At 40.0% G+C, this 120,430-nt stretch overlaps 5 protein-coding genes and 1 non-coding gene across 10 annotated transcripts; 5 read left to right on the top strand and 1 right to left on the bottom strand.

Moving 5' to 3' along the window:
- The first annotated feature begins 29,621 nt into the window (after positions 1-29,621).
- LOC136763416 (protein eva-1 homolog B) lies at positions 29,622-57,479 on the top strand. Of its 4 annotated transcripts, none has more exons than XM_066717420.1 (4): positions 29,622-29,840; positions 52,166-52,289; positions 53,778-53,872; positions 54,148-57,479. In XM_066717420.1, exons 3-4 carry the CDS (start codon positions 53,806-53,808, stop codon positions 54,540-54,542), a joined length of 462 nt encoding a protein of 153 aa, XP_066573517.1. In that variant the 5' UTR covers positions 29,622-29,840; positions 52,166-52,289; positions 53,778-53,805; the 3' UTR covers positions 54,543-57,479. The 4 variants fall into 4 exon arrangements, with proteins under 4 accessions (XP_066573517.1, XP_066573518.1, XP_066573516.1 ...); XM_066717421.1 differs by lacking the exon at positions 29,622-29,840 and adding an exon at positions 39,072-39,203; XM_066717419.1 differs by lacking the exon at positions 29,622-29,840 and adding an exon at positions 41,986-42,336.
- A 3,250-nt stretch (positions 57,480-60,729) lies between these two features.
- On the top strand, positions 60,730-65,758 carry rpa2 (replication protein A2). Its single transcript, XM_066717417.1, has 9 exons — positions 60,730-60,896; positions 61,716-61,804; positions 62,311-62,412; positions 62,612-62,725; positions 62,918-62,992; positions 63,265-63,381; positions 64,153-64,278; positions 64,553-64,647; positions 65,241-65,758. The coding sequence occupies exons 1-9, from the start codon at positions 60,884-60,886 to the stop codon at positions 65,323-65,325; spliced, it is 816 nt and encodes a 271-aa protein (XP_066573514.1). The 5' UTR covers positions 60,730-60,883; the 3' UTR covers positions 65,326-65,758.
- A 130-nt stretch (positions 65,759-65,888) lies between these two features.
- Positions 65,889-82,087, bottom strand: themis2 (thymocyte selection associated family member 2). Its single transcript, XM_066717416.1, has 6 exons — positions 81,599-82,087; positions 74,214-74,354; positions 73,253-73,681; positions 68,181-69,355; positions 67,365-67,503; positions 65,889-67,001 (listed from the first exon to the last, which is right to left on the bottom strand). Exons 1-6 carry the CDS (start codon positions 81,705-81,707, stop codon positions 66,913-66,915), a joined length of 2,082 nt encoding a protein of 693 aa, XP_066573513.1. The 5' UTR covers positions 81,708-82,087; the 3' UTR covers positions 65,889-66,912.
- A 15,923-nt stretch (positions 82,088-98,010) lies between these two features.
- Positions 98,011-105,650, top strand: LOC136763413 (nuclear inhibitor of protein phosphatase 1). The gene is made up of 7 exons (XM_066717415.1): positions 98,011-98,148; positions 99,213-99,273; positions 100,173-100,326; positions 100,502-100,719; positions 101,073-101,217; positions 101,531-101,595; positions 101,897-105,650. The coding sequence occupies exons 1-7, from the start codon at positions 98,099-98,101 to the stop codon at positions 102,254-102,256; spliced, it is 1,053 nt and encodes a 350-aa protein (XP_066573512.1). The 5' UTR covers positions 98,011-98,098; the 3' UTR covers positions 102,257-105,650.
- On the top strand, positions 99,711-99,872 carry LOC136763802 (small Cajal body-specific RNA 1). The gene has a single exon (XR_010821112.1).
- A 3,388-nt stretch (positions 105,651-109,038) lies between the features above and the next one.
- LOC136762809 (carcinoembryonic antigen-related cell adhesion molecule 8) lies at positions 109,039-115,473 on the top strand. 2 transcript variants are annotated; one of them, XM_066716347.1, is made up of 8 exons: positions 109,039-109,330; positions 110,517-110,834; positions 110,959-111,288; positions 112,163-112,456; positions 112,791-113,078; positions 113,290-113,418; positions 113,791-113,843; positions 115,164-115,473. In XM_066716347.1, the coding sequence occupies exons 1-8, from the start codon at positions 109,243-109,245 to the stop codon at positions 115,338-115,340; spliced, it is 1,677 nt and encodes a 558-aa protein (XP_066572444.1). In that variant the 5' UTR covers positions 109,039-109,242; the 3' UTR covers positions 115,341-115,473. The 2 variants fall into 2 exon arrangements, with proteins under 2 accessions (XP_066572444.1, XP_066572443.1); XM_066716346.1 differs by having other exon boundaries at positions 113,776-113,843.
- The last annotated feature ends 4,957 nt before the right edge of the window (positions 115,474-120,430 follow it).

Below are 120,430 nucleotides of genomic sequence, written 5' to 3'. Positions count from 1 at the left end.
TGTGACATGGTGCATATCCTGCTGGAAGTAGCCATCAGAGGATGGGTACATGGTGGTCATAAAGGGATGGACATGGTCAGAAACAATGCTCAGGTAGGCCGTGGCATTTAAACGATGCCCAATTGGCAATAAGGGGCCTAAAGTGTGCCAAGAAAACATCCCCCACACCATTACACCACCACCACCAGCCTGCACAGTGGTAACAAGGCATGATGGATCCATGTTCTCATTCTGTTTACGCCAAATTCTGACTCTACCATCTGAATGTCTCAACAGAAATCGAGACTCATCAGACCAGGCAACATTTTTCCAGTCTTCAACTGTCCAATTTTGGTGAGCTTGTGCAAATTGTAGCCTCTTTTTCCTATTTGTAGTGGAGATGAGTGGTACCCGGTGGGGTCTTCTGCTGTTGTAGCCCATCCGCCTCAAGGTTGTACGTGTTGTGGCTTCACAAATGCTTTGCTGCATACCTCGGTTGTAACGAGTGGTTATTTCAGTCAAAGTTGCTCTTCTATCAGCTTGAATCAGTCGGCCCATTCTCCTCTGACCTCTAGCATCAACAAGGCATTTTCGCCCACAGGACTGCCACATACTGGATGTTTTTCCCTTTTCACACCATTCTTTGTAAACCCTAGAAATGGTTGTGCGTGAAAATCGCAGTAACTGAGCAGATTGTGAAATACTCAGACCGGCCCGTCTGGCACCAACAACCATGCCACGCTCAAAATTGCTTAAATCACCTTTCTTTCCCATTCAGACATTCAGTTTGGAGTTCAGGAGATTGTCTTGACCAGGACCACACCCCTAAATGCATTGAAGCAACTGCCATGTGATTGGTTGGTTAGATAATTGCATTAATGAGAAATTGAACAGGTGTTTCTAATAATCCTTTAGGTGAGTGTATATGTGTGTTAAATAGCAGGACTGTGGCTCCATTCTGGAAAAGTGTAGAATGCCGATGTTCCCAGCTGATGGTGATCGAGTTTCGCTGCCTCGCTGTGTACATAGTTCCTTGGTCAGCAGGTCTGTGGCCCTCTCTGGCTGTGTGCCATAGAGTAAGAGTCCGCTGCTGCTGTCCTCAGCGGTAAGCACGTGAGCAGGCTCTCATGTTTCGCTGTGTATATAGTTCATTTGTCAGCACAGTAGAGCTAATGTTGCCCTGCGTTAGCCGGTCTAACAAGCAAGCATCGACTGCTACTGTATTCCATGGGGACTGCAGTCCTCACTCCTGGGCAGCTCAGGTGCGTCCCTACAGGGCCGCTGAGATTACTGTCTTGAGTTCTGTTGCTGAGGCCCCCTAGCTGTACATCTCGGGGTAGGCTCCCTTATCAGCTCACTGCCTCCTCCCTTGCGACGGTTTTGTTATACAGTAACCCCTCCACCTTGGGCAGTGCTTCCAACTTGAATGATAATGATAGGTTACGAATGCAACCCCGGTTATGTGAGAAAGGAAGCACTGCCCAAGGGTTGCAAAGTCGTGCGGGAGTCCTAGCTCCCGCAAAAGAGGACGGACCTGCGCTGACGTCACGTTTTATACAACAGGAAGTGTACCTGTTGTGAGTGACGAACACAGGGGCCAATGGCAGCTTTGATACAGTGACCTTTCAATAGGGTTCCTATGGAAGTGCACAGAAACCCCTCCCCCTTGGGCAGTGCTTCCTTTTCAGATAACTGGGGTTGCATTCGCAACCTATCGTTCTACTCCTCAGAATCCAATCTGAAATCTGAAAATCCAATACAACTGAGATGCAGCACCATACCTCAGAAACACATTCATTTTGGCACACATCAATTACTTTTTTACAACACTGTGTTTAGTTATGTTTTAAGGTGGTGAAGTTGTTAAAAATCATGAATGTGTTTTGAGTGGGCGTTGACAGACCCTGTCACTTCCCATTCATATATACATTTTCCATGTCTTTCAGATGGGTGAAGTGTTTATTCTGTTCCTTCAGCATGATAAGAGATATATCAGCAATATAGGGAGTGGGGGAAATAATTATTATGATGTGTAGTGTTATTCAATAATTGCAGCTTGTTGTGAAATATTGACCTTAGAAAATAAATAAATAAGTTGCCACATGCAAAAAGCTAATAGCACAATTACAATGGTTTAAGACTCCATCGAAATAATAATTAGCAAAAGTACATACTAATTTAGACAGAATATCAATGGAAAAGTAAATAACAATGACAACTTTGTGGTACAACTGCTAGAAATGTTTCATTTATTTATTTTACTACAACACCATGATGGACAGGTGAGAATACTGATGAGAAACATGTTATACATCTTGAGTTCCATGGAATTCATTAAAATTCATCTAGATTGAAGTAATTAGTTGTGCAGATAGAATGTGCAGGTAAATAACAGAGAATGCAAAACAGAGGAGTGGTGTTTTATGATCTAAACCAGGAACCCAGCCTCCTCTCTTGCACTGCTGGGGGCTTGTGTGGAGGGTGGCAGGCTTGTTGATGGTCTGACACAATGTGAGCACCAGTGGGCTGCTGCTGGAGTAGCAATCATTATAGTGCTTTACATAATTAATCACACTAAAACCATCACTGACAAATATAATGAACAACCCTGAAAATGTTTTAGGAGTCCTCTGACGATCGGCCCATGCCTTATTAAAGCCAGTTTATTTGCATGAAGCATTCCAAATTAATTTTTCTGCTCTTCAAACTAGAAATGTGTTTGTTCCAATGTTGTACAAATACAGCACTAGAATGCTTGGCGAGAGGAAAGTTGTAGTTAACTCATTCTTGGGTTTCTTAGTCGACCCTGCAAAAGGAGGAAGTTTCATTCCTCGTAAGCTTAGCAGTGCTTGCTTAAGTGGTCTGGAAAAATCTATATTTTAATTGATGTATGGCTGCCTGTCCTAATAGCTGGCCTTGTTTATACAGTCTAAGAAATGTTTATAAATTTATAAGAAATGCTCTTATTTTCTCCAAATAAAGACCAGGTTAATTCAACCACCTGATTGCAAAACAAGCAAAACAAGATGACAAGGAGTGTATATGACTGCCCTGTTGTTTAGCTTCTTTCTTGGTTCATGCATTATTTCACCACACGATTTTGGATTTGGTAGATCTGTCTGCTGACACTGTCATGTGCCACGCTACTCAGACCATGAAAGTAAATACCCAGCTTTCGTGCCATGTCAGGAACCTTGTGCAGGCTTCTGGCTAAATGGGATGTTTTATGGGATGGAAACCAGTTAGGCCAGGTATAGACAGGCCAGAGAGACAATGGGGAAAATCAAAGAGGTGTCTCTTGTTTCATATGTTTCACAACAAGCTCATCTGAGGATTATGTCATAATTAAAAAAAAAAAACAACCTCTATTTATGTTTTTACATAACTGTACTCTTTTGTTTGCAGATTTGGAAACATCAGTTTTTAATTCAACCACCACTCCTTTCTTTTGTAGGGCAAGCAAAACCTGGCCACCCACACCTGTGCAGGCACTAGCTTTTGCACGTAAATTATTAAAAGCAATAATATGAAAACTGAGCTTTCACTTCAACTCTCATTACCATCATGGAAAGGTCACCTTGTGCCACACACCACTTAGGGGTCTCCCAACCACATACAGCAAGCATGTCATCTAAATTCTACAGTAACATGAGTTTAGTGCTTTTAGATGGTTGTTATTCATTGAAATTAGATTAAACATGGGTCTTTGGGGGACACATACAGTGAGGGAAAAAAGTATTTGATCCCCTGCTGATTTTGTACGTTTGCCCACTGACAAAGAAATGATCAGTCTATAATTTTAATGGTAGGTGTATTTATAACTTTTTTGAAATGCGTTTGTCTGGATTTTTTTGTTGTTATTCTGTCTCTCACTGTTAAAATACACCTACCATTACAATGATAGACTGATCATTTCTTTGTCAGTGGGCAAACATACAAAATCAGCAGGGGATCAAATACTTTTTTCCCTCACTGTATAAGTCTTGTGACATCTGTTCACCAATCCATGCTTACAATTTTCTTATTTTCACTATATGGGCTTCTCATTTCTACATCATTTCATAAGAGTTTTGTTATTTTGTCTATCTACGAAGAAGATTTCAAAACAGGGCTAAAGGTTACCACTTTACCAAAGCCATTTTTGGATAAAACTGCACCCAAATGTTTGCGGAGACTCACACCCATCAAAACTGCATTAGTTTGCTGTTAGGTGTGATAACAGAAATCAGTTTTAATGCATTGAAGGGGTGCCCCTATAAGTATGCCAGTTTCTTTGTTAAATGGGTGTAATGATATATGTATGCATCTATTAATGAAAAAAATATATATATTATTTTCTTTTGTCAGTTCATTCAATTTTCACCGACACTGTATTCAAGCTCTGGAATATACCCTGTATATGCCACCATGAATAGCTCAAGTGCCTCACGTAGTTCATTGGCAAGCGTGTTGGCAGTATGCAATGTATCTAAAGATTTCATCAACACGCTGTCTTGAAGGACCCTATAGATACACAAGATATAGTTTTCAGAAGTTAATTGGACCTCGAAGGCATATTTGCTACAGTGTGTGGCCCTAGCGATCACTTGCTGTCAAAAAGCTGCATTTTGCCTGTTGGTTCATATGTGGTTTTATTTGCAAAGTGCTTTGATTTTATGTTCTACTGAAAACTGTCACTGCACCTACAGCTTTAGTTTGTTACATTTCTTCCCCTTTTGAATTATTTTACAACAGACCACAGGAGCAGCAAACCTGTCAATCTACACACAAGGAAAAGCCTACAGCTATGCATGACATTTCGATTTGCAAAAAGTGAAGTTGGCACCAGGCTTAAAAAAAAAGGGGGGGTGGGGGTAGGACTTTGGATCACAACCTGACGAAAGGTAACATTCTCTTTATGGAGAGGAAGGAAAATAAGCCTCTTTAAATCACTGCTGTGAGCTTTTGGAGGCGATCATCTCTGATGTTTTTGCATTTTAAAGTGAGACCTGGACCACAGCATTGTGATTGACTATCCATTGCATGCAAAATTGGACTGCTACATTACAAACTGTGAACAGTGTGAGGGAGAAACGAGGCTGTGAGCAGTGAGAAAGAGGCGTAAGAGCGATTTCCCACCATTTCTCAAATCTTGCTTTTCACAGTTCTCGGTCTCTCAGGTAATCAATCAATGGTCATTTAGTATAGCACCCTTCCGAGGGTAGCCACAGAGTGCTGTACAGATTGAAAATAAAAACAAAATAAACAAACCATAAACAATTTAATTCAATCAAATAAAATAAAACAATAAGGCACAAAAGAGCCACACACCTATCATTATACCTAAGTATATATGACTCTAATTTCATGCAAATTTTCATGCAGAAATGATCAGCTTCACACCTACAGCACATGCCAAAAACAATATAAATAAACACATTGGGTGGATCTATCACATAAACAATAACATGCATGACATGTCACAGCAAATTACGCTAGATAATTAAAAAGTGCTTGTGCTTGTCAGTTTATTTTATATGCGGTGATACAGATATTCTGTAAAGACATTCCTACTTCATATGGAACATCCTGCTTCAGTGAAATAGATAATGGCAGTACAATTTAGACACCCACCATCCTCATACTGTAGAGCACCTAGGTGAATCCTTGGAAATTACTTTTCAATTTTGTTTTTATTTTTAATTTCAACTCTATGCAAAGAGGAAATGAACTGAAAGTAAAATCCCAGGGCCAACGCAAAAAGCCAGGCCTGTTTGTATTGTTGCGATAAAGTAAGTTTAACTTTCAAAATGCTAACAAATCTTTGATTGTTCAATGACATACTAAGAGGAAACAAAAAGAACTGAAAGTGAAATGAAGAAAAAACACAACAAAACAGACACACGCACATGTATACATGCTTCTTCAATCTAGTTCTGTGTGTTTTATCTATCTTGCTGGATGTTTTTGGTATTCAAAAATGTATAGAGCAGGGGTGTCAGGCTCCAGTCCTGGGGGGCAACAGTGTCTGCAGGTTTTTGTTCCAACGAGACTACTTAATGTCAGAATTTCACTATCATTTTATTTGTATAGCCGATATCTTACAATTTGTTGATTATTCAAAATACTGAACCCACAGAACATTTCAGAGTCTGGAGAGAAGGGTTACATTCATCCAGTTAATTGTTTAATTAGACCAATTAAAGGAGCCAAGAGCTGGGCTGGAACAAAACCCAGCAGACACTGCAGCCCTCCAGGATTGGAGTCTGACACCCATTTTATTTCTGTGCCTCGGCTGTAATTATAAACTTTCTTGGGAGCTTTCATGTTTTTATTTTTGAGTATGTGGATGATTAACAATCAATTCCTTTTTTCCATTTTATATATCCTTGTTTTATGGTCACAAACCTGATTCCCTTGACAATTTTTTAATAAAAAAAAAGGACATGACACTTAATTCCTGGAGGCACATCATGACTTTTGTTCTTCTCCAACATATAGTATTTGTTAATTGACCTTCAGTTGTTTCCATATTGCTGGAGTTTGAACCAAGATGAACCTGAACACCCACTCAAACACTCCCACAAATACAACAGATCTGGACAAAATGCTCTTTTCAGTGGAGTGAAAAATGTGTGTAGTTCAGAAAAAAGATATTGATGAAATGAACACCAGTTGGCACATTGACATTCCTGATTTTAAATGCCATAATTGCAGGGTTACAATTCTGATAGTTTTTATTTAGTTTCACATCTGAATATAACCAAGGCATATGACTCTTTCTGCATCTTTTCCAACAATGACAACATCTTTACAAATACTGTGTGGGTGTGATATCTTTACGATAAGTATGTTTGAAAATGCCATGTATTGGAAAAGGTCAATATTTCACAACAAGCTGCAATTATTGAATAACACTACACATCATAATAATTATTTCCCCCACTCCCTATATTGCTGATATATCTCTTATCATGCTGAAGGAACAGAATAAACACTTCACCCATCTGAAAGACATGGAAAATGTATATATGAATGGGAAGTGACAGGGTCTGTCAACGCCCACTCAAAACACATTCATGATTTTTAACAACTTCACCACCTTAAAACATAACTAAACACAGTGTTGTAAAAAAGTAATTGATGTGTGCCAAAATGAATGTGTTTCTGAGGTATGGTGCTGCATCTCAGTTGTATTGGATTTTCAGATTTCAGATTGGATTCTGAGGAGTAGAACGATAGGTTGCGAATGCAACCCCAGTTATCTGAAAAGGAAGCACAGCCCAAGGGGGAGGGGTTTCTGTGCACTTCCATAGGAACCCTATTGAAAGGTCACTGTATCAAAGCTGCCATTGGCCCCTGTGTTCGTCACTCACAACAGGTACACTTCCTGTTGTATAAAACGTGACGTCAGCGCAGGTCCGTCCTCTTTTGCGGGAGCTAGGACTCCCGCACGACTTTGCAACCCTTGGGCAGTGCTTCCTTTCTCACATAACCGGGGTTGCATTCGTAACCTATCATTATCATTCAAGTTGGAAGCACTGCCCAAGGTGGAGGGGTTACTGTATAACAAAACCGTCGCAAGGGAGGAGGCAGTGAGCTGATAAGGGAGCCTACCCCGAGGTGTACAGCTAGGGGGCCTCAGCAACAGAACTCAAGACAGTAATCTCAGCGGCCCCGTAGGGACGCACCTGAGCTGCCCAGGAGTGAGGACTGCAGTCCCCATGGAATACAGTAGCAGTCGATGCTTGCTTGTTAGACCGGCTAACGCAGGGCAACATTAGCTCTACTGTGCTGACAAATGAACTATATACACAGCGAAACATGAGAGCCTGCTCACGTGCTTACCGCTGAGGACAGCAGCAGCGGACTCTTACTCTATGGCACACAGCCAGAGAGGGCCACAGACCTGCTGACCAAGGAACTATGTACACAGCGAGGCAGCAAAATTCGATCACCATCAGCTGGGAACATCGGCATTCTACACTTTTCCAGAATGGAGCCACAGTCCTGCTATTTAACACACATATACACTCACCTAAAGGATTATTAGGAACACCTGTTCAATTTCTCATTAATGCAATTATCTAACCAACCAATCACATGGCAGTTGCTTCAATGCATTTAGGGGTGTGGTCCTGGTCAAGACAATCTCCTGAACTCCAAACTGAATGTCTGAATGGGAAAGAAAGGTGATTTAAGCAATTTTGAGCGTGGCATGGTTGTTGGTGCCAGACGGGCCGGTCTGAGTATTTCACAATCTGCTCAGTTACTGGGATTTTCACGCACAACCATTTCTAGGGTTTACAAAGAATGGTGTGAAAAGGGAAAAACATCCAGTATGCGGCAGTCCTGTGGGCAAAAATGCCTTGTTGATGCTAGAGGTCAGAGGAGAATGGGCCGACTGATTCAAGCTGATAGAAGAGCAACTTTGACTGAAATAACCACTCGTTACAACCAAGGTATGCAGCAAAGCATTTGTGAAGCCACAACACGTACAACCTTGAGGCGGATGGGCTACAACAGCAGAAGACCCCACCGGGTACCACTCATCTCCACTACAAATAGTAAAAAGAGGTTACAATTTGCACAACTCACCAAAATTGGACAGTTGAAGACTGGAAAAATGTTGCCTGGTCTGATGAGTCTCGATTTCTGTTGAGACATTCAGATGGTAGAGTCAGAATTTGGCGTAAACAGAATGAGAACATGGATCCATCATGCCTTGTTACCACTGTGCAGGCTGGTGGTGGTGGTGTAATGGTGTGGGGGATGTTTTCTTGGCACACTTTAGGCCCCTTAGTGCCAATTGGGCATCGTTGAAATGCCACGGCCTACCTGAGCATTGTTTCTGACCATGTCCATCCCTTTATGACCACCATGTACCCATCCTCTGATGGCTACTTCCAGCAGGATAATGCACCATGTCACAAAGGTCGAATCAATTCAAATTGGTTTCTTGAACATGACAATGAGTTCACTGTACTAAACTGGCCCCCACAGTCACCAGATCTCAACCCAATAGAGCATCTTTGGGATGTGGTGGAACGGGAGCTTCGTGCCCTGGATGTGCATCCCACAAATCTCCATCAACTGCAAGATGCTATCCTATCAATATGGGCCAACATTTCTAAAGAATGCTTTCAGCACCTTGTTGAATCAATGCCACGTAGAATTAAGGCAGTTCTGAAGGCGAAAGGGGGTCAAACACAGTATTAGTATGGTGTTCCTAATAATCCTTTAGATGAGTGTATATATATATATATATATATATATATATATATATATATATATATATAAAATTGTGTGTGTTTACACTGCAATTCCAGTGTTGTATAGAATTAAACCTATTGAAAATAAATCCCTACTATCCCTATAAATCGCCCAGTATGGGCTCCTCCTGACCTGATCTCAACAGAAAGCTGTCAGATGAAGTCAATTGCTTTTTTTGTTCTTTGAAAGATATTTTTGTTGTTGATAATTTATAACAATACATAGTGCAGCTGATTTCCTCACCTCTGCTGTGTGTGTTGAGAGAGAGAGAAGAGAAACAATTTGGAAGGAGTAGTGCAGCAGGTTTCTCTCTCTTTCTGGAGATGTTTGACTTCTGCCTTCAGGGGATTGGCAGTTTGGACTCACCGCCCTAAAGATCTTGCTACTACTTGTATGACTGCCTACCAACATACAATATACTATGTATACACAATAATCCAAGGGATTTGATTATAAAAATGCCATCCGCACATTACAGTAAATAACATTACATTAGAAAAGGTCAGAATGGTCCACAGGTTTAATAGTAACATGGACAGAATGAGAGAACTACAAGTCAGTGAAATCATAAAAAATAACAAGAGGGTAATTAATATAAAGTCAGAGCAGTGACCAGTTTTTTTTTTTTTCCTCGCAGTCAAGGCACATCTAAATACCCATAGCAAATTGCTATACTATACACTGCAGTTAATGCTCTGATTAAATGTGATCAACGATGCCTGTCGAAGGAAGGCATATCGATAGCGAATGGAGTAATCAGGAATAATGACAAATATACACAAATATACAAAGGTCAGAGCCATTTCTAGGCATAAGCGACATAAGTGACCGCTTAGGGCCCCCAGCCGCTAGGGGGCCCCCTAGCAAAAACTAATAACTAATAAATTGAATATATTTTAAATTATATATTTTGTATAATTGATCACAGTGATCAGTTTTCAGATTGGATTTTATGTTTGATCATGGAATCAAACATAAATTATGCTCTAGAAACCTGCCATCAATCTGGTTTTGGTATGCGTTACGTGTAGTAGAAAAAAAGAAGACATATAAATGATTGCAACGCAACCAAATTATAAGGGCGGAAAAATGCCAAGAACACACCAACCTGGTGCACAGAAGCATAGAAATAAACCGAAGGAAAAACAAGCACAAGAGAAAGGTATTATAATGTTATTTGATTATGCTTTGTTTTTATTGCTGTACAGTAGCTTGCTTGCATACTGTTTCAATAACGATGACATTTATGTGTAGATATACCTAGCTGTTTTTTCTCATTACTTTAACTGGACAGTCCAAGTTCACCTTACCTGCCACCAAATAGCGTTTTATTATAACATGGTGGCTGTGTATCTGTAGCGAGTTTGACCTTGAATAGGATCTGCAAGAGGTTTGTTCTTTTTTCTTTTTTTTCTGTCTCAGTGAAAATCTATAACACTGCAACCTAGTTGTGCAGCATCAATTATCAAGTTAGCTAATTAGCTAGTAAGTTAAAATCAGCAAATGGGATTTGGCAACTCATACTGTATTGATCAAATGTATTGATCTGGAAAAAAACATGAAGGGGCCCCCCCAAATCATATCCTGCTTAGGGCCCCCAAAGGGCTAGAAATGGCCCTGCACAAGGTAATTCAGCAGTCCTACACAATAGTTACAGGAGTATTGTTCTGTTTAGGCATCTTGAAAACACATTCTACTATCTTTGGGTAGGTGAATGTGCAACTAAACTATTGTTGAAGCAGCTCAGTGTGGAGCAGAAAAAGATGTATAATTTTCTGTCAGAAAAATAAATCTCTGGATATCTATCAAAGCCAGTGCACACCTCCTGCAGTATCTCGGCCTTTCCCCGTGTGCAGGTCCTGTTGGGGTTTGTTCTTATTTTTGGATTCTGTGTATTAATTGAGTATCCCAAAGATAAGACAATAGAGACATCTACTTTCTCCCATTGTCCAAATGGACATAGAGTACTCTCTAAAGAACGAATGTGCAATCTGAGACAGTGTGCCGAAACAGAGAGAGACAGAGAAATCCCATGTGTTGCCCAGGAATGATTCATTTTGTCAGCACCACAGTGTTTTTATCATCTAGATTTACAAACCTTGGAACCTAGAGTAGTTTATTTTTCTTTTGTCGTACATCAAAGCATGGTCTATTTTATTTTCTATGAGCATTATATTTGGTAAGTCATGGTTTATTTTATTTGTTTTTTCATTCAATCATGCAACACATTGTGACATCTATAATTGCATAAAAATCCCCACAACATTTTCATTCTGAAAAGGGAAGCAATCAATGTAACAACCCTGTTTTTTTCTTACCACACAGAGAAAACACAATGCAGGATTTCTTTTTTCATCACCTATTGAAATCATGTAGTGGTATGCAAATCTGTAATAACTGCTTCACTTCTGATTAATTGTGCATTCGCAGTCAAACCAGTAAAACCGATAATTCGTGAAAATGTTAAAAGTTGGCAAATTAATCCCTAGCCTCTGCTGACTTCCAAACAAGCAGTTCATTTACAATACTCAAATACAGCTCTGGAAAAAATTAAGAGACCACTTAACATTGATTTCTGAACTTGGAATGGTCTCTTAATATTTTCCAGAGCTGTAAGAGGCACAGAGCCACAGATGATAAAAGTCATGGGTCTTAATTTCAAGATGGTCATTTATACATCATAGATCATGGACTGTATTGTGGAATAGTGGTTAGGGCTCCGGACTCTGGAGCACAGGGTCGTGGGTTGTACTGCTGTTGTACCCTTGAGCAAGGACCTCTGTGAAGTTGATTCCTTATTCCTTATTCCTTATTTTTCAAAAATAAGTAATGCTTCCTTATTCCTTATTCCTTATTTTTCAAAAAATAAGTAATGGTTCCTTATTCCTTATTCCTTATTTTTCAAGAAATAAGTAATGGTTACTTATTACTTATTTCTGATTTCTCTAAATAAGTAATGATTACATATTTCATTTTTTTCACTGTTTCTCAATAAATTAAGAATGGATACTTATTTAGTGTTACTGTTTTCAGTTTTTCTGCAAAATAATTAATGTTTACTTATTTTTTATATCTGATTTGTGTTATTCAAAAAATAAGTAATGGGCTCATTCCTTATTTCAGACTTTTGTGAAAAATAAGTAATGGTTCCTTATTCCTTATTCCTTAAGTATGGTTACTTATTTTTACTTTTCCATGTTGGTTACTTTTTCAGTTTGCCTGTTTCTTTTATTTCTAGTTTCATCAAGAAATAAGTAATGGTTACTCATTTCTTATTTCCTTTTCCCTTTTTTTCATGGAATAAGTAATGGTTACTTATTTCTTATTTCCCTCCCTGCTAACACACAATGTTGCCACAACGTTGTAGCAATGTATTTTACATTTTTTTTTTTTCCGAATTTTAGTACATATAGGACAAAACCATTACAAACACATCGATACAATAACATATGACAATACTTCACGAGCTGACAGAGACACAATGTAATGCGGTTATCTTTCAAGATGGAAGCACTGCCCAAGGGGGAGAGGTTTCTGTGCACTGCCGTAGGAACCTGATCAAAATGTCACTATATCAAAGCTGCCATTGGCCCCTGCGCTCGTCACTCAGAACAGGTCCCTTCCCACATCCTGTTCCATAAAACGTGACGTCAGGGCAGGTTCGTCCTCTTTTGCCACTTCGCCTTGGCCCTGAGAACAAGAGCTCTCTGTTTCTTGTCTGTGCATTAGACCTTATTATTGTTTACAATAATAATTATTATTGTTCGGTTGGTTGGCTTCACAGCTGTGCTGTCACCACCGTTTAATTCTGTGTCTATTTGTATTGTTTAGTTTAGCTAATTCGACTCTGCTGCATCCGCACTCCGGGGCTCCGGTGTGCTTCGGTTTCAGTTTCGGCTACAAATAGTACACTTTAAAAATAATAGTCGTGTTTATATAGTGCCTTATATTTTGTGTCGTAAGAGATCTTGCACGTGTGAGGTGCTCCTGCACTGGCGCCCGCACTACAGCCCGCGCCTCTCCACCTCTCCCCGAGCCCCTCCGTCTCCTCCTCCAGGGTTGCAGTGATGGAGACAGCCGCGCCCCCGCGCTTGCGTCTCCTCCTGCTTCCGCTGCTGTACCGGCTGCCGTTACCCCCTCTTCGACGCCGTTCCTCGCCTCCTTCCTGCCGCGCCATCAGCTACTGAGGTCAGGCTCTGCGGACAGGGAGCATGATGAGGCCATCCTTGCTTTAAATAGCAGGATGGACCAGATCTGCGCTCTCCTGGCCATGCAGGCAGTGCAGGCAGCCCAGGCAGCGCAACAGGTGCCGCCCCCCCTACACCATGACACTCCACCGCTGGTTCACACCGTGCCAGTGGAGGCTGAGGGGAGTCTGTCTGCCCCATCCCAGGACGAGGGCAGTGGACGGGCCACCTGGGAGCAGGACCACCTGTCTCTAGGTCCTCACGAGGACTCAGAGCTTGAGGTGGAGCTCATGGAGAACGAGTTGGTCGCTCCCACCCCTCCTCCTCCATTGAGAGTGGACACCCCTCCTGCTCCCACAGGACAGGACAGGGAGTTCTGGGCAGTCATCCAGAGGGCTGTGGGGTCTCTCCCCGCCGCACTCCAGATTCGAAAGGGGTCAACGTGCACAGTGGCCCACACGGGCCCTCCTGCTGCTGCCTGACCTCCTTGAAGAACTGAGGGCTACCTGAGACCATCCGGCAACAGCCCCCGCCCTAACCAGGAGAGGGGAGGCTTATGCCAGGACCCAGGGCACTGCAGAAGCGGGCTTGGTGGAGTTCCCTCCCATAAATTCCACCATAGCCGCGCTGGTCTCCCTACCTCCACTGTCGGCGGAGCCACGTGACCTGACCTGCCCCAACAGGACTCGCTTCATGGACGCCCCTATTTCACTGGGCTTCACTTTTGGCCCCTCTGTGGAGGCAATGTTTACATGCACCCTCCAGGAGAGGGAGCAGTCCCTGCAGCTGGCCCAGGTGTACTCAGTTGCACCTCAGTCCCAGCAGCGCAGGCAGTCTGCGGCAGCTCGCTGCTGGGGAGGTTCCCCGAACGTGGCTCCCAGGCCACAGCCCAGGCCACGGGCCGGAGGGGACCCGGCCCGACCCCACCCCCTCCACCACCTGAGCCCCGTCCCTGAGGCGTTCCAGCAGCCTCTGGCCCACCCTTACACCCCCCCATCAACTCTTGAATTGGCAACACTGCACCCAAGACTCCTGGGTGCTCCAAATTATATCAGTTGGCTCCCTACAATTTCAGGCACGTCCACCTCCCTTCCAGGGCGTGGTGTGGATGCGAGTGAGGGACCCGTTGCAGTGTGCAGCGCTTCAAAGTGCCCCCGCCGGGGCAGCATGAGGGATTCTATTCCCCATACTTCATTGTGCCCAAGAAAGATGGCATCTTGGATCTGAGGTGCCTGAACCGCCACCTCAAGGTGTTGCACTTCAAGATGCTGAGGCCTGATGCCATCTCAGCAGGCAAAGTTCCTTGGACTGCGCCTCGATTTTCTTGCCATGCTCGCCACGCTGGCGCCAGATAGAGTTGCCTCCATACGCATGTGTCTCTACCTCTTTCGACTGAGAGCTCGTGTCAGGGTGTCCATTAGCCAGAGGCTGCTAGGCCTCCTAGCGGCTGCATCACAGACCTTCTGAGGATGTCGGATGAGGGAAAAGACAGGAAGATCTGGGCATCATCTGTGTTAAAATGGTAAGAGAAACCATGGGATGTGATGAGGGGGCCCAAAGAGCAAATGTAGAGAGATAACAGGAGGGGCCCCAGAATGGAGCCTTGGGGTATGCCTGTGAGGAGAGGTTGGGGGGTGGATGAGGAACCTTGCTATGTCACTTGGTAGGTCCAGTCGCTGAGGTAGGAGGAGAAACAGGTGAGAGCAGTCCCAGAGATTCCAAGGTCCAAGGAGGATGAAGTGATCGACAGTGTCAAATGCTGCAGAGATCAAGGAGGATGAGGACTGAGGAAAGGGAGGCTGCCCAAGTACAGCTGAGGGAGTCAGTGACTGCCAAGAGGGCAGTCTCAGTGGAGTGAGCTGTTCGGAAGCCGGATTGCAGAGGATCTAAGAGTGAGTGATGGCAAAGAAATGCAGAGAGCTGATGGTGGACAGCATGCTCAAGGGTCTTTGAGAGGAACAGGAGTAGGGAGATGGGGCAGTAGTTCTGAGCAGAGGTGGTGTCAAGGGTTGGTTTCTTGATGAGTGGGATGACAGCAGCTTGTTTAAATGCAGAGGGGAAACAGCCAGAGAGGAGTGAGGAGTTGAGGAGGGAGGATATGAAGCGGAGTAAATCATGAGCAGTCGCTTGGAGGAGGCTAGTGGGGAGAGGGTCCAGGGCACACATTGTAGGTTTGTGACCTAGGAGGAGAGAGGAAAGTTCAGAGTCTGAGAGACGTGAGAATGAAGAAAAGGAAGCTTGGTCGATGGGAGACTTGGGCAGCATGGGAGAGGAGGGGGGACTGTTGAAGAGCTTGCAGATGTCTGTGATCTTGGAGGAGAAGAAGGAGGCAAAATCATCTGCAGTGAGAGACGAGGGAGAAGGAGGGGTAGTAGAGTTTGCGGGGGTTGTTGACAGTGGATTCAAAGAATGATTAGAAGACTTCTTGGCTGAGGTGAGTGAGTAGGAGAATTATTATTATTATTATTATTATTATTATTATTATTATTATTATTATTATTATTATTATTATTATTATTATTATTATTATTTCTTGGCAGATGCCCTTATCCAGAGTGACTTACAACATAAGTGCAATACAAAGTGCAAGAATACAGTTAAGTACAAGGCATCAAACATTCAAATTTACATTATACAAAGCAATTCAAAGTATAATACATTTTACAACTTCCAATTTACACAGGTAAGTACAGTAAGTGAGGTCATACATCCTGGAAATTAAAAGCTAAGTGCTGTCAAAATGTTAGGTCACAGTCAAGGGCTACGGGAAAGGGAGCAAGGAGGAAAACAATCAAAAACGCAAGAAGCATAATAAAATTCCATGAAGTGCTATCTAACGGGGATTAAATGTACTGGACGAGCAGCTGAGTCGAGTAGTTGGTGAGGAAGGGTCAGATTTGGCGTATGTTGCTCAGGAAGAATCTGCAGGTGCGTGTCAGCGTGGTGATATGCTGGTTGTAGCAGAGCGCAGTTTCTAGGGTGACTCCTAGATTTTTAGCGGAAGAAGAAGGTGAGAGTGTGGTGGATTCTAAGGGGATCGAGATGGAGAGATCAGCAGAAGGCGAGAAGTAATGTAAGTATTTGTGACATTACCCAATATATATTTTCAGTCCATATATTTAAATATGTTGTAGAATGAGAGGATGTATCACTCAAAATAAAATACATATATACATAAATAACCCAAATGCAATATATATATATATATATATATATATATATATATATACAGTGCAAACGTTTTAGGCATGTGTGAAAAAATGCTGTAAAGTAAGAATGCTTTCAAAATTAGACATGTTAATAGATTATATTTATCAATTAACTAAATGCAAAGTGAGTGAACAGAAGAAAAATCTACATCAAATCCATATTTGGTGTGACCACCCTTTGCCTTCAAAACAGCATCAATTCTTCTAGGTACACTTGCACAAAGTCAGGGATTTTGTAGGCATATAGTCAGGTGTATGATTAAACAATTATACCAGACAGGTGCTAATGATCATCAATTCAATATGTAGGTTGAAACACAATTATGAACTGAAACAGAAACAGCTGTGTAGGAGGAATAAAACTGGGTGAGGAACAGCCAAACTAACAAGGTGAGGTTGCTGAAGACAGTTTACTGTCAAAAGTCATACACCATGGCAAGACTGAGCACAGCAACAAGACACAAGGGTAGTTCTACTGCATCAGCAAGGTCTCTCCCAGGCAGAAATTTCAAGGCAGACAGGGGTTTCCAGATGTCCAAGCTCTTTTGAAGAAGCACAAAGAAACTGGCTACATTGAGGACTGTAGATGCAGTGGTCGGCCAAGGAAACTTACTGCAGCAGATGAAAGACACATCATGCTTACTTCCCTTTGCAATCAGAAGATGTCCAGCATTGCCATCAGCCCAAACAGTGGTACTCTGGTACACCCACCTACTGTCCAGAGAAGTCTGGTCAGAAGTGTCCTTCATGGAAGACTTGTGGCCAAAAAGCCATACCTCCGACGTGGCAACAAGACCAAGCGACTCAACTATGCACGAAAACACAGGAACTGGGGTACAGAAAAATGGCAGCAGGTGCTCTGGACTGATGAGTCAAAATGTGAAATATTTGGCTGTAGCAGAAGGCAGTTTGTTCGCCGAAGGGCTGGAGAGCGGTACACAAATGAGTGTCTGCAGGCAACAGTGAAGCATGGTGGAGGTTCCTTGCAAGTTTGGAGCTGCATTTCTGCAAATGGAGTTGGGGATTTGTTGAGAATGAATGGTCTCCTCAATGCTGGGAAATACAGGCAGATACTTATCCATCATGCAATACCATCAGTGTAAAGGAGAACAAGGAGTCCTGGAAGTGATGGTATGGCCCCCACAGAGCCCTGATCTCAACATCATCGAGTCTGTCTGGGATTACATGAAGAGAGAGAAGCAACTGAGGCTGCCTAAATCCACAGAAGAACTGTGGTTAGTTCTCCAAGATGTTTGGGCCAACCTACCTGCCGAGTTCCTTCAAAAACTGTGTGCAAGTGTACCTAGAAAAACTGATTCAGTTTTGAAAGCAAAGGGTGGTCACACCAAATATGGATTTGATGTAGATTTTTCTTCTGTTCACTCACTTTGCATTTAGTTAATTGATAAATATAATCTATCAACATGTCTATTTTTGTTAGCATTCTTTCTTGACAGCATTTTTTCACACCTGCCTAAAACTTTTGCACAGTGCTGTGTGTGTATATATATATATATATATATATATATATATATATATATATATATATATATATATATATATAGGGTATTACAAAAGTAAAGGAAGTAAAGCAGTTCATTTCCAGCATGGGAAGTCTGATTTGACAATTCTGCATTTTTACAGTAGGTGGTGCTTTTTGTTAATAATGCAGTGAAGCTGAAATGTTTCATTCATAGTTGCAATTCTCAAACCAGATGTCTGTGATGTTCATTTGTTACCAATAGGGGGCTCTGGTTAATTGAATGTTTTACAAAACTAAAATCAAGAATAAGATCTTGACCTTGTGATTTTCATCCGCTTAAACATACTTTGTTCTGTATTATTTTCAGGTTTGTTTTGTTAATTAGACTAGATGCTTTGAGTATAATCTGTTTAAAGATCATAGTAATGCGACATGCAGATTGCTGCTAATAGTCTTTGATTACCATGTTTTTTAGTTTTGTAACCTAAAGAGCAACACACACACTGCTTTATTCACTTATAAACACTGATCTCCTGGGTGAATGTATTTAGTTTAATAGAACTCAAGCACTACCTATTGGAAATGCTAGTGATAAAGTTCATGTAAGAAAGAAAGGAAAAAAATTAATAAGACATTCTGCAAATTCTGAGGTTTGCAATTTGATCAGCAGGGGGGTGATTACTTAATGGGATTGATTGTGGACGTATGTAAATGCGAAATCTAAAGAGGTGATTACGCTCATCCTGGGAAAGCAGCACCCTCTATTTCAACAAAAGAAACTGTAAACCGACTGCCATGGTTACCCTCTCCATCCCACAGAAATCAAGAAAACAAAGCAGTTGATGCTGAAGGGAAGGAATTACACACACATATACAATGGAAATTTTGAAAACATAGCTTGTACCCCAGGTTATGGACATTTATTGTGTATTTTATTTTTGTCAAGAGCATGCACACCCTGCAGCTGACAAGACGACATCAGAGGTTGCTAAAGTGACTTCTATCCACAGGAAAGCCCTATAGTGACAGACAGCAATACCCTCAGCAAGCTTTCCTGCTGCATCCTGGTCTTTGAAGATAGACCACATCCCAGCATGTCTGTCATTTCATTCTTGTGTGTCAGTGCCAGGAACCAAATGTTGGAATGGGCTTGTGCATTATTGTAAATGTAATTGTTAGTTGGAAACACCCCTTTTTATTTATATGTATATATATATATATATATATATATATATATATATATATATATATATATATATATATATATATATATATGCCTGTATTTCTTAGCTCAGGCATTTACCATCATAGTTCTATATGTTTCTTGCCTGATTAGAGACCGCTACTGCAACACAGATGTGGTTGCTGCGATTCAAAGACACTGAGAATGCTTCAGTTGTAGTTTTATAATGGTTTTTGCTATTACAACTGAAAAAAAGTTTAATATGTCAGTGAATCATAAGGTAACTTTACTTTCTTTGGAAAAGTCCAGGTGTTTATAAAGGAGTACATAAAAAGGTAATGTCTGTCAGTATTGACTTATTTGTTTCAACTTGTCTGCGCTGCAAGCACATGGAATTAAAATGCACTCACACTCAAGATTAGAGCAATTTAGTTGGCTTTGAGCAGGATTTTATTGCAGCCTTTCTTTTCAGGTTCTTCTAAAGATTCATAAAGTTAGGAACTGCATTGTCGTGCAGATGCATGGAGAGAGCCAGGGTTTGTTCTATGTAATGGCCTTTGGGAAGGGCTGCAGAACAGATGTCGGGATAAATCGTACATTATATTTATCATTCAGGATCCAGGGTCTGAATCATTTAGCGTCACACCATTTTCTACTGCACGACTATGGGCCATGGACATGTTTGAACTTTTTCTCTTAATTTACATTTCTCTTCACTGCCTCTGTATTGTCCTGGGGTCAATGTGTTCCTGGTGTATTTTGGTTGCTATTCCAAGTTAAATTCTGTTCTTTTTCCCCAAATTTGAATTACATTGGATACATTTAGAAGTTGCATCGCCTACTGTTTTTTATTTTGATGCATTGTGGCTTTGGGGAATATTGAATAAGCTATCTTGTTAAGGAGGGAACTTTAGTGGCTTACATACCAGCTGTGTATACAACCAGCTCTGAACTTGCAAATGATAGATAGCAGTTCACATTATTACAAGAGAGTGTAGGTCTTCCCTGGCCCTGCTGGATAGATATAGGAATACTATGCCATCCCAGCCACAATGCCTTTTCTAGTTTAGCAACAAAACGTGGCTTCCATGTTTTCATCTTGATTGATCATTTCAGTTTATCTGTGGTGTGTTTTGTAAAGTAAACTTCTCTTATATCATGCAGGTAGATGTGTGGACACTCATTATATATGGCAGCTGTGTTGAATATCACACAATGTAATACTGGTGGTCACAGAGCCCATTGCTAAAAAATACAGCCCCAGTGTGCAGCGTGATGACACGTGGACTGTTAATGATGGGTACAATAGAGGGCTCTGTCAGTGCTGTTGGTATGGTGGTGTGGTTCGTTTAGGGTTAGAGATGTCAACTGGCATTCATTGAAGAAAGGATTTTTAATTTTCACAAGGCATCAGAATTCTTCTACATATTTTTGGGAAACTTCCACATAGACCCAGAAACGCCCTCCATCCCCCACCCATCCCAAATGGTAATTGAGTTGCTATGTGTCTTGTTTCTAAGCAGTTGTGTAAGTGTTTTGGTTACCACCTGAACATGAGTGTGCTACAAGACTTTGTCAACCCCACTGAGGTCTCCCAGTGCACTGTGTGTCATTGTTGGCAGTCGCTAGTGATCATTACTAGTATTGATCTCTCCATCACTTCAGACGCATGCTGCCAAACAGCTGGAGCTGCAGCTGCTCCACAGCACTTTCCTTAAAGTCACCTTACCCATTTTTTCAGCATTACTTGCAGTATGTTGCCTGCTCTCTGGAGAAAACATGTTTATTTGAGATTCTGCTGATTCTAGCTACCCACTAGTGATCACACCAGTTTGTCTTGTTTGATTTATTATGTTATTCTTAATTTTGTTGTCATTGAAGTATTCAACACAGTATGAAACTTTGCAGTCACCACAGGCTACAATTTATTTTAAACAACACTTGTTATTGCAAAAGACAAACAAAACAAACTACTTTGTGCAGACTGCACTGCGATAAAGTAAGTATTTATGTGGCGAACACACACTGTAACATACATTACTGCATTAGCCAGTTCATACAGACCAGTGGAGGTGAGTGGCAGGATCAAGTGATGCAAGTTCACTACACGAACATGACCACAAATCTGGTGAGTTTTCCTAACAGAAAAATAGGCTATATCATATGATTTGACAACCGCCATTATTTGGTCAATTTGAATGTAAACGTTTTAAAATGTGTTTATATAATGGACTCTGTAAGAGTGGTATGTATTTTAAATTATACACTATAACACATAAAACCGTGATTTTAGAAATAGCAGGACCTTCGCTTTAAACCTTTGTTTTATAGCTCATCGTTAAGATTCAGAAGCAATTTATTGAGTTTATTTAGTTGTAATCCGTTAGGAGTGCCTGTTTTTGGCAGAGCTGGTTGCATTTGTACTGCATCTGGGGGAGGGAAGCTTAAACTCTGCAGCAAGAGTGTTTTACATCATAGTACCAGATATGTGTGTGTGTGTGCTGAATGTCCAGCTGTGCATTTTATTACTTGGATTTTGAGTGCCAGCCTTCAACTTCACTCCCATTGTTTTCAAAGGCTAGTCATATAATACAACCATGATACAATAAATTTAAACAGTTTCAGATCCAACTTTATCAACAGCCCCTGATGCAGTGAATGTGGAGTTTGATTTCAGTGCAGGAAAGGTGTCTTTGCCCTTAATGGAATCACAAATATGAGCTATGAGGAAACAATAGCTGAATAATAGAGAGAGAATTCTGCTATTGACTCATATCATGGACAGGATGAGCCTTTTGGCTACGTGAATGTGGTTAGTTTCACTGTCTTCACTGTGACTTATTCAACACTTCATGGTGGAAAACCAATAATTTGAAGTGTCCTCATAAAACACTGGGACAAACAGTACTCTGCAGAGTCCACCGTAAGTAAACAGGGATTTTGAAATCAGCAGCCTCCCTTTGAATTCTTCAGTGCGAGGAGCAACAGAGTTAAAGCCAGAAGAGCTTTCTCTCAGCAGCTCTGGATTAACACCTGTTCACCCCCCTCCCTTCCTTAAAGAGCTGTGCTGCTGCAACACTCATTGCTTACATGTTGGCAAAGATTTAGGCCTTGTTGACATCGGTAGCTGTTCTAGCAAATGGAAATTGCTTCTTATTTTTTAAAACCCTTTTTAAGTGGGCATCCATTAAATGTAGGGCCCTTATTATATGTCTTTCAGAGCATATAAATAAGAAGATACAAGTAGTAGGCCTAAAAATTTGCTATCTAATCTAAGGGGTGGAAGTGGTCAGTCTTCATTGGGGTTGTAGGGCACTAATTCCAGTGACATGTATAAACATCCCGCGTTGGAAAACCAGTCTTACTTCTACTACATAGAAATGCAGGTTTTTGTACTAACTTTTACTCACAGAGCGCTCCACAGGTGAACTCATCTGATGTGAGCAGAAGGACAATAAACTGTGTATGTGTACTTGAACAGCAGGGTAAAACACAGTGGGCTGTATTCAGCAACTATCAGCCACCAGGTTAAGTGTACACATTTGTCTTTTGACTGGTAATAGTGAAGTTGTAAAATGTTACAAAAATCTTTCAGAAAGGCTCCCTGTAGGCACATTTAATTTAGCTTCTGTACCAGTTGGAATTTGTTTGGTCACACTCTAAAATAAGGTACTGTGATTCCTCATGAGTTAATATATTACTACCACAGGATTAACACATGAGTTTGTCATGGACTGCATCTCATTTCTGATATAAATCACATGTATAACAGGGATATGGTTAGGGTTCTTTAGAACTCAAATGATGTGCATGAGTTATTGATGTTTTAATCTTGTGGTATTTATATGTTAATTCATGCAGAATCACATCACCACCTTATTTTAAAGTGTTGCCGTTTGTTCTTCCTCATTCTAAATCACATGGCAGAATATAACTCATGAAAATGCCCCAATACACCTACACATAATCTTAAATCCTCTTAAAAAGTCAGAATCCATATTCTAGAAGTAGTGGCTGATTGCCCAAGTTCCCAGAAGGTAGAACAGAACACAAAGCATGAGGGTGAATTGGAAAAGGACTGATGAGAGAAGAAAAACTTTTCACTTCAGGTTGTCTAAGTGATTTGGCCCTGTGTGCTGCTGGCATGGAGAATGGAATGTGTTTCATCTATAATTTATTGCATTTTATTTATTTTTTTGACTAGTGGCCAATACCAAAGGGTTGTAGTAAGCCCAGGCTGGCGAGAGGAGCAGCAAGTTTCTGTCAGTTTGGCAGAGAAGTGCAAACTTTCAGAAGCGCTTTTGTGAACACTGTTAGGCTGCCGCAGAGCTAAATACGAAAGACTAAACACTGCACTTCTGGACATCAGAAATTATGGGCGGTAGGTTGGGCCCAGTACTTGTTCCAGAAATATTGTGCATTTGTCAGACGTTATTTGTTAAAGAATGCTGCGGTTATGTAACTTCCTGAAGTTTAATTATGTAGTACTACTCACCGTACTTCTACTTCTACTGAAGCAGAAACGGTGAACTCTAAAGTTCTCCTGAAAGCTATCAAATGAGGCCCTTAATCAGTTTATTCAAACCTCTTTTTCAGACGAGAGGCATTCAGTGTACTAATTACAGTTCTCCTCAGGATTTTATTCTCATCGAGTGATTATATATATATATATATATATATATATATATATATATATATTTTAATATGAGGTTCACTGTGTTCATTATAATATGTATTTATAAATTCTCACCTGCATAACTGGTTGAGTGAATGTTACAGTATTACTTTTTGCTGTGAGTTTTAGTTAATAAAGGTGTACTTTATGAATTACTAAAGGTATGCAGTCTTTGGGTTTTCTGCTGTTCAAACAGTTTCATTTTTATTGTTTCTTAGCTAGGAATAGCGATTTGTTTGAGAAAAAAAGAAAAGAAATGGCAAATGGTTATTACAATGGGAAAGGCCTTTTAAATGAAAAACCTTGGTTCCTATTTTAGGCCTTAAAGCCAAATGCAAAGGAAGGAGTTAAAGGAATTCACAAGAGATGAAAAAGCTTGTCCCCAATTTTGGCCTTTTTGGCCCAGGGTAAGACAAATGGAAAAGTCATGAATTACCTACTGTGGCCGTCCATCCTTTGCATATCTGAAAAAAACTATACGAATCTGGGATTTAATCTAGATTTTACAATAGCAAAGCTCAAGTTTCCTAATGTTTAAATTCTTGCAATGGAACTGGTGAATTTTGCTTATAAACCAGTGAGGTAAAGGGCCGGCCAAACAGTGAGAATCTCTGAGATCATGGGAAAGCATTTTGGAGTCTTGACTGTAATCGCAAGTCACTCAGCAAAGTACAGAGAGTACTGAAGCCTTCTGGGGCAAGTTGAAGACACCCCTTGGATATTGTTTGATAGGATGCCCCATAGCCTCTATCCGTTGTAACAGGAATATTCCTCTCACCCATATGTATTCCTCTGCACAGATGCTGCTGTATTATTTTATGGGGAGGAGTTATTTATATGATCATTTTCAATTATTCACCTTTTCATGCATTCCATTCATCCATTTAAAACAGGACTAAGAAGGGCATGTTGCCCCTCCCCAAGTGTAGGGTCAGTGCTGTAGAGTCCATCCTTCAGTCATCATTCTCGATATTCCTTGAAAAACTAAATCTGTAACTTGAGCTTGATAAGGAGTATGGAGTGGGGATGAGAGCTGGCCTAGATCTGGGTCTCGCTTTGAGCCATTTGAAAGCTGCTGTTTCTCATCTCTCAAAGGATTGGAATTTGTGTTACTTAATGTGATTTCCATTCTGTTCATTTAAACCATCTGTTTTTGGCAGTATTGTAAAGCAGCTATTCATTTGGCTCAGTATCTGGCAAAGAGAAACAGTGCCCCCTGTGAGACATTATAAAGTTGCTGCAATCGGCAAAAAGAATATACATTGTAACTCCTGTTCTGTGGTTACTATTATTTATTGATTTAGATTAACATATTTTTGACACTTAGCTCTCCAATGTTAATGTAAAATACCTGACACCTAGAATACCTGCACAAATAGCACTTCTTCTCAATGACCTCTGACCTTCTATTGTTTCCATTTTCCAAGAAATGGTTTAATAAGTTTTTGGATTTGAAACTGGTCTTTGATCTGAGTCCTGAAGAGAGAATTCAAGAAGAAAACAATATTATTGAATTTAATAGGGTTGGCAGGCATTGTCTCGGCTGAGCTGAAACTGTTATACACTGGCTTTCACTATTAGAAGGAAGGGGGGGGGGGTTATATAACGTGTGAATCATTTAAAATCAATTGCCATTCCAGTCTTTGTTGGCAACCAGTTTGGATGCTAAGATAATAGCCAGCTCCCTTTCATGTCTGTTGACTGGGGAAGAATGGTGTTTACTTGCCCATGTAGGAATGTGCGCTCTGTAATCACCGAGTGTTTGGGAGGACTCTGGATTAAACACTTTCTGAGATTCCTCAGCACCCACATAGCTGGCCTGGCTCTGTTTCACAAGTGTGATTGTGGCAGCCTCACCATTTCCTGAATCCAGCTGTTCTCCTCTCATAGGAGGAGGAATAAAAGAACAGCTTTTATAAACAGATCCACTAATCAAAGGCCAACAGTTTTATTATTTTAACTCTGGTTTGGATTTCATTGCAGTGATTAGCTTTTATTGACTTAGATGGTTAGATACAGTGTGATATGTAAGGCTTCCTGCTATATTTTGGTGTTTAAGTTTTCTTTATCTAATATATTACTAAAAGCAATGGAACAAACCTCCCTCCTCTGGTGATGGATTGTTCCAGATGTGTGCTATGCAGGGGTTATTTTCGGTTTCTCTCCAAAGATATCAGACCTATCTGTGATATTTGGTTAACAGTGTTGTGCCAGCACTGATGAAAAATTAGGCCCAGGGTGCTTAAACTTGTGTAGCACAGTGTTTCAAAGAGAATCCTTTTATTGCCTGTAATCCTATATACTGAATCCCAGAGAAGTGGGAATTGGGTGCATAGAGTTCCTCCAAATACCCCCCTGCACTTTTGAATATGTATCACTTTTCAACAATATCTATTTATACACATGCATGCTGTGTGGAGCTCAGTTGGTAAACATTATGACATTTCTGCAAATTCTTCACTCCCCTTGCTGTCTGACAAAAGACGGCAAACGAGCAGAGAGCATGCAAACTGGGTTGAGGTTGAGTCCAAAATACAAAAAGTAAGTCCGTAGGGCTGGGTTCTATTTTCACAATGAGCTGCTCAAAATTCCCCCACCGACAAGGAAAACATAAATATAATCATTTAGTTTGCAGAAAAAACAAATCATGACAGACCAACTACAGCTTGGCGGTGCGGCTCTGAAAATGGAGACAAACCATCCTCACCAACTGCTATTTCACAGGCCGCAAGGCAGCCACACTGGAACGATGTTGCCAAAGGACAGAGCCTCAATCCAAATCGGTCTGCTCTGTTTTTGGAGCAATGCATTCTGGGTGGGGACCTGCTCTGTATGCTCTTGTGCAGTGCCCTCTAAATAATGGGGTTTGGCACAGGTTGCAGTAAAGTTCTTTCTCTGCCAAAACCAGAATGAAAAAGAATGAATGTGGCTTTATTTACCCACCAAGAAAACAAGAGTCACCACCATACAGAGATGAAATATGTGATTTGCTCCAAGCTGTGCTTTTAAGTTCAGTCAGTACCTTGCCAAGGCATGGGAATGTATAACACCAAAAAAAAAATAATAATAATAAAGCCCCCAAACCTCAAGATGTTCTTTTTCATCAACAGCTTAGCATTCACTGTAAATCATTAATAACGCTGTCATGGTTTAGTTTTAAAAGTGTAAGAGCATCTATGAGTTTTTCACAAGACAGTTGGAGCACATTAACTGAGGAATACAGAGGAGTTGTGTTGTTGTTGTCATTGCTGTTGCTGTGGTTTTATTGTACGTCACAGTCCTAGGCCAAAATGTGCAAGCTACTAAAGTAATTACACAACTGTCAAAAGTATGCTCAACTTACAATACAATTTGTTTGCTTAGATAGAAACCAATGTTAACAGGCTGCAAATAACCACGTTAATGACAGTTATATATTAGAGCTACATTATTTATTAACAGCTCTTGCCTAAAAATGTCTGATGAATTATTATAAGAATATAAGAACTGTCAAGGCGCTCAGTACATTGGTCATTTTTTGTCTAAAGTGTTGCCAAGCTTTAAAAAATAGTGTTTTGATGCAAACTGAAGAGCTGTGTGTTTATTTATGGGAGGTCACTGACAGGATTTGATTTCGGTGGTGCAAAAACAAGCAGAAGTGAAAGTACAACCTTTCTAGCAGCTGCAACAAAATAGTAAAGCACATCTCTTTCAAACCCCTCGCCTCCTTTAGAGAGGTGTCCTGTCAACCAAGCAAAGGACTGAGGAATACACAGGTTTCCACTGCTTTGGATATCAACTGTCCCGATCAAAGCAATCTTTACTTATTTTTATTTTTTCAGGAGGAAGGGACATTCCTTGTTTATACAATGTGTGATATACTGGCCTGTCCCTGCCAGGACCGCCTGTGAGAATTTGCAGTCATTCCTCTGAGAGATCTGACGTGACAGTAGCCATGTCATGGTCAATGTCACGGCAAACAGGGTAACATTTCAGTACCACGAAGGACAACCCCTACAGTCAGGGCTGCTTGATAAGACCATTTGTTTGTCAATTTAAAAGTTGTAACACTGTCTCTGTAACACTCTCCCCATGGAACAGTTAGCATCAATGTTTACCAATCATCTTACACTCCTTTACTTGGGGAGGGAGGATGTGTGCTTTATTTTCTGATTTAACTTTAACTTTTCCCTAGGGCTTTATAGTATGAGTTTGGCCTGGAAGTAATTCAGATGTAATTCAGATATCACAGCATTGATACCTCTCTGTGCATGTGAGCCTGTTAATGTGCATTTTAGCCCAACGAGCTTCAGAGCAACACTAGTGTCATTACGTAACATCTGTTTCAGCTAATGTGAACTTTGTACGCCATTCTTCTGCTTCTAGACATTTGGTATGCAAGATTTAATTTGAGTAAAGCAGCCGTGAAACATTTTAGCCCTTTTTTTTCCATCTTGTAGGAATAAAATGTTTTGCTTAGCTAATGAAGCAATTTGCTTCAATGAGATAAATGTGATTTGCAATTATAGAGGGTCAGAGGATCACACTTTGGATCTGACTTTTAAGGTTGGCTACAAATTGTCAGTGAGCTTGCAGGAAGGGTCAGTGCACTGTCCGCTAAATTGTAGAAATTAAAATCTATATAAATGCAAGGGATAAATGTTCATGCAGTAGAGAGGAAGCTATCCTCAGGATTTTGCAGGAAATGATGCAGACTAAGGCCTCTGTTGTTCATGTGAGGACAGGCAATAAAGAGCCGTTTAGATTGTATCTTTTCCTGCGCTAATTAAAATCAAAGGAGCAGGAGCAGGGGAGTTCGGTCTCTAGATTGTTAAGGAATGGAACATTTTAGTTTCTGATTTCTTGCGTGTTCTAGACCCAGTTGTTTTCAAGAGTATTTCCTCAAAATAACATTTGTGTTTCAATTAAATACTCCCTCTTTTTTTGAAGTTATGACACAGGTTATACTTGAATAGTTCTTTGGGAGATATTCAAGTACCACAGGTCTTGTTCATCAGTTTACAAACAGTTAATAGTTATTCAATTTAAGCTAATCAATTGTTTGAGCATGTGCCGAGTCTGCAAAAGCCTTGTGTTGACTTAATGAATTGATCCCCAACATAAACAGTTATAAACCTTGAATTCTACACCACATCCAGTTAGCTTACTACTTTTGATTCAAGATTTTTTTTTCTTTTGAAATGTATATTAACCATATATGCTGAGTCAGTTGCCAAAAATGTAAGTATGTCTTTTCAGATTTCTAAGGAAACATTCCCTGGGAACCAATATCTTGAACAAAGGTGGAAAATTCTGCCGCCAGACTTAAAAACCCAACCGACATAAAGGCTGAAACTTATGTTTTATACATTTTATACCTTTCATACAAGACCATACATTTTATTCAATCTTCTGCAAACGCTATTGTGAACTGGCATTTTTATGGTAGTTTTACATTTTATAATGATGGTTTATTTTGCACTGTAAGGGTTAAGACCTGAATGTAATAAAAAAAAGAAAAAGTAACATTCCAGCTTAGCAAGTGTTACTTTTGTTATTTATTAACCAGCCTCCTGCTAGGCAGCAGTTCAGTCCTCTAGGTTGTCTAAGTTCTGGGAGTATCTTATTGCAACACCTGGTAATTTCTGAAACCCAGCTGATAGGAACCTATGAATAGAAGAAGAAGAAAAGAGAGAGATCACCTCAGATCAGCAGGGAGGGTGCCTGGGGGCTCCTGTCTCAATAATTAGCACTTACCTGGCTGCTGGCAGCGTAGTCTTGTAAGGGCAGGTCCTAGCAGACTGCAGCTGAGACAATGTTCACCGGTAGGTGTGGAAGTATGCCTTGAAATATTGCTTTTATCCTTAAACCACAAGGAAGTGTGGACTGCACGGTAAGCCTGCTTTTGTTTTGGGGTTTTAGGGGCAAGGGGTATATGGTACATTTTGTGTAGGACTCTGTGTATTTGTAACAGTGGGTGTGAACAAAGCCACATGAGCAGTGTCGACAGATTGACAAATCACTCCCATGGGGTTTTGGCGAAGGTGTCAGAGATTGAGTCGCCTGTACAGTCACTATTAAAATATTCCTATATTATACTGCAGTTAGGCACTGACATCCAGCTTTTCTATTCCCACACCCCCGGTTCGAGCCTTGTGAACCCTCTGTAGCACTTCATGAATTTCAAATTTGTTACACTGCCCTTCAGGGAACTTTCTGAAGCAGTTAACGCAACTCAGCCGGTCTAGATTGTTGGTTCTCTCTAATGTGTCTGATTTTTCTGAATTATTTTTTTCCTGCAATAACTAGAAATGGTTTCCCTGTGTCTTTGCTCGAAACTAACATTAACCAGGTTCCTTAAGTTAATTTGATGATTTGTTAAATAAAGAACCAGTCAATGTTTTAAGGCTCATTTTAGTCCGCACTCAAGCCATCTACATTTCTCACATACTACTTGCTGCACATGACTGCACTAGCAAAATATTTTTAAAACAAAATCGATCTTTTGCATATTTGTCTTAAATTTTCCAAGTCTGGTGTTCATTTTCAATGGAACAGCTGGCAGGTGGGAAACAGTAAGTCGACAGCTTAGCTGAGGTTTTTAACCTCTGTGTTGTAATGGATTTTCTGCAGTTACTGCAGTTTGCTAAGTTTGTATTTTGAAATTGCAGTGATACATCCCTGCAGTTCAAATGTTTGCTGAAACACGATAAAATATGACACAACCCAAATGTAATGCTAACAACAATCCCATGTTCTTGTCTTCTTGTCAGATTTACAATGTTTAACAGTCATTTTTATTGAAATGCTTTTAGGATTAAAGATTTTTGTTCTGATCAGGGTTTAATTTTTTGATCAGGGTTAGCTGCCCCAGTATATGTAGGTGTCTGTGTAGGTTAGGGCTGCATTTCTACTGAGTAAACGAAGATGCATAAGCTGGCAGATTTGGCATTTTTTCAAATGGTTGGTCTTGGCTAAGTTTTGATTTTAGTCTGTACAGTTTATAATGGAGTTTGTTTGTTTTTGAACCCTAAACTTAATTTTGAAGCCTTAATTATTATTATTATTATTATTATTATTATTATTATTATTATTATTATTATTATTATTATTATTTATTTCTAAGCAGATGCCCTTATCCAGGGTGACGTACAAAATATAAGCCCAATACAAAGTACAAAAAGTGCAAAAATACAGTGCAGTTCAACGCACAAAACATTACAAATTCCAATTTACATAACTGCAATTCAAAGCATAATACATTTTACAGATTCCAATTTACACAAGTGTATACAATATATGAGGTCTTACATCCTGGATTGTAAGAGCTGAGAGCAGATACTAACTATTAGCATAGTCCACATAAGGTAAAAACCTTCCCCCTGGCAAATCATGAGGCCCCACAGTGTGTTTTCCCAAGACTGCTCCTCACATTATTGGTTGAATATAAACCCATGCTGCCTTTTGGTCTAGGAGGACTGCAGTCCTGCAAGCCTTAATGATGTCTTTAAATCACAGCCTGTTTAATGTTGGAAACAATGCTTGGTTTGTTCACTTTAGCAAATAACTATATCAGTCAAGTAACTGAGAGCTCATGTGGAATGAAAAACAAGACCCTGAGGCCCAAAATTATTGGAGCCCTGTCCACTGCTGTACACTGTCTGACCCCTCAACATAATTGGACTTTTAAAGTTGCCTTAAGCTGGACAAATATGATCGTGCAACAGCCCACATTGCAATGTTATCCACAGCCCCTTCTTTATTTCATTTAATTACACCAATCCAGACATTCATTGTCACACCAACTCTTACAAAGTCCCTGATCAAAGACCCAGATATTACCCTGATATAGTAGTATTTATAACGGCCTGATGGAGGTTTGGAAAGCTGGCTTTGCACTTTTCTCAAGACGCAGTGAGAACCTATAGATTTGTGCAGTGATTTATCAGGGATTCTTTCAGATGGTCTGAATGCAGAGACTTTATTATAAACAGATTCCCCCCTAAAAAAAAACATGAATATGGATAGACAGATGGTTTTGCTTTAAAACACAACACATTTTCACAACAAACTAAACCCTAAATACAATAGGCTTCTGTGTATCACAAGAGTTGTGTATTGTGTCCAAGTAGAGATTTATTTTCCAAGATGGGAATCAAGTATCAACCCAGCTGCCTGAAAAACAGTGTGGTAGATCTGTCATTCAGTCCGCTATTCCTCACCATTCACAAGTTATTTTAAAGATGGTAAATTTTATTTGAATATAAATGCATAAATACACTTACAGCAATAGCCTGAATTTAGCATATATACCGTATGTTTGTTTTATAACATTGAAAATAATTCTCAAGGTTTTATCTGCGGCGTTTCTTATATATATGTGTGTGGAAGTGGATGCCAATATAATTGTTCAACGGGGAGGTGTTTAATCAAGTTACACCAGGAGCACTGTTGTGTCAGTGTATAGTGAGAGTATTACAATTAGCAATTAGGAGTGTGCCTGGAGGGAATAAAAACATTGGAAATAAGGAACCAACAAACAAAAAAACACCAAACTGTGTGAAATACACACACATCGTCATGAGAAGATTTGGGAGCCTAATTATTAGGTCCATTGCTTTCAAGACTGACGCCCAGAGGTGCGACAGGCTTGTGCTAATGTCTTTGTCTGCCTGGAGCCTTCAGGTCTGTTTGTTTTATTGACCTGTGTGTCAACAGTCAGGCTGTTCTGCAGTGTGGGAGAGGGGAGTCTGGGCACTCATAGGAATGTGTCCCAGGTGAGAAACTCAGGAAGCATGCAATTGGGTTCAACACTAGTGAGTGCTGATAGCAGAACAAAGCACTTCTCTGTCTCTGCAGGGCCGTGCATCCCTGCAGGCTAACGTTCGACTGTGGGCCTGATGTTATATTTTCCCTTTATTGTGTAATACTGCTGTTGCTTGGCTCCTTCCTCAATTAGCTGCTATTTTAATCACAGTTATTATCTGTCATTATATTAAAATGGCTTGCTCCTCCTGGCAGCATTCTAATAAGAGTGTAAATACAAACGTCAAGGGATGAAACTGAATATGTCTTGAAATCTGGCCTCTCTCACCCCAGCCCCCAGCACCCCACCCTTTTCTGCATAGCGGTGACAGACAGTCAGTCAAAGACAAGGCTAAGCTTTACATTTTTGTTGTTTTAAGTATCTTTTTTTGCAGTGGGTGGGAGGTGAAAGTTTGCTTTTAGACACTTACCACTCAAGAGACGATCAGCCCATAAAGAAAACCTATAGATAGATAGTATGTGTATGTATAGTATAGTGTGTGTGTGTGTGTATGTATGTCATGTTATCATAAAGGAAATAATAGATCTCCATCAGTCAAGGAGTAAAAGTTTCACTATTGAACCTCGCAGCGCCATCTTGTTTGCTTGGGCAGGCATGGTAAACTGAACTCCAGGCATGTAGGTGAACACCAAAGACTATAATTAAATGGACTAAAAGTCTGTGATTGTTCTCAAAATGTCAGACACGTCAACTCTTAAAATAATTGTGGGCATGAGAGCTGGCCCTGTAAGCCTAAACATAGATTTCTACTTCATTCTTTTGCTGAGGAAGTTATTAAAATTGGGGGAATAGGTCATCACCACAGGAATATTGAGGTCAATCTAGAGATTTCATCACAGCATTAAACTGCAGTTCAATCCCCTCAGGGAGTCTGATGAAAGGCTAACTCAAGATGAAGGATGCTTTCCACCCAATTGGTGGTCAATAGGCCAATAAAGGAAAACATGCTTCACCCTCTGAAAGAGTTGTCATGCTGTAGGTTATTAAGATACTCCCAAATCCCTACCTAGATATATGGTTTCCAAATAATCCAGTGGTCCCCAAATGCATAATTCAGATAAAGAATAATTTTAATTTAAAAAAATGTGACCCAAAAAAAGTTCCTTGAACCCAAGAACAAAACCAGTTTGGTTTTCCCAAGACCATGCTCTTTGCTCCAAAACTGAACAATCTCACTTGAGCCAAAGCCACAAACTCCCTCATTAGAGGCACGTGCTTGGCTGTAAATCATTAAAAAGACATCTTGAATGGTTAAGCAGGGTTTGCGTAATGCATTCTGTCAGGGTCTTGACTTTAGTGTTCGGGGAATCTCTGAGTAAACAAATGATAAAGATTCCTATCGGGCGAAAAAAGTGTCCTTTGGTAATCTTTCACCATATGAATCGTGTATTCATTATCATCTGTCCCACTCAAGAAAGTGATGACTGATAAACTGAGCCACTTGACTGAGAGGTTCAGCTGCTCAAGGGAAACCGTAACAAAAACACACAATTTTGCTTTCTACGACAACAAAATCATGAAGATGTAAGGGACTGATGAAGAATTTACAGTAGGGAATGAACAATGTCATCTTAACAGGCAAAGCTTAGCCGCATTATTTGTAAGCAGACGTATTTGAGGAGGACATGCATATTGGGGAGGAGAGTGAACTCCCAGCTGCTCAATCAAAACTGTCAGTCTCAGCCTTGTTGTGAAAACCAGCTGTTTTGGTGCTGACTAGGAATTCCTGTGTATCTGGACAACTGGTTTCCCATTGGCACCTTCAGATTGTTTACCAAGACGAAGTGTGATTGTAATCATACAATTTCAGGCAAGACTACCATTAGGCACTGAAAAACTCCTGAGCCAAAATCTAGAGAATCCCAGGTCAACTGGCTCTGGAAACCAGCTTTTACTCCCAGCTACCTCACAAAGTCCAGCAAAGGACAAGAGCAGGGAAGAGCAGCCCAGGAGATGAAAGCACAATTATTATCACTGCTTGTTTAAACACAACCTTCTAAAATGAGCATTTTGGTTGAACTGTGTTCCCCTTTGGCAGGAAACTTCAAGTCTGCATGAGAATCCCTTCCCTTCAGTCAGGAATGCATTTTTGAAGATGTCTGTGAGGAATTGGGCTAAAGTTGCCAAAAATTTTAAAAGCCCTTTGAACAAACAAGACTCGCTTCAATTGTTGGGGAAAGACAATTATTTGTAAGTGTTCAGCTTAGCATTTAAGGGTTTTGATTATAGTAATGTATCGTTGAATTTTTGCAGCTTCAGCATTACTCATGTTACCATTACAACATGTTCTCCTGTTATTAACCATTCTCTTCCAGGAATGTGGGGTTTGCATTACCATCATCACCAGTAATCTGACTTTGTTTTTGTTTTTGTATTTTGTCAATGCTCAATGACTATCTCAGGATTGACATTTCCAAAATATTGCGACTCATATTATCTTTTGGAACAAATATATTTTTGTCTAACTCTTCTTCCAGATGCTTCGTCAAGTTGTTTTTTTAGATTGTAATAAGCCACTGTCTTTAAATTGAAGCATACATAGCTAGTTTTGTCAGTGTAAGTGGGCAGCAGTGAAAGGCAATGTAAATCACCTAAATTGCATGCTTGTGCCCACATAATTGTATTCCAGTTTCTTTTTTTGGCCTTGCTAATTAAGTTTTTATACACATCTGGGTGTGCCTGGGCAATGCTAATTTAGTACACAAGTCTCTTCAGTTCATTGGAGAGGAAAGATACAGTCTGCAGCCACTGCGTGTCCTGCAATGAATCTTGAGTAATGAAACCTCACAGAAAGCGAAGGAATGAACCAGACGGTCAAGTAAAGCAAAGCAAATATGCCAGAATTTGTATTACTTACTTTACCCTCCATCTCACTCCATTAGCTATTGTCAGAGTGATCATCTTAGAGCTTTCTGTTAACTCTCCCTTTTTAGAAAAAATGTGCAGACTAGGCAAGACGATCAAGGAAATGAAAAGTCAGAGAGGGGGTGCTGGAGGTCATAAGATCAGAGTGTATGAATTTGATGTGTGCAGATGAGAGGGAGCAGAAAATCAGGAAAATTCCTGGGCTCTTTTGTTTGTTTGAGATTCGTTTTTATTTCAGGAACACAATAATTACCTATAACGAAATATATATTTCACACAAGCATCTATCTGAGTCTTCTCTTGAGTAATCAAGTCATATGTTAGTTTGGGAGAATAAAACCACTTCTGTTAAATTAATTGATCTTTGATATGAAAGCATTTTTCTTTGGATATATGAAATAAGTAATAGGCATTAATTTTCTTTTTTTAAATAGCTGAATTTTGAATTTCGCTGCACTAGATTAACGTGCTTTGATGGTGTTCCTGGTGGATTTATGTCTGCTGTTTCAGCTCTAATTGTAAACTTTAATTTCTGTTGTTTTATTCCTAAAAGTGCTTTTAATGTTGGAAAATGTAATTTGGAAGGCTATCATGCCTCTTGCAAAGATTTTACATCTTGTGGTACCATGTCAACTCTTACACAGTGCTGCTGTATTTTACTTACTAATAAAAGAAAGTACAGAATTACCGGTACTCTTGTTAGAATCAACAGAGACTACAGGGAGTGCCAGGTAAAAACCTCTTACTGTATCTACAGGAAGGAAAGGAGGACAGGAAAACATGTTGCTATTCACAGTTTGGAGACTGGATGACTCTGAATATGGATACATATGCCTCAATGAAGTCACACTGGCAGGAAACTCTGCAAAATGAAAACAGACTGGTGAAGCCAGTTGACTATGTGGTTTGCAACAAATCCTCTTTCAAGTAAAATTTAAATAAAGTTAATTGAAAGTAAAAAAACAAAGCTAATCATTAAACCACAATGTTTCTCGGTGGGAACCTTTGCTTAATGTCACTGGCTTATACAGAGATCATGTGCCTCTGAGGATGTTTTCTGACATAGCTGGAAATGGAAGCATAATTATTCCCTGCACCATTAAAATCACAGAACACTTATGATTGGCTCCAAGATAAATGTTTGTTGTCGACAATACTTGTCTACTGTTCAGATTTAATCAGACTATGATGTTTAGAGACCCTTAACATGTACATTTGTTGCAAGTACGTCTATACTTACTTCTGTACTTCTTGAACTACCCTGCTTCTTGGCATACACCAGAGACTGAATCCTATTATGTTCCACACTTGTAGTATGCCTATTGTGTTTTGCACAGACTGTATTTACCGTACTTTGTAGTGCTTTGAACATTTTTCTTGTGAAAACTGTCAGTCGCCCTGGGTAAAGACAGCTGTTAAGTAATAAATAATAATTTAAGCTCATGTTTTGTCTTGCTGTGCTGCTACACACTCGCATGTAAAAAGGCTCATGTCCCCCTTTCCTGCTTATTTCCTTTTTTTGATGAAAAATGACCAATTCCAGTTTTAACGAATGCCTTCCTGTTCGTTCCACAGGAAGCTTGATGCGCAGCACTGCTGTGAAGTTATTCAGAGTAACTCATGGCTGCTGTAAGTTGTGTGGAATTTCATTCTGAGTGCGGGAGGAAGTTTAGCTATCAGATAAAACTGGGGGAAAAAAGCAGTTTATATTTCAGAGATTACATTCTTGGTTCGCTAATTTGGAACACTTGAACGAATTTCCTCAGTCATTGATTTAACAGTCAGTAAGAGTGAGTTGTTTTTCTAGTTTGTTTTTTCAAATATAATGGATTCAGTTAGATTGTAAATGAATAATTTCCTTCATTATATTAGGCTATATATACTTTTTTTCAAAATACAATGGGAGTAAAAAAAATGTTTTCCCTGAGCTAACGATGACGAAGTAAACTTGATATATTTGTGTTGTTGTTTAGTACAGCTAGTGGCCTCTACTTTGTCTGTTTGCAGTCTGCTGTGACCACCGTTTGCCTTTTGTTGGTTTTTACTCTTCTCGCCCTGTGTCACCTCCGTGATGGGCATTTTCTGGAGAATGCGGATCTCCCCCCATCTTGCCTTGTAGAGACAGCTGCTGAAGTGACCCCCCTCCAGATCTCGACATAGATTTCAAATCAATAATTTCCGCTGAAACTGCCTCTAAGTTTAGCCGATGCGTGCTGGCTGCCAGTCCCAGCTGTCCCCCATGTTCCCCACAATAGTAGAGCGTGAGGTGGGAACAGCGTGAGGACACTGCATCTTTCCGCCGTTCTCAGGCTTTTGCAGCTGCTCAGAAGTAATGTGTGGGAGCCCAGGCCAGCGTGGGCTGGATCAAAGTCTCAAATCCTGCCTGCTGATGAAAGAGCCTCCCTTCTGGAATGAGATCCTTAACACTCAGCCATCGCTCCAGTGTGGTGCATCTCAATATGTTGTAAATGTTCCTCCATTATCTCGCTGAGTTTCTCATTGGCCTTTTAGGGCAATTGTGCAGGAATAGACAGAGAAGTCTATCAAAGTTCTGTTGCTGGGGGATTTGGGCACTGACGAAAAAGTGAAAGTTAATTATCCACTTTTAACTGCAATTTCCACTGTTCTTTCCCAGCTTTCCCTCCCTGACTCAATGTTTGATGCCAGGGTCCATATAGTGCAGTTTCCCTCTGTGGGTACTTCATCAGCGGGAGGAATGCTGCTGTTGTCCAGGTTTGCTGATAGCTGGTGGAAATGCTCTGTTCTGGCCACTGCTTTCCCTCTGCCCCAAATTACTGTTGAGGGATGCTGTTGGGAAATCAGGCAAAAAATGTAAATATGGAAAGTTGCACAATCTGGAGAACAAAGGATATTTACTTTACAGCCAGAGATCCCAACATCTATGAGGGGAACTGATTTTTTTTCTTCCACATATGATCTAAACCTGTATTTGGGGAGCTGAGCAGTAACAGTAGATTATTGGAGCATAATTTCACACTCTGGGAATGATAGCAATTTGACATCACTGAAGGCTGAACACCCGGCAACAAGCAGGGGACAAACAAAACAGCGCTTTTGTGATTGATAAGTGTAAGTGCCGGGCTCTGCGATAACGAACTCCTATAACTCCTGAGAAACTGGCTGTGCTGGGAGAGGCTTGGCTCTGCGAGTGTTGAACTGTTTATGTAATCCCTGTTGTTCCAGTCTGAACTCCATCGCCAAGCGTTTGGAGAAACACTGGGTCCTTTAACAGCCTAGCCGAGAGCACTGAGGGCTGTATTGACCACAAGGGGACTGCGTCAGTCTTCCAAAACTATTTCCTGTTGCAGCCTTCCCAGCTTAATACTAAACAGACCTTTTTTCAATTTTTCCAACTAACAGGAACAGCCAAAGCCCCCCACCCCCACACCACTCCTGACCCCCACCCACCTCCAACCCCTACCCACCAATCATCATCACATGCTCTGTGTTTCAAAGAGGTCCACCAGGAAGCCTTGAACAAGTTTTTCAGCTGAGAAGCATAAGAGAGGATACATTTCCCAAGGTTTCTGTGTAGGACGAGAGGTATGAAACAGTATTTGTGTGTTTCTTGCTCTGATTGAAGACTGAAGGGTGCTGTGGATAGAAAGCTGTTGTGGCCGCACAAATAATCCCTCTGCAATTGATGTGAGCGGGGGTGGGGCTGTTAATTTGTGGAGATTTCTCTTGATGGAATGGATAAGCCATTTCTTGCTGACTGCTCTCGGGACTTCAGAAGGCTGTGTCCCATCTGAAATAGTGGTGCTGCCAAATTATGACAGTGGGGCTAATTGCAAAGCATATGTATTCTGTTTAACTCTTGGCAAATTGTGCGGTGTGCTTTATGGGCTGCAGCACACTCTAAGATGCTGACGTGTTTTAATGTTTAAAGGTGTACTAACAATACCTTTGGGGAGCTGAAGTGGACTGTCATCAGGCTGAGTTTAAAGAAAACGTGCAGAGCACTCAAAATGACAGAGGAATGTACTGTGCAAGGCATAGTTTGGCTTTAAAGTGGTTATTTTCCAACAAGCCGGAAATTGTTAATTTTTCATTTTATCTTTCTTCTTTTTGTTTGTTTCTTTTTTTATATTCTGAAATACATTCAGCTGCCTGTATATGAAGCTGGTAAATCAAACAGACCAGGGAAATCTTCAGCCTGGAAACTTAAACCACCCTCTTTTACTTGGCGACTTTGGTTAGTTATGAAAGAACTGCTTGGATAAATAATTCTGAGGAGATTAGACAGATGTGGACAAATATTTAGTTTTAGTTTAGTTTTTTATTAATGATATGAACAGAAAACAAAGATTAAGTTGCTGTATTCATTTTTTATTTTATTTTAATAATGTATTTTTATTGAATACGTATTATTATTAATTTTGTAGTAGTAGTATTGTTATTATTGTAATTCATCACTGCTATGGACTAGGGAAGTAACCGTACAAAGTTCAACGAGCAAGGCAAGTCAACACTACTTCTAAAGAACTAAGAAGACCACCAGAGGGAATATATCAGTTTCATGGTTTTGATGTGATGTAAGTAATTATACCTGCATTGATTTTGATTACTTGCAAGTGAGTACCACATGGTGTGCTGCTGCTCAAAGCCCAGGGATTACTCTGTTTGAAATACATTAACGTGTCATTTTTCATTTGTTGTCTGTAATTAGTGTCATAGTTTTGCCTCACCTCTATTCAACTTGCCACAAAAGAAGGCAAGCTGGGTCTAGTTTGAAATCTACATTTTTCTGCTCTTGTTGTTATGTAGTCATAGCACTCCTCTTGTATTATTATCATGATTTTAATCAATTGCTTCCGTGCCCTTTTTATCTGGACTCCACTTCCCAATATACTCCTTAAGAATCTTCATGTGAAATTACTATCATACTATTACTATCTGCATATGTGCAGAGATGGCCAAAAACATTTTGTCCCCACAATATGTATTTTTTTCATTTTTGATTTATTTTTCAGTTATTTTAAACTTACAACAATCCTGGTTTGGATAGTAAATCAGAATCACAGACAAGTGGACATCTGCCAGCTGTAACTGGAAACTGCAAGAGAATCCAGCCAATTTTTCTGCTCCCACAAACAATACAATTATAGAACGCCATGAAAGCCATGACTCCACATATTTCCCTCAATACTAAAGACTGCTGGAAAGCTGCCTTTGCTTTTGTCTTTTTTTAAAAGGTATACTACAGAGCAATAATGACAAATCAGTCAGATGTGAACTGTGAACTACAGGAGATAGGGAGTTGGAGGCGGGGCAACTCTCAGCATTATCCTTTTGTCCCATGCGAGTTTCATTAAATGTTGTTCTCAGGGATTCCTTCATCTCATGGGTAGATTTATGGCTGTGTCTCTTTGCAGTTGCACAGTGGTCGAGAACACACAACACTTTATTGAACCAGCAAATTGCTGGCATTGTCTCTGAAAGATGAGAGACCTCCCTGACAGAGGCTGCTGCAAAAACTGTTTTGCAATGATTAAAGGTGCTCTGTGGGCAGGTATCATCAGGTTTCAGGCTGAGATGACATAGTTCAAAGCAACATTCACACTCTATTTTAAAAATCCTGTTGTTTTGGGGAAGATTATCTCGCCAAGCTTCACTGTTGGTGGATAATGTGATGTGGTCAATTATATTTGAATAGCAAACACTGTGTCTCCATGACAATTGCATACAAAGGAAGCAAGGGTAGAGGAAATGTGATACTGTTTTTTTTTTATTATTATTATGTTGTTTAACGGTGGCAGTTTTGAGTATTCTATAGTCAGCCATCGTATTTTCAATATGATTGTGACTTTGTAAAAGCAAACTCCCATTACATAAGTTGACTACTCAAATACAGGTAATTAATTTATTCCTAAAAGAAGAGATCTCTCTTAACAGATTCCAATATTTTTATAATCAGCTTTATTACATACAGACAACATTTGTTGTTGTATGAAACACTTTACAGTGTTTAGTAAAATAACAAAATTATAAAAGAAACCTTAATATTATGTTTTGTGACATCACTGTAATGTGGTTATGATAAAAACAAAGAAGTATACAACTAAGTTGAAAGCAGAAGTATCTGTAGTCTTTTTTTACGTTTAAAACATTTTGGAATGAAGTATGGAAACCTTTAAAGTAGAGGAAAATCCTGGTAAATGAGTGTACAGTTATCCTGGCTGTTTCTTCCACAACAAAGAAGAAGAGCCCCCTCGTTGCCCATTGCCCATTTTTGGCACTTCCTCTTTCTCTTTCTCTCATTGAAAGGTATTGTATGACAGCTTTTTCCGTGGCTTCAGTGCTCAGTAAAGCGAGCGCTGTGTTACTGCATCTCCACATCTGGAAGGAAGTAACCGCCTCCTCCCTGTCTCCGGCTGCCTGCCTGCCTGCCTGCCTGCCTCTGTCAGGGAAATGTTAGCAGACCAAATACAGTCTGGGAGCTCATGAGAAGCAGAACTTTTGGAAATTTCCCACTTGTTTTCTTCTTCTTTCTTTCTTAATTTTTTGTATACTACAGCCACAAATTTGGGGACATGCTGCTTTTAGATTTTCAGTGAAAGCTGTCTGCCTTCTGGAAGAAAGTTAAACTTTGGCAGAGAATCGGAGAGCTATACTGTATATGTGCGTATATATACATTATACATTGTCCTCTACAAGCATCTTGTCGCTGCTTCTGGTAAGTGTGGGCACGCTTTCTCCCCTTTATCTCAACTTCTGCTTAATTTCAGTTGTAGAGGGTTCCTGGCATGTGTTTAACCCTTGATGACTGCTCCCAAAAAGTAGCAATCAAGAACTGAGCGATACTGTTTTCTGGTTTTGATAGTTGAATGTTTTGTAAGGATGCTTTTTTTTTGTCTTTCTTTCTTGAGGCATATATTTTAACCTGGAAATTTAGTGGGGTTTATTTCAAGACTCAAGATACCTTTACCCTGCACAGGTCACTAATGATGTTGCAGAATTGTGTCAGTTTGGCTGGAAGTGGATAGAAAATAGATTTTATTGAAGCTGATAGTCTATCATGGAAGAGATGGATTAGAAAGCGCTGCCAAGATAAATTCAGAAGGATTTATTGCCATCATTAGTAAGAGATTTAGGCAGGGGGAGTGGTAAGGACAAGTTTGGTTACTCATGTGCGGCACATAATTACTTTTAATAAGTGTCATTCACTGCTGTTGTTCAACATGTCATCTATTGAACACAGGTCTTGGAACAAACCGTTTAGGTGATACAGCACTTTCAAACAGTGCCAGCCACTGCCAGCAGCTGTGGTTTGAATCTACACAACTGGCACTGATAAACTGACCAAAGCCGTAGGAAAAGCAAACATTCCCATAATAATGCATTCTTAAGAAGTTCAGTAAACACAGGTAATCAGAGCTGTGCTTGTAGGGAGCCTGTTTTTGTGTGTTTAATGGCATGGTGCTAATTAACACACAGGTCTGCATGACCTTACTGAAATTATTAACTCTGACTTTTTAAAAGGGGCCCCCCATTCCTCATATAGTATGCCTCAAGTAATTAAATTAACACCTGATATCAGATAGACAAAAGGATGTTAGAGTCGCATAGTGGAGCATGCTGGGCATTTATCAGGCTATCAGGTATTTGGTTTCGAATTTCAATGACGTTTATTGAATGAAGTGAACCCGCATTGCATCTGTATTGTGTTAGCATTGTTAAAGGAAATTCATTTGCATACTGGGCGTCATAGTCCTCTGTTTAAAATCGGATCATTGACATCTAAAGGGGTCCCATATCATGTCAATGTACTTAATACAAGAATAGGCTTGCGGGTTTTGCAGTTTGTAATGAATCAGGGTCTCATTGTTAAGAGTAATTCAGTCTCCTGGTTTCTTCTAATGAATTCCTCCCTAAACAGCAAAAGCTTTCACTTCTCCCTGTCAGAGCTGGCCACTCCTCACCCTGACCCCGAGTCTCCACACATTGTTTTAAAGCAGACGGCCATATCGGACAGCCTGGTAGTTAACATGATCTGGGAGATTTGGAGGTGGGAGGTCAAACCCTCTCTGTGGATTCGAGTCTAAACATCAGACTTTGAAGCCGAAGGATTGAAGACTCCCTTACTGACGATTTACACAGCTAAGAGAGCTGACGTTGCTATTCCTCGGATGCTGCTAGGTTGGAATCAGAGACATAGTGGCTGAAAAGTAATAGCAGTGTTTATAAGCTAAAAGTATATGGAGGCACACCTGGCAGTGAGCGAATGGCCATGAATTAGGCACTTTGTTTGGCAGCTATGAGAGAATAAGCTACAATCACTTTACCTCCTAGATTCAGTTTATTGCTTTGGATAAAAGCATTTCCTTAACCACTGATTATATATTTCAAAATATCAGATTTGATGCATTTTAATTTGTGATTTACACATTTCACATGTTTTTGTGTAAATTGAGTAGAATATGGAAATCAAATCTGACTATTACGATTCATAAAATGCCAGGAATATAAGCTTTTGTTCTGGTGTACTGTTTATACATTTTTAAACTGAATGGCTTACTTAAAACAGTAAGGATACAATAACATAGAAAGGAGATAGAGACAAACCATTCTCTGTCATTATCTGAGGTTAACGATAACTGAGATGCCATGCTTTTGAAGGGTTCAGGGTTTTAAGGGCAAGAATGGGAATTTACTGACAACTCTCTCCTCCACCCCCACCCCACTAAATATTGAAATAGGCAAACCATGGTTGCCTCTCGACGGTCTCTGAACATGAGAGAGAAACTTCTCAAAGGCCTCGGGAGGGGCATCTTTGTTTAAATGAAAAGACGCACAACCCCTCTAGGACCTGCAATGAAAATGTCAGTTGTGTCAGATGGATGGTAAAATAGATTTGTTGGTCTTCTTTGTGAAATGACCCGAGACTCTGGCCTACATGTGTTATCTTTTCTGGGTCAGAGAAGCAGAGATAATTTCCCTCAGTCCAGATGCCCCTTGCTGGTGAGCGACAGGATATGTAACATACGGACTGCTGCAGCCATTGTTTACATTTCCCCCGACCAGCCTCGTAAAACACGTCCTGCATGAAATACTGCAGAATTAATTTATGACCATAGGAGGGAAGGGGGTGGTGGGGGTGGGGTGGGCCAGTCCTATGAAAAAGGAAATGGATTTCATTTAAACCCACCATATCTCAGGATTAACATCAAGATGGATTTAAAAACTTTATTGTCATTTTATAGGTGGTCATCAGGTCTGGAAACCTGGACTTTTATCGAGACAATGTCAGGACTCGCAATGAACTACTAATAACCTTTTTGAGTGCAGGACACCCTTTTCTTGGACGTAATGAACAAGGCTGTACAGATGTTTAGTGCAAAACACCTATACATTGCTAACATGAATTTGGGGGGTCATAAGGAGTTAACTGCACCAGTTCCTGAAAAGGGATGCACATGTTTTGTGTTGAAAATGTCACTCCCCCATAATTAATGCAGTGTGTGTTGGGTTTATACACGTGGACAAGATCAATCTTTAGATGAGATCATATTTGTTCTGAGCAGCTACTTTCACAGTCACCTCAGGGTTATGTTGTTTTTGGAGTTAAAGGGCTCTGAGACAAGGGCCAGTGCCAGGAGCAGCCATTCTTTTAGTAATTTGATTTATGCTGCTTAGACAGATGTCAGGAGGTGAGTAATAATTCATTAAAGAGTTGAGGTCTATGAAGTGGTGGCCTTGTGTGAATATCAGTGTAGGGACAATCAATAAAGACAGAAACGTTCTGCAAAAATTTCTTCACCCAACGTCAGCAGAAAAAGTTGCAGGTGATCAAAATGGACCAGCAACCACACAGCTCCCATTCGTGATGCAAACAGGATAATGATGCATTATCTAGTTTATGTATTATCACAGTCTGCACTTCATGATCATAAATCTGTAATCTGTGGCATCCCAGTTAAGGACTCGGAAAAGCAATCTCCATTGAGCAAAATACAAAGCTGAAATCAAGACTTGCTCTGAGGACAGGGGAATACTACAATCTGCTGCTTTTTTCCCCCTCCAACTCCTCAGGAAAGCGCTCGTGTATTTTTTCACTCAGCACTTCAACAGCTGTTCTCGATTAACCTCACCCTCTTGCCATCATACCACCAGTGACTGTAGCTGGAGCTCTGGTTCATTTCTTGTGTCATAAAAATACCTGCCTGAGCTCTGTGGACTGTGTAATTACTTGTGTATTATTACAAAGGTATTTTCTGCATTGTGTACATTTGACAATGTATGGTTATAATTTAAAAGATCAATAATGCAAACCTAGAACAATAAAAACTCATATTAAAAATATAGTGCATTGTCCACAATAGCTCTACATACTTTTTGTACTAAATGAAAGGCTTCTGTAATACATATGTTTCAGTGCAGTACAGCCTAATGTGAAACCTTCTTCAGATTCCATGGTGTCTATTCTCAATGAGGTGTTTAAAAAGGATACTGATATATACAGTGAGGGAAAAAAGTATTTGATCCCCTGCTGATTTTGTACGTTTGCCCACTGACAAAGAAATGATCAGTCTATAATTTTATTGGTAGGTGTATTTTAACAGTGAGAGACAGAATAACAACAATAAAATTCAGAAAAACGCATTTCAAAAAAGTTATAAATTGATTTGCATGTTAATGAGTGAAATAAGTATTTGATCCCTTATCAATCAGCAAGATTTCTGGCTCCCAGGTGTCTTTTATACAGGTAACGAGCTGAGATTAGGAGCACTCTCTTAAAGGGAGTGCTCCTAATCTCAGCTCGTTACCTGTATAAAAGACACCTGTCCACAGAAGCAATCAATCAATCAGATTCCAAACTCTCCACCATGGCCAAGACCAAAGAGCTGTCCAAGGATGTCAGGGACAAGACTGTAGACCTACACAAGGCTGGAATGGGCTACAAGACCATCGCCAAGCAGCTTGGTGAGAAGGTGACAACAGTTGGTGCGATTATTCGCAAATGGAAGAAACACAAAATAACTGTCAGTCTCCCTCGAACTGGGGCTCCATGCAAGATCTCACCTCGTGGAGTTTCAATGATCATGAGAACGGTGAGGAATCAGCCCAGAACTAGGATGGGGAACTGGGAGGATCTTGTTAAGGCAGCTGGGACCATAGTCACCAAGAAAACAATTGGTAACACACTACGCCGTGAAGGACTGAAATCCTGCAGCGCCCGCAAGGCCCCCCTGCTCAAGAAAGCACATGTACAGGCCCGTCTGAAGTTTGCCAATGAACATCTGAATGATTCAGAGGAGAACTGGGTGAAAGTGTTGTGGTCAGATGAGACCAAAATCGAGCTCTTTGGCATCAACTCAACTCGCCGTGTTTGGAGGAGGAGGAATGACCCCAAGAACACCATCCCCACCGTCAAACATGGAGGTGGAAACATTATGCTTTGGGGGTGTTTTTCTGCTAAGGGGACAGGACAACTGCACCGCATCAAAGGGACGATGGACGGGGCCATGTACTGTCAAATCTTGGGTGAGAACCTCCTTCCCTCAGCCAGGGCATTGAAAATGGGTCGTGGATGGGTATTCCAGCATGACAATGACCCAAAACACACAGCCAAGGCAACAAAGGAGTGGCTCAAGAAGAAGCACATTAAGGTCCTGGAGTGGCCTAGCCAGTCTCCAGACCTTAATCCCATAGATAATCTGTGGAGGGAGCTGAAGGTTCAAGTTGCCAAACGTCAGCCTCGAAACCTTAATGACTTGGAGAGGATCTGCAAAGAGGAGTAGGACAAAATCCCTCCTGAGATGTGTGCAAACCTGGTGGCCAACTACAAGAAACGTCTGACCTCTGTGATTGCCAACAAGGGTTTTGCCACCAAGTACTAAGTCGAAGGGGTCAAATACTTATTTCCCTCATTAACATGCAAATCAATGTATAACTTTTTTGAAATGCGTTTTTCTGTTTTGTTTTGTTGTTATTCTGTCTGTCACTGTTAAAATACACCTACCATTAAAATTATAGACTGATCATTTCTTTGTCAGTGGGCAAATGTACAAAATCAGCAGGGGAGCAAATACTTTTTTCCCTCACTGTAACTCTTATATCCTAAATACGAAACCCATGGGTACATCCATAGGTCCTTGTGTGTTGTTGTAAGAAAATATGAAACACAAGAAAGAGGAGAAAAAGTCAAACCAAATGAGAAGGATGCCGTACCACAAAGAGAACAAGTGAGGCAGAAAAGCCTTCTCTGAACAATGTGCAGAGAGGAAGTTATTCATAACCAGGTTTGATACGAAGAATCCCAAACTACTTGATTTCAGCACTCGACTGCTTGTAAATTGAACCCGGGGGTTTGAAATGAATTTTAATCTATGTTTAAAACAATATATAGACTTCAATTTGAGCTTTTGACTGTTCAGAAGTTAATCTCCTGAGTGCAAAAGAGTTGTTTTCAGGGACCGGCCGAGGCCCTCCGCTGTGACTGAGGGGAGCAAAGGTGTTCACCAGCTGCCATCAAACTCCCTAAGTCACTCTTACCTAGCGGGCAGGTCACCGAGAGCATGGCAGCCACATGCCTGACTCGCTTCCAAAATAAATATTTTCAGATATAGCAACAGATACTGGCCTTGCCATGGCTGGAGGCTTTGGTACTTAAGAAATAATACTGGAGAAAATAAAAAAACACCAGCCCAGAACTCCTAAGACCCCTTGCTGTTTCTTCTCCATTTTTGTTTCAGATCTTACTGATCCAAGTTTCTATTATTCATTCATTATTATTATATATTTTTATCACCAGAAAGAAAATCAAACACAGTCAGGTTTTTCATGATTGGCTTTCAGATATACATTTTCCACTAGCAGAGTTAGCTCGGATCAGATAATTCGCGATGGTCTGCTGCCGAGTGCTTGGGGGTGGGTGCTGAATCAACGTTTCAAAAATGCCTTCTGTAAATGTTTGGGAAATGTCTTCAGTCAGACCGCTTCAAAATAGCATGTTTGCCGTCTGTAGTTTGCTGAGATGACGTGAAAATGTTTACATACGCACATCAGCACAGTCATACTACACTTCCTGTACAGCTGACCCAGCTGCTGGGGAACAGTGATATGGAAATGGTTTAAATTACTAACAGACCTGAACAATTCCAAATCAGGATAATACTTCTAATGGAGAGCCAGATAATCATTCTGTATGCAGAATTGAAAAAGTCATGATTAGTTTATGATGTTTTTTTAAATTTTATAATCTGTATTGACTATTTTCACCTAAAAATATCCAGTTTTCCTTTGACTTACTGCATAAGATATATATATTATTTAGTAAAATAAATAATTGAATGGATAAATTAGTAAATATTAATTATTTTGTCGAATTCTTAACACAGTGCTCTCCATTAATGTGTGTAATGGTAAGTTTCCACTTATGCAGACAGATAGCAGGCCAAAGTCAAACATAAGGAGCCAAGCTGCAGTGTAGTGATGCACCAAGACGCTCCATGATCTCTTTCGATCAGGTCTGTGAGTTTATAAGGCTGCAGAAACTGGAGGAGCAGGAAGGAAGCCCTGGCCTCTTGTAACTCTTCCTTTGTTCTTCTGCACTGTCAAACTAACAGGGGAAAACCACAATTAATATTTCTCCAGTGACTATGAGATGCTATGGAGGAGAACAGGCTAGCATTTTTTTTAAATGATTAACTGGACAACACTTATTTTGGTTTCTGTGAGAAATAAGCTTGTGTTAAGTACATTTCCTTAATGATTTGCAGGCTGTATTTATAGTGTATGTGGGAGTTCCAAGCACAGTGCATAAATAACGGGAATCTTCAGAGCGTGCACCATGAAAAGGGGCCAGCAAATTGGCCACATGGAATTCAGCTTTTGATAGAGATCCCATATGACACGGCCATTCGACTTACGCAAGATTACAGCCCTTTTTTACACAAAGAGTTACAGTATTGAGCCAACATAATCCTTAATCGGTCCAATTTGTAAGGGCTCTGGGAGATTGCATTCACGAGTCTGACAATAGCTGCTCTTTTTGATGTGGCTGATTTTCCCTTTTTCAAATTTGAATAAGATCTGAACTTAAAATTATTATTATTAATATCCATATTTGTCCGACTGGCTGGGTGTATATAAGCATGCATTAATAAACAGCGATGTATGTGGCTTCTGACATATAAAAACTCTGAGTGTCCTTTTATTATCATCTGTGTGAAGATGGGTTTAATAGTACATTTTTGTGTTCTGGACTTAAACATGATCCCTTCCAGAGTTCCCTGACACACACAACAACATATGGCAGCATTTAAGGGTCAGAGGTATGAAATTTAATGAAATATAGATTAATGTTTTTTACAGGGGCAACCTGCCAGTGTGACCTCAAGAAGCCAGGCCCTGTGCCACGAATTATTGTGGCTGCTGAAAAATGTTAGGTATTAAAAAATCTGGTTCTGGTTTTGTGGCTCCGAGTTTGTCATTGGAGTGAGAATGCAGGCCTGTCTTTGCCCTCTGCGCAGCTCACCGCACTGTACTTTTTTGTTAAAGTCATTCTGAGGTTTAGTTATGACTAAAGTCCCGATATAAACTCTCACCTTCAGCTGTAGCAAGTGCTCGAAAGCATGATGGGGAGTTGTTCTACTAGATTGTTGTCGAATGCTTTAATTTATTTAGGGTTGGTGTATCTATAAAGTAGAGATTCCCAATGTCTGGTGATGGAGGGCCAATTTCTGGAGGTTGCATGGGATGAACCACCGATGAAAACAAAATATGTCCAAAATCATACCTTTTCATTTCCTATACATTTCTGTTAGGGAACATTTATGATCTTTAATATTATTTCCCCCCCATATTGTGCAATTTGTAACAATTGTTTCAGAAAGTGTAAAAATATAGTAAAGGTTCAGAAAAGAGGGGGTTGAAGGTTGGCGTTGGGGGGCCGCACCAAACATCCTCGAGGGCCGCATTTAGCCACCGGGCCGCACTTTGGTAACCCCTGCTATAAAGGTTCTCTAGGTCTTTTTATCAATTAGTTCTATTGACATAAAACTCGATCTAATGCTCTAGTACAATTAACTTCTCTTTGACAAGTAACTTTTAGAAGGAATCCCTTCCTTTCCTGATTGAAACAACATCTTTCCCATTCATGAAATCCCATTAGATTCAGTGTAAGTGGTAGAAACTTCATCTATACTTCACATGGAAATGAGGTCAGTGCAACAAGAGTGGAGCCCAGCTTATAGTTGCTCAGGAATATTGGTATGTTAAATGTCCAATTATAAAATATGAGGGCTAGACCAAATCAAAAATTTGACCCACCTGCGAATCTCAAATCACAAAGTTGTAGCCAATTGTGTTTTGTTTAATAAATAGTAGAAACTGGCAGTAATAAAAAATTAAACCGCAACCAGGCAACATTTGTTCTTTGCAATTCACTCATAGGTTTTCATTTTTTCTAGCCCTAAGAGGTACATCCATAATGAGCAAAGTTATAAAGGCTTTAAACAACTTTTGTTTTAATTGGCATCCTTCTTTGCAACGATGAAGCAATACAAAAAATGTGACCATGCTTGACATGTTGTTTGTCCAAATCAGCTTCAGGCCCAGGTTGTATTTTAATCAACTTGAAATTCTTCTAGCCTCAAAACATCCTTGTTTAATTATTGCCAATGAGGCCGACCTGGTTTAATTCTCACCCCCAGGTTCTTGAGACCCATTACAAAATAAAATAAAGATAATTACAGTTTATTTTTGTATGAAACAACAGCTGTAGAAAACAAAGGGGGGTGTTTGTGCTCATGATAAATTCATGTGGTCTCCGTTATTGCAATCAGATTTGCTTGCAGTAAAGCATTGAGGCACAAAAGCAGAACAAATATTTTTCATTAATTGTAAACAAAGCCTTGCATGTCACTGTTTGGCACTGTGTCGGGTATTCAGAGTGTGTCTGAGCATCATCTGAAAAATTGATACATTCAGCACAAAAGTGTCTTCAATCTATGAAGAAAAGCAGTTTTGACTTGTTTATGATCCCATGTACATATGGACGTTCACAGTATCAGAAGGTCATACTGTCCAAAGTAGTACCTGCAAAATTCACTCTCCAAGAGGTAGACCTAAATAGGGAACACCAGAGATTAACTGATATCTTATCAGCAACTGTCCTCAGCTTACAACTGAGGCAGAATAAAAAAGCTTTTGAAAAACACTAATCCCACTTTGAATTAGGTATCTGAGTCTGGTATCAAAACTGGGATTTCCTGACTCTCTGGGTAACAGACATTACGCCTCCCAGGAAACATAAAGCAGTTATTTAGTCAAGTGTTTCAGTGACCGAGCTTGTCTACCTGGGCTGGCTTGTGAAGGGTGGTGTTGAGGGTTTTCTCTCCCCATTAGAACCCATTTGCTCTGATGGCTGCACCTGTTCCCCAATTAGTTACGCCATCTTTAGTGGCATCTAAGGCCATGGGATCAGTAATACCGTTTGTTTGCACTCTGTAGCCTCAGTGAGTTTTGGCCTAATCCAACTTGACATGTCTGTTTGCTTTCAGCTCATGCCAGCCAACTGAACCCAGGGAGCCGAGTAGAGAGCAGCAACTTCATTACGTCTCTCCGTCTCTCTCCCTCTGGAATATGTGCGGATAATAAGACGCCGATCATTAGTCTCTCTTTGAGGTGAGTGGTGTTTTGGGCAGACTTGTGTATGGAATAGTGGTAGTTACATTTGAATTAGTTGCATTTTTGTTTGAGATAGCTGTTATAGTGTGTGTTAATCAAGAATATTCATATAACTGAAAGTATTGTTATATAATAACCCAGGAAAACCTGTGTGATGACAGGAGAGCCTCACTTACAGGAAATATGTTAAGGATAGTGGCACCACATGAACTGAAACTTAACTTGAGAGTGCAGGTATGAGGTCACTTAAATAAGTCACAGGTTATCATGAGGGAAGATTATCTGCATTTAAGATCCACTTAATGACATCCAAATGGTTGCCCAAGACCCAGCTCTTTTTTTCCCTCCATTTCATATTCAAACGAGTAGCTCTATGCTACCTCAGATCCCTCCATTTCCCAACAGATATCTAAAACTATGCACTGCATGTGAATCCCGTCTTAGTGCGAGTTCTGTGGGAAAGTGGAGTGGAGACATGGCAGGGTTGCTGAAAGAACAACAACTAATTAAAACACACAAGAAAACCCGAAATGAATTGACCCCAGATCCATGGACATCAATGGGCTGTTGACGTGTCCCATGTGTCGGTTTTGAAAACAAAGTCCCAAAAGGCCAACACTGCAGAAAAAATAAAACAACTATGAGGCTGGACTGTGGCTGGTAACTCCCACTGCTCTGCAAGCTAGTAGGAAAGCAGACGTTGCCTGCTGCCGGAATATGTGACCTGCTGTTTCAAGGAAAGCCTGTCACACTGGAGAACGCAGGGAACATCATGTGCCAAAAGGCTGTGTACTCAGTTGCTGCCGGCAGTCTGAAACAACACAGTGGCTTTTCTGTCTGTAGCAGAAGCCTACCAGATGAAAGCCAGGAGCCAGCAGACTTATAAAGTGGTCTAAGTGAGGCAGTTGGTTTCACTTGAAAACTCAGGAGAGACTGGGAACTCTTGGGCATGGGGTAAGACGTGGTGATTTTGCAAGAATTCGAAGAGAACAGGGCTCCCATGTGCCTTGAATCAAGCTATTGCATAACCGTCTCATAGCTTTGACATGCTGGCGAGCATCACTGAACTTTCATTCATCACTGGAAAAGAGTTTAACACTTTAAGGACCTGTTTTTCCAAAGTTTGTTTTTGTTTTTTTAACTAATGAGTGAGGGCAGTACATGTGTGTAACATACTTGAAGTGGACTTTTCTTTTCACTCAAAATGCTTGGAAAAAGACCTTATAAATGATTTGAACTGAAGTACATTTTAAAATGACATTGTAACTAAATCAGATCAGCTGATCCTTTACTTCAGGCACACCTTCAATCTGATGTAATAAGATCTTATACATTTTCAAAATTTCTGCCTTTCGCAAAGGAAGCACATCTAAATGTCTAATAAAACTCACTGTTTTTTTTCCCTTTGGCTCTCTGCTCTCAGCTATGGCAGAGTCATTAACTGGTCAGGGGGATGAAGTTCTAATGCCAGTCTTGATGTTGTAGGTGTGAAGAAGTTACACAAGAGACCATTATGGATGTCAAGAAGATAGAGATGGAGCTCCTAAGCAACAGCATTGCGGCCTACGCTCATATCAAAGGTAGAGCCACTCTCTGAAGACATTCAATCAACCATATGGCTTGTCTTACAGTCACAGGGTGATGACTTGGTTGAGATCAAACCCACATATACTCCATACCCTTGGAGAAGACGTTTTGTGTAAATTAGTTTTTGAACTCTAGGCTTGTAATCTGATGATAAAGCCCTCTGTGATTTCCCTTCTTATGTTGTCCCATGTTCCCAGGGGTCATGCTGTGTTTTGCACATTAGCCCTTCACCGGGGCCTTCACTGATTCCCTCCTCCTTGCCTTTCAGAGAACCCGGAGAGCTTTGGCCTGTACTTCATGATGGGCGTGTGCTTCGGGCTGATCCTGACCCTGTGCCTGCTGGTGATCCGGATCTCCTGCAAGCCACGCACCGAGATGCCGGCAGAGAAGAAGGCCCTGAAGGAGTGCAGCGAGGAGGAGGAGGAGGACGAGAGCGAGGATGAGGACGTCGAGCCGCCCCACCCGGCCACGGACATCGCCATGGGCAACCACAGCCAGTCGGACGGCACGCTTGGCGTCAACGTGTTCACGTCGGCCGAGGAGCTTGAGCGGGCACAGCGGCTCGAGGAGAGGGAGAGGATCATCCGGGAGATCTGGAGGAACGGGCAGCCTGATATCCTGGGCACCGGGACCGGCACCATCGGGAGGGTGCACTACTATTAACGCCAGCTGGGCTCCATCTCCAGCAATTAACCAACTCGCCAAAGTCCTCTACTGCACTCCTTTCAGCAGCGCACTTCGACGCGATTGTCGTGCCTGTCAATGACCATCACCCTTCAAAGCTCATGGGCTCAAGTTTACAGTCATCGAATGGGGCAAGCAGAGAAACACTACCTAGCTCCATAGTTGATGTTGTTTTCATTACATTCTGCCTTAAAAAAGGAGCACATATGTTATCTTTTCTATCCAGTTTTATTTGTATATACAGGAACATTTCTTGTCTTTTTTAAGTTCTGTACTAAACCATGCTCAAATTGAAAAACAAACAAAGTCTGAGCACACTGCCCTGCTTCCCAGATGTTTCCTCCCAAGAACATTTTTATTTTTACATGAATATCTTACAATAATACCAGTGGCAATAATTGAAAATGTTTCTCCTCTTTTGTTGTAGAACTCTAGGCTCTGATGATGCAATGGGGGAAAACATTCGGTTTTCATTGCCTAAGATATTGGCCTACCTTCTAAATGTTACAGACTTTCTTTACTGTATATATACATTTTCTGTCTTAAAAAGTGGCCTTCTTCATGTCCTAGAGAAGCAGAAGACATCAAAAATACAGTAAGATGTGAAACATGACGGTGTCACACGTGTGCAATAAGGACAAACCTTCTTGTAATTTTATATAAGAAAAAATAGATTTATGTATTCTATATTTTAAATATTTTGCATAATTGTCATATCTGCAACAATATGTACTGGTAGTCTTGTATATCTGTTTGATGAGTTTCAGTCACAGCTGAATTGCTGCAGTAGATTTGTCAGGTACTTCACAAAAATCAACATACTGATGCTCAGATTAGTATTTATGCATGTCAAAGAAAGGCCAGACTGAAATAGGCTGACTATATATATAGTCAGCCTATTTCATATATATATATATATATATATATATATATATGTCATGTTTTTAAAAGAATATATATGAAAGAAAATCCTATGCATTCAAAGAGTGGAAAAGTAATGGCAGTGTTTGGATTGTCAGCAGTAGAACTATATGGTACAGCTAAAGTAAATATGACAACTGCTCTGAGCTTTGAGACTGCAGTACAAACAGCAGCTGTGGCTTCTAATATCAACAGATATCCCGCCAGAATCTTTTTTATGTTTATTAAAATAATAATAATAAAAACTATCTAAATAAAATATAATACAATTTAAATAGCTCCTTGACACATCAGGATTGCAATAAAATTTAGATTTATCTTGGAAGGCTTACAAGAGAGAAAACACTCTCAAGGCCAGAGAGTATTAATAGATGCTTTTTGGCCTTCCTTGCAGAATTGACCTGCTCTTTAGATTAAATAATGCAATGAAACCCTGTGATTAAAAAGAACACATTGATTCCGAAAACTGAATGTGTTAGGACTAGCTGTCAAAACAAACCTTAAAGTCCTTGGGAAAGTTACAGATAATGTTACAATAAGTTTCCTGAAAATACAATTACCTACACTATTATAAAGTTTAATATAATTACTATTATTACTATTGTGTAACAACAGAAATTCACCTCTGTCCTTTAAAACCATTGCATTTAAATAAACAGTATGGCTCAGTGTGCAAACATCAAAATAATACCGCATATCACCGGTACATTCACTTTATGTGGTGTGACTCATGAAATGGACCTGGCCAGAGACTGAGAATGAAACATTTACAGTTGTTTCTAGAGCACATCAAAAATACATTTCAAAACCCATAACAATCTGAATCCAAGGGACTGCTGCTTACCAACCTTCACTGTAATCCTATTAAATCCTTTCGTATTGCTTAATAATTTCCTGAACAAAACTGTCTTTTAAAACCTAACTGTAAAGCTCAGCTTTATGGTTCAGCATGAGTTTATTTTGACATTCAATAAATTCCAGGTTTTAGGTGTCTAATTCTCTGTGGTATTAGTCAGCTCATTTTAATTTACTTATAACTGGAAAAAAAAAAAAAGTTTATCTAAAGAACCAAAAACTGGTTTTCAAACAAAACAACAGATAAATGGCTCTCATCCTGAAATACTCCACAGGTCACTCCCCTCGAGGCTATTGCAGTGTATCACGAGTATTTATGAGTCCACAGGCAACACATGATGGAAAACAAGCCAAGTGTAATTCGCAGCAAATGTTACTGCAGTTCCATTAAAAAGAAAAAACAAACTGCAATGTCTAATTTTATTTTATTAACCTTAAAACAGAAATAAAGCAGCTTGTAATTATTCACCAATCAACCAGTTTATGTTTTGCCGTTTTTAACACATACCATCAAATCTTTGTCTTGATTTAACAGAGAAGAAGAAAAAGAACTTGTCTATGTAGAGGTATAAACTATACAGAAACAGTCAACCATGGTATATTCCCCAGGCTGGAAACAATACAGCAAAAATATATTTTTGCTTCTGTAAGTTTTTGGTGCTATTTGAAAAGACTAAATATGTTATGAGAATTTCACAAATTCTGGTGCTTCCTGTTCTGCAGAAATCTACTTTGAAAAAGTAGAGATTGTAATGAGTTACAATCTCACATTTCGAGAGTTGTATCAGGCAGCCTACAACAATTCATAGTGGACTTGAACCTAGTGAAACTAAAGCACAATTTCAACATCTAGTTCCTCTTAATGTTGTCTTTAAAAAGGGTGGGGGGAGGGGGTAAGATACTTGAGCAGCTCTGTCAAGGTATATTTAATTAATCACATTAGCTTTTGCTACAGAAATATTTGCCTTTTTTAATTACTCTGTAAATGTTTTTGAACACATACCTTCAGTTCAGATTTTCTGCAGGGTTGTGAGGGACCACCAGAAGAATGTGTGTTTTAAATTTCACTTTCATTTTTTTTATCTTTATCTGTAAGCAATCTGAATTAAATATCTGCAGGGCATTGGAAATAGCTTAAAATGCCTAATAAGAATGTTTATTTATAATTGTATTGTGTAACATATTTTTACACAATGTAAATATTTCAATTGTATGATACCATTCATATCACAACCTTTATACTGCATATTTCAATAGTTTTTGATTTCTTCAATAAATAATAGGTTTACAAATATCACAATAAAGGTGATGTATAAAATACTGCTGCTTTATTCACAATTTTGATGAGTGGGGATAATGTGATGTAAGTAAAAGAAACAAAATGGGATTAATATTTCAAACGCAAAATCAATTTCAAAATGTATTTCTTTATTCATCTGAAAAGCAGAAAGTACTTTATTTGTCAGTCTATATTACAGTTTGTTTACTACATGTATAGACACATACATATCTGAGTTTTTAAACATCAATGAGTTTTCAACCCAAAAAGAGGTATTACAAATTCCTAGGCTAAAGTAATTATTGTATGAAAGATAAATAATTAACAAGAGCAAATTACAATCACAGTGTGGGAACTCTGAGCTCCTTATTTAGCACTCAAAACAACTGGAACCTCTGTTCCCAGTGGATAAGACTATTATTTGTGGTTCAAGTACAGAATCAAGAAAGTACCACTTTGTAAATAATTCCCATGACTTTGTTCCCTTGTGATTTATTTTCTTTGCTTCATATGGTGTTCTCAATCCATTTACTAAACCACCAAAATGTTACACTTGGTTTCACCCACATGCTTGAAGAGTTTTTAAACGTTAAAGAAATGAGGCATACCCCCGAATTTTAACCAGTAGCATAAAAGCACTGTTATATTTTACTTCCAGTTGGAGTCATAGGAATAGAAAGAATGGCAAAGTATCCAGCTATAAAGGTACATGGATCTGGACTGGATCTGCCACAGTGAAGATCCACAATGTGAAATTCTGTTGGTCAACCTTCTCACTGATTTTATCTTTTTTTTATGAAGTATTTATTAAGTATAAATCATCTGGATTTGTTTAGCGATATTGACTCAAATCATTGGAAGTTTGTTTTTTGGGTGTATAACTCTGTAGTGAGTTGCCATTGCTCACCTGTCACTGAAACCATAGAAACTCCTGAAAGAGTGTAAATCTTGATGATTGTTCAAGGACAGTGTGCTTGGTTTCCAGGCAGAGTAGCGACACAAATGCAAACTCGCTCTGTTTGCATTCGCTGTCATTGGGCACCAATCATTCACAATGGGGTCTTTTTTTGGTGGCAGCAGCTGATTGGAAATGCTGTTTGTCCAAGTTTCATTATTAATTTTCCATTTCCTCTGGACAAACTCAAACTGCACTCCCTCACAAACCAAGCCTGGGCTCCGGTTACTGCTAAATTTAGCAGATCTCTGCATTTCCTACAGAAACTGACCTATGCTCTCTTGCATCCTTTATTTCTGATTTTTAATTTCCTCTGTTTTCATTTTGATAAGTCAAGCTTCTTTCTGCTACAAAGCAGCCACTGTTTGGACTTGAATAATTAAGGCTAGTTGTCCCTTTGCTTATTGGCCAGTCTGTCCAGTCATATGATTTTCCTTAGAACTGGAAAAACAAAATAACTGCAAAGTATTTTCAGATTCAGAATGTGTTCTTCTGTAATCCTATTAAACTTTTCAGGTTTTCAATGTATATTACGCTAAATAGACAAGACTACTGTTAATGTTGTAAAGTTTATTTTATACATTTGCATGCATATTTGCACAGATTATTTCATAGATATGGTTAAACAACCCCCACTGGACTTCAAATTACTTCAAAGAAAAAAAAAAACAGTTTTACTTCACACATTTATATCTTCAAATTATAATCATAATTTTACAATTAAACTTTCATATTATATTGGTATTGTAAATATATGTATTAATTGGTGTATGTAAAAATACATTATGAAATTATTTTAACAGATTTTCACAATTAACTTCAACCTATAAAGGCGGTACAAGATGATTTGTGCAGATTATCAGACCAACTGAGCCAAAAGGAAACACACACTCAATAACAGCTATTCCATTCTGCTGAATGCGGTTTTTAAAAATAGCCTGTTCCCATGGCATTTTCAGAAGCCCTTGAGCTATAATGAGTCCCAGATGTTTCCCAGATGTTTTCTCCAGCCCCCAGGCTTCCCAAAAGATGCCAGAAATCCACAGAGGATTTTAAGTATGGAAAACATTGAGACACTAACGCAAAGTTTAGTACTTACAGAGGGACAGTTACAGTGCAGGGCAAACTGAAAGGAAACCACAGAATAAATGGAGGTTAATGACATTTTTAACAATAAGGATATTATTATTGTTTTTATTATTATCTAAAATAGTTGTAATGTTCACATCTTATTCTGAAGGACCACAGTTGTTCAATATTTCTAGCATTCTTTTAAATATAAATTAGTAATGATTGTTAAAAAAGGGAAATTAAATATATAACTGCAGTGCACTGGTGGTGAGAGAAGACAAACACTTTGTAGATAAGAAGAGCATTGAGTGTTTTAATGGCACAGCAGTAAATACCACATTTCTACGGGATGTAACATTCTGAGAGAGTAAACACTGAATTTGCAAGTACAGAGATCACAGCATTCATAAGGTAGGCCTGGCAAGAAACAGGCGGTCGGAGGAAGTGGAACATAAAAGAAAAGTCCCTGTGAGGCTGCCTGTGTCTGCCTGGTGTCCTGCCCCCAGCGCTCTTGTGTGGATCCTGAAAGCCTGGGATCAACAGCATCTGTTCTGTTCTTCACCTTTTCACAGATGTTTTCTTCTCACAGGAGGTAAGCAGTGGCCTCTAGTGTTGGCCTTGACAAGTGTACTGTGTCAGTAGTTACAGAATATTGTGCATGAAAACACACCCAAAGCACAGCAAACAGAAACACAGAATTATTGCCAGGGTATAACTGGACTGAGTTCTCACATGCATGGCAATCTGGCTGATGCACAATAAATATTGTATGTAGTAAGATGTAAGGGGAATTAACAAGAATTAACGTTTGGCTCAAATAGTATATTATTTAAGATATTTTGGGTAAAAGTTACTCTGTATACTTATCATGTTTTGCAGCTGTTTATTTTATTCAGTGCAACATTGTTTTAATTATACATTCAATGATTATACACTTTTGAAATATTTCCCTTATTAAAGATGGTTGCCTTTGGCGTTGTTGAGATGCAAGTGAGGGCAAAACCTAGCGTCTCGTTAGTGATTGGTCGAGGTCCTGCAGCACCGAGGTCCCTGATTGGTCAAGAGATTTCGCGGCAGTGCAGTTTGTGGCGTATGTGAACTTGCCAGCGTAAGCGCGCGGAATTATTGGTGCAGGAAGTGTTGACTTGTGTTTACACTAAAAAATAAAGTTAAGAATCAAATTTTGACAATTTATTAGATTATTAATTCGTTATCGTAACTCGGTGGCATCATTTAGTTATGTGGAATCAAGGTAAGACCCAGCTAGTACTTTCCTCTGTGTTTTAATGTTGCAGTAATATACGATGTTCTGTATAGAGCCGATGCAGTCTTTGTTGTACGATATTTTATATTAATATGATTAATAGAACATTAATATTGATTAATATGCACCATTGCTTTTCTATTTGTTTCCATAGCACGCGTGCAAACTATTTTACTGCGTGGTAGTAAAGCTCTTCATTATGATGATGATGACTTATTTTGTCGAAGTGATTTTAAAAGGTGAATGCATATGTTAGTGTTTGTTTCGTATTTGTTTTTGCATTCAGGTATAGGTATTTTTTATTATTACTTCCGAGCCGTATGTTTGGCTATAGAAATGAATCATATCTATACATTTACAATTGTTATTAGGTCACGTTTTGAGATCAATGCAACTGCAAGAATATAAATCAACTGTAATTATGAATTGTGCCACAGTGGATACATTTGTGGTAGAGGGTATAGCATGGTCAGTAAGACTGCACTAAGGAAGTGAGTCTGACCACAACACAAGACTTGCTGCCAGTTCATGACACCACTGGACTTTATTAGCTTTGTCTCTAAATGTAAAACGCAGATGAATCAGTGATGAGGCAGACTTGTCCCCCTGAACCGACACCAGAAACCTTTTTGAATGTTTTTAATCCTATTTTAAATCATTATAATATAGGTATACGTTCTACAGCATCAAGATAGCAGTACAGCCACCAGTGAGCAGTGGCACCTGTAGTTTTGAAGTCAACACGTTTTTGCTTTTATTCTCACCTTTCAGGAATATATTATGTTTCTAAATCGATCTTATCCACAGGTTATAATGACTCCAGCATGGGGGGCGGATACACACAGTCCCCAGGTGGCTTTGCATCCCCCGGTGCCTCACAAGGAGAGAAGAAAACGGTCAGTGCTGCTGTTTATGGAGACTTGAAGAACAACCAAAAATTAGACTGATTTGGTCTGACACTAGCTGACTTTAGCTAAACATTATCAGTGTAAAATCACTTTTTGAAAAGAGAAGCTTCATGTTTCTTCTGAATGGTAAGACTTCTGTCAGGTTATGAAGGTATTGTGTGACCAAAATCTTGCTTTTTTCCCCCAACAGTAATTGTATCAATTGAAAAGCATGAATGGGATTATTTTTATGATTTCAATAAAAATTGATCCTATAAATTTGTTGTCCTTGTGTATCAAGAGATTTATTTGATTTTCTATACCGGCATTATACTTTATGTTGTTTAATCTTCTCTCTAACTGTTGCATGAATCAGTCAGACCATGGACTAGTGCCTTGTCGGGCTTGCTAAGTAGATTAATCACATTTAGATTTTCAGTGTCCAAAACAAAACCTACTGTAGTTGATGAAAACTCTGCTGTCGGTTAATGCTTTGTGTTTTCTTTGTGTCCCAGAGAACACGATCACAGCAGATCGTCCCCTGCACGGTCTCCCAGCTGATGTCTGCCTCCCAGGCCGAGGACGTATTCAAAGTGGGAGGTGTGGAAGTGTCTCAGGTAATCTTTCCATGTGCAATCAAATAACTTACTTTTTAGCAGTATTATGTTTTTTCTAATTGCAGAAATGTGTGAAATATATCGGTTCTCAAGTTCCATTAAAGCTTAACTCTGGCATTTAAGTTTAACATGTTAAGGGTTAACATCCTTAACTTTTGGAAAAGTACTGACCCATCTGTGTGTTAATGTTGTGCTTTAGGTGACTTTAGTGGGCATCATTCGCAATGCAGAGAAAGCCCCGACCAACGTCCTGTACAAAGTGGACGACATGACTGGACCCCCTATGGACATCAGGCAGTGGGTGGACACCGATGTAAGCAAGTTACCGTTAAGCTGACTGACATGACTAATGTCAATGTTAAATAAGGATTCCTGTTATTAATCGGCAAATATCCATAAACCCTGGTCCCTTTATAAAAAATAAATAAACCAGTGAGTATACTAATTTTAAAATGTTTGTGTCTTTTGTGTCACTGACTTGTTTTGTGCTTCTTCACTCCTGTAGGAAGCCGGCCGTGAGAACATCGTCGTACCACCGGGCACTTATGTGAAAGTCTGCGGCCATCTTCGGTCTTTCCAGGTAATGACACAGTTGGTTGCCAAATCTCTGCTAAACGGGTACCTTATGGCCACGTCAAACTTTGGTTTTCCCATCTTCAACTTGTTACAGTAAAAATAGTTTCAATTGATCTAAAAGCTAACAAAAACTTATTTTGCATCAGGCAAGCAAAATGTGAAAGTGTGACATTTTAATTTTGTTTATTGCACCTTTTTTTGTTTTTTTTTTGGGGGGGGGGGGGTTATTTTTCTGAATGTTTCTTGGTTTTTGAATGACGCCCTTTTCCCCAACAGGGTAAGACCAGTGTGGTGGCATTCAAGGTGCGGCCCCTGGAGGACATGAATGAGTTAATCTCCCACATGCTGGAGGTGGTGCACGCACACATGCAGCTCAGCAAAGCCCAGACCATGGTGAGGACCTGCTGCACAATGGCAAACATGCACCGCATCTGCCAGGCAGCTGGATCAATTGCATTTACCAGACGTGTTGCAGCCCTGAGTGCCAGGGGCTATGGTGGGGGGAGGCGATGGGTATCATTTGGTTTCTTTATTTTCCTTCTTAATGCTGCATATTCCTTTTCCTTCCTTCTAAGCAGAGGCTCTAATCATTCTAGTCCTCTAACGCTGCAGTTTTTTCTTCCACCATGAGTTCTCGGCTGTTAATTTAGTATTTAGTAATGGTTTTCTTGATTGGTCACAATTACCACCCCTGCTGAGATTTCAGATTATTGTTTCTGTTTTGTTTAACTACTAAAGAAAGTAATAGTATCCCAATTTCCTGTTGTTCACCACTAGGTGGTGCAATATGAAAAAAGATGGACGGTTTCTATTGCACAGTGTATTTAATGGTGATTGGTAGAGTGCAGGGTCATAAATTAGTCGTGAGTATATGTAACTGTGGGGCACAATCGCATGAATTTAGAAGATTGAAAACTCTTCTGGGGTTTCTCTTATACTGTCCTTTGATAAATGCAAGACCAGGGAGTGTGGATCGTATGCCAACTCTGTTAATGCAGCACACACTGCTGCCTGTTTCTATAGGGTAATAGTGTCCATTGCTGGTCTGATTTTAGGTTTAGGATGTGGGTCCAGGTTGGTTCAGTGGTTAAAGTTGCCTTTTTACCCTGATTGCACCTGGTGAGAGGCATCGCTCTGATTAAATCTATGTTTCCTTCACTACAGATGGTGACTGATGCCATGAACCAGAGCCTGGTACCCACGTCCAGCAACATCATTGCGACAATGGGCGGAGGATACTCCGGGGCCAGCGATGCTGCCATGAATGGCCTCACGCCACATCAAAGCCAGGTGAGTCCACGCTTAGGGCCCTATCCAGTGTCACGTCCCTGCAGCCAGTTACACCACAGTTGGGGAAGTATATAACTAATGTTGCTGATGCATCTTTCATACATATTCTTTAACATCTCTGGCAGATGAAGAGAGTTGTGTCATAGTTGGCGAAAGGGTGGGAGTCATTCACTCAGGAATCGAGAGTTGCAATTGTCAAATCCTGTTGGAACCGGATTGTTTTGTCCTGTAGGCAATCGGAGCAATTTTTTTATGATTTTTTCCTCTCTTTAAGGTGTTGAACTTGATCAAAGCCTGTGCCGATCAGCAGGGTGTTGGCATTCAAGACCTGAAATTGAGACTGAAGGCAATGAGCCTCGCAACTATCAAGTAAGTTGCTCCTGTCAGATATCGGGCTGTGCTGTGGTTAGATCTTCCCTGTGCTGACAAATATTATAATGTAGCTCAATTGTTCCAGGCAAGAGGCTGGCTCCTATGTGAGGTAATACTGTCTTCAGACCGCCTCATTTAAACTCCAGTTTAAAGCAACATGAATGATCAGTTATTGATGCTTGAGCATAAGCCATATCCATTCAATGACTTGGGCTTCGGTTGTGACACGGAACCTGTCTGTACATGCGTAAAAAGAAGAAACAGATCTGTCTGTACTATGTTCTGACCGTTGTCATGAAGTTGGGAAGAGTTTTTCCCACGGCATGGTGCAATTCTATTGCGTTGTTTGTGCGTCATATCAATACCACATTAACAATGTAGCAATAGTCACGAATCTGGCAACATATTTAGTTATCATTTGCAATGTTCCTTAATTTGATTGATTTGTTCAGCTCAGCAAGAAGTGCCTTGTGAGGTTTCCATACCTGCTCATAGAGCGCTTCTCCTGCCACACTGCGGGATTTGTCAATTGCCCAGACATTGTCCTCACCAATCCTGAATTCAGTTTGTACATTTTGTTCTAAATGCAGACAAGCAGTGGAGTTCCTCAGCAATGAAGGGCACATTTACTCCACCATCGATGAGGACCACTTCAGAGCCACGGACAATGAATAGAGAGCTGCTGTCCATGAACATTATATGTTGGGAGGTAAAAGGATCTGTAGGGGCAATGGCCATATTCCTTTCTCACTCATGTTTACTCAGAGTGCACTTTCACAATACAGCAAAAGCAAATGGAGGACTTATGTTGACCCACTTGAATTGAATATTGCCACTTCCCACTATGTGACCAGCTTCCCCCAAACCGTTTTGTTTCACTGGTAAAGGATGTGACACTGAGTGTGACACACCTGCTCAAGATCAGCTTTCAAGATGGACCGCCTCGGAGAAGCTAAAAACGAAAGCTCCAAATCCAGTCATACATTGATGTATTCGTAGGTTCTCAGAGTAACAGTCACATGATTGTACAAGTTTAAGAATACACTTATAAATAAACAAAAGCAGACTGTTTATTTAAAATAAAAATAAAAAGCAATTTGTAACAAAATAGTCATTGTTTCATCACACTATTTAAAAAGAATACAAATCTTAAAGAATAAACCTTGGTTATCAAACACAGATTTCAGTAAATAAATTAGTTTTTTATAATTGAATGCACCCTAGTTTTGTTTTATACTGTGCCTTCCACATTTAAGTGTTTAATATCTTCTCTTCCCCTTCACTTTGCCATCTTAAATTGCCATGATGAAACACAACTGTAGTCCACAGTTCTGCCAGTAATATAACATGCTTGACTGTTATGGTTCGGGGTGTGTGGATGAAAAGAATATTAAAGCAGCTGAATGTGTCACAAAGCCCCAGGCATGGAGGGATTGGGAAGATATGTATTCTCTGTTCAAGTAACTCCTTTGTGTATACTGGGAGGAAAAAATGCATCTGTTAATTTGGATGAGGACGGAATTACATTTTCTTAAGTATATTTAACAACAGTGCTATAATCCTACTTGCTTCGTTACAGGGAGATTTGATATAAAAGCTTACTTTTGTTTTTACTTTGTGTGTGTCTGTACACATTTACAGTAATATGGTGCATGTTCTCTGTGGTCAAGTATTTTGTAGAAGACCCTTTTTATAGCTACAGGAAAGTGCAAAAGCATCGGATCTCACTTCCTTTTTCTGCTGCAATATCTCAAGCATACGTTTTAAATTGCACCATTGACTAAATCTAAAAGTAGGAGAACAAAGGACAGTGCAATATTTTCATGTCGTCGTCCCCCGTCCCCCACGTCTCGGTGTCTACAGCAAGCTGACTAAAATAAAAAACTGCTTTAGGTTCTATGTAAGCTTCTTTGCAAGTTTCTGTCGTTGATGGAAATCAGTGCATATTGCAAAAAAAAAGTAGATATTCTTAAGTGATAAATATTTAAACTTTGAAAGCAGGGGAGGTTTCTTGCAGAATATGAACCATGTCATTTAATGACTCAAAGTTTTGAATGAAGCTTTACGGTTAATTACTTATCTGGAACATCCACTTGTATTTTACTCTTCATTGGCTGTGGGTATTAAAGTAAGTTTGTGCCTGGACAACCCGTCTTTTTCTTTTTCCCACTGTGACGTGTCAGTGCCTGGCCTGGCACATCCTGTTTTGATTTGGTCTTCAAAGAGCTCGGTCCTTTCCTCTCTGGGGAGTGGGGGGGCATTTCAGTAGTGTAAGATGCTGTCTTGTACATTTTTCACTGTCATGTCTATATCTTCGTAGTCGTGATCGCTGTCTGAAAGGGTGGCCATCCCTAAGAAACGCAAGAATGCAAGGCAATACATTGTGATGGCAACAATTGTCAAAAACAAGCATAAAGTCACAAGAATCAAGTTTCCTGTATGAATGGGCTTTTTGCATGAACTACAATCAACCCCCCACCTCCTGCGGCCATCCTTTGGTAGGTGGAGGTCCTCAGCCAAATTGTGGGTGGCAAAGGGGTCCCTGGGTCAAAAAAGTTTGTTTACTCAATTTAAATAATCATCTTTCAGCTATAATGATGTACCTGTCACATCAATGAAACAGCCTGTTGGAGATCTATCATCTGAGCAATATTTCGATGGTTTGTGAAATAAAATGAGAACCACTGATCTGTTGATGAAGCAATGAGACTGACCTTTGGTTGGAGGTTTATTGTTTTTGCATTTCTTCCTGTCCTTCTTGGGGGACTGGACGTACTCGTTGGCATGTGTCTTCTGGACAGTCTGACTGCCCGGCTTCCTGGGCAGCACTGGAGGGGTCATGTCTGGATTTTCCTGGAAGGGTGGAGGTACAATAAACTGATTTCTGGAGTCTGCATCTAAATCGGAAAGTAATGAATGCTATACACACGTATTTCTGAAAGGAAACCCAAGATTGTAAAATATTTGCTGTTCTATAAATATTGAAAATTGGTTTCACTCAATAATGGGACCTGCATGAATCATGCAACTATCATGAAACTATTGTTAAAACCTGGGGTTTTCTCTGTGTGTGTGTGTGTGTGTAATATATAGTATGTGTGTATATATATATATATATATATGTTATATACACACACATTATAATATATATATATATATATATATATGTGTGTATATATATAATTATTTATATACACACACATAGAAAAACCCAGGTTTTAACAATAGATCTTGTACTTGACAAGACACACAGTTTTTATCACTTTAGTTTTTTTGTCTTTGGCTTACTTAGCCCTTAGCATTACAAATCTAATAAAAAAAATTGTATACATGTACATAAAAAATAATAATCTGAAAGCTCAAAATCTTAGTCCATTTATATCACAAAGCTGTTATATACTATGAGTGCTAAAATAAAACTTGAGTTTTGTCACAGGGTCTTTATACATTCTACCACTATGTTGTGATGTCCAAAAAATACAAAAAGGTGAGTTGAAAACCGAAGGGTACAGGTGGGAAAGCAGTCTTACCTGAACACCTGACAGTGTTTCTGGGCTGATGGTGAGCCTGTCTAGTTGTGGGGGAAGGGTGCTCATAGAGGGGGGATTGGGCACAGCTTTGGACTTCTGTGTAGCTGTGGAAGTAGAGGATGGCTTGTCCTGCATGCGTTGGGTGGATTTCTTCCTCTTGGGCGGCCGTGGAGGACCGGGCATGTCCAAGGTGGTGCGCTTGCGGAATTCGTAGTAGAAATCGTCCGTCATCTCATAGACGCTCTCCCTGTGCATCTCTGGGGGTTGCTGCTCCAGCCAGGGGAGGGGATAGTTGGTGAGTGACACCGACATAGACATCCAGCGGGTGGGCAGCTCAAAGCAGACGTCTGGCCTGTCGGGGAAGCTGGCCAGCACCACGGGCTCCACAGTCACCTCTTCCAGGTGCAAGGCTGAGAATCCCCCCAGAGGGTCCTTCTCCAGTTTGGAGTCTCGCACTGCCACCTTGACATCCATGGGCAAGACAAAGTGCTTGCAGATGTCCACCAGGCTGTACTTCTTGTTGTCGGTAAGCTTTTCAACAAAGTTGCCCTCCAAGTACATGGGCAAGAAGATCTGTTCGCTCTGCTCTTGGTTCTCCTCATCATCCTCATCATCCTCATCCAGTGCCCGGTTGCAAACCAGAACATCCATGATTTGCTGCTCTCCATCACAGTTTAGTTGCTTCTGTATGGAGAAAAGTACCTCCAGCGTCTCCCCGACACTCAGTGAAGGCACATCGTCCTCCAGGGACTCGCAGTGCTTGGTGACGTTGACTTTGAGGCCGGAAGTTCGGCTCGAGGCAGTGAAGAGGTCGTAGACATTGGTAAACTCTCTTGGTCGTCTGCGTAGGCGCCCACCATAGCTCTCTGAGATCAGGAAGTGCTGTTTGCCTTTCTTGCCCATAATGCTGGAAGCCAGGACCATGTTGCAGTTCTGGTGGCCGTGCAGGACGAGGTGCTGGCCATTCTTTAAGGCGGACATCCATTGGCACTTGAAATACGTTCCGTTCTCGGGTCCCTCCAGGATCTCATAGACGGTGGGGAACTCCTCATTTGGCTTGGACAGCACTTCCTCCAGGGACAGGGGCGTGATGAAGCTGACATCCTGACTCTGCTCTGTGACGTCCAACACATCCACTTCCAGGTTTGAAGGAAACTTCACTATGTTCTTTCTCACTGGTTGCAGAGATGAAGAGATATCAGAGAAAGGTCAAAGGAAGTAAGAATAAGAACTGGGTATTCTGACCAACACATTGCAGCGCTTGTATCTCAATCATGTGGTCAGATAGACCACTTTCTTGTAATCAGGGCTGCAGTTTTTAGTTTAGCTTCTGCACATTTGTTTTTCTTTTTTTTAGCTTTGATAGCAATCCATTTTTATTGCTCCTATATCACGACTAACAGGTTTGAATTCCACACAGTAGCACTCGCCTCTCCCTCTCACCTCTTCCTTCTAGTTCTCTACCACCCTCCTTTTCCACTCGCCTTCTTCCTGGATGAACTTGACTTCCTTCTCTCCTGCCTCCCCTCACTGTCCTCACCTACCATCCTCCTGGGAGACTTCAACATCCACCTATCCAACACCTCCCACTCTGCTGGATTTCTTCCCCTCCTCCACTCTTTTAACTTCTCTCTCTCCCTGTCTCCCCCCACTCACGGGGCAGGTCGCCAGCTAGATCTCATCTTCTCTAGAGGCTGCTCCCCTTCGTCGCTCTCCGTGACACCCCTGGACATCTCAGACTACCATTTCATCTATTTCTGCCTTTCTGTTTTTCAACTCTTTAATTTCACCCCTTTTATCGAGTAATGCATCACTCTTTTGGCTTGTTTACATGGAGTGTGTTCACGTCACACAGAGTTTCCTAAATTTTACTCAAGTTGTTTTTTTGTTGCATTTATTTTACTAGTCGTCTGCTTTTATATTACCGTTTTAGAATGCAGGTAGGGAACATAAAGTGTTGGGAGAGAGAGAGAGACGGGGAAGAGGGTGTGTGTTTAAAATAGGGCTATAGCACAATTATCGACGAGTTATATTTTACAACATTACAAGTTTATACATACTTTATTAAACTCTAAATTTTAAATATATATTTTACTTCAAGGTCTGTAAAAAAAAAAAAAAAAAAAATCAAACTTGGTTTTCTGAAAAAGGAAGCACTGCCCAAGGGGGAGGGATTTCTGAGCACTTCCGCAGGAATCCAATCATAAACGTCACTCTATCAAAGCTGCCATTGGCCCCTGTGCTTGTCATTTAAACAGGTCCCTTCCCACTTCCTGTTTGATAAAAGGTGACGTCAGCACAGGCTCTTGCTCTTTTGCCGGGAGCTAGGACTCCCATGTGACCTTGCAGCCCTTGGGCAATGCTTCCATTTTCAGATAACTGAGTTTGCATTCGCCACCCATCGTTATCTTTCAAGACGGAAGCACTGCCCAAGGGGGAGTATAACCAAACCGTCGCAAGGGAGGAGGCAGCGAGCTGATAAGGGAGCCTGCCCTGAGGTGCACTGTTAAGGGCCTCAATAACTGCAGACAGTAAACATTCTTCAGGGCCACACATGAGCTGTTCAGGAGCGAGGACCGTAGTCGCACTCTACTGGAAACTGTCTGTAATCACCATATATAAAGCGGTGCTACAGAGGTAAACTCTTACACCCTCTGCTTATCATAGCAAGGCCGGCGGCTCTAAACTTCTTGCACAGTGTAATATATAATACATATACAGTATACAGGCGCAGGGCAATCAAGCAATCTGTGCGACCCAACATACAGTGAGGGAAAAAAGTATTTGATCCCCTGCTGATTTTGTACGTTTGCCCACTGACAAAGAAATGATCAGTCTAAAATTTAATGGTAGGTGTATTTTAACAGTGAGAGACAGAATAATAACAACAAAAATCAGAAAAACGCATTTCAAAAAAGTTATAAATTGATTTGCATGTTAGTGAGGGAAATAAGTATTTGATCCCCTATCAATCAGGAAGATTTCTGGTTCCCAGGTGTCTTTTATACAGGTAACGAGCTGAGATTAGGAGCACAAGATCTCACCTCGTGGAGTTTCAGTGATCATGAGAATGGTGAGGAATCAGCCCAGAACTACACGGGAGGATCTTGTTAATGATCTCAAGGCAGCTGGGACCATAGTCACCAAGAAAACAATTGGTAACACACTACGCCGTGAAGGACTGAAATCCTGCAGCGCCCGCAAGGTCCCCCTGCTCAAGAAAGCACATGTACAGGCCCGTCTGAAGTTTGCCAATGAACATCTGAATGATTCAGAGGAGAACTGGGTGAAAGTGTTGTGGTCAGATGAGACCAAAATCGAGCTCTTTGGCATCAACTCAACTCGCCATGTTTGGAGGAGAAGGAATGCTGCCTATGACCCCAAGAACAGCATCCCCACCGTCAAACATGGAGGTGGAAACATTATGCTTTGGGGGTGTTTTTCTGCTAAGGGGACAGGACAACTGCACAGCATCAAAGGGACGATGGACGGGGCCATGTACTGTCAAATCTTGGGTGAGAACCTCCTTCCCTCAGCCAAAGGCATTGAAAATGGGTCGTGGATGGGTATTCCAGCATGACAATGACCCAAAACACACAGCCAAGGCAACAAAGGAGTGGCTCAAGAAGAAGCACATTAAGGTCCTGGAGTGGCCTAGCCAGTCTCCAGACCTTAATCCCATAGAAAATCTGTGGAGGGAGCTGAAGGTTCGAGTTGCCAAACGTCAGCCTCGAAACCTTAATGATTTGGGAGAGGATCTGCAAAGAGGAGTGGGATAAAATCCCTCCTGAGATGGTGGCCAACTACAAGAAACGTCTGACCTCTGTGATTGCCAACAAAGGTTTTGCCACCAAGTACTAAGTCGAAGGGGTCAAATACTTATACAGTGAAGGGAGTGAGGAAACCAAAGCCATCAAGCTCCCTTCAAAAACTGCGTAGCCAGAAAATGGGACCCAGGAGGTTCGCCATCGATCCGTGCATGACACCCGGAGATGGCCACCACATACACTTAGAGCTTGGATGAGGACTTGCCCTGGTCCAGCAGCTGTGTACACAATACAGTCTGCACGACCGGAGACCTCCTTGCCTGTTGATATAGGTGACCACTGCTGTGTTGTCGGTCACGACCAGCATGCGTCTGTCCCATAGGACTCGCAGGAAATGGTGTAGTCTGAGGAGCACTGCTTGTAGCTCCAGGACGTTAATATGGAGGGCCCGTGTGGGCTCCGTCCGCCTGCCTCGGACTCCACATCCACTGCAGACTGCTCCCTAACCCTGTTTGGAGGCATCTGTCATCATGACTAGTAGTAGTAGACTGGCCCCAGGGGCACACCGAGGGTCAAATTGTGAGGGCTCCGAGAACATCATATGTCATCATATGTTTTAAACGTTCACACACACACACACACACACGGACAGTATTGTCTGAACTGTAACATTTGAATGTTCAGCTAATAAAAGCATGATGTTTTTGATTAATATGAAATATTTCCTCTTATTCTGTATGTAATTTGTAAGCGAATATGGAGATTGGTGATTAATTGCCGCGAGATGAAAAGTGTGGGATGAAAAGTGGATATCCAGAGAAGGTTGGGTCTAAGCATTGTTTGCATGGAAGGTTTGTGTCTCTGGTCCAAAAGAACCATTAATTGTGCCTTTCTGTTTTGTGGGGGGGGACTTTAGTGTTCAGAACACTGGTGAGCTGAGAAAAGTAAGTAAGACCACAGTAAGACATAAAACACCAAAGTAGATTGTTTAATATTAACTTTGTGTTGGTATCACATACTTGTTTGATCCAAGAACATAACTAGGACAATTACAAAGGTTTCTATGGGAATATGCGTTTCCAATAACGAGATCTCACTTAACGCAGTGAATTCCAGGAACACAACTACCACGTTATTACCTGCATTCCATGTAAGTGTTACATGAGTTTTAGGGTGTACAATATATGAATTGAATATAATAGCTAAGGGAATATCTGTTGTCTTCAATAATTTAATAGATTCATAGGTATGCTTGGATAACACATATCAAACCCACACACACTTCCTATTTTGGCAGATACTCACAGTGCATAATGGCCTGGACCTGCTGTATTGGGGAGAGCAGCAGAGGTCCCTTGGCTGGGTTGGTGGATTTCTTCTGGAGGAACTGGAAGCGGCGAGTGTGCAGCCTGGGGGAGGATATGATCTCCTGCAGGGAGTAGTTGTAATCATTCACACACTCGTAGAACTCCCCGTGGTAGGACAGTGGGATCAGGACCTCCGGTGAGTCCCGGTAGGCCCGCAGCTGACAGCGAGCGCAGCGCTTGTCCCCTAGGCTCTCCACGGACAGGAAGGTGAGCACATCACCACCCTGAATGCTGCAGCTTTCCAGGGGCAATGGGTGGCAAGTGGTGAAAGTGAAGCGAGCGCTGGCGTCCCTGTCCATAGACACCAGGCCCACAATCTCCTCTATCGTGGAGAAGGGCAGCACCTCTGGCACCAGCTTAAACAACCCTGGGCAAAGCACAGAAGAATGAATGGCAGAGACATGTATATTTGTTTTATTATGGTTATTTATTTCTTAGAAGATTTTGCTTAATTACAAAATCAATATATATTACAGTTAAGTGCAAATTAAAACCTTAATTTAAAGCAAAGTAAAATCAAGTAGAAATACATGGCACACAGTTACACACTAATATTGTGTGCAGTGGGTTCCGTGCATAAAAAGGATTCACTAACCTATTTGGTTATTATACAACAGCAGGGTATGCTCACACATCCATATAAGTACTAGGTTCCTCCCTCTTGCTAAAATAAATGTACAGTGTAATTCATGGATGTCACTGGCATTTGATTTATTTTTTATTTTTTTCAATTTACTGGATCCACCCCGTGGCCAAAGTTACAAATACTGTATGTAATTTAGTGTCCAAAAAAATAAAATCAATTTCTCTCTCATGTCACATTATACATAATTTTCTATTGCATGGTGTATCATCCCATATTTAAAGGCATATTGTACAGTGGCTCCAAGAATCTGTACCTTTGTAGTTGAGGGGCAGTTCGAATGTCTCCTTCGTACTGACATCTTCACAGCTGACCGCAAGCTCTTCAATGTCAATCACCTTGACCAGGTCTCCAGTGGACAGACACACCTCACTCCCGGATACCTCGTACACTGAGCCTGAAAAACACACAGAAGTAACCACACATCAGTTAAGCTCTAATTTACCCTTTTGACCTTTATTTGGGGGTTCAATTTCCATAGATTTTTTTTTTAATTATTAAAAACTGTGATTTTAATTTTAATTTTAAATTCCAGGTTTGTTGGATACAGATGAAAATGAAAACTGTCAACTGGCTTCCCATGTCACCACATTTATTGGCAAGTTCTGGTGATTATGAGAATAGTACATTTGGGTTTGGTTGAAGTCAGGCCTGTTTTTTCCACTATTGATTATATCATGTTTTTTTTTTAGTTTTAACATTTGTAAGATGTGGCTTAATGGACCTTTTTTGCTGCAGAAACAAAATATTTGACCAATAACTGAAACAGAAAAAGGTTAAATCCTTCATTCACCCACACAGGTGTAGTCTACATTGATTAGTATTAGTAGTTTTCTGTAAAAAGCATTGTCAATGCATTTATGCAAAGGTTCTTGTTTTCATGTTCCAGATGCTTTTTTTGGTTTGTTTTTGAGAGTGGAAACAAATATAAATGAAAAGAATGACAAATTTAAAACATACGCAGACCTTATCCAAATTGGACAACCACAAACTCTATACCACGACTGTGATATCAAGGCAAAAAAATCAATATAACCAAAACAAACAAAAAATGAGGTCAAGATCAGCAGATTTCACATCAGTATGTAGATCAGAAAGTATTTTTATCAGGATGTTTTACAGAGAGTCTCTCAACGTTTGCATGTTGAATTTCATATTGATGCTCGTAAACAGTGACTCTTTTGAGACGTGATAGAGCCACTCTCCTGCAGCTTTTATAGGAATCCCGATTACACTGATAACTCATTATCCTCCAATATATCGGTATTCAAATTAATTTAAATTGAAATCAAGGCATATGACTTCTGAGAAACAAAACAAAAAAACTAAAATGTTTAGAGATGTGCTTTATAATTGCACAAAATCTTTCCTCACGATATTTCTGCTATAATGTTTTTTTAGCTATAACTTGAAGAGGGTAAAATTCAGTTTATGTTAGGGAATCGTCCACTTCAAACCACTTCAAGAAATACAAGTTAGACAAGAAATATCTGAAAATGTTCATAAACTTAAATAGTTATGTATGATAAGGCTTAGATAAATATATTTAAACTTTTTCAAGAAAACTAAATTATTTAATGTTTCTTCCTTTCATTTCAGGATGTGACCCTGCTGGTGAAGTGAACAGTGAAACATGATGTGGCTTGTAGCCTTTTCACATCTTTGACTTCTTCTAAAACCTTGAATACTTGTGTGTGAAGGGGAAGCTGCCCATTTCCTGGGGCAGGAAATATGACTCGAGGCTTCTAGAGGATCCTTAAAAGTATCGAGGCTTTTAATTAAATGTATATACTTTATATTAAGTGTCTGTTCGATGTTGTTGGTCAGTCTCAAGGTTTAAAGCCACCACAGCAGTGCAGTTTGTTCAAGAGGCTTTTGGTTGGTTTTATTTATAAAGACATACACTCCCATACAGGCTGCCTGACATTAAAATGTATTTTGATACCTTTTGATAACTAAATGGACTGAGCTCTTTTCGGTTGTGCTTTTCTGCTTCCATTTATCTCTACCTCTACATGCTTCTTTCTTGTGGTTACCACTACCTGTTCAAGTAAATGTAGTTCCTGAAGCCGCCTTGCAGCTGAGTGCTAGGGAAGGAAATGTAACTACGCACAATCGTCCCTGTCAACCTCTATATGAGGCTGTGCACCATCCGAAGAGCTAGAGAGGACATTGCCGAGGTTTACAAGCCTGAAGGGAACACATTCTGCCTTCAGTGTCGGTCTGAAATAAAGGAAAGCGTAGGGAAGCCTCTTTACAGTAAACGAGGGGCAGGGGGATAACTCCAGAACTCAAGTTATAAAAACCAAGTTGTTTTTCGCTTCTGGCAGACTGTACCTCTACAAGACTGACGTAAGGTTTAATTTTATTTTTTAAAGCTAGGCTGGTTCCTGATTTCAAGCCTTGACTCTACCACTGACTCATGTGTTACCTACCGTGACCAAGTTCCTGTGCTTGAGATATAACACAGAGGTCCAATTCACAATGATTGTGGAGAAGCACTTGTTCATATGAAAGTCAATCCCTGCTCAAGGGTCTGCTAAATTATGAATTACCTTCAGCATATCAGCACTCCAGTTCACTCTCTCAATTTTAAAATAGATTAGCAAGAAATGTACCAATGGGGTAGTTTTTCAAGTGGGTATGTTGTTTTCGGGATTCGAACTGAGCCCAAAATGTAGGACACAAAAGGCAAGTAGCCCGTCTCAAAATGTCTTTGTTCCTCTGTCTCTTAACGCCGCATAGGATGGTAGGATCTTATTAGTTGGGGAAAAGGTTACCTGTAGATCATGCTGTGTGACCCAAATTAACTTCGTCAGAGATCTAATCATAGCATTTGTGGGAAGAACAAGAGTGTTTATTCATGAACACGCTGCTCTGTGGTGAGAGATCTGCATTATTGTAAAAATAAAAAAAGATTTTATGAACTTTTATGATTATTTTAAAGGGAATACCATGTCTGAAGGCCCAAACAAGTCTAGGGATGAGGTTAGCAAACTACTGATTACGTGAAAGGGCTAACCATGGAAGATGTACAGTAAAATCCATCTGAAAAAATACAAAACAGTAAATGAAAAAGCAAGATAATATTGTGTTGCCATTTTTTTTTTTGTACTCTATTCTCCACTGGGGCAAGATAAGCCCTTGACTGTGTTTCCTTTTCACAACAGTAACAGCCCACATACATTGCAACTAAACAATAATACATAATATATATTCATTAAATCTATTTTGTGTTATTCTTGATTGCATTTTTACATGCTTATTTTCTCTCACTTACATTTTAACAACATCTCACACTGCTCGGACAGATGTGGTTTGGCTAACTTGTGACCAGTTTCTGCATGTTTTTTTTTTTTTTTTACTCAGAGATCACTCAGAGATCAGATATTCAGGTGATCTCTTCTCTCATTCATAGCTTACAGCACCTTCAACTTGAGCTTCCCCAATTCCTGCATAGTGACCTATTCTGACTCTGCAGTAGACAGCACTTTCAGTTTAGTTTTGAGCAGCCCTGTCTTCATGGTCTTTCCGCAGAATCTTTAGTGAAGCCAGAGCACTCATCATGTATGTAATACATCAGCTGTGACAATCTTCTTGAGCACCTTGATTTTAGTTCCCTTTTCACATCCTAGAGCATGTGCTTCTAATGAGCCTTTTGTTAGCGTTCTACTTAGATTTTCTTTTCACATGCTAGCACTTTATTCTATTTACAAAATCAGCCTCTGAAAGCACTGTACAACTCCTAATTAGGTATAATAATAAAATTAAATGAAAAGCACAATGTATGAGACTCCATAATAAAACCTAGACATTATACATTTACAGTACACCACGTCCCTCTGCACTTGCTCAGCCTGTCGCATTCAGAAGCAGACGTCACAGAGGAGCAAAAAGCTACGGATTCCTCTGCCTAATACTGCACAGAGCGTTTGGAAATATAGGTTTATTAGAAACCTGGGGATTTCTTCTAGGCTTTACATTTTCTGTGAGAAATCTAGGAAAATAGGAAAAAGATGCTCATCGCAAGATCCAGTCACACATTTCAGCACCGTTATCACTCTGTAGTGCAAAACTGACCTGTGAACAATGGTGGTGGTTACTGGCGCCAGTCTGTTTGACAGCGAATTAAGGTGTTTTCAGCTCATCCTATATATGATTTGTTGCCTTAAAATCCAGGGACGTGGTATTAAAGGTGCTGATGACCTGATAAAGTGTGCCTAGCCTTTGAAATTTGCTTCTCAAATAAGTGGATTTGGATTTCACTTGATCTTTAATAATCTGCAAAAGGTTCTTCCTGGTGCACACAACACTTCTTGTTAACAAAACACTTGGTTAAATATTTACTGCTGGTAGTGCTCTGTTCATGGTAACGGATAAAATGTACCATGTGGTTTTCAACGACTGGGACTCATCAACACGTCTTTCTCCTATTAGAGTTTGCAAGAACAAAAGGTCACACATTACTTATTAAAACAAAAAGGGAGAAGCAGTGAAAATAGTATACTGCTGCAAATATCCTACAAGATAGCTTGAGCAGCCTGCCCTGATTGAATCGCTATGTTCAATTGTATTGCAGTGTTCATTTCCAAAAAGCTAATCTCTCTAAACTTTGAGCTGTTGATCAGCTTCAACTGATGGTAGTATACTTAGATTGGGCAGCCTATAATCTTTAGGCATAAATCAATAGAAACTCTGTTTTTTTCTTTTGTTTTTGGTTGCTACTTTTCTTGAAGTGAACATAACGCATTGCAATGCAGAGTCTGGAGTCTTTGTTTAGAAAGAAGTGTGTACCTGTCATATTTATATATTTAATTATTTAACCTGTCTGTACTCATCCATGCTCTTAAATTGCCTCAATTGTACCTGTATCTGCACTATATTTAAACCACTTTTTCAACCCACTGCACTTAGCCCCGATGCAACCACTACCACATTTCTGCTTTTTCTTGATCAGCCCCTATAAAGATTTATGCTCTGTATTTTGTACTTGCTATTAAGTTAATTCCTCCAAATTAGGACTCTAATTGAAATAGAACTGGTTAATTTTTAGAAAAGTAAACTTGTTACTTATTATGAATACCCATTCAAACAATACAAAACGAGATGCGTCTGCTTTGTAAATAGGGCCAGTTAACTGATTTAATTATTATTTTATTTGTATTTTAGTATTTTAGTATTTGGAATGTTGTAGCACACATTCATTAATGACTGTTTGTGTCCCAGGACCCCCTTGTAAATGAGGCCTCAGTCTCAAAGGGTACATTTCCTGGTGGAATAAATAAATACAATATTGGGAGTAAAAAAAAAATTAAAATACGTGCGAGAAAACAACCTGAAAATACGCTCGCAGCTCCTCTGGTTTTAGACAACTTTGAAGTTGTCTATAAGTCTCTCGTGGTTAATGCAAATTGTAAAGAAAGTCCATCTGGAATAGGTTTGCTTATTAAATAATTGTATAGAAAATGGCTATTATTCCCCACAACCTTTGCTTTTGATGACCAGGACAGTGATATTTTGAAATGTAACTATTTCCAGTGAGAAAACGGGCATATTTGTGTCTTTTCATTCACATAAAGTCAGAAAAAAACAACATATGAATCCAAATTAACATGTATGTATATTAAAGTAATACACAAATGACTACAAAAGATTTAGAAGCGAGTCATTTTTCGAGATTTATGATTAATAATCTCGAAAAATTACTCAGTTCTAAATCTTTCGTAGTCATTTTTGTTTTTTTCTGACTTTATGTGAACGAAAAGACACAAATGTGCCTGTTTTCTCACTGGAAATAGTTACATTTCAAAATATCACTGTCCTGGTCACAAAAGCAAAGGTTGTGGGGAATAATAGCCATTTTCTATACTTTTGAGGCATGAACAATTAGGAAATAACATGTACTACCCAGGTACAAAAAAAAAAAAAATGTTACACGGTGTTATCAAATCACTAAACCACAGGTTCTCAGCTTTCCATTTGAACAAACTAGACCCCTTCCACACAACACAATTTTGTCTATAACAGATGTGTTCTCTTGACAAAATTACTGATATATCTTAAATTAAGTATCAATGAAAGTGTTAAACAACCAGTCCCCGGTCAACAGTTTAAAGAATGCTTAATGAATCCCCCTACTCACCTACGTAAATAACCTAATTTGGCAATCATGTGGAAAACACAGAAAACAAACCATTTGCTCTTCTGGTTTTGATTAAAAACATTTAAATTTAAATCCAGCTGCAGTTTTTGGCCTCTATTCCAGTATATTATTGTTTTAAGACCTCTGCCTGGCTAATGCACCAACAGCTAAACCTTTTTTTATTGCACTGGTTTTAAAAATCATTAAAATGTTTACTTATTGTCATTATTACCTTTTTAGCTCTAGTTTATTCAAAATGTTATTTAGATTATAAGACTGGACACATCAAAATATATTGATCTTGACCCATTCGAACTTGGTCTTGGTCTCAACAGATTTGGTCTGGGTCTTGAGACATCTGGTCTTGGTTGCTTACCATGACTCAACGAAACAAACTGAGCCTAATCTGTGATGTTGCTGATCTTAGTTAAGGTTCAAAAGTGTAGTGGCCTGTCCAGATCCCCCTACCATCCCCACCCCCATCTTTCCCCTCTTCTCCCTGTCCGAAACCTGAGCGAGAGCCCATGTACACTTATAATGTTTCTAGAACACATTGCTTATTAATACTTATCTTCATTTTATAGAGTCCCAGCTTGGCTGCATTTTTGGTGCAGAAAGGGGGAAATGTTCTTGTTCCCTGTTATTGATTGTGCTAACAATGATCACATGTATAGTTTGTGTGGAAGTTTATGCAAATAAAACTGGCTGTTCCAATATCAGTTGTATTTCAGTTTTGCTTTCGTACTTCATTTTCATTTACAACATAAAATGCTGGTGGTAGTGTTAGTATACTTAAATAAATATTTTTATGAATGTAAGTTGAGAACCAATGTCCTTAATAATAATAACAAAACATCTATTTTTGTTTGTTTGATTGCTTTGATTTGTTTTTACTAAAGACTGCTTTAGAGAAGCAACTTCTCTAGCTTTCTGTTTTAGGCCAGGGCGGGGTCTATATAGAACCATTGTATTCATGTATTAATTATGTACATTGTATTATTTATTTCCCGAAATCTTGTTTTATTCCCCTCAGTAACAGGCTTCGTTAAGAAATGTGTATTTCTTAAAACATATACAAACTCCAGCACAATAATTACAACAAAATATGTGTATTTTGCATATTTCTCTTACCTATACAGATTGTAAAATACTAAGCAAATACAGATGTTGGAACTTACAAATTCTACAAACGTTTTGCAAGTTATTTTCCACATCTACTTAAATAAATCAATATGGCAAACAGAACACAAGCAGTAAACGCTGACATATGTAAATTGGTATTAAACAATTCACAAGTGCTTATTGTTATCACGCTTGTCCTTTTTCAAAGTATCAATCTCTCCCACTGAAATGACAGCTGGAGTTCATGACGTTTGCATCCTGAAAGTCGCTTGTATTTGTCTTTATCTGTCATTACAATGAGGATACATAGGATGAAGGTGGTGCCCTCACGCAGTCCAGTCTCAGAGCATGCCCTGTGGAAGCCACGAAGCCCCTACCTTGGAAATAAACCCCGGAGCAGATCTGCAGGACCCGCGGCAGGGTCGCCCTGTCCACGGAGGCGATGTATTCCTGCAGAGACAAAACCTCGGCCCCGGAGCCAGCCATCGCCGCACCGCAATAAGCTGCTTTCTCTGAGCCTCCAGTGCAGACAGATGAATTGCAAGGCAAGTTGAACTTAGTCGCTTGTGCTTAAAAAGAGGGAGGGAGGGAGGAGACGTGCGCATGTGTGTGTGTGACAGAGCGTGTCTCTGTCGTGTGAGGTAAGTCCGGTTTACTAACGCGGCTAAACCGCAATTAACGCCTTGATAAAACTAATATGTACACTGCTGCTTTCACATACATTCAGTAACATGTGGACTTCTCCAGCTAAAGTAAATAGGGTTATCCAAGTAGTGCTAACCTGTGTCTGTGAAACCAGTCCATATCGGTTATATATCAGACACCTTTATCCAGCATGACTTACACATTACTTATTTATTTTTACATACAGTTGATAAAATTAGATAAAGTACCTTGCTGCTAGTGAATCACAATTGTCTTCTTTTATGAATGTATTTATTCATGTGGACTATTGTAACATGTTCGCTTGTTATAACTGCATAAATGAATAACCTTGATTCACAATTGAAACTATGATTTGTCAGCTTGATTAGACTTGTGTATAAATTTAGGCCCATATTCAATCAAAACTTTCACACACTAATAGCAAACTACAAACTTGTAAATAATAGTGGTTACAATTTTAAAAAGAAAAAAGTAGCATCTTACCAAAGATTAAGCTGACACTTTTCTATTAGTAGGTGGGTTAAAATGTTTAAGATTTCATTTAATCTCACCCTTAATTTCTCCTCAGTATGTGCTGTGACTGCAGATTAATTAAAACAGTAGTCATTGTCATGTACAGTGTTGAAAAAACCTCCAGTTTCCTATAAATACATTCTTAATTTAAATCTTGTGGAAAAGAGAAGCTCTGTCTGTTGTGTCATATCACATCCTGCTCTTATGGTTTAAGCAAAAAAGAAGAAGAAGAAGAAGAAAAAAGGTGTACTGTGCATTACACTTCAGGGTTCAAGTATAATCAATATTTGTAAAACTTTATTTATTTTTGACAGGCAGGCTTTCAGAAGCACATAGCTATCTCTCTACAAATACACTAGTCAAACAACAGGGTACAGGACAGGAGACAGGCATTCTGTTGCATGTTTCAACCTGTGTCCTGGTGACGGCCTTGAATGACTGGTTTTCTTTACTTTACATGTACACTATATTCTATTACTCTGATTTGGTAGGGTTATCCCTCCTGGCACCCCACAATGGACTCAGAGCCATCAAAAAGGGTCCTACCTTACAGTAAGCATTGCTAATAATGTCTGACCAATGTACTCCAGCAATGAACGTGTTTATGTGTAATGGTAACCTACTGTAACTGAACAAAGCTTTTTGTTCGCATTTTTTGTTAAGAATACTGGTCTAAGCGGGTTGGAGTTGGGCTGCAGCTTCTTCCTATCATCTGTATTGTCCCAGTCTGGGTTTCCCTCTCCTGCCTCTCCTTTAAAAACATAAAACCTGAAAAAACTTTTGAATAAGCATTTCCAATTTTCTGTATCAAATTTAAAATATGCGATGATTGCTCTCAACATAACACCCCGGCCCTCCTTTGTTTGTAGAAAATGTGGTGCTGTGAGCTGTTACCCACATGGACATGTTTTCATCCTTAGTTTCACAATCAGCCCTTGGGTTTATATTTGTAGAAGTGACAAATGGCCTTAAAGGGGAACTAGCACGGTTCCGATAATTGTTTTTATGCTTTTATGTTGATATAGTGAACATGTAAGATTTATGGTACTTTCCATCATATAAGCAACTTTTCACATTTAAAAATGTAAAACTTGTCAGATAATTGCAGATAACAAGCTGGCAGGTACACTCTTTCAGGGTTTCATGATATGTCGTGGCATAACTTTCTGATTAACGGTAACAGTTTGAAAAGCATCAGATTCACACACACTCGAGTCATTATTATCAGGTCAACGAAGTGTGAGCATTTCACAGTCTTACTCCTTAATAGTAAGAGTAGTTCCCTGTAGCCAACATGAAGATTTGGAGTTGAATGTTTCCAAAACGTAAGAGATGGTTAAAAAGGAAAAAGCTTCACCTATATCCATCAATGGGGTCACCATGCAAAGGGTGATACCTTGGGGGTGGTGATTGATGACAAGCTGCAGTGGAAAGAGAACACCTACATGTTTTTTAAAAGGCACAGCAAAGGGTATTCTTTTTAAGGAAACTCAGATCCTTTGATGTCTGCTCAAAAATCAATCAATCCATAATGTTTTATTTGTAGAGCGCCCTTTGCAGGGTAGCCACAGAGCGCTTTACAGAGTGATAAACATACTATAAGAAAATGACAAATAAAATGAATAAATAAACCTTTAACTGTTTAAATAAAATAAAATAAAATTAAGTAAACCAACATTAAATAAACCAGGAGAGCAAAACAAAAACTATGCATGGCACATTGTTATAGGACAAAATAAATCTCGGGGGGTCCACGGCTTAAGGCCTAATGGTTGCCTCCCCTCCAGGCAGTATAGTTGTTACAGCAGCAAGGAGATCATACAGTTATTAATTGGTGCTGCTGGCTGTGGTCTTCCCTCTGGTGGGGGCCTCTCGCCGGCCCTCGGGGGTGGGGGGTTTGGAACATCAAAAGCCTTGGGTGGTGATGGTGTATCAGACCTTAGGGTGTGGGCACAATGTTAGTCCTCCGTGTCAGGGTGCCTCATCAGCCCTCAGAGGTGGGTTGTGCCTTAGATTGTGCTAACAAAACAGAATCTTTGTGGGTTAAACTTTTGAATAAAAGATCCAGAGGATTAGTGATAGGAGTGTGTTACAGACCACCCAATTCAGATATTCAGAAAGATGTTGTGTACAATGTAATCAGGACTGCATGTAGCAAGGATGTGGAAGTTATAACGGGGGATTTCAATTTCCCAAACATAGACTGGGAAAGCCCAGGTGGGACTACAGAAGCAGAAATAGAAATTATTGAGATGGTAAATGACTCAATTTGCCAGAGAACCAACCAGAGAAAGCACATGCATTGATTTGATATTTTCAAATGACCACGATAGAGTCAGAAGTGCATTAGTTAGAGCAGGGGTTCCCAGACTTATTTTTCCCAAGGATCCCTTTGCCAATCAGATTCTGGCTGAGTACCTCCACCTACAAACAATGCCACAACTGCCTCATTATACTACATTAATAAAAGTAGGAAAAAAAATTGAACATAGAACCTTATCCTTAGCTGACAATTTCAGATTCTAAGAAGAGTTCAACTCACTCCTAATGAGATGGAAAAATTGTGTGTGTCGGGGGAGGGGGGAGGTTGGGTTGATGGGGGAGGTTGGGTTGATGGGGGCGGGGGGGGGGGGAATTTGCTGTGCACCCCCTCGCAGACCCCAGTTTGGGAAACTGAGTAAGAGAACCAATGACAAACTGTGATCACAATATGGTTAGCTTTGCAACAAAATTAAAAAATCAGGGACCAAGTCTAAAACAGTGGTCTACAATTTTAGAAAAGCAAACCTTGAAGGTATGAGGCAGCACTTAGAAGAGTTAGACTGGGGCACACTGGATACAGATGCTTCTAACTGGAGTGAGGTTGTTAGTGGAGTTCCACAGGGATCAGTACTAGGGCCTGTGCTTTTTCTAATCTATATTAATGATCTGGACTCTGGGTTAGTTAGCAAACTGGTAAAATGTGCAGATGATACACAAATAGGTGGCTCAGCAGATACAATCTTGGCAGCACAGGCTATTCAAAGGGACTTCGATAACATTCAGGCAGACACCTGGCAGATGAAATTAAGTGCAAGGTATTACATGTATTTAATACAAATGTCCACTACACTCACCTAAAGGATTATTAGGAACACCTGTTCAATTTCTCATTAATGCAATTATCTAACCAACCAATCACATGGCAGTTGCTTCAATGCATTTAGGGGTGTGGTCCTGGTCAAGACAATCTCCTGAACTCCAAACTGAATGTCTGAATGGGAAAGAAAGGTGATTTAAGCAATTTTGAGCGTGGCATGGTTGTTGGTGCCAGACGGGCCGGTCTGAGTATTTCACAATCTGCTCAGTTACTGGGATTTTCACGCACAACCATTTCTAGGGTTTACAAAGAATGGTGTGAAAAGGGAAAAACATCCAGTATGCGGCAGTCCTGTGGGCGAAAATGCCTTGTTGATGCTAGAGGTCAGAGGAGAATGGGCCGACTGATTCAAGCTGATAGAAGAGCAACTTTGACTGAAATAACCACTCGTTACAACCGAGGTATGCAGCAAAGCATTTGTGAAGCCACAACACGTACAACCTTGAGGCGGATGGGCTACAACAGCAGAAGACCCCACCGGGTACCACTCATCTCCACTACAAATAGGAAAAAGAGGCTACAATTTGCACAAGCTCACCAAAATTGGACAGTTGAAGACTGGAAAAATGTTGCCTGGTCTGATGAGTCTCGATTTCTGTTGAGACATTCAGATGGTGGAGTCAGAATTTGGCGTAAACAGAATGAGAACATGGATCCATCATGCCTTGTTACCACTGTGCAGGCTGGTGGTGGTGGTGTAATGGTGTGGGGGATGTTTTCTTGGCACACTTTAGGCCCCTTAGTGCCAATTGGGCATCGTTTAAATGCCACGGCCTACCTGAGCATTGTTTCTGACCATGTCCATCCCTTTATGACCACCATGTACCCATCCTCTGATGGCTACTTCCAGCAGGATAATGCACCATGTCACAAAGGTCGAATCATTTCAAATTGGTTTCTTGAACATGACAATGAGTTCACTGTACTAAACTGGCCCCCACAGTCACCAGATCTCAACCCAATAGAGCATCTTTGGGATGTGGTGGAACGGGAGCTTCGTGCCCTGGATGTGTATCCCACAAATCTCCATCAACTGCAAGATGCTATCCTATCAATATGGGCCAACATTTCTAAAGAATGCTTTCAGCACCTTGTTGAATCAATGCCACGTAGAATTAAGGCAGTTCTGAAGGCGATAGGGGTCAAACACAGTATTAGTATGGTGTTCCTAATAATCCTTTAGGTGAGTGTATAATTACACTATGGGAGGAATAGAACTGCAAGAAGTAACGTATGAGAAAGACTTAGGAGTTTATGTGGACTCTTCACTTTCCCCATCAAAACAATGTGGAGTAGCAATACAAAAGAAAAAAAAAAAAAGCTAGGGTATATTGTCAAAAGTGTAGAATTGAGAACAAGGGCAGTGATGTTCAGACTGTACAATGCACTAGTTAGAGCTCATCTGGATACTGTGGACAGTTCTGGGCTCCACACTTCAAGAAAGACATCGCTGCTCTAGAGGCAGTTCAGAGGAGAGCAACCAGACTTATTCCAGGTCTGAAGGGAATGTCCTACTGAGAGACTGAGGAACTGAACCTTTTCACCCTGGAACAGAGGAGACTACGTGGGGACTTGATTCAAGTCTTCAAAATCATGAAAGGCATCAACCACATCAAACCAGAGGAGCTTTTCCAGATCAGCAGGGACACATGCACCCGGGGACACAAATGGAAATTGGGCTTCAAGGTATTCAAGACAGAAAACGGGAGACACTCTGTTACAAGTGTGTATTGCGGTGACCACTATCCCCCGGTGGCACTGTGGTGCATACATGGTGCCAGGTGAGGATGTGCTGGACTCTCTTTACGGATGACCTAATTTATGGAACAGATATAAAAGGAGAAAGGGAAGAGGAACAAGGGGGATGAGACGGCATGGTGGGGGAATACTTCAACCGCGCATTGATTGCACAAAAGACTGCTGAATTAATCTTTCGCCCACTTTGGAAGCTTTGACCATGATGGACATGTTATCAACACTTCCATGATTTCATCGGCACCTCTGCGTTGGTTGTGATACGAACTGGTAAAGGACTGGGGGAACTTCACTCTGGACTTTGTGTCGCCGTAGTTTGTAATAGTGTCTGATTTGTTATGACTTTTGTTGTCCTTCCTTTTTCATGATCTTTTTACTCATCTTCTTAAATGTGCTGTAATTTATTCCAAATACATCTCATTGTGCTAAGATACACAGATTTGTATCAGTTGTTTGAGTTAGTTGTTTGCTGTCACGTTATTCGTTGTGTGCAGGTCTGGAGGGGCTGTTAAATATCCCACCCGAACTGTTACACACTCCTTCACACAGAGAGGCGTCACAATCTGAACAAACTCCCCAGCAATGTGCTTGAAGCTGAAAATTTGTAAACTTTCTTATGTTCTTCTTATGTTCTTAAGATCTCGACATTCTGAATGTGTGTTTCAAAGGACAGATTATGGTCACAGATGACATCCAGTTTTCATGCCATCTCCTTAGGGGTGAAATTAAAGTATTAATTATTCAGTTTTGTCAGTGTATGATGAACATTTCGATTTTTGTCCCCTAAAATTAGGACAGATTAATGTTTGTATGTCTATGGTATTGTTAGGATTTAATGACAAATACAATTGTGTGTCTGTTTGTCAGATATGATTTAAACCAGGACAGAACATGGTGAGGCCAACAAGAATTTCTAAGTGTATTGAGATTTGGTGGTCAATGGTGTCAAAAGCTGCACTTAAATCTAGTAAAATAATAGCAGTGGCACGCCCTAAGTCGGAGGACTGAAACGCATAATTTAATACTTGTAATAGGGCTATTTCAGTACTGTGGCCAGATCGGAAGCCTGATTGAAATTTTTCATAAATACTATTATTAGTTATAAAAATGTGCAATTGGTTTGCAAGAAGTTGGTAGTGTCTATGTGAGTCAGCACTAGATTTCTTAAGATGTGGTTTAATTACAGCTATTTGATATTGTGTATTAGGTGAATAATTAATGGTAGAGATTGCTTTAGCAATTTAGTGGGTATAGTGTCTAGTGCGCAGGTTGTAGTTTTCATTTTAGTTATTAAGGAGACCAATTCCAGTGATTTACAGGGTTAAACCAGTCCAAGGTTGTCACAGCCCTGTCCAGCAGCACCTCTACAATCCCTGTCTTAAGCACCTCCACTTTCTCCACTAGACGTCACCATCGCCCTCAGTCACCCTTGCTCCCCTTGCTCCCCTGACCACTGCAAGGGCTTTGTACTGCAGTGCCAGCTGTACTTTGCCCACCTTCCCACTTCCTTCCCCACCGAGGTGGCTCAAATCACCTTCATTGTCACCCTCCTGACCAGGAAAGCGCTCAGATGGGCTTCTGCTTTTTGGGAGCAACAGGGTGAGTTGACAAGGTCCCTGAGTGCCTTCCTGAAACATTTCTTGGAGGTCAGATGGGAGAGATGCCGGAGAATAATTCCTCACTCTGCGCCAGGGCTCCTCTTCTGCTGCACATTACGCCCTGAGGTTCCGGACTCTGGCAGTGCTCAGCGGATGGGGAGATTGAGCTCTGCTCGCTGTGTTCCGTCGGGGACTGGACGAGGATTTACAGGCGGAACTCGCATGGTCAGGCTGGACAATCTGATGAAGGGGAACCCGGTCCACTCCTGCTGTGTCTTGTCCTCTTGCCAGCCTCAGCCCTTCACCCAACCCCATGTGTGAGATGGAGTCCATGCCACTGGGCAGAACATGCCTGTTCCCCAATGAGAGACAGAGCACAGCAGAGTACAGCAGCGCCCCTGCCTGTATTGTGGACAGTCAGGGGATTTCCAGTTTGCGTGTCTGACTCATCCTGGCTCCCCCGTAACTCCTCCTGCCAACCCCAGTGAGTCCTAACTATGGCTGTTCATCACTCTGGATCAGTGCCATGTTCGGGCTTGGATCCAGCTCAGAGATAAACATGCCTTTGTTTATGCGCTGCTGGACTCCGGGTCTGTGGGAAATTTAATAAACAGGGTGACAGCCATTAAACACCACATCCCTCTCTCAACGTGTGTGCCTCCTCTCCGCATCCGGGCTGTCAGCAACCAGCCCATTGGTTCCGTCCTGGTGTCCCAAAAGACAAGCCCCATCACCATGTCCATCGGTCTGCTCCATTCTGAATAGCTCCCCTTTCTGGTGATTGACTCTCCTGGAGCGAACATCATTCTCATCACACACAGCGGCCATTGCGAATACCTGGTCATGCCATTTTGTCTCGCCAATGCCCTGTCTGTCTTCCAGTCATTCATGAATGAGGCTCTGAGATCCTTCCTGTATCGCTTCATCACTGTCTACATTGACGATATCCTCATCTACTCTTTCCTCCTTCTCTGAGCACATTTCCCAGGTGTGCAAGGTGCTCCAGTGTCTGCTGCACAACGGGCTCTATGTCAAGGCAGAGAAGTGCGAGTTCCACCACAAGCGCATGGGCTTCCTGGGCTACGTCATCTATGCCAGCGGCATGCACATGGACCTGGAGAAGGTGAGCAATGTCACCAAATGGTGAAGGAACTCCTCAATGCGCTTGAGATGGTGGAAATGCTGTTCAATCACGTCTACAGGCTGCCAAAGGACATTGTCTCTGACCGAGGTACCCATTTCACCTCCCGTGTCTGGTCTGCCTTTTTCAAGGCACTAAACATGAACGTCAGCTTCACGTCTGGATATCACCCCCAGTCAAATGGACAGACTAAGCACCTGAACCAGGAGCTCAGTAGGTTTCTGCGCTCCTACTGCAGCACGTCCCAGACTGACTGGAGTCGCTTCTTGCCCTGGGCTAAGTATGCACAGTACTCCCTCACCAGCTCTTCCTCTGGCCTCACCCCATTCCAGAGCACTCTCGGATACCAGCCTGCCCTGTTCCCCTGGGATGAGGAATCCATGGATGTCCCAACACCGGCTGCAGTGCACATTCCGATGCCAGAAGACCAATGCGGACCGTCACCACATTGTGTCCAGCACCACAATATATGCTGGGACAGGAAGTTTGGCTGTCCTCCTGGGACATCAAGATGAAGCTCCCCTCCAAGAAGCTCAGTCTGTTCTGTGCCAGGTCAATTCGATCGCCTACCACCTGCAGCTGCCCCCTCACTTCCGGATCGCACCCACATTTCACGTCACCCTCTTAAAGCCAGTGGTGTCGGATCTCTCACCTGCTCCTGCTCAGCCTGCCTCTTCTCCTTCTCCTCCTCCTCCCCCTCCTCTGGATCTGGATGATGGTCCTGCTTATGCAGTGCACTCCCTGCTCCGCTCCCATTGCCTCCGGGGGCCACCTGCAATACCTGGTGGACTGGGAGGGTTACGGTCCGGAGGAGCACTCCTGGGTTCCTGACTCCGATGTCCTTGATCCTTCCCTCCTTTCTGATTTCAGTGCTGCCCATCAAACTGCGCCTGCTCATGGCCATGACTGCTGCCAAACGTGGAGGGGGGTAATGTCACAGACCTGTCCAGAATCACTACAATCTCTCTGCTCCCATTTGCTCTGCACCTCCCAAACCTGTTTGTATGAGGGGCCGTACAAGCCATTATTCATTCTGGGCTTCTCACATACATACATTCTCCTCTCACATATATATATTTTCACTCACACATTCATACTTTTGCTCTCATGCCCATGCAGTCAATGTATACATGTAATATTATATATAATATATGGATGTAAGAAGAGAATATATGTATGTGAGAGAAGAATGTATGCATGTGTGAGAGAGTATAGTGGAAACAGAAGGCAGGTCATTTATCGTGCTGTGATTGGCTGAGAAGCTTGTACTGGTCATGTTCAGGTCACGGTCAGCGTGGACGGTTAAAATTAGCACAGAAATACAACTTGTACGTGCAAAACTATACTTAAGGTTTTTATTTTACGCTTACAATTCAATTCTGCGCTCGTTCAATATCGTTTACACATTTGCAGTTTTGTTTACACATTAGCAGTTCTCGTTGTGCATGCGCAGTTCTCTCTACATGCTCGCAGCTCTTTTTGACTGTTTTCACCCAGACTCAAACACAGCGCGCAGATCAGGCATCCTAGATCACCGCACTGTCGATCTCCATCCTCATCACACATGGCTGACCACACGGCTGCAGAGGCAGTCTAAAAAAGCTTAACGTGGTTTTATGTGCTTTAAGCATAACTATTATTATTATTTTTTTTTTATTTCTTGGCAGACGCCCTTATCCAGGACGACTTACAACATAAGTGCAAAAATACAGAGAAGTACAAGGCATCAATCATTACAAATTTAACTTAGCTAAAACATAGCAATTCAAAATAATACATTTTACAAATTACAATTACAATTTACACAAGTACAGTAAGAGACTTTCTACATCCTGGACGGTGAAAGCTAAGTGCTGTCAAGATGTAGGGTCACAGACAAGGGCTACAGGAAAGGGAGCAAGGAGGAAAACAATCAAGAACACGAGGAGCATTACTTAGGCACGTCCTACTATGAATAAAGAATTGATATGTTTTTACTAACATAAACAATATGATTATGACCTTAGGCTCTGCGTATATTAATTCACTTAAGGTGAATATCACTTAATGTAGAAAACGCTCAACCTGACTTACTGTATTAAAATACCGTCGTTTACATCCCATTTATAAATGACAAGACTGACACTTTCCAAACTGTTACACAAAAGATTGGATGTTTAAAATGACATTAAAAGCATAACTGCCTTGTCTTTTCTAAGCCTTATTGCATTGTTGCCAAGCTGCATTGTGCTTAATGTGGTTTACTGTACTTAAAACTTAACCATTGATATCCAGATTTAATAAATGACAAGACTGACGTGAAGTTGATATTGACTGTGTTAAGTTAAACGCCTCTTCATTTGTATAGGACTGGTAGGTGTCGTTAGTAAAGCCAGGATCTAAGTGCTTCACTTAATAACCAATAACCACATATTATCTTTCAATATGAAGCACAATTCACACTTCGCTACAACAAGGCTTAACAAGATACTTTTGCTCTTAATATCAATTTGAACATTACATATTTTGTCTATCAGCCTGGGTGGTGCCAGTCTAGTTCATTATAAAGTTTTAATATAAATGGTTAGATTTTACAGTAAAACACGTGAGTTCAACATTAAGCGCAATTACGTCTGGCTAGGGCTTAACACGACACTTTAAACATCCAATCCTTTGTGTAACAGTTTGGAAAGTGTTAGTCTTGACATAAACCACGTCAAGCTTTTGTAGACTCTGCTTCTGCTGCCGTGTGGTCAGCCATGTTTGATGAGAATGGAGATCAATCGTGCAAATTGAATTGTAAGTATAACTAAAAAACGTAAGTATAGTTTCACACGTACAAGTTGTATTTCTGTGCTCGCTAATTTTAACCGTCCACGCTGACCGTGACCTGAACATGACCAGTACAAGCTTCTCAGCCAATCACAGCACGATAAATGACTTGCCTTCTGTTTCCACTATACTCTCTCACACATGCATACATTCTTCTCTTATATACATATATTCTCTTCTTACAACCACATATTATATATAATATTACATGTATACATTGAGTGCATGTGCATGAGAACAAAAGTATGAATGTGTGAGTGAAAATATATGTATGTGAAAGGAGAATGTATGTATGCGAGAAGCCCAGAATGAATAATGGCTTGTACGGCCCCTCATATGTTTTTTTGCCTCCCTCTGCTCCACATATAAACCCCTCACTCACTGTCTGTAACTGTGAAGTTTTGTCAGTTCATCTACAACTCTGAGCATTCTCCCCATGCCTTGTTTTTGTCTTTTACCCTTGATCTCTTGCGTGATCTCCTGACCACGTCTTTGGCTTGCCTTGATTGCCCTGTTCTGCCAGTATCCAACCCCCGCCTGTCTGACTATCCCACCAAGCACTGCAACTGGGTCCCCCTGTTCCCATGTCCCACGGTGCGTAACAATGGTAGGCAGGGACTGAGAAGGACTGACACATCGGCTATAGTATTTATGTAAGTTTCCAATTTTATCTTTTTTCTAATTTCAGCGACTTTGCTATTGAAGTAATCCACTGCAGGTGATATTGGGAGGGATGACCTCTGAAGGCTCTACCTGCTGATTAGTAAGTGTCGCTATTGTGTTAAAAAGAAAGCGCAGGTTATTCTTATGCATCTCTATTAAATTAGAGTAGTAGGCAGATCTAGCAGAGGATGGGGCCTGCTGGTATCTTATTATACTGTCATTCCATGCCACGTGGAAGACCTCTAATTCTGTAGTTCTCCATTTACGTTCATATCTACGGAATTCAGTTTTAAGTGAGCAAGTGGGCTATTTAAACCATGGTGAGTGTTTCTTTGGTTTAATTACTCTGGTCCTTCGTGGAGATACTGTATCTAAAGCAGTGCTTAGTGTATTGTTTAACTTATTTAATAATTCATCTACAGATCCTGTTATGGTGCTGCACAACAGTCATGTGGTTGTTCTTGCTTCACTTCTTGGAGGCGTACTGTTCCTGGTCACGTCAGCTGTCTGGCTGTCAGGCCGGCACTGTGACTGTTCCTCTATTCTCCACCAGAGGTCGCTGACACGCCAAGTTCTATCTCCGATCCTTCTCAATCTTTTCTTTCCCCTCATTATTGAATTATTTCTCAGTAGTTTTCTATCAGTTATCTCACACATGTCTCCAGTTACCTCTACCCTCCCTTTAGTATTTATACACCTCTGTTAGTTAAATTCTCTGCAATGTTTTGCCTTGCCTTTATTGCAGCACCTCCGAGCCTTTGTTTCCAAGTTTATGACCACAGCTTTCCCTACATCGACCTAGCCTTTCAGATATTCCCCTCTAGTATTGTTTGCCCGATCGCCTGACCTCTTGCTCATTTACTTACCTCACCTTTCATTTATCTTTGATAACAGTGATAGCGGGCCCCAGATTTCCTGGATCTCTTATCCCTGGCCTCTGGCGTAACACTGGCTCACTCTCTCAAGTCTGGCTCCAAATGTTTTCATATAGTGTTGTGGCTAGTTTCTCCTGGGGGGGTAACATTGCAAAGGTTCTGAATAAGCGGATCCATAAAGAAGCATAAGAGTATAGAGGCCAACACTAGCCACCCCCTCCACAGTATCTGCCTAGAGCACCAGAGTACGATGGTGGACATATTTATTTTACCATAGATCCTTTTTACCAGGTGCTATGAAGCTTCATAATATGAACACTTTGTTTGTGTGTACTTGTAATGTTTATATGTAGTATTTATTGTGATGTATGTATGTGGCTCGTGCAATCAAACTTACACTTTGGGGATCAATAAAGAATTATCTTATCTTATTTGCTGTTTCCACACCTGTGAAGACAAAGTTATTATTTTCACCTATCCAGCAGCAGAGGAGATTAATTCAAAATAGAGTTTGTGCAAGGAGTATTTCCACATTCAAATTGAGTTATCTAAACATGAGCTATTTGCTGCAATAATTTTGATCGCATCCCAATACTTGGAATGTGTTCACAAGTTAAATAGTTACTTTCTTTTTCTAGTACTATCTTCACAAATTCATTTCTTTTTCATCTTTTGTATAACAGGGGTCATTTAAAAATAAATACAGTCTCAACACTCCAGCCTGAGCTGACTGCACCACCTACAAAAATATATATATAACTGTATGAACAATTATCATATTTATTGTTTGTATGTGGATATGAATATGGATATGTATTCCATGTGTAAATGTGTGTCATTTATTAATAAAGGCAGATATGCATTAGGGTTAGGGGATGTGGAGGTTAGAAGAGTGAAAGGAGCTTTCATGAAAGTAATGGTAAGAGTGGGAGGGGAGGGGAATGGAAAATGAGATGAGATGAAGTGGTGGTCTGAGATGTCCAGGGAGGTCACAGAGAGTGTTAGAAGAGAGGCAGCCTCTGGAAACGATGTGAGAAGAGGTCATGGGGACATCATATGAACCTTTTGGCTTCACTCGCTTGACAACCTGGCAGAATGGGCCGGAACATCAGACCTATCCCTGGTAAGAGGAATGAACCATGGAGCTGCTACAGGGGTGGTGACTGGGGAGGAGGTGGGATGCACAACGCTAGGGGAGTGGAATTCCACTTCAGTAGTTTACAACCCCAATTAGAATTAGACATGAAAAAGTCTGCAATTAATATATATATATATATATATATATATATATATATATATATATATATATATATATATATATATCGTATGGAAGTTAGGTCTGCTAAGAAGAAATAAATGTGTTGTGATTGGAATAGCAATTACTGGTTATGTGTACTGGTCAAGCTGCTGTAGTGAATAAAGACCATGTTCTGTTTTGAAGTCAGACCCCCAAAATAATATTCAATTATTTTGGGGGTCTGACTTCAAAACAGAACATGGTTAAAACAGATATGCGTTAAAAGAAACATATCTCTCAATTAAGAATCTGGAGTTTTGTACATGTACAGTGCTGAGTGTTATTGTATATTTTGAAGGAAATTTAAAAAACACAATATTATTATTAGTAGTAGTATATATTATAACATAGTGACTCGAGTTGCTGCATGGAAGACAAATCTGGGACTTCTGTTGTTTTTCCACTGTATCCAGGACTCATACTGAAACTCTGAAAAAGCACACATGCTGGCTTTTGACATCCACTATTATTTGGTGAGGTATACAGTTTAAGTATAAGTTGTTTATACCAGAGAATCAATCCCAGGTGAGGAACACTGCTGTTGTACCCTTTAGTTAAAAAATATAATAATAAAATAATATAGCAATACAAAAATACATATTTTACCATACCTTCAGGAATCTCGCTAGATCCACTTTAATCCAATAAGTGTAGCGAATATGAGGCCAAGAGTTTTGCAAAAGGACAGCAAAGAGAACCAATTCAGTTTCTATATTTTGGGCCAGATTAAATCAAAACTTTGACTCACCCGCTAATAGAAAACTACAAATCTGTCCATAGTAGCGGTTACATTTATGATTAGAAGAAAGTGGCATCTTACTAAAAATGAAGCTGCAACTGAGTACAGTTCTGTAGTTTTCTATTAGCGGGTAGGTCAAAGTTTTGATATAATCTGGCCCCTTGTCTCTCTACTAAGTGAAACACAAATTATATATACTTCTTTTCACAGACTTTCTCCACCTAAAAAAAGCTAGGCCTTATAAGTTTGAATGGGGTTAACATACCACCCTGGTTGTGGTTTTGTACTCAAGAGTTTCACTCTTTGTCGTTAATGCATGCAAATGACTTCCTTTAATTTTATAAGTGTTAGCATTACTTTTCAGACAGTGACATTATTTTTACACTAGTTTTTTTGACATGTACAAATTTTGTGTCCTACGTTGGTTCGTTGAAAAACACCCTTCATGAATAACTATACACCTTTTTGCACTATGCAGTAAGTTAGCATCAAGGTTAGATTGTAAAAATGCAGGTCACTAAACTCTGATTTTCCAAGTATAGAGTACCTGCTCAAAATGATTGGGAAGCAGAAAGTTAATTATCTTTCCATAGGGTTATTAGGGTGATTTGTGGAAACACAATTATGGGTAATGCTTCTGTTATTCAGCAAGTTCGGAATAACATGTATTCAGGACAATCTCAATTCACTGTCAGTAGACCTTTGTAAGTGTGCTTGTGAATGGCAAAACAAAACAAACACATCACAATTAATATATAACCATGTTTATTTTCTGCAGGAATTTTTTAATTTCAAATGCTGGTAGAATTTTGTGATGCTGATGTTTTTTATTTACAATTTTACAATGTTTGTTAACCTGCACCTAGCATGTCAGCTGAACTATTTTCTTCAGTTATGTCCATTTATAATGTACAATGTCAAATTGATGTGTTGTTACAAAAAAACTAAAAACATTAGCATTCCTCTTACAAATACACAAACAATTATACGGTTGTAGTAAATACTATCCACATCTTTCACCTGCAACAGTGGAAGTTTTTCATTAGGTTTTTTATTTTAATAAATATTGTAGTGGTAGTCCAGACTATGCAGAAACTAGGCTCAATCAGCTGGGATATTTTGCTGTTTTCTCTAAGATGAATCGGACTCAATCAAACGGAAAATATATGATTAACAAGTATATTTTATTCAACGGAACACATGTTTCAAATGATAGATGTGAATACTTTTGATTGCAAATATGTGTGGTGTGTATGTCTGGCCGTTTTATCCAATTGACAGATTCAAAATGCTTGTCTGCGTGGTGACTGACATCTGCTGGACGTGCCAAAGCTGAGGAACAATTCATTTCCAGTTCATGATGGTTGCTTTGGATTACCAAAACAATACATTGGATACAATTGGAATGATAATTTGGTGCACTGCATAAAATTGACGTATTTATGTGCATTTGCATGGTTTTATAATTGGTTTCACTAAAAACGTGAAATAAACTCCCTCTCTTTATAAAGAAATGCTGAGACCGTGTAATAATTTGACACTTCCCTTTCCATGGTCAGCGTTCGCTTTTCCAAAGAACTACAATTCCCAGCAACGCCTCCACTGGCGGAAGGTGCGTTAGGAAGTGAGCCTCTCTTACCCAGCATTCCGCGGGGCAGTGTGAATGGAGTATGAGGGAAGATGGCAGCGAACCCTAGCGCAAACAAACCTCTCTTTGATTGTCCAACATGGTAAGAAGCACGAAAATGAGACCCAGAGATGAGGCGAGGTTTTAAGTGAGGCATATACAAGCGGGACTGCAGTGCTCTCCGGAAAACTGCTTTCAGAAACATATGCTACTTTATTCAGTGCTTTAGAGGAAATGTCTTATCGGTGCAGCGCCGAGGCACTGTGTCAGATTGTTCCCAATAAGTGTGTCGATCACAGTGCAAGATCCGGGTTGTGTGTTTGTCCCTTTTTTAACACTTTTGTGTTTCATGGGGTGTGTACTCCTACAGGTACATATGAGATGTAGTGCTTGGTGTATCGTGCAGCCTTGATGTAGTGGGCGTGTTAGTTTCTGTTTAAACGCGAGGGTATAGGAAGAATAAATTAAGCACAAAGTTTCAGCATCGAAAAATGCATACAGTATCACGTCTTAAAGAGGATAATTAGTCATCACAGTGGCTTCAGCTTGCAAAATTACCTTAAGCATTAGTTTAATTAACAAGATGTGCAGATTCACAATAGAACCAAAGGAAATGCCGTGTGCAAGTTTTGCTTCAGTCACGTTGTTTGAATAACCTTTACTATTATCTCTGCATACAATTATTGTTTTCCAAAATGATCTACATCCCTATTGATTATCTAAGTGATATACTATTATCTTGCTCAATGTTTGAACATGCACATTAAAAAATGATTATATCGCATTTGGCCCTAAAACATTAAGTGTGAACCTTCTGTGTATATGCATAGAGCCAAATAAAACGTATATATTTTCCACTAGTGTCGTGTAGTGTTTATTGCATATGTCAGAAACACTGGAACACAAACAGCAGTTGCGTCTGTAGTATACTCATTTAATTTCTTTTAAGTGTGTTTGCATTATGAAAATGCAACCAAGGTAATTTCAGTGAAATGACTGATTTAAAAATATTCTGTGTCATGTGTGTCCCAGTGTTCTGTGGTCAGCTGGTCTCCCTGTAAACAGTCACTAGTAAGGACAGGATTGCTAAGACTGGTTTATACAGTTTTAGATGTATGGACAAGGTGCTCTGTGGCCTGATGGCTGTGTTTTTCTCGTGTTTTTCAGGGCCGGAAAGCCACCACCTGGGCTGCATCTGGACGTAGTGAAGGGAGACAAGCTTGTAGAGGTAAGAGCTCTCTAATCCTTGCTTAACCTGCTGATGACCTGAGTGATGCATACTTTTGGCTTGAAGGAACAGCTGAGATATGGTCAGGGATTAGGAAATTAATCACGGGCCTAAGGAATACAGCCCATTCTCTCATTGGAATTGTTTTACATTTTTTGTGAAATCGCATTTGTGAACAATTTTGCCCCCCCAAACATGGGGCCTATGTGTTTCAGTGAGTAATGGGAAACTCATTTTCTGCTATTTCTGTATTCAGTGGCAGTGAAAATGCTTTTGTTTAAAATGAGATGCCAGGGCAAATGTGAATTGGTACTAAAGAGTACTTTAGCTGATTGTGAATGTACCTTTAATTTTGTACATTTCCAAAGCCATCGCTACTTTTTGTTCAATTCACCTTCACCTTCATGTTTAATGTATGTATATGTATTGACATAAAATAGCACCTGATACTAACCTGCCAGTCTGCTAGCCAGTGCCCCCTGTGTACTGGGCTTTAATAAGTGATTGCTGGGTTCCAAAGGTGCGAGACAAAAAGCAGCCCTGAGATTTAAGCTCTGAGTGGAAAGACGCACTCCGTGTTATAACTCAGAGGCACACTTTAGACGACATCAGTGTGTTCCTCTCTTTTCACTCTACCCACCAAACTATACCCATTCAGTATTCTCATTCATCATGCTTTAAAACACCCATAGCCATGTGTCACAATTGTGTACCTTCTGTGAGAGACCTATTTCTCTTTTGAGGGAAAGTGAATGTGATGAGTAGAAGAATGTTATGCAGGAAAATGTCAGAAAGGTAACCACACTCTTCAGTGTGACCTGCATGACTTCCTGCATGACCAAAAGTTGAAATAAGAGTTACCAGCTCTGCCTTGGGTGCTGTTCTTTGTGCTTGAGTAGAAGCTGATCATTGATGAGAAGAAATATTACCTCTTTGGGAGGAACCCAGACATCTGTGACTTCACAATAGACCACCAGTCATGTTCTCGTGTGCACTCAGCTCTGGTCTATCACAAACACCTCAAGAGGGTCTTCCTCATCGACCTCAACAGCAGTGAGTATATTCTTCATATTATTATACAATTGCATAAATAAAGAGTTTGCAGTGTTATTCACTCTGGGGGCCCTTCTGCAGGCCAGTGGTCATAGAGAATGGTCACCCTCAGGTTTTTTTTTTGAGCCACTGTTAAGATGTGATGGATGAGTTTAGCTTGTGTATGTACCTACAGCCCATGGGACCTTCCTGGGACACATCCGCCTTGAGCCACACAAGCCACAGCAGGTTCCCATCGACTCCACAGTGTCCTTCGGGGCCTCCACACGGGTGTACACACTGCGGGAGAAGCCGCAGACCCAACCCAGCGCCACAGCCGGGGACAGCAAGACTGGGGAGGACGAGGAGCTGAAGGGCCTGCTGGGGCTGCCCGAGGAGGAGACTGAGCTGGAGGTCAGGGTCGCTGTGTGATGATGTGCGTCCATCTGTCGTTGTGTTTGTAACGATGTGTCTGTTGCCTGTACCTGTCAATCCATTACGGTCCCCCTCTGCTTTGCTCTGAATGCGTGTGCCTGGCTGTCTGAGGCTGTCTGTGTTTGTGTACTGTTTGGTTACACTGTTTTTGTTTTTAAATGTTCCTGTGTGATTGTGCATGTCGCATTGCCCAAGTGTGTCACTGGCAAGACATACACATATAAACATATTTTTGGGAATTTTATGGGTTAAATTGGCCTGGAAGCCAACCACTGACCAGAAGCCATCTTTTCTGTTCCCCTGATGTCCTCTGTGATTATCGTTCACCACAGAACCTGACGGAGTTTAACACGGCACACAACAAACGGATCTCCACCCTGACCATCGAGGAGGGCAACCTGGACATCCAGCGGCCCAAGCGAAAGAGGAGGAGTTCTAGGGTGACCTTCAGCGATGAAGAGGAGATCATCAACCCAGGTACATGACCTCAGTCAAGTTTTGATCCATTTACACAGTCCTGTGCCGATAGCTGGTTTATTTACAACTTAATCTTTTTCATTCCTTAAATCAACGTTGGAAGTCAAATGTAAAAAGAAACATGTCTGTCAAGCACTGGTCATAATTGTTAATGGTAATTGTCATGAATTTGCCGATGTGCATGTGTTCTGCAAACAAAAAATAGTCTGGCAACCACTGGTCCAGCCCGTGACCATGACAAATCCGATGACATTTTCTTGAATAATATCAGTTTTGAAATCAACATCAATAACCTACTTTTTTTTTATTACAGAGGATGTGGATCCCTCTGTCGGACGCTTCAGAAACATGGTTCAGACAGCTGTGGTGCCAATCAAGGTAAGGATGTTTGCAGTGTCTACAACTAATGCAGCTTTTTGCAATACAGTGAGCGACTGTGGCACAGAGCGCTGGCATTGGTTCCTGTAAAACACGCTCTGGAACATTTTAAAAAGCAGAGCTACATATCCATCTCTGCACCTCCGCTTTCCTGACTGATCACAGTGAAAAGTGAGCCTTTGTCTTTGTGACGGCAGCACTTGCTACTAGAATCAAAATGCACAGCTCTTGCAACGGTACTGTTTGCCTTTCTGCATTCGTGTCTACCGCAGTGCCCCACAGCCTGTCTTTCCCTCCACAGAAGAAGAAGATGGAGGGCCATGGCACGCTGGGCCTGGAGGACTCCGTGGCCAGGCGGATGCAGAACTTTCCCTTCAGTGCGGGGCTGTACGGAGACCTCCCCCCCACCAGCAACGAGGCTGGGGGCCACCCCGCCGGAGCCCACGGGGGAGCAACTATCCTGGGTGGGCTTCCCCTGCCCTTCCCCAACCCGGCCCCCGACGTGGACCTGGCTCCTGCTGCCACCCAGCCCCCCATCTCCCTCAACCCCACCCCCGCACCCGGCCCCTTCCCCTCTGAGGGTCACAACGAGCCCCGCAAGAAGAAGTACGCCAAGGAGGCCTGGCCTGGCAAGAAACCCACCCCCTCCCTGCTCATCTAGCCCTCTGCGTGGACTGCAGGAGGGACGAGGAGGAGGCGGTGGCGACGTTCAAGGCGCTCCTGTGTCTGAAAACCTCAGTAAGCACCTTGTTGTTGTTCGAATGCCAACTGTGCTGCTGACTGGACGACACGTTTTGCGGAAGTCGTTTTTGCGTCTGTATTTTTGGGGGGCCAGAAGGCTTCTACGTACTTGTGATAAACTAAGACCATATCATCTGCTGTCTGTGGGCAGCTTTTGATCTTTTTTTAGAGGAGCAGTGGAGCTCAAAACACCGTTAAAAGACACTTTCTTCTTCATTCACGTACAGGACTTGGTCAGAAAATAGAAAGCACATTTGGATCAGGTGCTCACTGAGGTTCTTCAACACCACTGAATCCTTGATCATACGTCCAGATAGGATGAAAACACATTGTAATTGCCCACTGTGATCAGTAATTAATTGCGTACTTCTCAGTGTGGGTAATTACAATTGCCCACAGCTTTGCTGCAGGAGATGAGTGGCTTTTCCTTTTTCCTTTTTGTTTTTTTACTTTGTTTTAACTTTTATTTTTTAAACCAAGGGAAGGGCTTTGGGGGTTTGAACCAGTACAATGTCTCCACCAAGTTTGACAAGCTCTAATTTCATTGACCAAACAGGTTCTTTATGCATCGAATCTGCTCCAAATTGTTGGCAAAAAGGAGGTTTGCCCCGAAAAAAAAAAAAAAAATAACACATGAACTACAAGTGACATTAATATGGTGAAGTCTGTTTCTGTTTGCAGTTGGTGCTCTGTAACCTTAAATCTTCAAAGTGAATACAGACAGAGACTCCTTTTGTCTTTTCATTTGGTAGGATACACCTGGGTTACACCAAGGTTACGTAGTTGACTGTGAGAAGTATTACCTTTTATTAATCTTCTCTATGAGGATGAAGCATGAAAAGTAATTAATTTCACAGTCATGTGAGCTTTGTGCTGCTTACTGTATGTGCTTTAAGTAACCATACAATTATACACCTGCTCTTTCCTTGACGTTAAATTGGGTTCATTTTAAGTGATACAAGGATGCCTTCGGTGTACACTAATCTTCAATTCCGACTTAGTGTTTGACACTTCATAGAGCACAGCATTGTCAAAAAATACGAAATCAGGGGACCGCAACATGGAGTAACCTTCGCTGTAAATGCATGTACCGTGTCTCAACACAGTCGTGGAGGGGAGAAAATGACGAAAATTAGGTACACTCCAGGATTTTAGACATGGCCACATATTTCACTATCTTCAGTGTCATGAAAAGTATGCCCATCTTTTATGGTACAAGCTCATCTTATTTCAACAAACCAATCTTATTGTCTGATGGGTCTGTGTGCGATGGAATACCTATGAAATACTGACCAGGACACTAGCAATGTAATATTCCAGCAAGTGTGAGTGCAACCTGACTGAGTGCAGTGAAGCTGGGAGAGAAAGTCTGTTAATGAGAGGGTGTTTTACAATTTCATTATGTAGATCAGCCTTTGATACTGAGAGATTAAAACTTCCTTTGAGTGCAGCGCCTGCACATGGAGAGTGACATGCACAACTGTGAATCCTTTTTGTATTATGGGTCAAATAAACCAGAAGAAATGCATACTGTGAAGCCTGTATTTCAGATCCCTACCTCGTCCTAGATAGTGGATGACGTTTTTCACCATTCACTGTGTGTCATTATTTACTGTAGTTGCTTTTCCAGAGGTAATACCAGTCCTGTTGGCATCCAAATATTTATTCCATACAGGAGAGGAACGGTCCAGGTCACAGGTCTGGTACTGAATAGAAGGGCCAGGAGGAAATATTGTCACATTCAAGATGCATTTTGTCATTTGAAGACTTTGATATTTTACACTCTATATTGGCACAGTCTGTAATCTGTGTTCATTAAGGAAGTGTACAGGGCATTAATACAAGGATTCAAATATCTTGTGCATAAGTACTTAAGACATGTAAGACAGTTTCCATGCTCTATACATAATACATTATATACATATATATAATGTTTACTAATTTTCTTTAGTCTGTTTTAAGTTTGACTGCCGTGTTCTTTGGTATACATTTTTTCATTTATATCTCAGTTCCTTCCATGTGTTAAGTTCTGCATCTGTTTTGCTATTTAAGGAAAATAACAATGGGCTTACTACAGAACTCACCTTTTCTCCCATTTTTATTTTAAATATTTTTTCTTTTAGTAGTTTCTGGTTATTTATTAAGAAAGTAGGATTGAAATGGTAAAAGTGACAATTTAATGAATGTTTACTTCCTTAACAAACTGGATGACAGGATTATTTAAAAAAAAAAAGCTCAAAGGTTGCAGCTTCGACAAGCAGTGAAGACGGGGGGTGTTTGAGTGCTCTTACCTTGGCGGTGCTGATGTAGAAGGTTATATGTACTCTGAAAAGGTGTCCTGGTTGAATCAGAGTTCAGAACCATGCAAATTATTTCCTCTTCCAAGTTATTGACAAATTGAAAAATATTTGATTCTCAAGACCGACTGTTTTACATCGAACAGGAGCTGACAAAAACTATTTTGGTATCTGTACTGCTTTGTTGTAATTTTCTATTGCAATTGGACACTAGCAATTTTGCTAAATATGTAATTCTAGGATTGATGACAATGGGCTGTTACTTCAAACTAAACCCAAGGCTCAGCACATCATTGCCACTAGAGGTGGTGTTGTACAAGGCTATAGGCTGCCTTCAGTCTTTTATCACCACACCAATAATCTGAAAGGAAAAGAATCCCAAATGACTGGGCATAGTCTGCAACAGTCATGGATTTGTAAATTATAAGCTCAGTTCAGTATTTATTTTCACAGGGTCCTACTGAAGTGACCCTGTATTTGCTTCAGTGCCAACTAGCTGTTATCCCAACTTTTTAAATACCTTGATATCCTAAAATGGCTCATTTCTGTACAATTTTCAGAAAGATGCTGTATCCATAAAAATGAGATAATATTTTATATCAATAGTAGTCTATCCAGTTCAAGCTGTTCTAACAAAAGTACAAATATTATATTTATAAGATTTGTGATTAAATGTAAACCAGACACGTATAACGGTGACACAGGAAATGCATAGTTAATGAGAAATTCCACCAACAGGCATTTCAAAATAAAACCAAAGATATTTTAAGTGTTCTTTATGAGACTGAATTGAATAGTGCCTCATCTCTTGGTCAATGAAATTAGCAGATCTGCTTTCTGGAGAGGTGCTCCATATCTTTACACTGCTGTGAATAGGCTGAGCAATTTATATGAGCTGTGTACAGACATGTACAGTTGTGTTATAGACTTTTTTTTCACACTTTGGACAATTCCAGCTTTTAACCTGTAAGCCGTGCTTAACTGTAAATTAAAAGCAAAAAGATTTTTTTTCACGAACCCATTGCAGGCCTGTCTCTCTTGTGCAGTAAGAACATGATGCCAACACTGAAATCTCAATCTCGAAGGGGGTCTTGCCAGGTATGATCTGCCATTCCAGGGACATTTCACCTTGTTAAACATTCTTAGGTTTCACGAGTCCCTTATAAATGGGTGACGTTCTTTGTTTGGAGCAACACCATTACTGTTCAATGAACCTCAAAGAGAAATGGCAGTTTGAGTCTTCCTTGGCCTAGGGGAAGTGAGGGAACTCTCACTTGTACTTCGTCCACCACAGGTGGTAATTAAGACCTGAGGTACTAACTCTTGACAAATCCACCCTATGGAATTACACAGGCACAGCCAGGATTTATATCTCTGAGCTCCAGACATTAGGGTCTATCTGTCCCACACTCGCAGCAGAGACTACAGACAAACAGAATCATCTGAGCTCTTCTTTCCCCATTTGGCTAATTTTATTTTCATTTTTTATTGTGACAGCTTTCAATACTATCTGATCTGAGTGTTTAAAAGAACAGAAGCAAGATCTGAGTAGTAGCTAAACAGACCCCACAGGAAGGTCTGATTGGAGGAGGAAGCTGAAAAGGTCAGATTATATTTAACATCATTACAAGTCTTGGGCTCCTGATACTGCAATGCTTATCTAACCATTGCTGATAACTGCAGCAGAAGGCTACTCTACAATCTTCTTAAAAGTAAGTAAATCTTGCTATTTTTATTCTAAGGTAAGCACGGTTATACCAAATCTTACTGTGCAGGTACTTTATTCCAATTGCTAAGTAAAAACAATGCATTTCTAGCTTGTACAGTTGAGTTGAAGCAAACTTTAAACTGGGATTTCATTAATAATAATATATATATATATATATATATATATATATATATAGAGAGAGAGAGAGAGAGAGAAATTATATATATAGATAAATTATCTATATCATATATAGATAAATTATTATCTATATCATATATAGATAAATTATCCTTCTATATATGATATAGATAAATTATCTCTCTCTCAATATATATATATATATATATTTATCTATATCATATATAGATAGATAGATGGATAATATATCCTCATGATTTGTTTGCTTGTATTTTGGTCATGAATTGCTTTTTATAATACAAATATTTAAGTATTTTTTGCAAAATTGAATTCCTAGTATTGCCGTCATCCGTAGAAAGCGGAACCCAGTCATTTTGCTTGGTGACAGTTTGAAAACTACAGGTTTTCATGTACGAAGATTGCCAAATGCATGCTTCCTTTCCAGATAATGGGTGTCTTTGAAATCTTACATATTAAATTAATATACAGTAAAAACTACAGGAGCATAACATACAGCAGCATTTACAGTATGTGTGTATAAAGGCGAATTCACAGCATGTGTGTTTGTAGGTAAGAACAGTATCACAGCAACGACCTACGCAGTTTACTTTCCATAAACATCAACTCATTGAATCAATACGAAACTGCGTTTTTGCTGGAAGACTCTTTACAAAGCTGTTCTTGTTGATGTTTATTTGTTTATTAAAAAATAATTACATGAAACAATGCACTGAAATAGTTAAACGATATAATGAGATTATTGATTTGCAAGAGCTGTACAACAATTAACCTGAGATTCCACCCTAATTATGAATGTTGGCGTTTTTTTAGTGATAATCTAATTGTTTGTGTTGCTAAATCATAAAAGAGACCATCGAAAATAGGTGGGTTGGAAATTAAAAGTAAACTATGTCTAACACCCATGAGCGATCTACACTTCGTAGAGGTTTGTTAGACGTGAAGAACAAAGCATCGCATGTCTGTGGTAACTAAACAAGCATTTGGGCCACAGGAAAAAAAGCTCCCTTGTCTACTGAGAATTAATAAGCAATACAATTATGATGATGATTTACTTTATATGTATTGTAATATTTTAATTATTTTTAAACGGCTAAAAAGGTTTTCAAATTTGGTGACAATTAAATTAATTAATGATGGATTTCTCATCCTCTAAATTCACAAGAGCTCCATTACAATACCTTCTTTGTATTGTTCGCCTTTTTTGTTCAATCTTGTGAATGTGTGGCTATACAGGCGATTCGATTCCTTTATTGTCACTCAACCGCATCACAGGCGCACCGGTGGCTCAAAATCTTGGGTGCAGTTTCACGCAACATAGCAGTATGACAACTTCCCTAAATACCTGATTTACACAACACAATATACAATATACACGTATACCTTGCAACCCCTGCAATAACACACATACTCTATGTAGGCTAATCTTCAATAACTGTAATTAAATATATGCCAACAGTTTTCAATTTGAAATATGATACTTATTATTTGTATTATTATTTGTATTTTGGTTATTAGTACTTTTTTTTTTTACTTGCTTCGCTTGGTGTATTTCTAAGTAACTAATGTACTGTATTGTTCATAGGCTAGTGTGCTGAGTCAAACGAAACCTTCCAGACAAAACCACTGAAGTATTGCAGAAAAATGGGTTGCTGCAAAATTATATTGGTGGCCAATTGTGTGTGAAACCTGACAATGCTGTGAAGAGCTGGACCAAAAAGAACCCAAATACAGACGAGCAGGCGAGAACTATCTGATAACAAATAGTCTGGAAACAATATACATCCCCCACTCGCTATTTCTCAGTAAATTATACCCTGATCAGAAACGACATGGAGCCTGTGGGTAACCACAGTTAGTTTCCACTTGCATAGGTTTCTTTAATTATTATTATTCTTTTATCGCCCCTCTCTGCAAAAGTCATCAGTGCAAAATAACTTTATCTTGCAAGAATCTGCATTTACATTTTCGGTGGGATTCTCTTGGATTCTGGATTCTGGATTCTCCTGACTGGTTTTCAAGAGTCTCGATCATTATCTGACTTCAATTTTACTGCTGATGGGTAACTTTTTATTAATTGATGGGATTCGCAAGGAGTTTTATTTTATTTTATTATTATTTTTGTTTTAAAATAATTACATTATTCCAGGCATTCCCAAACCGATTATGGAGGACCTCCGTGATCTTTTATTTATTTATTTATTTATTTATTTATTTATTTATTTCTTTCTTTTTCGTTGCAACGAAGATCTTAATTGCTTAATTGAATCCTTAATTGAACTAACAATGCAATATATGTCTCAATTATGTAATTAAGAGCTCGGCTGGAACAAAAACCAGCAGGGAAGGTGTGATAATCCCTCCATTAATCAATAGAATTCAATGCTATAATATTGTATTTGATGTATTTTTCATCACTTTGATCTAGCGTATATCTTTGAAGATGAATTCCATGCATATCTATTTTATTGTACATTGTGAATGGGAATGCATTGTTTAGGCAACCCTGGTCCTTGAGTGCCACAACCATGCGCGTTTTTTAGATATTTCTTAATCGTCAGTTACTAATTACCTGTAACAAATGGTTATTAAGCAAAGCACCTAATCAATTAATTAAGGGTTGTGTGGAAGACAAGAAACAGAAGTGTCTGTAGCGCTCCAGGACCACGATATTTATACGGGAAGAGCTTCAACAGTCTCGACTTATCCCTTTTTCCTCCAAAGGCAACGGTTTGCTGAAGGTGAATGGCCAGGTCTGGTCCGCGGCTGACGGCAGGGGCTCTGCTGCTGGGATTACTGTGCTCAGTGTCGGGGGCGCCGCACTCATTTACAGGTACTCTGCTGCTAATTCAGCCACACACACTTAATACGTGCATGTTAATACAGCAACTGTGCTGAAATATTGTGAGAAACGCTGGAATTATTTAATATCTAGCACAAACTGTGTAAATAAACTAGTTTCACTCACCATGATATTGTTTTCTGTATTTGTGAACTGTTCTATCAATACTTGTCTGTTTCAAAGCCAACAACCACTACAGTGTTATATTTTACGTAAATGCTACACAATAAAATCAAACTAACCATTTAATTATAAAACTATATTTTTTATACTGAATTATCTGTTCTTGCAAATATCTTACTGTAGAGCATGTAACACTGTTTGAGAGGCTATAGTGTGTTTATGTAGAAGACCACCAATTCCGTGGGTTGTCTATTTCCACTGCTATATATAATAATACGTATTACTTGGCCCCTGTGGAAAAACATATGTAAAAACTTGTTTGTGTGTATATATATATATATATATATATATATATATATATATATATATATATATATATATATATATATAAGCAAATTATGACTTTCAATGGAAATACTCAATGCGTCTAATACATTAAACAAATATGAAAACCGGTCATACCATTGTGAGTGAAAGTTCCTGTGCTGCAGAAATTATAAGATTAAAAAAGATAAATGTTGAAAGAATTTTTAATAAAATGTCCCGTGCGTTTAACTTTAAGATTTATTTTTGGTTATTATTGTTATGATTTTAAAACAACAAACAAACCAATATATATATATATATATATATATATATATATATATATATATATATATATATATATATATATATATATATATATATATATACTATATTGTAAACGCAATTATTTGTATTATTGTTCTATAATTTCTCATTCTCAATTTTTCATACCAAATTTAAAACATTTTGTCTAGAATGATAGAATTATTGCCCTAATCGTTCTGGAATGATTCCCAATCACGGTACCGTTATAATGAGCTAATTAACTGATGGAAGTTTTACAATGTTATGTTATAGTAGAATTTTAAAAGATATTTATTTAGTAATATTAAGTATTACTAATTAATGTATGCATTTGCTTGTGTATGCATTAATGGTAAGACTAATGCTTTATAATGTATCTATAATGATTTAAATTCGTTTTATTTATGTGTATCTTGTTGTGTGTGTGTGTGTGTTTTTCCTGCAGTAAGAGAGCTGTATGTCCCAAGCAGGGGCAAAGCTGTCTTGAGGTGCACGGATAGTGTTTTGATGCACAACGAGCAGTTCCTCTGGTATTACAGCAGCCGCTTAGATACCCCTCGCTTTCTCCTGTTCAACGTTTCCAAATCGGAGGTGATTGGACCCGCTGGCTCGTCTCTGTGCGATAGAAAGACTATAATCCCCAACAGCTCCTGTCTGCTCATTGAAGCCCCGAGGGAAGTAGACCAAGGGCTGTACTCGTGTGATCACTGCGTCCGTGGCCGATGCAGCAGAAAGATCAACATTTCACTGTTCATCCTGAAGGGTTAGTATAGCCTACTTCAGCCCCAGCACCTTTTTTAACCCTGCTACTTATTTATTATTATACCCCCGTGTGCACTTTTCTATTGCATGCAACTTATTTCCCGTCTCATTTGTATTTCCTACAGATATGTCCTTCTTCGCCAATTCCGGACAAACGGTAAGGCTGAGTTGCAGATCCCGCAAATCGATCGTTCTGGATACAGTGCGGTGGTATTACAGCGCAGGCGCGGGACACAACCGCACCAGACTGTTCAATCTGCAACAATGGACTCTGAAACCCGCACAGCCACTGCGGCTACAGATGCTCCCTAACTCCAGCCTGGTCATCAGGGACGTCAGCGCCCAGGACACCGGAATATACACGTGTGATTTTTGCACTGACTCTGTTTGCAACACCATTAAAAGTGTTTCATTAAGTCTTAAGAAAGGCGAAGAAGCAGCCCTTACTCCACTAAGTGAGTTGCGATGGTTAATAATGATGATGATGATGATGATGATGACGAAATACAATGCACTTTCATTTTAAGATTCATAAGATGCTGAGTTATGTCCACTGAGTTAAATTAATCAACCGCAAAAAACTCTAGCTAAAAAATAACAAACAAATAAAAAAAGGCTTGATTGCTGCTATACTCTCAGTGCTGCCTGGCAATACTTGCACCCACCCGCTAATGCAGAACTGCAAACCTGTACTCTGTGGCGCTGCCTCTTGTTGCGGTTTGCTGCTGGGTCAAAGTTTGTATTTAGTGCACATCGTCTTGTCAAAAACAGACTTAGAAAACCGAAAGCTGAAAGTTGTTTTTATTATTTATCTATGTAAATGCGGTCCCATTTCAAATAGTAGGCCTATATTTGAAGTAGGTATTTTTTTTTTCTTTTCAGTGTAACTGACTGTATTGCAAGTCCATTGAATGTAGGCTATGGGATGCTAAGTGTAAAATAATAATAATAATAAAAAAAACAAGAGGCTATTTGAATTAGTTTTTGCATAGCCTACTTATTCATAACACCGAATGTCCGAATTTATCCAAATGTTCAAATACTAACATAAATATTATTTAAAATGTATTACAGATTCACGTTTTAGAATTAGTTTGACAATGAAATCTATAATAAAAAGTGCTTTAGTCTATTTATTTGTTTATGTAACTTGGCTCCCTTTATTTATTTTTACTCTTCAACTTGGCAGCTTGACTCAGAATTGTATACTTAGTGATTTACATGACAACTGAAAAATTGTCCGTTGTAATAAGCTTTGGTTATGACATTTTGAGCCTAGTGAATTTCTGCTTGAGTTCTGCTGTAATTATTCTATACAACTTGTTTCAGGACCTCTATACATTCCTGCTGGTACCAACTTTATACAGCCTTGTGGTGGAGACGTGCTGACAGCTGTGACATCAATCAAATGGTTCTTTCAAGCCATGGGAGAAGGAATACCAACATTACTAAATTTCACTTCCTTTGCAAATGGGACAGAAAGGATGTCCCTGCTGCCCAACGCCTCTCTTCTCATCCGGGATGTCCTGGGCACAGACGCTGGCAACTACAGCTGCTGGAGGGAGAGCAGCAGTGACCCAGACAGACAGAGGCTGCTCTCTCTCACTGTGTGTGTGCTGACAGGTGAGGCACTGCATGTATTCAGTGTATATAATTAAGAAGTATCAGTTCCTTTGTATCAAATAATTAGGAATTTACACGTTTACACGTGTTAGTGGTCAGACAGGCTAAACCTTACCTTTCCAGGCTGTAAAGTAAAAAAAAACAAAAAAACATGGAATCTAAAATTGTCATCAGTTACACTTTCTTCATGTGTTGAAATCCAATCCTGTTTCTTTTTTTATCTAAATAATTACATGTCATTGCTACATTAGGTCATAAATACTGCTATAGTGTATATATGGATATACTATTAGCCATCCATATACAGGTTGTCACAACGTGTTTTCCATTGCAGTCACAGCGGACCAGGTCAGTCCAGTAAGCAGGGGCTTGCAGACTGTCCTGAACTGCAGTCTGCTGTGTGGGAGCACTGGGGACCCGGCTGTCCTGTCCTGGAGCCACAGTAATGGGAGTGAGCTGGAGCCTGGAGTGGAGACGCATATCAACACGTCTACTGGGGTGACTTCTCTGCTGAGAATTCGCCCCACAGAGAACACGACACTGAGGTGCGCTGTCCAGGTCAGAGGAGAAGAGAGAGTGAGCATGGAGTTCACCGTTCACACGCACCGTGATGCTGCTCTCGGTAAGGGGGGAAAGCACTGTCCTTAAGATGGAAGATTTGGACCTACACAAAAAAGAAAATGCAAAAAAGTTTATTTAGCAGAGTTTTATGTACAGCAGAAATATACTAATGTACAAATACTTGGAAATGATTAATATTAAAACCAAATTCATATACATTACGTTCTATTCTTGTACATAAAGTATAACTTTTTGTTTGCTTGCTTTCCTAGGAAACGACACAGTGCTAAGTAATCCCTCTTCTGACTCACTGGCTCCTGTCCTGGGGGCTCTGGCCAGCTGTCTGTCCATTGTCACTATTCTCCTACTGTGTTTTCTGTGCAGACGAACTGCTGCTAAAGGTAAAGCTCAATACAGTGCTTTTAAGAAACTTCTTCTGCTTTTGATTTCTACAGGCCTGTGTATTTTCCAAAAATGTTTTATTCATATTCAGCCTTTTGCTTGTCAGGTTCAATCTATGCAGTGCTTGATATTCAGTGAAACTATTTGTCTTAAAGGATCGGGTAGGGGCAATAACCTGTTCAATACATGAAACCGAAGAGTTTTTGTTTCCTAACTGTTGAAAGACCAATAGCTTTATTTGTTTTAACTGGAAAATGCAGATTAGAAATTAACACACATTCTGTTCTGAGGAAACATGAAAACAAATGTATTTTTTCTGTGTTTATTATGCATGTTATTTTAAAATATATTCACAGGTTTTTCTCCTTCAGGAAACAAGAATTCTGTTGCAGAATCCAGAGCTGGGTCTTCAAGGAGGGAAGAGGTACCTTTGTTAAAATAATACCAGTTTACAGTAATTGTACCAGTTGCTGAGAAACATTATTAAATTTGCTGTTGAAAGCTTGTCTCAGTGTTCACCGGACTTGGCGAAGGGATGTTAAAGTTGCCTTTAAACGGAAATATATTAATATTTTAAACGTGTATTATTTACATCTCTGTTAAAATGAGTGTCGTTGCACTGAAAAAAATGCATCGAATAAAGGCTCGTAACACATTAATAGTTGTCGTTATTAATACCTCAGAGTCGCGGTTTATCTGCTGTTAATTCATTATTAATAAATGATCAGTATAAACTCCAAATGTAATATTGATGTCTGACCCAATGCACGCTTACTGATGTGAGGCTGCACTGTATTTTCTGCTTTTAGTTCACATTGCCTAGGACCTATACTTTATACTGGTTTATTTTTTATTTTGCATTGATTGCATTTTAATGTAATATCAATAATAATCATATAGTGCGTTGTCTCATTATCTTCAAAATGTACATTCGTAAAATACAGAACGGCTTTAAATAAGCTCTCACACCGCAATCAATTTAAATGTGAAATTCATCATTATTTACATAATCAAGAACTGGGATGATCGCTGTGTCTTGGATATTTTTGATTATTCATACAGTATTACCAAAATGAATCAGATTTGTCACTGCCATGTTCCTGTCCATTTGACATGAAGCAAACTTTTCTCTCTCTCTCTAAACGCCTACACGAGAAGTGTACCCCATCCGCTGTTATTCATGGTTAAAAGCCACGTCAAACCGCAACACGGTACAATTTAGTAATTTATCATTCGTGGGTGGGTCAAAGTTTTGAGGTTGTCTTTTCATTTACTAAAATCATAGAACGGAAAGAAACCTTCTTTACTTATGGACTCATACTAACAAGCAGTTAATGTACTTCTAAACCAGGAGTGTATCCACTTGCACATGCACGACCACACTTTAACAATAAAGTAGTATATTTATGACAATTGCTTATTTTGCATCAACGTGTTACTCCCATATTACTTTGTTGATATGTATTTATTGCATTATATTGCTATTTTTAAATTAACATGTAGCATTTGTGGCTTAATTGTGTTAAAATGGGTCTTGTGGCATAGGAACTTATTTGACATCCAGATTTGCGGCCCACTGATTAATTTAGGTTGCTCACCCCTGACAAAACAACCATTTTAGGGACTGTGATAGTTCCCATGTAGTTGTCTTATCTGTCAAATGCTGTTAGAGGTCCCGTGCAGCGTTAATAAACAAAATTGTTATGACTATAACCCATGTTAATATGCATTTTTTATTTTCCAGTCTCGTGATGCAGATGCTGACGTTCTTTACGCTGTTCTTGAAATCAAGAGACCAGTCCAAAGCCAGGCCAGTGTCAGAACAGAGGACGAGCCCGTGTACAGCTCTGTTTACTTCCACGCACACAGTTCTGCAGAATTAAGGGAAACCGTTCATCTTAACACCAAATATCCTCAGTAACTGGGTTGGACATGGTGGAGCTCTAGGGTTTATGATACAGACATCTCTATTTGGAGGATTTTAAATAATTGTCCACGTGTAGGAGGACACACTGTGTAAAATGATTTTTTTCACTTGTTTTTGTAGATTTTTGTTTTGCATATTGTATATATATTAATTTTAAATAAATAACATTAACATTTACAAGCAGATGTTTCTTTTTCTTGTGTCCATGATACTGATATAACAATGATCTAATACGTAGCGTGCACAGAGTGGAGGTCCGCCCTCGGGATTAGCACTTCCCACCACAGGCGCGCCACAGTGATAAAGTCTTTGACCCACATGGCCTGTATGTATATGTTTGTGTGTATACTGTAGTTTACCATATTTTTACCATGATGCACTGTATCATTCACTATGCGACACTATATTTTCCATGTATTTTTTTAACATATTTGTACTTTGATTTTTACCATGCTACACCATACTATTGGTTACCATGTTTTTACCATGGTGCACCACACTTAATATATATATATTTTTTTAACACATTTGATATGCTACACCTTACAATCTTAATACAGTACACCACACTATCTTATAGGGGACACAAGTTTTCTGTATTTTGAACTTGGACTGTGCTGCTTAACAGCAATGTAAATACTAATTCCTATAACATTTAAAACAAATTATATAAAAAGCTAACAAGTGGTTACAATTCAAACTTAATGTGCAGAGCTTTGAAGAAACAAACATTAAAAACAAATGTGGCAAGAACAGTAGGCCTAATAATTCAATCATCCTCTGTATTATTACAGTTTAATGTTTGTTCTTTACCCAAATCAGATTCATGTATCTGTATTTGTTAACTAGCATGATTAAAGTATACACTCACCTAAAGGATTATTAGGAACACCTGTTCAATTTCTCATTAATGCAATTATCTAACCAACCAATCACATGGCAGTTGCTTCAATGCATTTAGGGGTGTGGTCCTGGTCAAGACAATCTCCTGAACTCCAAACTGAATGTCTGAATGGGAAAGAAAGGTGATTTAAGCAATTTTGAGCGTGGCATGGTTGTTGGTGCCAGACGGGCCGGTCTGAGTATTTCACAATCTGCTCAGTTACTGGGATTTTCACGCACAACCATTTCTAGGGTTTACAAAGAATGGTGTGAAAAGGGAAAAACATCCAGTATGCGGCAGTCCTTTGGGGCGAAAATGCCTTGTTGATGCTAGAGGTCAGAGGAGAATGGGCCGACTGATTCAAGCTGATAGAAGAGCAACTTTGACTGAAATAACCACTCGTTACAACCGAGGTATGCAGCAAAGCATTTGTGAAGCCACAACACGTACAACCTTGAGGCGGATGGGCTACAACAGCAGAAGACCCCACCGGGTACCACTCATCTCCACTACAAATAGGAAAAAGAGGCTACAATTTGCACAAGCTCACCAAAATTGGACAGTTGAAGACTGGAAAAATGTTGCCTGGTCTGATGAGTCTCGATTTGTGTTGAGACATTCAGATGGTAGAGTCAGAATTTGGCGTAAATAGAATGAGAACATGGATCCATCATGCCTTGTTACCACTGTGCAGGCTGGTGGTGGTGGTGTAATGGTGTGGGGGATGTATTCTTGGCACACTTTAGGCCCCTTAGTGCCAATTGGGCATTGTTTAAATGCCACGGCCTTCCTGACCATTATTTCTGACCATGTCCATCCCTTTATGACCACCATGTACCCATCCTCTGATGGCTACTTCCAGCAGGATAATGCACCATGTCACAAAGGTCAAATCATTTCAAATTGGTTTCTTGAACATGACAATGAGTTCACTGTACTAAACTGGCCCCCACAGTCACCAGATCTCAACCCAATAGAGCATCTTTGGGATGTGGTGGAACAGGAGCTTCGTGCCCTGGATGTGCATCCCACAAATCTCCATCAACTGCAAGATGCTATCCTATCAATATGGGCCAACATTTCTAAAGAATGCTTTCAGCACCTTGTTGAATCAATGCCACGTAGAATTAAGGCAGTTCTGAAGGCGAAAGGGGGTCAAACACAGTATTAGTATGGTGTTCCTAATAATCCTTTAGGTGAGTGTATATAATATAAAAGATTGTGGTGTGCATCATCTTTAAAATAAAATAGAGAGGCTGTATAGCTGTGTGTGGTATCAGCTGAGATGTTTGTAATCGTAGTGATTTAAGTTAGAAAACTTAATTTCTGACCTCATAGTGTGGGGAAAAAGTAAGTTATGTATTTTAAAATTGATATTGATTTAACATCTTCGATTTCTGTCATTCCTTGTTTCATGCTTTTTTTAAACTTTCAGAATATAGCACTTTAATCACTCCATGTAATTGAAATGGCTTTTCTTTACAATAATAGTGCACGTGAACATTGTTGATGTACAAGATGATCTCAACTCCAAATGTTGCACAAACCATTTCACGAAGATTGTGGTTGATCCTACAATTTGATTTATTTGAGCACCAAAGCTGCCTGTATAATTTCCCTTCCATTTAAACATTGTGTGCACCAAAGGGGATGATTTGTTCTTTGTGTTAATGAGGATAACAGTGTCCTGCTCTGTTTACTCTTAGTTCAAACACTGCTTACAGTAGTGATTGAGTTCAGCCCTGATATATGAGTATTACTAAACCTTAACAGTATGTTACATCTTTTATTTCTGTAGAACAACGGTGTCAGACTCCAGTCCTGGAGGGCCATAGTTTCTGCTGGGTTTCGATCCAGCCCAGCTCTTGGCTCCTTAATCAAGATAAGGATGTTTGCAGTGTCTACAACTAATGGAGCTTTGTGCAGTACAGTGAGAACTCAGGTACTTCACTAGTGAAGCGCATGTGAGTTTGTATGAAGTGTGGCACAGAGAACGGTGGCATTGGTTCCCGTAAAACGCTGTCTACATATCTGTCTTTGCACCTCCGCTTTCCTGACAGATCACAGTGAAAAGTGAGCCGGCCCTATGTCTTTGTGACGGCAGCACTTGCTACTAGCATCAAAATGCACAGCTCTTGCAATGCTATCGCTGGCCTTTCTGCATTTGTGTCTACTGCAGTGCCCCACAGCCTGCCTTTCCCTCCACAGAGGAAGGAGGTGGAGGGCCATGGCACGCTGGGCCTGGAGGACTCTATGGCCAGGCGGATGCAGAACGTTCCCTTCAGTGCAGGGTTATACAGAGACCTCCCCCAACGAGGCTAGGGACCACCCTGCCGGAGCCCATGGGGGAGCCACTATCCTGGGTGGGCTTCCCCTGCCCTTTCCAAACCTGGCCCCCGATGTGGACCTGGCTCCTGCTGCCATCCACCCCCCCATCTCCCCCAGTTTTAGTTTTAATTCACTTAATCCATAAGAGTTGGTACACCTGCTTAATTAATTTTGAAGTAAAATTTGTTCCGTGGTCTGTTATGATCTCCTTTGGTATACCTACCCTGGAAAATAGCTGGAGCAGAACATTGGCCACCTGTCTAGACTTACCTTTTTTAATGGAAACGCTTTTGCAAGTTGAAAGTAAATATCTCTGCATATGTGAATTTCTCCTGCATATCTGTTCTGATATGTTAATACATATTTGAATTAAATACATATATCACATTTCAGCTGTAAACTCAGACAGATAGAGCCATTTCTAAGCGCTCATGTTGTATAAAGTAAAAAGTACAAGATGCATTTCAAATTTCGAGTTTAATAATATGTATAAAGTGTTTTACATTGTAAAATATAACGCATCCATATGTTCTATTGCCCTAATTTAAACACCCCCCTTTTGAAAGAGTATAGGGACCTTGTTAGCATATAGATGCACGTGAACCAGTTTGTAAGGTAAAGTATACAGATGCCCAAGGACAGGAGTCACGATCAGATGACTGGACGCAAGAAACAATATTCCACAACTGGATATGTATTAATTCTCCTTGCTAATTACACTTGGTTTGCCTTTGTTATTTTCTTGTGTTAATTGCTGTAAATAAACAAATATAGAATTATTTACAATAAGATCTGCATCAGTAATATGTTTACATACACAGAGGAAGCATAGCATTAACTACCTAATAGCATTCACTGCCAATCTTAGTATTATATAAATGATCTTGAATTAATTATAAACAAATTGAATGTAGAAAAATGACAATGAAAGGAGATGAGGTTTGTTGTTTACAAGTTTGCAGGAGAAAATGGCTACCTAAGGAAATTTCCAGAAACTGGCATTAACTAAATGTTATAACAAAACTTGAACGCTAGAGGGTGACATATCACAAGCTAAACGTACTTTCTGACACCCCTCCTTCCTGTCTCTCTCTCTCTCTCTCTCTCTCTCTCTCTCTCTCTCTCTCTCTCTCTCTCTCTCTCTCTCAAGACTGGTTGTCTGTGTTGTAAAATAATTATTCTTGTTTGCCCACCTAAATGTAAATGCATCTCCTCCTACAGTTTTGCATTGTTCCATTCCAAACTAAGCAATCTGTTTGCACAATGTCCTGAATAGTATGCTATTTTACTGTGGTTGTTTGGTCTACTTTTGGACCTCCATGCCACATGCTTTTAATGTGAAAGCAGTTTATAACTCTCCAAATCTTTTAAATACAGTCATAGTACTTATTGAAAGCTTATAGGAAATCTTAGGTGATCTATCCGAATTTACCACTTGCCATGAACTGTGACCTCCCTGTGAGATACAGCATCTTGGCTCTGTTGAAATGTACCATTACATATTGAACATTTAATCATGCCTTCTATGATGCTGATATGCTAAACATACTATGGAACACTAATAGGAACTCCTGTGTGAAGTTTCCAAAAATGCTATCTGCTTTCTGCTCAGAGCTTTGGATCATGGGATATTGCAAGAAAAATCTTAAAACTGTCATGGCTTATAACTCCTTACAGGTGCCAGATATGATGATGGTGTCTGTATAACATGTATAGGAAACAATATGGCCTTTGCTTAAGGGTATATAGCTCAAATAAATGTTTGGGTGCTTTATAACTGTTTACAGAGGAAACCATAAGTGGGCTGTCTACAAATGTCCTTGGTTTTGACCTTTGACCTCTTTTTTTAGGTCAAATGCTCATTTTGAGAGAT

This window comes from Amia ocellicauda, chromosome 11, assembly GCF_036373705.1.
Source record: "Amia ocellicauda isolate fAmiCal2 chromosome 11, fAmiCal2.hap1, whole genome shotgun sequence".
NCBI classification, from domain to species: Eukaryota; Metazoa; Chordata; class Actinopteri; order Amiiformes; family Amiidae; genus Amia; species Amia ocellicauda.
The sequence above is the reverse complement of the archived record's forward strand: the minus strand, read 5'-3'. Positions and strand labels throughout refer to the sequence as shown.

What these genes read in the sequence shown, in the direction of transcription:
- LOC136763416 (XM_066717418.1), top strand. An exon ending in GGCCTACGCTCATATCAAAG is followed by an intron (nt 53,873 to 54,147) that starts GTAGAGCCACTC and finishes CTTGCCTTTCAG; the next exon opens with AGAACCCGGAGAGCTTTGGC.
- rpa2 (XM_066717417.1), top strand. An exon ending in GCCATCTTCGGTCTTTCCAG is followed by an intron (nt 62,993 to 63,264) that starts GTAATGACACAG and finishes TTTCCCCAACAG; the next exon opens with GGTAAGACCAGTGTGGTGGC. An exon ending in TCACGCCACATCAAAGCCAG is followed by an intron (nt 64,279 to 64,552) that starts GTGAGTCCACGC and finishes CCTCTCTTTAAG; the next exon opens with GTGTTGAACTTGATCAAAGC.
- themis2 (XM_066717416.1), bottom strand. Translation starts at nt 81,707, where the DNA reads ATGGCTGGCTCCGGGGCCGAGGTTTTGTCTCTGCAGGAATACATCGCC. An exon ending in GGTCCAGGCCATTATGCACT is followed by an intron (nt 69,356 to 73,252) that starts GTGAGTATCTGC and finishes CTCTGCAACCAG; the next exon opens with TGAGAAAGAACATAGTGAAG. An exon ending in AAACACTGTCAGGTGTTCAG is followed by an intron (nt 67,504 to 68,180) that starts GTAAGACTGCTT and finishes CCACCCTTCCAG; the next exon opens with GAAAATCCAGACATGACCCC.
- LOC136763413 (XM_066717415.1), top strand. Translation starts at nt 98,099, where the DNA reads ATGGCAGCGAACCCTAGCGCAAACAAACCTCTCTTTGATTGTCCAACA. An exon ending in CTCTTTGATTGTCCAACATG is followed by an intron (nt 98,149 to 99,212) that starts GTAAGAAGCACG and finishes CGTGTTTTTCAG; the next exon opens with GGCCGGAAAGCCACCACCTG. An exon ending in AGGGAGACAAGCTTGTAGAG is followed by an intron (nt 99,274 to 100,172) that starts GTAAGAGCTCTC and finishes GTGCTTGAGTAG; the next exon opens with AAGCTGATCATTGATGAGAA.
- LOC136762809 (XM_066716346.1), top strand. Translation starts at nt 109,243, where the DNA reads ATGGCCAGGTCTGGTCCGCGGCTGACGGCAGGGGCTCTGCTGCTGGGA. An exon ending in GCACCGTGATGCTGCTCTCG is followed by an intron (nt 113,079 to 113,289) that starts GTAAGGGGGGAA and finishes TTGCTTTCCTAG; the next exon opens with GAAACGACACAGTGCTAAGT. An exon ending in GGTCTTCAAGGAGGGAAGAG is followed by an intron (nt 113,844 to 115,163) that starts GTACCTTTGTTA and finishes TTTATTTTCCAG; the next exon opens with TCTCGTGATGCAGATGCTGA.